General features: G+C 47.9%; 3 protein-coding genes across 3 annotated transcripts; 2 read left to right on the plus strand and 1 right to left on the minus strand.

The window, feature by feature from the left end:
* Window positions 1-920: 920 nt before the first annotated feature.
* On the plus strand, window positions 921-45404 carry LOC128399240 (chloride channel protein ClC-Kb-like). The gene is made up of 21 exons (XM_053360478.1): window positions 921-1254; window positions 5245-5373; window positions 6998-7126; window positions 10003-10142; window positions 11415-11492; window positions 12816-12894; window positions 15634-15759; window positions 20887-20971; window positions 21203-21304; window positions 22569-22653; window positions 24259-24441; window positions 26495-26564; window positions 28484-28594; window positions 28697-28910; window positions 31845-31978; window positions 33037-33171; window positions 36641-36732; window positions 37781-37852; window positions 41151-41255; window positions 42461-42547; window positions 44951-45404. Exons 1-21 carry the CDS (start codon window positions 1074-1076, stop codon window positions 45089-45091), a joined length of 2478 nt encoding a protein of 825 aa, XP_053216453.1. The 5' UTR covers window positions 921-1073; the 3' UTR covers window positions 45092-45404.
* Window positions 45405-45608: 204 nt separating this feature from the next.
* On the minus strand, window positions 45609-73867 carry ACTL6B (actin like 6B). The gene is made up of 14 exons (XM_053361191.1): window positions 73638-73867; window positions 69188-69264; window positions 66332-66497; window positions 64975-65075; window positions 64692-64789; window positions 63579-63673; window positions 62493-62599; window positions 59560-59649; window positions 59200-59261; window positions 53766-53880; window positions 50651-50731; window positions 48868-48963; window positions 48270-48356; window positions 45609-46303 (listed from the first exon to the last, which is right to left on the minus strand). Exons 1-14 carry the CDS (start codon window positions 73660-73662, stop codon window positions 46223-46225), a joined length of 1281 nt encoding a protein of 426 aa, XP_053217166.1. The 5' UTR covers window positions 73663-73867; the 3' UTR covers window positions 45609-46222.
* Window positions 73868-97620: 23753 nt separating this feature from the next.
* Window positions 97621-114848, plus strand: GNB2 (G protein subunit beta 2). Its single transcript, XM_053361192.1, has 9 exons — window positions 97621-97732; window positions 98208-98246; window positions 99258-99364; window positions 100411-100474; window positions 104616-104778; window positions 109007-109073; window positions 109185-109386; window positions 111197-111413; window positions 113829-114848. The coding sequence occupies exons 1-9, from the start codon at window positions 97676-97678 to the stop codon at window positions 113933-113935; spliced, it is 1023 nt and encodes a 340-aa protein (XP_053217167.1). The 5' UTR covers window positions 97621-97675; the 3' UTR covers window positions 113936-114848.
* The last annotated feature ends 13411 nt before the right edge of the window (window positions 114849-128259 follow it).

A 128259-nucleotide genomic window follows, 5' to 3' on the forward strand; every position in this document is an offset into this window, starting at 1 on the left:
TAGGATGTGGCAACCATCAATAGCCCTCTCCTCCTCCTCCGTGGATTTGCCCAGTCCTCTTTTAAAGCCATCCGAGTTGGTGGCTGTCGCCTCCTGTGGCAGGGAGTTCCGCAGTTTATGTGCTGCATGAAGAAGGCTGTGGTGGGACTGCAGAGGAATTAAAGAATTTTGGGAAATGATATATAATGAGTTGAAGAAAATGTTCAAATTAACACTTGTAAAAAAATCCTGAAGCATTTTTGTTAGGGATTGTAGGAAAAGACCTGCCAAGGAAAATGAAGAACATATCTATGTATGCGACAACAGTCTTAATAGCACAAGGATGGAAGAATGAAGAAACCCCGACAAAAGAACAGCGGCAAAAGAAATTGATGGACTACGCGGAACCGACAAAATTGACGCACAAAGGACAACTGTGACTTCAAAGAAGAACGGGAACCTTTTACAAAGTACCTAAAGAAACAGCAAAATGAATTGGGACTCCTGGGCAGGTTTTGAATAAACAGACACAAATTTATTTGTTAATATAATAGATGGATAACTCAGAGGTTTTTACATTTTTATAACAGGCAGAGAACAACATGTGTTAATAAATCAGAAAGAGGAGCTGAGGGAGGTCGTAGGGGGGTATGTGGGGGTGGGAGGGGGTAAATACAATTGTTGGAATAATTTGTTATGTGAAAATAGCCAATAAATAAAAAAAGGACTGCTGTTTTATCTATCCTGAATTTGCGGGATTTCCGCAAGTTACGGGGGAGCCTCTCAGTTTTGTCTGTCCACTCCAGAAATATTTTTTTTATAAACTTCTTACCATTTCTCTAAGCTAAGAAACAGTCCCAAACTTTGCTGCCTTCCTTTGTCGCTCCATCCCTTTGATCCATCCTGGCTGCTCCCCGCCCCCGTTTCCACCTGTCCGTCTCTGCTCACCTGTCCTCCCCGCCCCAGAGCAGATCCGACCAGCCGTACAGGTGGGTCGTTGTCCGACTCACCCCACCCAGTGCTGACCCAGCCCCTCTTCCTCCCCGGCTGGTGCTTTATAACTAGGGGGGCAGGGAGAAGGCCTGGCTTGCACCATGGGGCTCTGGAACTGCAGGAAGAGGGGCCCTAAAGACAAGGACCCCGAATTTGGACCCCAAGGGCAGACCCCCAGGGGGGAAGCTGAGAAGGAGCCATTGGAAGAGTCGTTGGAGAAGGTCTGGAAGGAACGGGAGCCTGCAAAGCGATGTTCCCAGAGGCTGCGGGGGGCTTTGAAACGTAAGAGGAGCCACGGGCAAGGCTTGCGGGGTTGGGGGGCGTGGAAATGGGGGTGCTTTGGGGGTGTAAGAGAAGCTGAGCCATGCCTTCGGAGTTCTAACCTAACACTCTCCAGACTTGGGTTTCCAGCTGTTTTGGACTACCATTCCCATAATCCCTGACCACTGGTCCTGCTGGCTAGGGGTGATGGGAGTTGTAGTCCAAAAACAGCTGGAAACCCAAGACGATTTAGACCACAACAGCCAGGCGCGCGGGCTGAGGCTGATGTGAGTTGCATGTGAAAAGGATCTAGGGGTCTTCTTGTTGTTTAGTCATTTAATCCAGCCCTTCGCTCAGAACAGTGAGGACTAATCTTGTTCTCTTGCTACGAGATTTGGCCGTAGCTCAGTGACAAGAGAAGTCTAGTGTCCCGATCAAGGGAAGTCATGTTGTTGTTGTTTAGTTGTTTAGTCGTGTCCGCCTCTTCGTGACCCCCTGGACCAGAGCACGCCAGGCACTCCTGTCTTCCACTGCCTCCCGCAGTTTGGTCAAACTCATGCTGGTAGCTTCGAGAACACTGTCCCACCATCTCGTCCTCTGTCGTCCCCTTCTCCTTGCGCCCTCCATCTTTCCCAACATCAGGGTCTTTTCCAGGGAGTCTTCTCTTCTCATGAGGTGGCCAAAGTCTTGGAGCCTCAGCTTCAGGATCTGTCCTTCCAGTGAGCACTCAGGGCTGATTTCCTTCAGAATGGAGAGGTTGGATCTTCTTGCAGTCCATGGGACTCTCAAGAGGCTTCTCCAGCACCAGAATTCAAAAGCATCAATTCTTCGGCGATCAGCCTTCTTTATGGTCCAGCCATCCTAACTCTGTTTAGAACAGTGGTGTCCAAACCCTTTTTCAAAGAGGGCCAGGTTTGATGAAGTGAAGGGCCGTGGGGGCCGACCAAAGTGCGACCAAAGTTGTTGACCTTTTTTAAGACTGTACCCCAGGAAATAAACTGCCACAGGGGCCGGATTAAAATGACCGGAGACATGCCTGGTTTAGAAAACCTCCAGTGAAGGAGAATCGATCACTTTTCCAGTGAGGCTAAACAGCTCTTCCTATCAGAAAGCTCTTCCTGATGTTTAATCAAATTTCCTTTCTTGTAGCTTAAATGCATTGGTTTGTGTCCTACGCTCCGGTGCAGGCAAAAACGAGCTTGCTCCATCATCCATGTGACAGCCCTATAGATATCCTTCCTGATGAGTGCTCACTGGAAGGACAGATCCTGAAGCTGAGGCTCCAGTACTTTGGCCACCTCATGAGAAGAGAAGACTCCCTGGAAAAGACCCTGATGTTGGGAAAGATGGAGGGCACAAGGAGAAGGGGACGACAGAGGACGAGATGGTGGGACAGTGTTCTCGAAGAGGCCAGCATGAGTTTGACCAAACTGGGGGAGGCAGTGGAAGACAGGAGAGCCTGGCGTGGTCTGGTCCAGGGGGTCACAAAGAGGCGGACACGACTAAATGACTAAACAACAAGAAGGATGGCTACCTGCCAGGGATTCTTCACCTGTGATTCCTGCATCACAGGGGGTCAGAATAGATGGCCTTTGGGGGTCCCTTCCACCTCTACAATTCTATCATTCCCATCTGCAACTCCCTGCTTCGCCAGCTGAGGTTGTGCAAAAATATCTGGGGAGTGCCAGGTGGGGGGGAAGGTTGGTGCGGTGGGTTAAATCCTTGGCAGGGCTTTGTCCAGCGTGGAAGGGAACGGGGGGGTCCACCTTGGGGGTGTCGAGCTTGAGGGGGGACCCCAGGAACTCTTGTCGGTTGGAGGATGGATGGCGGCCAACAGATTGAGGTTGAATCCTGACAAGACAGAAGTACTGTTTTTGGGGGACAGGGGGCGGGCGGGTGTGGAGGACTCCCTGGTCCTGAATGGGGCAACTGTGTCCCTGAAGGACCAGGTGCGCAGCCTGGGAGTCATTCTGAACTCACAGCTGTCCATGGAGGCGCAGGTCAGTTCTGTGTCCAGGGCAGCTGTCTCCCAGCTCCATCTGGTACGCAGGCTAAGACCCTACCTGCCCGCGGACTGTCTCGCCAGAGTGGCGCATGCTCTAGTTATCTCCCGCTTGGACTACTGCAACACGCTCTACGTGGGGCTACCTTTGAAGGTGACCCGGAAACTGCAATTAATCCAGAATGTGGCAGCTAGACTGGGGACTGGGAGCGGCTGCTGACCTCCATTGGCTCCCAGTACGTTTCAGGGCACAATTCAAAGTGTTAGTGCTGACCTTGAAAGCCCTAAATGGCCTCAAAGGCCCAGGATACCTGAAGGAGCGTCTCCACCCCCATCGTTCAGCCCGGACACTGAGGTCCAGCGCTGAGGGCCTTCTGGTGGTTCCCTCATTGCGAGAAGTGAGGTTACAGGGAACCAGGCAGAGGGCCTTCTCGGTGGTGGCACCCACCCTGTGGAACGCCCTCCCAGCAGATGTCAAGGAAATAAACAACTATCCTATCTTTAAAAGACATCTGAAGGCAGCCCTGTTTAGGGAAGTTTTTAATATTTAACGCTGTATTGTTTTAAACACTTAGAATCATAGAATCATAGAATCATAGAGTTGGAAGAGACCACAAGGGCCATCGAGTCCAACCCCCTGCCAAGCAGGAAACACCATCAGAGCACTCCTGACATATGGTTGTCAAGCCTTTGCTTAAAGACCTCCAAAGAAGGAGACTCCACCACACTCCTTGGCAGCAAATTCCACTGTCAAACAGCTCTTACTGTCAGGAAGTTCTTCCTAATGTTTAGGTGGAATCTTCTTTCTTGTAGTTTGGATCCATTGCTCCGTGTCCGCTTCTCTGGAGCAGCAGAAAACAACCTTTCTCCCTCCTCTATGTGACATCCTTTTATATATTTGAACATGGCTATCATATCACCCCTTAACCTCCTCTTCTCCAGGCTAAACATGCCCAGCTCCCTTAGCCGTTCCTCATAAGGCATCGTTTCCAGGCCTTTGACCATTTTGGTTGCCCTCCTCTGGACACATTCCAGTTTGTCAGTGTCCTTCTTGAACTGTGGTGCCCAGAACTGGACACAGTACTCCAGGTGAGGTCTGACCAGAGCAGAATACAGTGGCACTATTACTTCCCTTGATCTAGATGCTATACTCCTATTGATGCAGCCCAGAATTGCATTGGCTTTTTTAGCTGCCGCGTCACTGTTGGCTCATGTCAAGTTTGTGGTCAACCAAGACTCCTAGATCCTTTTCACATGTACTGCTCTCAAGCCAGGTGTCACCCATCTTGTATTTGTGCCTCTCATTTTTTTTGCCCAAGTGCAATACTTTACATTTCTCCCTGTTAAAATTCATCTTGTTTGTTTTGGCCCAGTTCTCTAATCTGTCAAGGTCGTTTTGAAGTGTGATCCTGTCCTCTGGGGTGTTAGCCACCCCTCCCAGTTTGGTGTCATCTGCAAATTTGATCAGGATGCCCTTGAGTCCATCATCCAAGTCGTTGATAAAGATGTTGAATAAGACCGGGCCCAAGACAGATCCCTGTGGCACCCCACTAGTCACTCTTCTCCAGGATGAAGAGGAACCATTGATGAGCACCCTTTGGGTTCGGTCAGTCAGCCAGTTACAAATCCACTGAGTGGTAGCATAGTCAAGACCGCATTTTACCAGCTTCTTTACAAGAATATCATGGGGCACCTTGTCAAATGCCTTGCTGAAATCAAGGTAGGCTACATCCACTGCGTTCCCTTCATCTACCAGGCTTGTAATTCTGTCAAAAAACGAGATCAGGTTAGTCTGACATGACTTATTTTTCAGAAATCCATGCTGACTATTGGTGATCACAGCATTCCTTTCTAGGTGCTCACAGACTGTCTGCTTAATGATCTGCTCCACTTGATTGGGAGCCGCCTAGAGCGGCTGGGGAAACTCAGCCAGATGGGCGGGGTATAAATAATAAATTATTATTATTATTATTATTATTATTATTATTATTATTATTGCCTTCTTCCAGCTCTCGGGCTCTGCATCCGCTCTCAGATCCTCAAGTTCGGCGAAGACTGGCTCTTCCTCTTCCTCCTCGGTATCTGCATGGCAATGGTCAGCTTTGGCCTGGATGTCACCGTCTCGAAATTCCAGCAAGGTGAACTTCTCCGCCTTCTGCCCTCTCCGCTGCTGCATCCCTCCTGCCACCCGATCCTCCGCTGGATTGAAAAACCCTGCTCAGTCCGTCTCTCTTAAGTTTTCCAGTTATTTTCGCCGTTTCAGCATATTCCGTCAATTTTTCTTGCCATTCCTCTTTCATAGAATCCTAGAATCCTAGAGTTGGAAGAGACCCCAAGGGCCATGGAGTCCAACCCCCTGCCAAGCAGGAAACACCATCAGAGCACTCCTGACATATGGTTGTCAAGCCTCTGCTTAAAGACCTCCAAAGAAGGAGACTCCACCACACTCCTTGGCAGCAAAGTCCACTGTCAAACAGCTCTTACTGTCAGGAAGTTCTTCCTAATGTTTAGGTGGAATCTTCTTTCTTGTAATTTGGATCCATTGCTCCGTGTCCGCTTCTCTGGAGCAGCAGAAAACAACCTTTCTCCCTCCTTTCGTTGGTATCTTCTTGTCTTTCCATTTTGGGCTGGTAATATCCTAGCCGGGACGCGAGTGGTGCTGTGGGTTAAACCACAGAGCCTAGGACTTGCCGATCAGAAGGTCGGCGGTTCGAATCCCCACGACGGAGTGAGCTCCCGTTCTCGGTCCCTGCTCCTGCCAACCTAGCAGTTCGAAAGCACGTCAAAGTGCAAGTAGATAACTAGGTACCGCTCTGGCGGGAAGGTAAACGGTGTTTCCGTGCGCTGTTCTGGTTCGCCAGAAGCGGCTTAGTCATGCTGGCCACATGACCCGGAAGCTGTACGCCGGCTCCCTCAGCCAGTAAAGCGAGACGAGCACCGCAACCCCAGAGTCGGCCACGACTGGACCTAATGGTCAGGGGTCCCTTTACCTTTACCTTTAATATCCTAGCCGCTGTTGTAGTGCACATAAATACAGTCATACCTCGGGTTACAGATGCTTCAGGTTGTGTTTTTTTCGGGTTACGGACCTGCCAAAACCAGGAAGTACTGATACGGTTTACTTCTGGGAATTATAAGGGTAAAACTACCTAAACAGTACAGAAATCTATTCATATATGTGACTACACTGGCAAGAATTTTACTTGCCCAAAAATGGAAAGAAGCCGAAGTCCCAGCAAAGGAAGAATGGATACAAAAACTTATGGAATATGCAGAAACGGCGAAACTTACTGGAAGAATAAGAAATCAAGACAACAGACTCTTTATAAAAGAGTGGAAATGGTTTATAGAATATTTACAGATCAATTGCAAACAGATAAAAACATTGTCAGGATTATTGTGCTAACCTGCCGTTTCATAAGAGTATATATTTAAAGCAGATGAATAAACAAGCAAACTTAAATAAATTTGCATATGCAGAAGATATCCAAAAACAAATTTAAGGAGCCGCAGAAGGAAGGGGAAGGAAGTCAAACTCTGAAATGTTAAATTGACTGTGAAACTAGTGAAATGTATAAAGCGTAAATAAAAACTTTTAAGTAAATAAAAAGACAATAGTGAGCCAGGCCCAAGGGTCTGATTCGGTATAAGGCAAATTCCTGTGTTCCTAAGTAGGGCTGCTGGGAATTGTAGTCCAAAGCAGCTGCCAGGCGCCTAAATGAGATGTTGAACCACTGATGTTTGGCTCCTGCCTCCACGCAGCTCACCTGTGGGTTTACGAGGGGCTGGCAGACTCCGGCTACCTGCAGTTCTTCTCCTGGACCTCTTACCATGTGGTTCTGATGATGGTGTCTGCAGCCGCCGCCAAGTACATCTCTCCCCAAGCGGCCGGTAAGTAAGGCTTGCCTTGGTTGGTGGAGGCAGCTAAAGAGACAGATTTGTGGTGCAGTTGTTGTTTTTTTTAGTTTTTTTTAATTCAAAATTATAACAAGACATATTATCCAAAAACATATCATCCTTGTTCCCCCCCATTTTCCCTCCCTCCGCCCCCCCACAAAACCCCCCCACCCCCTGACTTCCCTCAGTTCCAGTCTTTGGTTTCTCTAAGAATGCTGTTTTCTGCATGTTACAAAGTTGTAAAGGTAAAGGGACCCCTGACCATTAGGTCCAGTCATGGCGGACTCTGGAGTTGCGGTGCTCATTTCGCTTTACTGGCTGAGGGAGCCGGCGTACAGCTTCCGGGTCATGTGGCCAGCAGGACTAAGCTGCTTCTGGCGAACCAGAGCAGCGCACGGAAACACCGTTTACCTTCCCGCCGGAGCGGTACCTATTTATCTACTTGCACTTTGAGGTGCTTTCGAACTGCTAGGTTGGCAGGAGCAGGGACCGAGCAACGGGAGCTCACCCCGTCGCGGGGATTTGAACAGCCGACCTTCTGATCGGCAAGTCCTAGGCTCTGTGGTTTAACCCACAGCGCCACCCGCGTCCTATACAAAGTTGTATAGATCCTCAAACTATTTAGCTGATTATTAGCAATAAAAAGTTTGTGAATGTTTATTCAAAACCTGCCAAGGAATCCAGTTCGCTTTGTTGCGTCTTCAGATACTTTGTAAAGGGTTCCCATTCATCCTTAAAATCACAGTTATCCTTGTCCCGTAGCTTGTATGTCAGTTTTGCCAGTTCTGCATAGTCCATCAATTTTTCTTGCCATGATTCTTTAGTTGGGGTTTCTTCAGTCTTCCATCCTTGCGCTACCAGAACTCCCGCGGCCGTTGTCGCATACATGAAGATGTTTTTCAACTTTTTTGGCAGGTCTTTCCCTACAATCCCCAACAAAAATGCCTTGGTTTTTTTAAACAAATGTTAAATGGAACATTTCCTTCAAACTTATCATGGAATTGTAGTGTTGGTGCGGACCTTGAAAGCCTTAAACAGCCTCAGCCCAGTATACCTTGTTAACGGAGAAATCTGAGAGCTCCCTTGGACAAAAAACAAGGACACCAGCCAGGAATACCAGAGCAAAACAGCAGCCAGTCGGCTTGAAGACTGTCGCGACAGGACTCCCATCTGCCACAAGGTGGAACAAGGTGGAAGCCCCGAACAAAGAGCCCCCAAACTTTTATTAGCTGCTAATCCCCATGTTGGACGCAGGTGGCGCTGTGGGTTAAACCACAGAGCCTAGGACTTGCCGATCAGAAGGTCGGCGGTTCGAATCCCCGCAATGACGGGGTGAGCTCCCATTGCTCTGTCCCAGCTCCTGCTAACCTAGCAGTTCGAAAGCACGTCAAAGTGCAAGTAGATCAATAGGTACCGCTCCGGCGGGAAGGTAAACGGCATTTCCGTGTGCTGCTCTGGTTCGCCAGAAGCGGCTTAGTCATGCTGGCCATATGACCCAGAAGCTGTACACCGGCTCCCTTGGCCACTAAAGCGAGATGAGCGCTGCAACCCCAGAGTCCCTCACGACTGGACCTAATGGTCAGGGGTCCCTTTACCTTTACTTTAATCCCCATGTTACACCCCCTAAATTACATCACTGATACATCACGGTTACATCATGAAAGGGGAGATCTGGTGGCCGTAATCTGAGCATCCTGGACCCTGCCCCATGGTTCTCCTTGCCCTCCACCAAACACCCATCAAGTGGAACAAAAGAGATACCGGTATTTACATTTCCCTGTTTCCCAGCCAAGTTCATCCCACCCTTTTGTCTTCATCTGGGTTTGTTCTTTCTGGAAAGGCTACCTGTCTGGCACTCAGGTATCAGGAGGCCAGGGATTATCACTCAGACAGAGGGGCTGCTGAGGAGCTGAGCTCACAGGTCTATATGAATTTCTGAAGTTTTCCCTGTGAGCCAGTACATAGATACACTTATCAGCGAATTCTTACATTTGGTGTCGTGCAGCAAAGGCCCTTTGAATAGATAGGAAGAAACTGCGATGAAGTGTTTTGTGGGGACAAGTCACAAAAGTCACAAAAGTGATTGTGCTGGTTTTGGTAGTGGGCTGCATGTGCCTGATATCTGCTGGAGGGGCAACCCCCCCCCCCAAACCTATACATAAATTCCTGCAACAACCTGAAGAAGAGGAGGAGGAGTTTGGATTTAATATCCCGCTTTATCGCTACCCGAAGGAGTCTCAAAGCGGCTCACATTCTCCTTTCCCTTTCTCCCCCACAACAAACACTGTGTGAGGTGAGTGGGGCTGAGAGACTTCAGAGAAGTGTGACTGGCCCAAGGTCACCCAGCAGCTGCATGTGGAGGAGCGGAGACGCGAACCCCGTTCACCAGATTATGGGACTACCGCTCTTAACCACTACACCACACTGGCTCTCTTCACCACACTGAAGAGCATCTCCACCCCCATCGTCCATCCCGGACACTGAGGTCCAGCGATGAGGGCCTTCCGGCGGGTCCCTCCCTGTGAGAAGGGAGCTTACAGGGAACCAAGCACAGGGCCTTCTCGGTGGTGGCTCCCACCCTGTGGAACGCCCTCCCAGCAGATGTCAATAAACAACTATCTGACTTTTAGAAGGCATCTGAAGGCAGCAGCTTTTAATATCTGGTGAATTATTGTATTTTAATGTTTTGTTGAAAGCCGCCCAGAGTGGAAACCCAGCCAGATGGGCGGGGTTTAAATAATAAATTATTATTATCATCATATTATTATTGATCATATTCTTGCGTTGCAGGGGGTTGGACTAGATGACCCTTGGGTCCCTTCTATGATTTCATGGTTCTGATTGGCGTTTTCTGGACTCTTTCCCCACAGGCTCTGGGATCCCTGAGCTGAAGGTGGCTCTCCGTGGGGTCGTGCTGCGTGAATTCTTCACCTTTCGGACGCTGGTGGCCAAGTTGGTGGGGGTGCTTTGCACCTTAGCGGCTGGGAGCACCATCTTCCTTGGGAAGGTGGTGAGTTCGAATGGCGCGGGTGCCTCTGGTTCAGGAGGGCGGGAATTGTGTGCATGACAGAGGAGGAAGTCTTAGGGAGCTTGCTGGATATGTCTGGTGCTGTGTGCTATTTTCCACCCAGTACTGCACATATACAAGAGCCTTTAAAAATTGGGCCTCACGAGGACTAGAGCCTAACCCTTTAAACAAACAAACAAACAAACCAACATTTGGTCTAATTTTTTAATGCCACATATGGATTGGGATCTGTATACAGTGGCACCTTGGTTCTCAAACTTAATCCGTTCCAAAACCAAAGCGTTCCAAAACCAAGGCGCGCTTTCCCATAGACAGCAATGCAAAACGGATTAATCCGTTCCAGACTTTTAAAAACAACCCCGAAAACACCCATTTAACATGAATTTTACTATCCAACGAGACCATGGATCCATAAAATGAAAGCAATAAACAATGTACTGCAGTCACACAGTCCATCAGGAGCTGAACCGGGTTCCACACAGTCACAAAAACAAAACAAAAAAGAGCCGCAAAAACAAAAAACGCAAAATAAATAGCAAAAATAGGCAGACCTCAGCGTAAGACTCTAAACGGAAGTGTGACACTCAAAACAGAGCGTGTTCGGCTTCCGAAAAAGGTTCGCAAACCAGAACGCTTATTCCGGGTTTGCAGTGTTTGGGTTCCAAGTTGTTTGAGTACCAAGGCGTTTGAGAACCAAGGGACCAGTGTACTTGGGGAGTGATTACAATCCAGGCAACTGTGTTCCCAATTTACTTTTCAATTGCACTCTCATCTATAAGATAAGAATTGAAAACCGCAGAAGGGAGAGAGCGGGCCATTGCTGTGGATTCCGCCTCCTGTACGCATACAAGAATTATTTCATCAATTTTAAGATACAGTGGTACCTCGGGTTACCTACGCTTCAGGTTACAGACTCTCCTAACCCAGAAATAATGCTTCAGGTTAAGAACTTTGCTTCAGGATAAGAACAGAAATCGGGCTCCGGAGGCGCGGCGGCAGCAGGAGGCCCCATTAGCTAAAGTGGTGCTTCAGGTTAAGAACAGTTTCAGGTTAAGAACGGACCTCCGGAACGAATTAAGTACTTAACCCGAGGTACCACTGCACATTGGTGTTGCGTCTTGCTTTCCCGGGCGGCCTGAGGTTGCGAGAGAGATAATTTGAGCGTTAAAACGTGATGAAGTTGCTGCTGCGCTGTTGCCATGAGTCTTTCTGCCCCCGATTGCACCCATAACCTTGACCTTCCTCTTCTTACAGGGTCCCTTTGTCCACATGGCCTCCATCCTGGCTTCCATGCTGGGCAAAGTCATGGTCAGATTTGCAGGTTCTGCTGAGGTAAGTGTCGCTGAACCACCCCATCCCAAAGCAGACAAAAGGGGAAGGTGTTCCGGTGCTGATAATGCACACATGGAACCACAGAATCATAGCATTGTACGGTTAGAAGGGACCCTGTGGGTCATCTGGTCCAACCCCCGAAAATCCAGGAATTTCAGCTAAAGCCTCAGGGAAAGATGGCCGCCAAGTCTCTGCTTTATTTTATTTTATTTTATTTTATTTTTATAAAATTTTTATTAGTTTTTCAACATATATTATAAGACATTACAAACAACAATACACAAACAAACAAACATATAAACATGTATAATTTCATAATTTTTTTTCTTATACCCAATTTCAACGACTTCCCCATGCCTCCCTTTTCTGCATCCCTGTTTTAAACTTTCTCAGCGACCCCTGATCTAAATTACTTGTAATTCCCTTTCTTTAACCTTTTTTTCCCCACTTATCCAATCATTTATCGCTGCAAATCTGCTATGCTTTACCCTCTGCTTTATTTTATTTATTTATTTATTTATTCAAAATTAAAACAAAACATATTATCCAGAAACATATCATCCTTATTTTTTCCCCATTTTTCCTCCCTGACACAACCCCACCCCGGCTTCCCTCTGTTCCAGTCTTTGATTTCTCTGAGAATGCTGTTTTCTGCATGTTGTATAGATCCTCAAACTATTTAGCTGATTATTATCAATAAAAAGTTTGCGAATGTTTTAAATAAAAAAAAAATGTTTAATCGCATCAGTTAACAAACATGGATACATATTCTATAATGTTATTGTTTCAGTTAAATGAGTTGTTTAAATTGTTATAAAGAAAATGATTATTTTTCTCCTTCCGATAAAGTACAGCATAAACGTTGTCCAAATAGAAACAGTTAATTTCATCGTTATCTGTCTATGTATTTCCAAACAGTATAAGCAAATACTAAGTAAATTTTTGTATATAACTGTAAAAACTACTCTGAAAATTTACTATTTCTAAAATGAAACCTTCACCTGGTTGTAAATATTAAAATTATACCAGCAATAATTTTTATAATTAAGTGCTTTAAAGTGTTTTAAATTTGTTGTTACCTGCCCTGAGCCTGGTTTTTGAACTGGGAAGGGCGGGGTATAAATAAAAATCTATTATTATTGTTGTTGTTGTTGTTGTTATTATTATTATTATTATTATTATTATTATTATTATTATTATAACAACTAGTCTTTCTGTAGAAAAAAAGAGAGATTTAAATCAGGTCTTACTAACTAGTGATTTAAATTGTGATCTAAATCGTGGTTTGCAAGGCACCTCACATCCTCCATTGCTTCTCTGCAGAACCCGGGGCGCAAATATGAGCTGCTGGTGGCTGGGACGGCTGCAGGAGTGGCTTGCTGTTTCGTGGCTCCTGTGGGAGGTAACTAAGGGCATTACTCAATAAGCACCCAAGACGTAACCGGCTGTACTTTTGAATAAATAAGGTATACTATTCATTGTATCCAATTGTAGATTTCAACGGAAGTCTCACAAAGTTCAATGAAAAAAGCAGAAGACTGAGTGGATCAGTTCATCCTCTGGTCAGTTCATTCATAAGGTCCGTATCTGTATAAGTGTCTATTCCTAGACTCCATCAGTAGAACAGGCTCTAGGTAATGCAAAAAAATACAATATCGTAATCTCACACATTTTTACAGCAAAATTAATATTAAAAAACCATAAACAACTGTGCATACCATATGTAATATTACAGGATAGTGGATCTTATGGCATAGTAGTGGTTGCATTAAGCAGCGACTGTTATAAAGCACGATTACATGGACAAGCACAATAAATAGACTGCTGTTGAAATCTACAATTTGATGCAATGAATAGTATACCTTATTTATTCAAAAGTACAGCCGGTTATGTCTTGTATATTAATGGACTGGCTGTACAGCAACATGGGCAAATGGCTTGAGATACCTATGAGGTCCATAAATTACCATATAGCATATGTTGTTGTTGTTGTTTAGTCATGTCCGACTCTTTGCCTGCTCACCTGCTCCCTAAAATATCCCTGGTTTGCTCCTTTCTATATACAGCGGTACCTCGGGTTAAGTACTTAATTCGTTCCGGAGGTCCGTACTTAACCTGAAGCTGTTCTTAACCTGAAGCACCACTTTAGTTGATGGGGCTTCCCGCTGCCGCCGCGTCGCTGGAGCACAATTTCTGTTCTCATGCTGAAGCAAAGTTCTTAACCTGAAGCACTATTTCTGGGTTAGCGGAGTATGTAACCTGAAGCGTATGTAACCCGAGGTACCACTGTATAGGGTGCCTACATTCTGCATGGACTACTTGCGTGGCAACATGGGCAAATGGCTTGAGATACCTATTAAGTCCATAAATGACCATACAGCATATGCTCTTGTTGTTTAGTCATGTCCGACTCTTCGCCTGCTAACCTGCTCCCTCAAATATCCCTGGTTTGCTCCTTTCTATATATAGGGACGCAGGTGGCGCTGTGGGTAAAACCTCAGTGCCTAGGACTTGCCGATCGTATGGTCGGCGGTTCGAATCCCCGCGGCGGGGTGAGCTCCCGCCGTTCGGTCCCAGCTCCTGCCCACCTAGCAGTTCGAAAGCACCCCTAAGTGCAAGTAGATAAATAGGGACCGCTTTATAGCGGGAAGGTAACGGTGTTTCCGTGCGCTGCGCTGGCTCGCCAGCTGCAGCTTCGTCACGCTGGCCACGTGACCCGGAAGTGTCTTCGGACAGCGCTGGCTCCCGGCCTCTAGAGCGAGATGAGCACGCAACCCCAGAGTCGGTCACGACTGGCCCGTACAGGCAGGTACCTTTACCTTTTTATATATAGGGTGCCTACATTCTGCATGGACTGGTTTCGCAGCAACATGGGCAAATGGCTTGAGATACCTATGAGGTCCATCAATGACCATATAGCATATGTTCAACCTGTTGAGGAAAAATCTAGGTGCGAGGCTGCTCAGTCACCCAGCTGGTCGGGCAGAGCCCCGGGTCCCTGCGGAATAAAGGAAGGAGTCCAGCCAACCGGAGCAAATAGCTGTAGACCAAAGTTTATTGCACAATAGGTTCAAAGAGCAAATTTAGAACCCTGAGGATGGGGTGACAAGGACTTTTAAAACTTTCCCACCATATCCCAGAATACAGTTCGTACAGCATCATTGCTACATCACTGACATGTCACAAAAGGGGAGGGGTTAACCTTGGCAAACAGGTCCAGACAAGTCCTTGGTACAAGATTAGCATAAGCAGACATGTCAGGGCAAGACTCAGGTATAAGATTAAAGGTAAAGGTAAAGGTACCCCTGCCCGTACGGGCCAGTCTTGACAGACTCTAGGGTTGTGCGCCCATCTTACTCTAGAGGCCGGGGGCCAGCGCTGTCCGCAGACACTTCCGGGTCACGTGGCCAGCGTGACAAAGCTGCATCTGGCGAGCCAGCGCAGCACACGGAAACGCCGTTTACCTTCCCGCTAGTAAGTGGTCCCTATTTATCTACTTGCACCCGGGGGTGCTTTCGAACTGCTAGGTTGGCAGGCGCTGGGACCGAGCAACGGGAGCGCACCCCGCCGTGGGGATTCGAACCGCCAACCTTTCGATCGGCAAGCCCTAGGCGCTGAGGCTTTTACCCACAGCGCCACCCGCGTCCCGCCAGGTATAAGATTAGCATAGACAAATATGTCTTAAGTACCCACCACCCAAAAGTACAATAGAAGTTCCTTTGCATGTCTGGAGCCTGAGGCGAGTCAGGTGATGAGATTTGGCTTCCTTTGGCTAACAATGAGCCCAGCAATTGTCACCTCTGGGAACTTCCTGGAGTCCCTTTTCAAGGGGAAAATAGCTTTGGAATGGAGGAAACTGGGAAAGGAGTGATTTTATATTATTTTTAACTCTAGGTAACTTCCCTGTGCTGTCAAGTTGAAAGGATACATTCAGGTATAATATTTGTAATATTTAACTTTAAAGATGTGCCGCCCCCCGTAATTTCTGTAACAAACCCAAAAAACAGTGACAATTTGTTGTTGACAAAGGACAGCTGGACATAGAAAGGGCCCCAGGACCTTCAGTAGCTTAGGGTCTCATCAAGCCTAAATCCGGCCCTGCGTCTCGTCCCCTTTTCACAATAGCTCTCTTTCCCCGCAGGAGTGCTGTTTGGGGTGGAGGCTACGGGCACCCACTTTGCCGTCCGCGATTACTGGCGGGGATTTTTCGCTGCGACCTGTGCAGCCCTCACTTTCCGCTTGCTAGCTGTCCTGAACAACACAAGAGGTAAACGCGGAAGACATGGCAGGAAGTGAAAAGGAGGAAGAGTCAATTTGGGGGGGGACACAGTTTTCCTGATGTGGTAATGTGCCTTTAACAGCTGCATCATCATCATCATCATCATCATCATCATAATTTATTTATACCCCGTCCATCTGGCTGAGTTTCCCCAGCCACTCTGGGCAGCTCCCAATCAAGTGTTAAAAACAATACAGCATTAAATATTAAAAACCTCCCTAAACAGGGCTGCCTTCAGATGTCTTTTAAAGAGAAGATAGCTGCTTATTTCCTTCACATCTGAAGGGAGGGAGTTCCACAGGGCGGGCGCCACCACCGAGAAGGCCCTCTGTCTGGTTCCCTGTAACCTCACTTCTCGCAGGGAGGGAACCGCCAGGAGGCCTTCGGAGCTGGACCTCAGGGTCCAGGCTGGACAAAGGGGGTGGAGATGCTCCTTCAGATCTACTGGGCCTTTGAGGCCATTTAGGGCTTTCAAGGTCAGCACCAACACTTTGAATTGTGGTCGGAAATGTACTGGGAGCCAATGTAGGTCTTTCAAGACCGGTGTTATATGGTCTCGGCGGCCGCTCCCAGTCTCCAGTCTGGCTGCCGCATTCTGGATTAATTGCGATTAGTTGTAGTTTCCGGGTCATCTTCAAAGGTAGCCCCACGTAGAGGGCATTGCAGTAGTCCAAGCGGGAGATAACCAGAGCATGAACCACTCTGGTGAGACAGTCTGCGGGCAGGGAGGGTCTCATCCTGTGTACCAGATGGAGCTGGCAGACAGCTGCGCTGGACACAGAACTGACCTGCGCCTCCATGGACAGCGGTGAGTCCAAAATGACTCCCAGGCTGCGCATCTGGTCCTTCAGGGGCACAGTTACCCCATTTAGGACCAGGGAATTCCCCACACCCACCTGCTCCCTGTCCCCCAAAAACAGTACTTCTGTCTTGTCAGGATTCAACCTCAATCTGTTAGCCGCAATCCATCCTCCAGCCACCTCAAGGCATGTTGTTGCGAATGGAGTGAAATCAAATCGCTGCATTAACAGCACCAGAGTGACCTCCCAGGCAATAACATCATATTATTATTATTATTATTATTATTATTATTATTATTATTATTATATATACTGTAAATCTGGAAGAGGTGTGTACAGCTATTAACCAAACGAAAAACAACAAAACCAGTGGACCTGATGGGATACCTGCCGAAGTCTTCAAAGTGGTAGAAAAAAAAGTCTTCAAAGTGGTAGAAAAAAAAGTCTTCAAAGTGGGACTTCCGGAGGCGGCGCCACTGACAATGGCGGATTGCCTCTAATCTAGAGGGAGAAAGCTCCGCAGAAATCGGGTCCTACCGCTGCAGCGAAGCGGGGACCCTCTCGAAAACCGCAGCAGAGAGAAGCCTGCGACCGTGGGACTCGGCGGGCACCTTTTGCGCCCCCTCCATCGGCAAAGGAACCCTGCAAAGGGCTCCGGAGTGAGACAGGGTGCTGGCGCGGTGCTGTGAGTCAATCGCTACTTCTGCGGAGCGAAGCTGCACAGCTGATGTCGGAGAGTGCTGTCCTCTTTCCTGTGACAATTCGGCTTTTAAACAACAACCCGTGAGTAGGACAATTGAAAGATCGGGAGATCAAAGGAATTTCCCCTTTGATCAAAGGAACAACTTTGAATTTGGCACCGAAGCGGGAAGGTGTAAACAGGAAGTCTGCCTCCCGTTTTTGTAAATAGACCGAAGCAAAGATCCTATAAGCCAAAAAGCCGGAAAAATTGATTTTAAGATTGAAAATTCCTGCATCTATAACTATAAAAAAACCCCTTGACAGCAGGAGGAAAGGGGGGAAGAAATTTTGACCTTTTAATCCTGCAAAGAGAGTGAAAGAATACAAGCTCCCATCGTCCCAAAGCTGGGGACAGAATGTCAGGACAGAAACTGTCGGTGATGATTACTAATGGAAAATGGGGAAACTACTGACAGACAGAACTAAAAGAGAAATAAAATAATTCTAATGCTGCTTTCTGCTTGTTTGCATTATATTGAAAGGAAACAAAGAATCTGAAAATCGAAAGTAAATTTCCCTTTGTTGGATACACTTTAAAGATGGACGTTAAATAGTAATTGTAGAGGGAGCTAGCAAGTGTGTTTGTTGTAATTTACAGGGAAGATATAACATCTGTGAAAATCAGACCGTGGGACCAGCTATTTGACCTTGACAGAAAATGAATAGGGAGGAAGCTTTACTTGTTGCCCTTGGCAAAATAAATGCTGCGCTGCAGCAGTTGGATGAGAAAGTGACCTTGACGAACCAAAAGTTGGATCTTATATCGGCCCCAGCTAGTAAAGATGAACTAACAGGAAACGAAGTCAAAGAAACCTCACAACAGCCAATACAGGATACTGGTTCAACAAGGGCAGAGGAAGACGGAAGAGGTTGCGATTGCACCTCAAAAGATACAGAGACTTAAAATCCCGCATGACCAAAAGCTGCAACATTGGAAGATGGAACTTGGAGAACATCTGTTAAACTTTGGAGTTAAGGAAGTCATAAGCTCTGGTGGGACTGTGAAACAAGTTGATGATCATTTTTGGAACAACTACTTTTTGGATTACAAATCAAATATTGGGGAGTGGATTATCGGGGAAGGGGACAATCTGATAAAAGAAAATGGAGAATATTTCTGTATGGAGCTCCCCGGAGATTCACTCCCCAAGGAGAAAGGGAAGAAAATACGCAAGAATCCAACAAGGGTCAGGGATGCGTGCAAGTATAAACAGGAACAAGAAAACCTGCAGAGAGGGCACAGAAGGGACTTGAGAGCCTCTGATATTAGAACACCCGATTGATGGATAGAACATAATGGTGTAAGGACTGACATTATCCGAAACCAGGAAGAAGGGACGTTGGATAAATCCAGAATGAGAATCTCTTTTTTATAAACTATTTTACTTTTGGAATTAGTGTAATACTAATGAAATATCAAAATGTGCTGGAAAGGAAGTAATGGGCTTTAGCAGAAAGGTTTGAAGGAGTTAAGCTTAAATATGGTTTAAATTCTAAAACTTTAAGGTTCAGAAGGTAAGATAAGGTTAACGAAATTAATGGTAAATGGAACTGTAAAATTTTTAAATGGTAATGATGTTGAAATGAAACGAAGCAGTTCTAGTAACAAGGTAAAATAAGAACTTGTAAGAATGGATCGATATTAGATGAAAATCTGAAGTGACAATATATGAGGATAAATAATTAAGGGTAAAATAAGAGGGTATGAATTTGCTGAACCAACTTCTAAATGGAATACAAAAAAGGGAGGGGAGAGGAAGTCAGGAAAATAAGTAAATGAATGGTAAGAAGCTGAAAAGAGGGATTTTTATTTTTTTTTCTTTTTTATTTTTTATGTTAAATTTTGGTTTTTGTATCTTTTTTGTGCCTTTTTATTTTTCTGTCTATTGTTCTGTAACTTTTTTTCTGTTAAAATCTAATAAAATATCATTTTTTAAAAAAACACAAAGCGGTAGAAAAAAGACAGTCACGCGACTGAGAAATTACACAAAACAAATGGAATGCCGTGAAAATCCCTGAAATGAGAAGTAATCGACTAGAAATATTATCTTATTAAAATAAACTAAATGATAAGAATCAAAAAGTTTAAGGAAAAAAATGAGAAAAACCTAGAATTGTACAAAGCCTTAACAGGATGCCGGCTACAAACCTTGTTTCACTGAACTATTCAGTTTCCTCAGAAGGAAATAGAAAAATCATAAACCTTAAATGACCAAAATTGAAAAAAAGGGGGTAAAAACTCCCCAAAATTCTGAAGTGTTATAAACCTAGCTCAACCTAGGTGAAGCAAAGCGCAGTAATAAAGGATTCAAACCTAATACTAAGTTTACAAAAAAAGGTTTGAAAACCTATATGGCAAGTTTTAGACGCAGCCCAGCAAGTCTTCAAAGTGGGCAGAATTGAACTTCACAAGCTCATCGGAAAAATCTGGGAGAGAGGGGAGATCCCAGGAGACTTTAGGGGTGCCAAAATTATCAATCTCTTTTTTAAAAGGTGATAGAACGGATTGCGGAAACTATCAAGGCATCAGAGTTGTCTCTGGAAAATTTTACACATCACTTGGGAAGACAGGTGAACTAATGCCAGGGTACTGGAAGAAGCAAAGATCACCAGTGTCAAAGCGATGATTCTTCAACATCAATTTCGTTGGACTGGTCATGTTGTGCGGATGCCTGATTGTCGTCTTCCAAAGCAACTACTCTATGCCAAACTTAAAAATGGGAAGCGTAATGCTGGTGGTCAACAAAAGAGGTTTAAAGTCTGTCTCAAGGCAAATCTAAAAAAATGTAGTATAAACACCGAGAATTGGGAAACACTGGCCTGCGAGTGCTCCAGTTGGAGAACAGCCTTTACCAAAGGTGTCGTGGGCTTTGAAGACACTCGAACTCAGGACGCAAGGGAGAAACGTGCTAAGAGGAAGGCAGGCTTGGCAAATCCACACCGTGATCAACTCCCGCCCGGAAACCAATGTCCCCACTGTGGAAAGATGTGTGGATCCAGAATTGGCCTCCACAGTCACTTACAGACTCACTGTTAAGACCGTGTTCATGGAAGACAATCTTACTCGGCTACGAGTGATCGCCAAAAAGAAGATATAAAGAAACGTTGATGTGTAGACAAGTGTGAAGCAATCCAGAAGCTTGCATATGAGGAGGTGGCAAAGGAGATTCAGTATGGGGAAAACGCAGAATAATAATAATAATAATAATAATAATAATAATAATAATAATATCCAGTGAGGCTTCCTGCAAAGATTCGCAGAGCTTGCTGCCTCCATGTAAGATGCCAGTGAATGCGCCATTCCCGGCTTAATCCCAAAAGTCTGCCAAGGGAAGAGTGTTTTCATGGGTCTCTGCCATGAGAGCACAGGCAGTTGGGGGAGCCACCACTCGGGAGCCACCACCGACAAGGCCCCGCTTTTGATTGGAGCTGTTTAGCTCTGGCCTCTTGACTTTCCTCACCTGTCCACAGCTGGGTTAGAGGTACTGAGGCAGGGGCTGTTGGGTGGGAAACCAAGGCCCATTTTAAACACTGGCTGTCCACCCTCTTCTCTCCCCAACCTGATACCCTCCAGAAACCGTGGCCATTCTGTTCCAGACCAGTTGGCGCGTCGAATTCCCCTACGACCTCCCGGAACTTCTCTCCTATGCCATTTTGGGGTGAGTACCGGAATATCGAGAATGTACATAGTAAAAGTATAATGATATTAAATGGCGTTTGTGGTGTGTTTCTGTTGTATTATGGTATGTACTGTGTGTATTGTCTAAGGTAAATTGTTGCATAACGAAGGTTATATTTAAAAAAGAAAATTGAGTGGACGTTGCTAGGTTTTGCCTCTGCTTCCTCCCCGGACACCTGGGTCCCTTGTGTTTCTGTTTCCCTCCATCCAGCGTCCTCTGCGGCAGCATTTCCTGCCTCTTCCTCTTCTGCCACCGGAACATTCTCGACGTTCTCCAGAACCGGCTGAGAATCAAACGTTTTATGGCGAACAAGTAAGGCTCTCCCCACACCCTCGCCCCGAATCCTTCTTTGCTTTTGGGGCGGAGAGGGGTGGGTGGGCGAAGTCAGAGAAGAGGAAAGCCTTGCGCTGCGCAGAACGGTTCGGAGCTCAAGGAGTGGGGAGAAAATTTCATTTTCTCAAATTTCATTTTCCCAAACCCAGCCACTGTTGGGCCACTGTGAGAGGAGGATGCTGGACTTATAGTTTAATTAAAGGAACAACAATAAGAACAGTGCCTCTGCAAATAGATTCCTGCATCACCATGGGGTCAGACTAGATGACATGAGCCAACAGTGTGACGCGGCAGCTAAGAAAGCCAATGCGATTCTGGGCTGCATCAATAGGAGTATAGCATCTAGATCAAGGGAAGTAATAGTGCCACTGTATTCTGCTCTGGTCAGACCTCACCTGGAGTACTGTGTCCAGTTCAAGAAGGACACTGACCAACTGGAACGTGTCCAGAGGAGGGCAACCAAAATGGTCAAAGGCCTGGAAACGATGCCTTATGAGGAACGGCTAAGGGAGCTGGGCATGTTTAGCCTGGAGAAGAGGAGGTTAAGGGGTGATATGATAGCCATGTTCAAATATATAAAAGGATGTCACATAGAGGAGGGAGAAAGGTTGTTTTCTGCTGCTCCAGAGAAGCGGACACGGAGCAATGGATCCAAACTACAAGAAATAAGATTTCACCTAAACATTAGGAAGAACTTCCTGACAGTGAGAGCTGTTTGACAGTGGAATTTGCTGCCAAGGAGTGTGGTGGAGTCTCCTTCTTTGGAGGTCTTTAAGCAGAGGCTTGACAACCATATGTCAGGAGTGCTCTGAGGGTGTTTCCTGCTTGGCAGGGGGTTGGACTCCATGGCCCTTGGGGTCTCTTCCAACTCTAGGATTCTATGATTCTAGATGAGTCTTGTGGTTCCTTCTAGGTCTACAGTTCTATGTACATTTCCCCTCATATCCCATGCTCTACAAATTCTAGATATTTAAAACGAAAGCAGGGAATCTGGAGATAATAGGTTATTTGGGGGTGCCCCCTTCACCCTTTTAATGTCTGGTGTTTTATTATATTTTTAATATATTTTGTTGGAAGCAGCCCAGAGTGGCTGGGGAAACCCAACCACCAGATGAGTGGAGTATTATTATTATTATTATTATTATTATTATTATTATTATTCCTCTGTAGACCCCATTGCCCCCTCCCCCGGAAGTCAACATCTAAACAAAACCAACCCACATAGTGCCTCTTCTCTCTGCAGCAAAATTTTGTACGCTGGGTTCGTCTCCCTGCTGCTATCGAGTATCACATTCCCCCATGGTTCGGGGCAGTATATTGGCTCAAAAGTAAGTGTGCAAACTCTTCGGACAGAGGGATTGTACCCTCCCCTCTTTACTCAGCCGTCTGGTTTTATTTTATTATTTTTATTAGATTTATCTAAGAATAATAAAAAGAACTCAAAGCAGTTCAGAAAATCGAAACGCAAGATTAAAAGCACAATAAGGTAACGGTAAAGGTACCCCTGCCCGTACGGGCCAGTCTTGACAGACTCTGGGGTTGTGCGCCCATCTCACTTAAGAGGCCGGGAGCCAGCGCTGTCCGCAGACACTTCTGGGTCACGTGGCCAGCGTGACAAGCTGCATCTGGCGAGCCAGTGCAGCACACGGAACGCCGTTTACCTTCCTGCTGGTAAGCGGTCCCTATTTATCTACTTGCACCCGGGGGTGCTTTCGAACTGCTAGGTTGGCAGGCGCTGGGACTGAACGACGGGAGCTCACCCCGCCGCGGGGATTCGAACCGCCGACCATGCGATCGGCAAGTCCTAGGCGCTGAGGTTTTACCCACAGCGCCACCTGTAATAACCAATTGAGCACAATAGTAATAACCAATTGAGGGTTGAGGGCATAGCTGTCAACTGTCCCTTATTTGGTGGGAAAGTCCCTTATCCCAGCGCCATGTCCCGCTGCTGTCCCTTATTGATGATGTCCCTTAAATTCCCCGGGTTTCAAAGGAAGCAGCTCCTCTCCCTCCCTCCCTCCCTGCCGGCCAGGGAGGAGGGAGGCTCCAACTGTGTTGCTTGGCTGCGTTGCTCACCCAACAAGGAGTCTGAGAACGACTGGGGGGGTGGAGCTTGCATGCCTTGTGCCAATCAAATCAGCCGCGTTGCCTGGGGACTCGCCTTTGCTCAGCGCTTCCCAGCGGAGAGGTGAGGGTGGTTTTCCTTGCTGCATCCCCTTTGCCGCGTTGCTGCGCTGTGGGAACCACCGCTTGAGGCTTCGTTTGGCTGCTGGCTGGGCTTTCTGCCGTTGGCTCAGAAGCTGAACATACCTGTGGCCTGAAAATCCCTTATTTTGGCTGCTAATCCCTTATTTTCGAGGCTGCTGGTCCCTTATTTTCAAATCTGTAAGTTGACAGCTATAGTTGGGGGACTAGATTAGTGTTTGCGGTTCCAGTTCTCAGCACCTTTTGCATGACGCCCTTCCAGCCATCTTTGAAATTCCCTGCGTATTGACACAAGGGAAGAGCCTCGACGCTGCTCTTTTCGGTGCCTGCTAACAACACCTTGGAAGGGCTTTTAAATCATTGGAGGCTTTTTAAGCAGGCATTGGTCGGTGATTCTTCAGCTGCGACTCCTTCATTGCAGGGGGTCAGTCTGAATGACCCTGGGGAACGCCCCTGCACCGAGTTTTCTGCTCTTCTGCCTTGGTGAAGATTTGACGTTTTCATCCCCCCAAAGTTTTTGATTTGAGTTCCTACTGAAATGAGGCTGCATTTAAATGTTGTATTTTAATCTTGTTTTTAAGTCGTATTTTAATCAATTGTTTTATACCTGGTGTTAGCCGCCCTGAGTCGGTATTGGCTGGGGAGGTCGGGGTATAAATAAAATTATTATTATTATTATTATTATTATTATTATTATTATTATTATTATTAATTTTTCGTCTCTCAAGCTCTCCATGAAGCAACTTCTGGAGACCTTCTTCAACAACCAGACCTGGGGCCTGGAGGAGGCCCCCCTGGACAGCAACAGGACCCACCCGCCGCCCAACCAGACCCACGATTTCAGCTGGCTCCAGTGGACCCACCCAGCTCTCTCCTCCCTAGAGATGGTCTCCTTCTTTCTCATTGCTAAGGTGGGGGTCTTGCCTGGGGGTGGCAGGAGGGGGTGGACCGCGGTGGTGGAGGGCTGTCCCCCTTGGCATAATCCCCTTTGCACATGCCAAGGGGGTTTTCACCCACAAACACTAAAGCTTTGGGGAATTTGTTCTGGCCTATGTCAAATTATTGTAACAGCATTGGGAGGGGTCAGTTTGGATGATATCCAGGTGTCCCTTATAGCCCTGTGAGTCTGTATTAAGGACCAGTGGCAGGTTTCAGGCCGTGTGCGCAGTTCCTACGCATAGGGCAGCAAGCTGGGGTAAATAATAATAATAATAATAATAATAATAATAATAATACCTATATTTATATGGGTATCTACTGAGAAGATAGGGACGCGGGTGGCGCTGTTGGTTAAACCACAGAGCCTAGAACTTGCCGATCAGAAGGTCGCGGTTCGAATCCTGGCGACGGGGTGAGCTCCCGTTGCTCGGTCCCTGCTCCTGCCAACCTAGCAGTTCGAAAGCACGTCCAAGTGCAAGTAGATAAATAGGCACCGCTCCGGCGGGAAGGTAAACGGTGTTTCCGTGCGCTGCTCTGGTTCGCCAGAAGCGGCTTAGTCCTGCTGGCCACATGACCCGGAAGCTGTACGCCGGCTCCCTCGGCCAGTAAAGCGAGATGAGCACCGCAACCCCAGAGTCATCCGCGATTGGACCTAATGGTCAGGGGTCCCTTTACCTTTACCTTACTGAGAAGATCCATACAAAAGCAACCATACCAAAAGGAATTATTGCGAATGTAAAAAAATATTGGGCGGGGGAGCCAATTTTTGTGCTAACTCAGGGCGACATATTACCAAAGTCCACCTCTGCAAGGATGCTTAATATAAGGTTACCAGACGTCCCCGTTTCCCAGGGACAGTCCCCAGATTTACAAATCAGTCCCCATACAAAATCCATTTAAGTTGAAAAGTGTCCCCGGATTCATTGGGGGAAATATCTGGTAACCTTAATATGTAGGACAGGGTGGTCCATTCCATGGCCGGCATGCGGCCCACCAGAATCCTTTCGGTGGCCCTCGGCAACGTTCAAGAAAAAAACTTAAAGCCTTAACAAATTACCTTTTGTGTCACGCGCGGTTAATGAAAGCGCACGCATTTGTCCGTGCGTCAAATTTGTTTAATAATTAAATCGATTGCGTGTTAAGTCGTATATACCGTATTTTCCGCTCTATAAGACGCACCAGACCACAAGACGCACCTAGTTTTGGAGGATGAAAACAAGAAAAGAAATATTCTGAATCTCAGAAGCCAGAACAGCAAGAGGGATCACTGTGCAGCGAAAGCAGCAATCCCTCTTGCTGTTCTGGCTTCTGGGATAGCTGCGCAGCCTGCACTCGCTCCATAACACGCACACACATTTCCCCTTACTTTTTAGGAGGGAAAAAGTGAGTCTTATAGAGCAAAAAATACGGTATTTTGTTAAATCTATTAATTGTGTGTTCAGGTGTATATATTAAATAAAATCCGTCAATTGTATGTATTGCACAGTATGAAAAACACAGCAAACGCTTTAATTTCCGATACGGAAATTTAAGTCGGGGTGTGGCCGAGGTTCTGTGTTCAAGGATTCCCGCGGTCCGCTCAGTACAAAACATAGCTATCAACTTTCCCCTTTTCTTGCGAGGAATCCTATTCGGAAGAATGCAATTTCCCTTAAAAAAAGGGAAACGTTGACAGCTATGGTGCAAAACGTTGTGCTGCCCTGACCTAGTGGAAGAGGCCGCCGAACGGCTCAGACCAAGATAACAAACGGCCTTAGCTGGCCTGTTTTGTACTGCCATTTACATGTCCAAAGAGGTGGCTCTGTTGCCATGGAGACAAATGGGTGAGTCTTTTCCTAACCCACCTGGCTGAAGGCCACGTCGTGATGCAGAGCTTTGCGGCTGATGATGGACACAATTCCAGGTGTGCCTTCCTTCCTGATGCAGCAACGCAGACCTCACTCTTCCTCCTTGACCAGCTCCCTCCTTCCTTGCCCAAACATCGCTCCGATGACCCTCTCACTGCTGCCCCCTCTTCCTCAACAGTTCTTCATGGTGCTTTTGGCTACGACCATGATCATCCCGGCGGGATTTTTCCTCCCTGTCTTCGTTTACGGTAAGAACTTCAGCCACCGCCCCTCGCCGCAGAGGCGTAGGAGGGTCAGGTGGTACCCGGTGAAAAAAATGTCTTGTCAACCCCCCACCCCACATTGATATATATATTTTTTGCCTGCGAAAATTGTTATAGTTTAGTTGTTTAGTCGTGTCCGACTCTTCGTGGCCCCGTGGACCAGAGCATGCCAGGCACTCCTGTCTTCCACTGCCTCCCGCAGTTTGGTCAAACTCATGCCGGTAGCTTCAATAACACTGTCCCACCATCTCGTCCTCCGTCGTCCCCTTCTCCTTGCGCCCTCCATCTTTCCCAACATCAGGGTCTTTTCCAGGGAGTCTTCTCTTCTCATGAGGTGGCCAAAGTCTTGGAGCCTCAGCTTCAGGATCTGTCCTTCCAGTGAGCACTCAGGGCTGATTTCCTTCAGAATGGAGAGGTTTGATCTTCTTGCAGTCCATGGGACTCTCAAGAGTCTCCTCCAGCACCAGAATTCAAAAGCATCCATTCTTCGGCGATCAGCCTTCTTGATAGTCCAGCTCTCACTTCCATACATCACTAAAATAGTTTTATGTTATTTAATATTTTCTTAGAAAGGAATGTGGATTCTGGGCCTCTGATAACAAGGAGGCTGCTGTGGACAAGATCCTTAAATCTACAGGATGGATTGTGTTTTGGCTCCACTGAATTGAAATTTCAGCCTTCATGACATATGAAAACGGCCAAGTACAGTGGACACGCGGGTTGCAATTCAGTGCCTCTGCACATGCGCAAAGCGTGATTTGGCGTTTCAGCGCATGCGCGACCGCCGAAACCCGGAAGTAACCCGTTTCGGTACTTCCAGGTTTCGGCAGTCCGTAAACTGAAAAAACACAACCTGAAGCGTCTGTAACCCGAGGTATGACTTTAAACAGTTATTTTTGTGGAGGAGGGTCAAGATATTAACCGATCTGCATGAAATTTCTGATGTAGCTATAAAGTCATACCTCGGGTTAAAGTCGCTTTAGGTTGAGCGTTTTCAGGTGGCAACCCAGAAGTAACGGACTGGGTTACTTCCGGGTTTCGCCTCTCGCGCATGCACAGAGGCTCAAAATGATGTCACGCGCATGTGCAGAAGCGACGAATTGTGACCCGTGCACGCGCAGAGGCACAGATGTGGGGTGCGTTCTGTTCAGGATGCGAACGGGGCTCCAGAACGGATCCTGTTCGCATCCAGAGGTACCACTGTATATATATATATATATTTTTAATAAATTTTTTATTGATTTTCCAACATAAATTAAGACACATTACAACTCACAATACATAGACAAACAAACATATAAACACGTATAATTTCATAACCTCTTTTTCTTAAGCCCAATTTCAACGACTTCCCCATGCCTCCCTTTTCTGCATCCCTGTTTTAAACTTTTTCAGCAACCCCTAATCTCAATTACTTGTAATTCACTTTCTTTAATCCTTTTTCTCTTACCCAATCATTTACCGCTGCAAATCTGTTTTACATTACCCATGACATTTTAGCACTCATTAATTTTACAACAGTTCTTAAGATAAAGTTTGAATTTCTTCCAATCTTCTTCCACCGTCTCTTTTCCTTGGTCACGGATTCTGCCCGTCATCTCAGCCAGTCCCATATAGTCAATCACCTTCGAGGTACCACTGTATAATCCCTAGTGTCGTAAGGTAAGACCTTTGGAGCAGGCGTTTAAAGTTTTTTATGAACCACCCTAGTAGGGCAGTAATTGTCCCTTTTGACACCCCCCTTCATGATGGAACCCAGGACGGCCCACCCTCCTTCCTACGCCCCGGCCCCCCCGCTCCCTTGGTGTCCGGGCAGTTGTCTGGGGTGGAGAGCTGGGACCCCTTTGGCCTAATGGCCTCCGCTATGTTCCAGCAGTGATCCTGCCCGCATCTTCTGCCAACAGGAGCTGCCCTCGGACGACTCTACGGCGAAGTCATGACCAAGATTTTCCCGGACGGCATCGTCTCCGAAGGGATCCACATGCGGATCGTGCCCGCTGGCTACGCCCTGGCAGGTGAGGTTCCGCCTGCTCTCCCGCCGGCCCGTTCTGTCCTCTGCCAAGCTAGTGGCGGGCAGTTCCGCCGGCCTCGCGCTAGGAAATGTCTCCCCCTTGCAGGCGCAGCGGCGTATTCCGGGGCCGTGACCCAGACCCTCTCGACCGCCCTGTTGACCTTTGAGCTGACCGGCCAGATGTCTCACATCCTGCCGGTCCTGGTGGCCGTGCTGAGCGCCAACGCCATCAGCCAGCGCTCGCAGCCTTCCTTCTTCGATGGCATCATCAGCGTCAAGAAGTTGCCGTTCCTGCCCAAGCTGGCTGTGGGCAAGACTAGGTAAGGACATAAATAGAGCCTGCTGGAACAGACCAGTGGCCATAGCTGTCAACGTTTCCCTTTTTTTAAGGGAAATTCCCTTATTCCGAATAGGATCCCTCGCAAGAAAAGTTGACAGCTATGCCAATGGCCCATCTAGTCCAACATTCTTTTCCTGGAAGAAGCGGACCATTTGGATCCCTTCCATTTGGGATTCAGGCCTCATCATGGGACTGAAACTGCCCTGGTCGCACTGGTTGATGATCTCCGGCGGGCTAGGGACAAAGGTGAGAGCTGGATCTCTCAGCGGCGTTTGATACAATCGACCATAACATCCTTCTGGACCGTCTTGGGGGGCTGGGAGCTGGGGGCACTGTCATACAGTGGTTCCGCTCCTTCCTCCTGGGCCGTGTCCAGAAAGTGGTGTTGGGGGATGAGTGTTCAGACCCCTGGGCTCTCACTTGTGGGGTGCCTCAGGGTTCCCTCCTCTCCCCCATGCTTTTCAACATTTACATGCAGCCGCTGGGAGAGATCATCAGGGGGTTTGGGCTGGATGTTCATCAGTATGCGGATGATACCCAGCTCTACCTCTCCTCTAAATCAGAACCAGTGAAGGCGGTGAAGGTCCTGTGTGAGTGTCTGGAGGCGGTTGGAGGATGGATGGTGGCTAACAGATTGAGGTTGAATCCTGACAAGACAGAAGTACTGTTCTGGGGGGACAGGAGGCAGGCAGGTGTGGAGGACTCCCTGGTCCTGAATGGGGCAACTGTGGCCCCGAAGGACCAGGTGCGCAGCCTGGGAGTCATTTTGGACTCACTGCTGTCCATGGAGGCGCAGGTCAATTCTGTGTCCCGGGCGGCTGTCTGCCAGCTCCATCTGGTATGCAGGATGAGACCCTCCCTGCCCGCAGACTGTCTGGCCAGAGTGGTGCATGCTCTGGTTATCTCCCGCTTGGACTACTGCAATGCGCTCTACGTGGGGCTACCTTTGAAGGTGACTCGGAAACTGCAATTAATCCAGAATGCGGCAGCTAGACTGGGGACTGGGGGCGGCCGCCGGGACCACATAACACCAGTCCTGAAAGACCTACATTGGCTCCCAGTACGTTTCCAAGCACAATTCAAAGTGTTGGTGCTGAACTTTAAAGCCCTAAACAGCCTCAAAGGTCCAGTAGACCTGAAGGAGCGTCTCCACCCCCATCATTCTGCCCGGACACTGAGGTCCAGCTCCGAGGGCCTTCTGGCGGTTCCTTCAATGCGAGAAGTGAGGTTACAGGGAACCAGGCAGAGGGCCTTCTCGGTGGTGGCGCCTGCCCTATGGAACGCCCCTCCCATTAGATGTCAAGGAAATAAGCAGCTATCTTATCTTTAAAAGACATCTGAAGGCAGCCCTGGTTAGGGAAGTTTATAATATTTAATGCTGTATTGTTTTTAACACTCGATTGGGAGCCGCCCAGAGTGGCTGGGGACACTCAGCCAGATGGGCGGGGTATAAATATTATTATTATTATTATTATTATTATTATTATTATTATTATTATTATTCTCCCAGTGGCCAACCAGATGCCCATTATGGGAAGCCCGTGATCAGGATTCGAACTCGCGCAGCCTTCTCCCTTCCTGCAGTTTTCAGCAACAGGCATTCAGAAGCATGGCTGCCTTACTTGCGGCCAGTAGCCATTGCTAGCTTTGTCACAGAATCCTAGAGTTGAAAGGGACCCCTAAAGTAATCTAGTCCACCCCCCTGCAATGTGGGAATATTTTGCCCACCTTGGGACTCGAACCCACAACCTGAGATTCTCGTGCTCAACTGCAGTGGTTCTCAAACTTTTTAATTTTGTTCTGAGCCGCACTTTCAGAATAAAAATTTGCTTGCTCCTGGACTATGCGGAATTGGACAAATTAACTGGAAGGATTCGAAACCTGCGGGATCAGAGATTCTTAGGAGACTGGAGTAAACATATGAACTATTTGAAAAGGAATAGTAATGAGCAGGTTACGCTAGTAGGACTGCAAGAAGTTTTGTAAGGAGAATGATATGAAATATCACAAGAAAGACTGTGAGAGAATTATTAGTTGGCAATAATTAAGAGTAGCAGATATATTAAGAAATGCAGAATAAATGCAGAATATATCTGGCGTATAAGATGACCCCCAACTTTTTAGAGGATTTCCCGGGGTTAAAAAGTCATTTTATATGCCAGAATCGACGGTATATAAAAAGAAGCACAACTAAAAAAGAAGGGGGGGGGATTGCTTGCGCCGCACCAAATATATATATTTTTGGATAAGAAGTGCATTGGAAAACAAAAAGACTCAGCTCCAATAAATGCTTGATTTATAACGTAGTAGAACACGATCGTGCTTTATAATACGATCGTGGGACTATCCCTAAAGTATTAAGTATTGCAGCTGCATAAGAACCTTGTCCCGGAATCTTCCAGCCAAACCCTTTGAGAACCGCTGGCCTGTTGACTGAGCCATCCCAGCTGTTCTCTGTGAATTTGTCCAATCCTCTTTTAAAAGCCGTCCAGCTTGGTGGCCGTGGCAGCCTCCTGCAGCAGGGAGTTCCACCGTTTAAACTATGAGCCGCTTTTTAAACTTTTCATTAAATGAAATAAATATAAGAGCAGAAATAAATACCGTTACGGCAGGTTGAAATCAGATTGAACATGACCTCTGAGCCTGTCGTTCCGAAACATCGCAAACAAAACACCCATTTTTCGGAATAGAAAGTAGGCATGGACAGGGCCTGCTGACTCTAGTGGCGGAGAGTTCCGCAGGGCACTAAAGGCTCGGAGCTTCGGAACCAGACCCACATAGAGCGCATTGCAGTAGTCCAGCTTTGAGTAGCCTTGGAAAAGCAGAATGTGACTCAGAAAATGGGTGGAGGGGGGTTTTCCTTCACCCCCGAACCCTCCAACCCACCTTTCCACTCCCTCCTTTTCTCCCCCAGAGGCCACGACATCTACGCCGAAGACTTTATGGTGACTGATGTCAAGTACCTGTCCCAGGAGAGTAAATACAAAGACCTGCGCAGGCTGCTCATGATCTCCACCCTCAAGCAGTTCCCCTTAGTGGACTCTCAAGGTAAACCGCCTCTCGTTCTTCAGTGTCAGCTTTCCTTCAACAACAATCTGCGGAACTCCCCGCCACTTGACTCTTCAGTCGTACGCTTTCCGGCTCCAGCAAAAAACATCTTTTATTTCGACAAGTGTTTTGATTTGTTTTAGTTTCTTTTCTGATTTTTTAATTTTTTGAGTATTTTGCATTTGTGCTTTTTTTACTGTTTTATTCTCTTTGTAAGAGAATAAAGGGCAGAGGGCCTTCTCGGTGGTGGCGCCCACCCTGTGGAACACCCTTCTATCAGATGTCAAAGAAATAAACAACTATATGACATTTAGAAGACATCTGAAGGCAATTTTTAATGAGTGATGTTTTATTGTGTTTTTAACCTTCTGTTGGAAGCTGCCCAGAGTGGCTAGGGTAGAAATTATTATTATTATTATTATTATTATTATTATTATTATTATTATTATTATTATCATTACTACTACGACTATGACTATTACTATTATTATTAATGGCTTTGAGGCTTTCCCTACCTGCTTTCTTACAGAACATTTTCCAGAACAAAATTAAGTACCGTATTTTTTGCTCTATAAGACTCACTTTTCCACTCCTAAAAAGTAAGGGGAAATGTGTGTGCGTCTTATGGAGCGAATGCAGGCTGCGCAGCTATCCCAGAAGCCAGAACAGCAAGAGGGATTGCTGCTTTCGCTGCGCAGCGATCCCTCTTGCTGTTCTGGCTTCTGAGATTCAGAATATTTTTTTTCTTGTTTTCCTCCTCCAAAAACTAGGTGCGTCTTGTGGTCCGGTGCGTCTTATAGAGCGAAAAATACGGTACTTTTAATTTTACGTCATAACATTTACACACACCGCTGGATTGGGTTTCTGTTTTTGTTTGAATCCCCCCGATAAACAAGAAAATGTGACGTTCAGCTGCTTCGAACTAGAACTCCCATGGGAGTTGTAGCGCAGAACAGCTAGCCAGGCTGGAGGAGGCGAGTCCTTTGTTGTGGGGCCAGATCCTCTAACTGGGAGAAGAGTCCCCAAACCCCCCTTCTCTTTCTCTCCCCTCCTCAAAGAGTCTCGCGTCTTATTGGGGTCCATTCGGAGGAAACACCTCTCCAGGCTTCTGTCGGCCCACCTTGGCCCGGAGAAGAGATTCCAGTACATTCTCAGCCAGTCGGACCAGGCGGCCCCAAACCAAGGCGAACCGGGTAAGAGCTTCCGCCGGCTTGCGTTAGGGAGGAGGGCAGGAGAGGGCATTGCAAGGGGTTGGACTCGTGGCCCCTGGTGGTCGCCAAAGTGTTGGTGCTGACCTTTAAATCCCTAAATGGCCTCGGTCTAGTATATCCTTCAGTATACCTGAAGGAGCATCTCCACCCCCATCGTTCAGCCCTTCTGGCGGTTCCCTCCCTGCGAGAAGCCAGGTTACAGGGAACTAGGCAGAGGGCCTTCTTGGTGGTGGCCCCTACCCTGTGGAACTCCCTCCCACCAGATGTCAAAGAGAACAACAACTACCAGACTTTTAGAAGACATCTGAAGGCAGCGCTGTTCAGGGAAGTTTTTGATGTTTAATAGGTTATTGTATTTTAGTGTTTTGTTGGAGTGGCAGGGGAAACCCAGTCAGATAGGCGGGGTATTAATCATCATCATCATCTGCCTGTCTCGAGAGACAATGGAGTGCGTTTCCGGGGGTGAAGTCAAACAGCTACATTTGCAGCCCGAAGTGACCTCCCCGGGGCGCGAGTCTGGGGGTCCTGGACTGCCCAGATGACAAGACCCCCCTCTCGGCCTTGCCAATGTGGTCCGAAGAAAAGTAGAACAAGGTTCTCCCAAATATGTCCCTCATGGTAGTGGAGGTTGAGGACCAGAGTTTGACCTTCTCCAAGGGTGATGTGAAGTGTAGGTTCCCACGAGGCCAAGACGCAGTGATCACAGCAAGAACCTTTATTGAACTACATGACTGGGAAACAGGGGCAAAGGAACTTCTTATATACAGTGGTGCCTCGCAAGACGAAATTAATTCGTTCCGCGAGTTTTGTCGTCTTGCGATTTTTTTCATCTTGCGAAGCACGGTTTCGGAAAAGTTTTGGAAAAGCTTCAAAAATCACCAAAGTCTTCAAAAAAGGCTACCAAACCGCGTGCTATGAGTTGCTCCTCGAAGTCAAGTCGCAACTGTATTAACGGTGTTAAGAAAAAGGAAACAAACTCGCAAGACGTTTCCGTCTTGCGAAGCGAGCCCATAGTGAAAATCGTCTTGCGAAGCAGCTCAAAAAACCAAAAACCCTTTCGTCTTGCGAGTTTTTTGTCTTGCAAGGCATTTGTCTTGCGAGGTACCACTGTACCATATTTTTCCTTCTATAAGAAAATGCCCCCATGTATAAGACGCCCCCTATTTTGGGGGACTCAGATTTAAGAAAATGGGGGAGATGACCCCATGTATAAGACGTCCCCTAATTTTTGACATTATTTTTTAGGGGGGAAACCTAGTTTTATACATGGAAAAATACGGTACATTCCTGGAAGCCTGGGCCACTCCCAGCGTGATTGGCTGTCTAAACTTCCAAGCTGCGAATCACGGCTCAGAGTTCAAGGGCCAATGGCAGAGGCCCAAATCCTGAAATGTTCTGTGATTGGACATCATGTATCGAATCAGAACACAGGAGCTCAGATTCCTTAGTTCAGAGACTCAAGCTCAGGCAAACACAGACCCACTGAATACATAACAGATGGGCCCCATCCGCCCCTCGTTTCTGCAGCACATGCAGAAACCGCTTTCTTGACTTGTGGGGCCCACTCAGTCCGCCGGAGTCTGTCTTCGCATGCAGGGGGAATCGCTAGCTCACATTTCAAATAATCCATTTACCCATTCTGTGATTCTAAGGGAGGAAAAAAACAACAACAACAGCAGCTAATCCCTGCATGTAGAAGCTTAGCATGTCAGGGAGAATTCTTCCCTGAGAGGCTAGCTATCTTGTGCCGATGGACCACAACTCCCTCCCAGTATCTGTCTGTTTGTGTGTGCTCCTGCAAGCTTCAGATCATGTTGCATCTAAGCTGCTAGTTCTCAGGTAGGCGGTGAGCCTGTGGTGTCTCTCATACACAGCCCAGCACTTTTCTGCTTTCTTTTAAATTTAAAATCCCCGCATGTAGAGGTTTAGCATGCCAGAGAGGGTTTCAGAATAGCACTACCCAAAGAAGCTAGATGTCTTTGAAAGGGGAGATCTTTGTGTATGGCAGGGATGGTTCAAGACTCCCCACTTGCAGGCAGAAGTGACGCGGGCTAATCCCTTCAGGAAGAACTAAACCATTTCCCGCCCGTGTTGAAGGGGGTCAGGCTATATGAGCTCTGGAGTCCCTCTCAACCATACAATTCCGTGATTTGAACGTGGCAGCTTTCTCCAGCTCTTTTGGACCACAACTCCCACTCTGAATCATAGAATCCTAGAGTTGGAAGAGACCACAAGGGCCATGGAGTCCAACCCCCTGCCAAGCAGGAAACACCATCAGAGCACTCCTGACATATGGTTGTCAAGCCTCTGCTTAAAGACCTCCAAAGAAGGAGACTCCACCACACTCCTTGGCAGCAAATTCCCTGTCGAACAGCTCTTACTGTCAGGAAGTTCTTCTGAATGTTTAGGTGGAATCTTCTTTCCTGCAGTTTGGATCCATTGCTCCGTGTCCGCTTCTCTGGAGCAGCAGAAAACAACCTTTCTCCCTCCTCTATGTGACATCCTTTTATATATTTGAACATGGCTATCATATCACCCCTTAGCCTCCTTTTCTCCAGGCTAAACATGCCCAGCTCCCTTAGCCGTTCCTCATAAGGCATCATTTCCAGGCCTTTGACCATTTTGGTTGCCCTCCTCTGGACACGTTCCAGTTTGTCAGTGTCCTTCTTGAACTGTGGTGCCCAGAACTGGACACAGTACTCCAGGTGAGGTCTGACCAGAGCAGAATACAGTGGCACTATTACTTCCCTTGATCTAGATGCTATACTCCTATTGATGCAGCCCAGAATTGCATTGGCTTTCAGACTGAAATTCCCAGGTGTCAAAAAAGGTTACTCATGTATGCCAATACTGCGGCCCGTGTTTCGTTAGCCCAAAAATGGAAAACAAGCGAGGTCTATGGGAGTATATTGTATTTAATTATGGGGTATCAGAGCTTTTAGGGGGCTAACCAGGCTGGGATAGCAGGCTTGTTGGTTTTTGAATGTCTGATGTAGATTTTTTCAGTTTCGTTGTTCTGTATGGGACAATGACAATAAAGAGATTATCGTATCAACTTAAGTTGACGGAATATGCACAACTCGCAGACTTAACTTATAGAATAAGAGAACAAGAAGATACGTTTAGAGAAGACTGGAAAACAGTTATTGAATATATGGGAAATATTTGTGTACAGCTGAAAACGCCGGCAGCATTAAGATAAATTCAGCAGTGTAAACAAGTTTTGATGGGTGCTATAAGGGGATACTGAATGGTGTTGTTTTTGTAAAATAACGCAGGGATGTATGATATGTAAAATGAACTATGGAAAGAGAAAAGAAGGAAGTCATTGATACCTTAAGGATGTAAAATGAGTATTTTAAATTGTAGAACAGAAAATTTAATTATGTAAAAAATTAGGATAAAAAAATAAACTTCTCCAAAGTAAACCCCTTCCTTGCTTCTTACGCAGACTCGCTCAGGGAAATGGAGAATGGGCCTAGCGGTGCCCAGGAAAGTTGGGCGGAAGAGATTGTGGAGGGAGAGGAAGAGGAGGAGAAAAAGGTAGGATGCAGCTGGACCTGTGGAGCCAGAGAGATCCCTCTTCCCCTGTATAGCTTTGGCTTAGAATCATAGTCATTGAACTCTATGGAAGCGACCCCAGGGGTCATCCATAGTGCCTGGAGGCGCTTGAAGGATGGATGGCGGCTAACGGATTGAGGTTGGATCCTGACAAGATAGAAGGACTGTTTTGGGGGGACAGGAGGCGGGCAGGTGTGGAGGACTCCCTGGTCCTGAATGGGGCAACTGTGCCCCCGAAGGACCAGGTGCGCAGCCTGGGAGTCATTTTGGACTCACTGCTGTCCATGGAGGCACAGGTCAGTTCTGTGTCCAGGGCAGCTGTCTATCAGCTTCCATCTGGTACGCAGGATGAGACCCTGCCTGCCCACCTGCCCGCGGACTGTCTGGCCAGAGTGGCGCATGCTCTGGTTATCTCCCGCTTGGACTACTGCAATGTGCTCTCCGTGGGGCTACCTTTGAAGGTGACCCAGAAACTGCAATTAATCCAGAATGCGGCAGCCAGACTGGGGACTGGGAGCGGCCGCCGGGACCACATAAGACCAGTTCTGAGAGATCTGCATTGGCTCCCAGGATGTTTCCGAGCACAATTCAAAGTGTTGGTGCTGACCTTGAAAGTCCTAAATGGCCTCGGTCCTGTAAACCTGAAGGAGCGTCTCCACCCCCATTGTTCTGCCCAGACACTGAGGTCCAGCTCCGAGGGCCTTCTGGCAGTTCCTCATTGCAAGAAGTGAGGTTGCAGGGAACCAGGCAGAGGGCCTTCTCGGTGGTGGCGCCCGCCCTGTGGAACGCCCTCCCTTCAGATGTGAAGGAAATAAGCAGCTATCCTATCTTTAAAAGACATCTGAAGGCAGCCCTGTTCAGGGAAGTTTTTAATATTTAACGCTGTATTGTTTTTAACACTTGCTTGGGAGCCGCTCAAAGTGGCTAGGGAAACTCAGCTAGATGGGCGGGGTACAAATAATAAATTAATATTATTATATTATATTATTATATCCAGCCCAACCCACCACAATGGCTTTTCTGATTTCAGCCCTCCAAGGCCATTCCGACGGGCACCGATTCTCTCGCCCCGCGAGAAGAGCATGGGCAACATCGCCACATGGTACGTTATGCGCTGAGACGGCAGGGTGCTTGCGGCAGGGAGAGGGGGCCACAAGGAGGGCCAGGAAGGAGGCTGGGGTCCAGGACTCCTGGGTCCCTTGAGCAGAGATGTTAGTTCCTTGGGGCTGATGGGAGCTGTGGTTTACACCCTGTTACCTTTTAATTTTATTTTTTTTTGAGTGGCTATTGGGTTCTTGTTTTTATTTTTACAGTGTTAGGTATTTTGTGGTTTTATATCTTGGTTTTATACTGAGACCCCTGGGTATAGGGCAATCTATAAATTCAAAAGAGAGGCGAAATTAATGGACTATGCGGAATTAGACAAGATGACAGGTAGGATTCGCAACCTGCGGGATCAGAGATTCTCAGAGGACTGGAGTAAATATGTGAACGATTTGAAAAGCAATTGTAATCAACAGATTACGCTAGTAGGATTGGAAGAAGTTTTGTAAGGAGGACTGTGTGAAATATTTCAGAGAAAAGTATGAAGTGAACTATTAGTGAAGGACTATTAAAAGTTTCCAGGTGGAAAAATCAAAATTAGAAACAGAATTGTTAGAACCCAATGCTAAGATATTATCAAGAATGTATAATTTGCTGTTGAAATGGAGTACTGAGGAAGAAACGGTAAAATCTGCTATGATTAAATGGGCACAAGATATAGGACACAATATTATGTTTGCTGACTGGGAACAGTTGTGGACCACCGGGATTAAATTTACGGCATGTTATGCCCTAAGAACGGTATGGAACAGTATGGAACAGTAGTGACGTCTTCAGGCGCAAGGAGAGCCCGGGCGATTTCAAACGTCTCCTCTCCGCAGACGCTGAAGAATATCGCCCTCTTCTTGGCATCTTCTTTGTCGGTGACCCCTTTGGCTTCTAGGAGGAAGGTGAAACGGGAGGCGTACGCTTCCCAGTCTCCAGATGCTGGGTTGAACGGCGAGAAGCTGCTGTCGGTTGCCATTCTGAGTTCCTTGTGTCCCGGAGCTGAAGCCTGGATACACGGTGCGAGGCAGCGGTGCGGCAGGTGGCGGTGCTGCGGTGCTGTGTGTGGCAGTCAGCTCAGCGGGATCCCATCCTCGTCGCCAGTGAAATATACTCAGAGTCGCAAAGTGATTTCATGCTCTTTATTCAGCTCGTAGTGGTGAGGAGGAATGAATGAATGTCCCCTCAAAGTATCTGCTTTATATACATTATTTACACAATGGGCTGCACATGATTGGCTAATTCCGGAATTCTACTGTAAGCCAATCAGGTTGTGGATTCACTTCTATCTGGAGCATGATTGGGTAGTTCCTGCCAACCAATCATACTGCTGCATTGTTCTAGGACCAATCAGACTGCTGCATTCTGAATCCTATTGTTCTAGGACCAATCAGACTGCTGCCTTTTGGATCCTATTGTTCTAGGACCAATCAGACTGCTGCAGTTTGGATCCTATTCAACTCAGTACATAACAAGAGAATATTATGAAAATGATGTATAGGTGGTACATGACACCAGTCAAGCTTGCAAAAATTTATCATTTGCCCGATAATAAATGTTGGAAATGTAAAGAAACTGAAGGTACATTCTTTCACCTTTGGTGGACGTGCCCAAGGATTAAGGCTTTCTGGGAGATGATTTATAATGAAATGAAAAAGGTATTAAAATATACTTTCCTGAAGAAACCAGAGGCCTTTCTCCTGGGCATAGTTGGCCAATTGGTGTCAAAGAAGGATAGAACTTTCTTTATGTATGCTACAGCAGCAGCAAGAATACTTATTGCAAAGCATTGGAAGACACAAGATTTACCCACTCTGGAAGAATGGCAGACGCAAGTAATCGACTACATGGAAATGGCAGAAATGACTGGCAGAATTCAAGATCAGGGAGAAGAGTCGATGGAAGAAGATTGGAAGAAATTTAAAACTTATTTACAGAAATATTGTAAAATGTATGAATGTTGATGACATTGAAATGAAATGAAGGGGTTCTAGCAACAAGACATAACGTAAGACTGGATTGATAATAGAAGAAAATTTGAAATGATAATTTGGGAGGAAAACCAACTAAGGATAAAGTAGTAGAATATGAATTTGCTGAACCAATTTTCAAAAAGGGATACAAAAAAGGGAGGCGTGAGGAAGTCAGGAAAATAAGTTAATCAAAGATGAGAGATGAAAAAAGAGGGATTTGTGTTTTTTCTTTTTGTGCGCGCTTATTAGTTTTTTCTGGTCTCTTTTTCTTTTTTCTTTGTTAGGTTAAATGTTAGTATTTTTGTATGTTTTAATTTTGTATTGTTGTGTTTTATATTTTTCTTGTGTTTTTTATTGTTCTTTGTTTGTTGTTCTGGTATTTCCTTATTGTTAAAAACTTAATAAAATATTATAAAATATTATTATAAAATAAATAAATAAAAGTAATAGGGAAATTAATGAAATGCAGATTAAGTGATAAACATTGAAAAATCTTCAGATGTGGTTGGTGGAAGTCCAAAATGCTGAATAAGATGAGAAAATATGTTGTATGTTGTTTTTTGAAATTTCATGTAAAAATTTATATATATATATATATATATATTCAATAGAGAGGAGGAGGAAAAAGAAGAGGAGGAGGAGGTGGTCCTGCGTGCCTAGATCCTGGATCTATTTATTTATTTACTTGTTAATTAAAATATTTGTATACCAGCATCGCAGAGAAAATATCAAAGCGCTTTACAGCAATAAAACCATAACCAAGCCCTTAAAAGAGTTGCAAACAGGTATCAGTTAAACCATTGCAGAAGTATTTACTTATATACTTCCTTGCTTGGCAGAATTTATTTAGCGCTTGACCGTCGAAACCCTCAAAGCAGTTTGCAACAGGAACAAACGAGAGGGTTGTTAATAATAATAACAATTAACAAAACGATTGAAAACACCAGCAGTCCGCTGTGAGCACGGCAGCGTTTCAAATATCTGGATAGGCTGCAGTCTTACCGGTCTACCTAAGGGCCAGTGGAAAATGCAAAAGTATTCGGCAGGTGTCGAAAATCTGGCACTGAAAGCACCTCCTGCCAAATCTCCAGTGGCAGAGAGTTCCACAGGGCTGAGCCAGAAAAAAGCTTGTTGTTGCACAACACGAAGGTGTTGGCTTTTGGAACTCCCTGCCACATGGTGGCCGCTGTCTCGGAGGGCTTTTGGAAGTGGAACCCCAGATTTATTGCCTTTTACAGTCTATGGGGGGCTTCCGAGAATGAGCCAGTTGGGGGAAATGGGAATCTGGGAAAGATGGAGTCCATTCCCTGCCTCTTTCTATCCCCATGGCGGATGCAGGTTGAAGAATGGGAATGCCGGCAGCTCCAGGAAACCCTCCGCTTGGCCGACGTGCCCATCGACCCGGCTCCTTATCGCATTTTGGAGAAGGAAACCCTCTACCAGGTCAGTCCTCCAAGGCCCCTTCATCCCTCATTCCTTCAGGAAGTGAAGAAACAGGACCTTCCGGCCCACAAACTCACTGATCTCCCCCGGCCATATTCTTATTTCTCTAGGAAATGGGGCGCATTGCAGAATGTCTGCTTTATATACATTATTTACACAATGGGCCCCACGTGATTGGCTAATTCCGGGATTCACCTGTAGGCCAATCAGGTTGCGGATTCACTTCCACCTGGAGCTGGATTGGGTGGCTCCTGTGGACCAATCAGACAGCTGCATTCTGAATCCTATTGTTCTAGGGCCAATCAGACTGCTGCATTCTGAATCCTATTGTTCTAGGACCAATTGCTGCTGTGGACCAATCAGACAGCTGCATTCTGGGTCCTATTGTTCTACGGCCAATCAGACTGCTGCATTCTGGATCCTATTGTTCTAGGACCAAACTGCTGCATTCTGAATCCTATTGTTCTAGGACCAATCAGACTGCTACATTTTGGATCCTATTCAACTCAGTACATAACACCTCAGGAGAGCGAGGAAAATTCTCTGGGATGATTCACACCCTGGCCAGCACTTTCTTGAGATATAGAGAAGCACGATTGGTCGCGCCAGCAGGGTAAAGAACGGCTTCTATCCCTGGGCTGTTAGGCTACCGAATGAAAAGATAATAACAGGGCAACTGACTTTTGGGTTTGGTGGGTGTGCGTCAGTAAACGAGGCAAATTAAGACTAAGAGAGCTGAGTGGGGGGGTGCTCGTGACATCTCACTGTATACAAGTTGTAAAGGTAAAGGGACCCCTGGCCATTAGGTCCAGTCGTGACCGATTCTGGGGTTGCGGCGCTCATCTCGCTTTACTGGCTGAGGGAGCCGGCATCCAGCTTCCGGGTCATGTGGCCAGCAGGACTAAGCCGCTTCTGGCAAACCAGAGCAGCGCACAGAAACGCCGTTTACCTTCCCGCCGGAGCGGTACCTATTTATCTACTTGCACTTTGACGTGCTTTCGAACTGCTAGGTTGGCAGGAGCAGGGACTGAGCAACGGGAGCTCACCCCGTTGCGGGGATTCAAACCGCCGACCTTCTGATCGGCAAGTCCTAGGCTCTGTGGTTTAACCCACAACACCACACCACCCGCGTCACTTCATACAAGTTGTACAAGCGACAATAAAAGTATTTCAATTTCAATATTTTTCCGTTCCCCCCCCTCCAGTGCTATGACCTCTTCAACCTCCTGGGTCTCCGCACGGCTTATGTGACCAACATGGGGCGCTTGGTTGGAGTGGTGAGTCTCAAGGAGGTAAGTGTCTGTCCGGGTTGGAGGGTTCGCAGCAATACAGGACAGAGGATCCCGGTTACACTAGATCAGGGGTCCCCAAACTAAGGCCCGTGGGCCGGACAAGGCCCGGGGAACTCGTTTATCCGGTCCGTGGCGATGCCCGCTGCGGCTGCCTGCTCTTTCCGGCGCTGCCCACTTCCGGGTCGGAGGAGCACCGAAATAGATTGTGCGCATGTGCGTTATTTGCGCATGCGAAAGCGTTACTTCCGGTGCACATCTGGGTCGGAGGTGGCCAGTGCACATGCGCACAAGCTATTTCCAGTGCTCCTCCAACCCAGAAGTGCGCCGTAAATATTGTGTGCGCAAGTGTATGGGTGATCTGCGCTGGAGACGAGGTGCGGTAAGTTTGCTGACCCCTGCGCTAGAGGGACAAGGAGAAGACAGACCAAAGTTTCCTCCCTCTTTCATAACACAGGAATCCGTCCCACAAATCTGAGCGTTGGGAGGTTCAGGGCAGGTGAAAGATAGTCCTGCCAACATCTCTGCAGGGACGTCGTATTCTACAATAATATTTTTTAATATTATTACCCTGTCCACCCGACTGGGTTTCCCCAGCCACCCTGGGTGGCTTCCAATATATATAAAAACGTAATAATCAAACATTTTTTAAAAACCACCTTCAGATGTCTCTGGGCTCGGATTACCCCATTGTTTAGTCGTTTAGTCATGTCCGCCTCTTCGTGACCCCCTGGACCAGAGCACGCCAGGCCCTCCTGTCTTCCACTGCCTCCCGCAGTTTGGTCAAACTCATGCTGGTAGCTTCGAGAACACTGTCCCACCATCTCGTCCTCCGTCGTCCCCTTCTCCTTGTGCCCTCCATCTTTCCCAGCATCAGGGTCTTTTCCAGGGAGTCTTCTCTTCTCAGGAGGTGGCCAAAGTCTTGGAGCCTCAGCTTCAGGATCTGTCCTTCCAGTGAGCACTCAGGGCTGATTTCCTTCAAAATGGAGAGGTTTGATCTTCTTGCAGTCCATGGGACTCTCCAGAGTCTCCTCCAGCACCATAATTCAAAAGCATCCATTCTTCGGCCATCAGCCTTCTTTATGGTCCAGCTCTCACTTCCATACATCACTACTGGGAAAACCATGGCTTTAACTATACGGACCTACTCCATACATACCCATACATTTCTCTGGTTTAAACAGGGACACCCTAAGCCAGGCACAGGCAAACTCATCCCTCCAGATGTTTTGGGACTACAACTCCCATCATCCCTAGCTAAGAGGGCCAGTGCTCAGTGGTTATGGTTTTGATCTATGGGCTACTTTTAAAATGAGGCTGCATTTTAAATTGCATTTTAACCTGTATTTTAATCCCCCCCCATTATGTTTTTACTGTAATTTTACTGGCGTTAGCCACACTGAGCCTGGCTCTGGCCGGGTATAAATAAAATTTATTATTATTATTATTATTAATATTAATAATAATAATAATAATAATGGGAGTTGTAGTCTCAAAGCATCTGGAGGGCCGAGTTTGCCTATGCCTGCCCTAAGGAAAAGCAGGGCGTTCCAGGATCAGATCGTAAAACGGGACGCATAGCTGTCAACTGTCCCTTATTTGGCGGGACAGTCCCTTATCCCAGCGCTGTGTCCCGCTGCTGTCCCTTCTTGATGATGTCCCTTAAATTTCCCGGGTTTCAAAGGAAGCAGCTCCTCTCCCTCCCTCCCTGCCGGCCAGGGAGGAGGGAGGCTCCAACTGGGTTGCTTGGCTGCGTTGCTCACCCAATAAGAACGACTGGGGGGTGGAGCTTGCATGCCTTGTGCCAATCAAACCGGCCGCGTTGCCTGGGGACTCGCCTTTGCTCAGCGCTTCCCAGCGGAGAGGTGAGGGTGGTTTTCCTTGCTGCATCCCCTTTGCCGGGTTGCTGCGCTGTGGGAACCACCGCTTGAGGCTTCGTTTGGCTGCTGGCTGGGCTTTCTGCCTTTGGCTCAGAGGGGCTCAGAAGTCGAACATACCTGTGCCCGGAAAACCCCTCGTTTTGGCTGCTGATCCCTTATTTTTGAGGCTGCTGGTCCCTTATTTTCAAATCTGTAAGTTGACAGCTATGGCAGGACGGCTTCTGTAAATCTGGAAAATAGGGGCACTGGGGGGTGTCGTATAAAGAGGGGCGTTCAGAAATTAGCCCAACGGACCTGAATGCCGGAGATTCAGGACGGATGAAACCAGCGCAGGGTGGAACTGCGGAACTCCCTGCCACAGGAGTGGCCACTAGCCTGAATGGCTTCAAAAAGGCAAATTCATGGAGAAGGCTATCTACTGATCTATTGTTAGGGAGGGCTGGGGGGTGCCCCCCTTTCTGAAGCCCTCAGGTGCTGAGTTTTGGGGGGGGGGTCTTCTTGACTTCCTCTCTCGCTCTTTCCACAGCTCAAGGCCGCAGTCGAAGGGTGTGTCAAAGGCACCTTTGCGGGCCACGCCACCCGCCGCCAACGCCGGGATCCACACAGGCCGGACGACCAGGAGCAAAAACCACCTGGAGAGGATGAACCCAAGAGCCCCATGGCCTAGGGCCATTTCTTGAGGGTGCCAATGTGGACCCGTCTCGCCGCAGGCGCCATTTATTTAACTCCGCAAGCAGAGAACAGATTTATTTCTGTTGTAAAATCTATATATTCGCTTGCTTGCGAGAAGAGGCCCTGCCTGTGTACGCTGTGGTTTCGTGGGGTTTTCAACCGCCCCGGCGGAAGGATCCCGGGAGTTGTAGTTCGGAAAGGTTTTTATTTTTACGTTGGAGATCCCTTAATCCCCTTCAGAAGAGGGAACAGCTGTTTTAAGCTTGCTTGCGGCTAAAATGTGACCCCACCAAATTCTCTGGGACGAGACGAAATGTTCATAGCCGGACGCTCTGGGCTGTGTTGCCAGAAACACAACGTGATACCTGCTTCTTTTGTGTTCACCCACCCATCCCAGGCACAAGCTGAATACAGGATCATGTCCCACCCTCCTGAACCAGAGTGAAAAAGGATGTTTGCAGGGCATCCCCAAATGTCATAAATGCTACTGTGAAAGGCAAGAGAATAATAGAGGTCTTTTTTTTACAAAAACACAACCTCACACGTTTATTATTTTTCCGACACCGAAATAAAAATGAAATGAAATAAAGGAGAATAATCCATGTCAATCCATGTCAGTCCATCGAATAAATAGATCCACCCAGGTTTACATATAAAACAGCAACAGGGGAGGTGAAGGGGGGGAGGCACAGCGCCCGCTGAGGATGACCTTCAAACCCCTCTTGACAAAGAGAACTGTAGCGTTGGGAGGGACCCCCAAAGGTCATCCATCCCAACCCCCTGCGATGCAGGAGAAGGAGAGGCCATCCTTCATGGTTTTGGGATCGGAAACCTTCCCGTCTCTCCAGTGATCCAGCAGCTTGAAATCTGCCCTCCTTCGTCTCCTGGGTTCTCCGATGTTGGCGCAAGCTTCGGTGGGCGCAGGACTCCTGGGTTCTTCTCAGGAGCGGGGGGCAAACGGGGGGTTCGGAAGGACACCCGGGTTCTTTGGAGAGGGGAGAAGGTCCGGGGTGCGTTTTGAAGGGAGGGAGTCGCTGGGAGGGGTTGCAGGATCCACGAGGCGGGGGTCTCCTGGGGGGGTGGGGAGAGAGGGAGGGCAAAAGGGGAGGTGGGCTGGCCGCCTGAATCAGGGGCATTTTCTCTCCACGCACTGTTTGCCCCCTTCCTCGTATTCCTGTTTGGAGATCCACATCTGCTGGAAGGTGCCCTGCGGACGAGAAGAAGAGGAAGGAGACGAGGAAACAAACCCAGGCGTCCGGGTCTTCCCTCCCAGGCCCCCAACCCAAAACTCAGAGACCCCTGAGCTACACACACCAGCACCCAGTCCACGTCTTGGATCCCGGTTCCCTAGGCTGGATTAGACACTGAGCAAAATAATAATAATAATAATAATAATAATAATAATAATAATAATAATAAATTTTATTTATACCCTGCCCTCAGGGCGCTAACACCAATAAAATCACAATAAAAACATAATAGGGGGGGACCAATTTAAAATACAGGTTAAAATGCAGTTTAAAATGCAGCCCCTGTTTGGGGTATCAAAGGAAGGGGGTGTTATGTATTCAGTGGGTCTGTGTTTGTCTGAGCTTCAGTCTCTGGACTAAGAATTCTGAGCTCCTGATTCGATACACATTGTCCAATCACAGAACATTTCAGGATTTGGGCCTCTGCCATTGGCCCTTAAACTCTCGAGTCGTGATTCGCAGCTTGGAAGTTTAGACAGCCAATCACGTGGGAGTGGGAGTGGCCCAGGCTTCCAGGAATGTCCATGGACCATATCATGGGCGTAGCGTGTGGGGCAGCTGCCCCCTAACCTTAACCCTAAGCCATGGACCATATGGAGCAGCTGAACCAGGTCCCACCCCCCCAACAAAGGCCCCACAATAGATGAAATGAGGGGGAGAGAGAGAGAGAGAGAGAGGAAGGAAGGAAGGAAGGAAGGAAAGAAAGAAAGAAAGAAAGAAAGAAAGAAAGAAAGAAAGAAAGAAAAAGGAAGGGGAAGGAAGGAAGGAAGGAAGGAAGGAAGGAAGGAAGGGAAAGAAGGGAAGGGGAGGGAAGGAAGGAAGGAAGGAAGGAAGGAAGGAAGGAAGGAAGGAAAAGAAAGAAAGAAAGAAAGAAAGAAAGAAAGAAAGAAAGAAAAAGAAAGGAAGGAAGGAAGGAAGGAAGGGGAAGGAAGGAAGGAAGGAAGGAAGGAAGGAGGGAAGGGAAAGAAAGAAAGAAGGGAAGGGAAAGGAAGGGAGGGACGGAGGAAGGAAGGAAGGAAAGAAAGAAAGAAAGAAAGAAAGAAAGAAAGAAAAAGAAAGGGGAAGGAAGGAAGGAAGGAAGGGAAAGAAAGAAAGAAAGAAAGAAAGAAAGAAAGAAAGAAAGAAAGACGGGAAGGGGAAGGAAGGAAGGAAGGAAGGAAGGAAGGGAAAGAAAGAAAGAAAGAAAGAAAGAAAGAAAGAAAGAAAGAAAAAGAAAGGAAGGAAGGAAGGGGAAGGAAGGAAGGAAGGGAAAGAAAGAAAGAAGGGAAGGGGAAGGGAGGAAGGGAAAGAAAGAAAGAAAGAAAGAAAGAAAGAAAGAAAGAAAGAAAGAAAGAAAGAAAGAAAAATAAAGGAAGGGGAAGGAAGGAAGGAAGGAAGGAAAAGGAAGAAAAAGAAAGGAAGGGGAAGGAGGGAAGGAAGGAAGGAAGGAAGGAAGGAAGGAAGGGAAAGAAAGAAAGAAAGAAAGAAAGAAAGAGAAAGGAAGGGAAAGGAAGGAAGGAAGGAAGGAAGGGAAAGAAAAAGAAAGGAAGGGAAAGGAAGGGAGGAAGGGAAAGAAAGAAAGAAAAAGAAAGGAAGGGAAAGGAAGGAAGGAAGGAAGGGAAAGAAAGAAAGAAAGAAAAAGAAAGGAAAGGAAGGAAGGAAAGAAGGAAGGAAGGAAGGAAGGGGAAGGAAGGAAGGAAGGAAGAATAATAATAGTGATTAATGATATACAAAACTGTCGGTTTTGTTTCATTTCGAAAAATAAAATTCTGTTCTACAGTCCATTGTTGTTTATATTCTGAATCAGATATATATGGGGGCACCAAAATCTTTTCAGTGCTTAGGGCCTCTGAAGGTCCTCCAGAGAACCCAGGAGTCCGGGCTCCCAGCCTCCCACCCTCTTCTTCCTCCAACCCACGGCAGCCTCCAGGGCCCCAGACTCACGAGAGAAGCCAGGATGGAGCCCCCGATCCAAGGACTGAACCTCCTTTCCATTGTGCTGTTGCTGGCGATCAGCTTCAAGCGCATGCTCTGCAGGCAGCGGACAGAGAGAAAAGAGGGGTTTGCATAATAATAATAATAATAATAATAATAATAATAATAATAATAATAATAATTTATACCCCGCCCATCTGGCTGGGCAGGTGTTAAAACAGGCTTGTCCTGCCCTCTGCAAACTAACCGGTGTTATAACAATTCTAAGGTGCGCACACATAGCAGGCCACAGGCAGCCGATCCTTCAAAATTAGAAAATATTCAGTGAAAAAAACAGGCACTTTGTTTTAGCACGCAGAACAATCCTGAAACCATCTTGGCTCTCTTAAGGACCCCAGATATTTCTCTTCCTTTCTCTAATTTGTATTAGTTTTTCTGTTTTACAATTTAGAATGCTCATTTAAACACCCTTAAAATATCCACTTTAGAATAGCTTTGGAAGTGGAGATAGGGTCCCACCAGACTCTGCGGTTCTGTGACTCCACGTTGCCTGCTGAAGAGCCCTGTGTGACTCCAAAGTCCCTCATTCTTACGCACAGAAACTCACCGGTGGCGTTTTCTGAGAGAGTTCCCGGTTGAGGCGGTCCGTGAAGCCTTGCAGTAAAGTGTTTCCCCCCGTGACGATGACACTCCCATAGAGACCCTTCGGAGAAAGGATAGGTGTAATATTAGCCGCCGGGTTTTTTGGGGGGGCACCTTCGAGTTCCTTTAACTTGGAGGAATCTGCCTTTTTGCAACCATCGTGTTGTGGATCTCCGGTCAACAACTCCCCTGCCATTTCCCCCACATTAACCCCCTAGAGCAGGGGGTCACAAAGTGGGTCAAAACGCCCCCTGGGGGGCCAGTGGGATGACCTAGGGGGGCGCCAAGAGGCAAGAGGTACTGGCAGGGGCGTTGCTACAGGTGTAAAAGGCTGTCACTGGAGGCAGTCCACCCATTTCGTTGAATTAACTTAAATAGTTTTAATTAGATTTTGAATATATGCGCAATTCATTCTTACCGTTTTGAATTTTATTGCTTCATTTTCTTTGTGGGTCATGCAAAGCTTCTTTTTTTTTTAAATTTACTAAATTTAATTTCCATGCTAAGGGGAGAGGGAATATCTGAAAGGTCTAGCAGCCTCTATTTCCATGCTTCACTTTGATTCAGCATGTTTTGTGACTATAAATATCTGCTCGGGTTCCCTCACGGAAGAGTACGTGCCCAAAACTTGAATCTCGGCACCCAGGAATTCTCCTTTCTATGTTTTCGGTTGGGACACGGGTGGCGCTGTGGGTTAAACCACAGAGCCTAGGACTTGCCGATCGGAAGGTCGGCGGTTCGAATCCCCGCAATGACGGGGTGAGCTCCCGTTGCTCCGTCCCTGTTCCTGCCCACCTAGCAGTTCAGAAGCACGTCAAAGTGCAAGTAGATCAATAGGTACCGCTCCGGCAGGAAGATAAACGGTGTTTCTGTGCGCTGCTCTGGTTCACCAGAAGCAGCTTAGTCCTGCTGGCCACGTGACCCGGAAGCTGGATGCCAGCTCCCTTGGCCTGTAAAGCGAGATGAGCGCCGCAACCCCAGAGTCGGCCGCGACTGGACCTAATGGTCAGGGGTCCCTTTACTTATTCTAGGCTGCATCAACAGAAGTCTAGGGTCCAGATCAAGGCAAGTCATAGTACCATTCTATTTTGCCTTTGTTGAGCCACACTTGGAAGTCCTGTGTACGGTTCTGGGTGCCCCGGTTTAAGAAGGATGTTTACCCTTTACCTTTACCTAGGTTTTCGGTTTTGTTTTGTTTTTGCAACAGCGGAATATACCGGAAGCGTTTTGAACCGAAGCATAAATTAAGGTGGTGGGCTGGTTTTGTGCATTCCCTGGCCAGCTCCTCTTTCCTCAGAAACCAACAACTACTTGGCCCCAGACCGGAAACGCTAGCAGGGGGTAAGGTAAAGGTAAAGGACCCCTGGACGGTTATGTCCAGTCAAAGGCGAATATGGGGTTGCGGTACTCATCTCCTTTCAGGCCAAGGGAGCCGGCGTTTGTCCACAGACAGCTTTCCGGGTCATGTGGCCAGCAGGACTAAACCGCTACTGGCGCAACGGGACACCGTGATGGAAACCAGAGCGCACGGAAACGCTGTTTACCTTCCCGCCGCAGCGGTACCTATTTATCTACTTGCACCGGTGTGCTTTCAAACTGCTAGGTTGGCAGGAGCTGGGACAGAGCAACTGGAGCTCACCCCGTCGCGGGGATTCGAACCGCCGACCTTCCGATGTGGTTCAGACCACAGCGCCACCCGCGTCCCCTACTAGGAGGGGGCAGAGTTAAGGCGAGGGGACACAACTCACTGGCCGGATATCGATGTCACACATCCCGATGCTGGTCGTGACCACGTGGCCAACCCCCAACATTGTGTTCCCAGACAGGCCCTAGAGAGAGAGAGAGAGAGAGGCAGAGATTGAGGGAGTTTGGGGTGTTTAGCTTGGAGAAGAAGAAACTGAGAGGGGTAGGATAGTGTGATAGGAATTTTGAGGTCTTAGATATATGTTAAATGTTCATAAGTGTACGAACCAAACACATACATTGATCAGCACAGGAAGACCGACCTGGAACCATTTTGATTCCCAAACTGTCCCAAACTGACCAAATGTTTTCTCTGCAAGGTCAAAGGAAAATGGAAAAGCCTCCCCATTGTCTTTTCCTTCACAAATCCTGTCTTAAGGGCACATTTAAGATAGGAATAGGGTGTGAGCCTGTGACCTGGCTCAGGAACTAAGTAATTTCGTTGTCCCTGAGAGGGGGCAATGACAATAAAGATATTTCTATTTCTATTCTATTTCTATTTATCATTACAAAAGACTGGCCAGGCTCCCCAGGGTATCCAATCAAGTAAGCATTAACAGGTAACCTGCCAGACAGGAGATAAACAACGACAGGAGAAAAACAACATTCAAATTTCTGTTTTAGACCGCCTTTTCTGTGATGTAGGTATGATGTATCTGAGGGGTGGTCTTGATCTACAGGGTGGCAATTTCAGAAGTCTTTATAAGGCCTTGCGCGCCATTTTTCTGGGTCCCTCCTCTCTCCTGCGGGTGAGGGGAGCACCCTGTTGCTACAGATCAATAAAGATCAAGCTTACTCGCTGCTTTGCTTCTCAATATTCTCTGGTTGTTATTCTCTCCTACCAATAGGGAACCCACGTAAGGACTCTATATGGGCTCTTGCATACCCCATAAGGGAAAAGGGCAATTTTTGTTTACAACAGAAGCCACCCCCAAATCTAGGAGTGCAGATATCAAGAGTGTGGGGGTCAGATGGGATTCCTATGAGGAATTATAAAATATGCCATATCAAGCCATATGCATCAAGCCATTGTGTCCGCAATGACAGCATGGCATTGACTGGGTTTGATTCATTGACAATAATTTCTGATCAAATCCCACAAGCCTCTGCATCTCTGCCATTTGCTTTCTCTACACCTGACAGGCATGTATAAGCATTCTAAAACACTGGCCAGTTGTTCACCAGGCATCCTGGGTCATAAAGATAGAAGGTAGCTTTGATGTAGTTTGGTAATCGTTCACAAGGAGATGGTAAATACCATATTTTTCGCTCCATAAGGCGCACCGGACAATAGGGCGCACCTAGTTTTTAGAGGGGGAAATCAAGAAAAAAAAATCTTATCCTATCTTGCCTTCCTCTTTAGCTGCGCGCAACCTCTCCCGGCTGGAGGGGCTGCGCACGGATATGGCACAAGCCAAGACAGCTTGCGGGACGGATCCTGCTCGCTGTCTTGGCTTCCTCTTTAGCCGCCCGCAACCTCTCCAGCCGGGAGAGGCTGTGCGGGGCTAAAGAAGCCATAGCCGCGTGCAGCCTCTCCCTGCCGGAGGGGCTGCGCGCGGCTATCCCTGAAGCCTTCCGAGCGCAGTGCAAGTTCCCACTGCGCTCCTCAGGCTTCAGGTTCCTTTTGCTGAAGCCGGAATAGCAAGACTCTCCTGGCTTCAGCGAAAGGAACCTGAAGCCTCCAGAACGCATCGGGAACTCACGCTGCGCTCCGAAGGCTTCAGGCGGCTATCCCTGAAGCCTGGAGAGCGAGAGGGGTCAGTGCGCACCGACGCCTCTCGCTCTCCAGGCTTCAGCGAAAGCAACGCGAAGCCTCCGAAGCGCGGAGGGAGCGCTCCCTCTGCGCTTCGGAGGCTTCGCGTTGCTATCGCTGAAGCCAAGGAGCCTGCATTCACTCCATAGGATGCACACACATTTCCCCTTCATTTTTGGAGGGGGGGAAATGCGTCCTATAGAGTGAAAAATACGGTACTACCTATCCTTCCTCTCCTGTTTATTGCTGTTTATGACCTCCGGAGTTTCCTAAAAACATTCCTCCTTGCTTCCTCTTTTATTTACTCTGAATTACATATGCATGCTAAAGTAGGAATTAGCTCTTTGTAGTTTTAACTTTTAACTTTGTCCCATTTTTTGAAATGCTCAGAGGAAATCTGATTGGTTCTTACGAACACTGTGTAAAAAGTTCTTTTGTGAATAAAACGACCTGGGCCAAGGGGTGGGCAGGAATTGCTGGTCCTCCCAGAGTCTTGCTGGTCAAGCCTCGTGTATATTTTATTAATCAGAGTCCAATCCTTCCTTGCTTTGGGAACGCCACCTCTGAATATCTGAAGGGATGTCCCCGGGAAGATGGAGCAAGCTTGTTTTCTCCTGCTCCAGATGGTAGGACTCGAACCCATGGCTTCAAGTGACAAGAAAGGAGATTCCGACTAAACATAAGGAAGAACTTTCTGACCATAAGAACCACTTGACAGTGAAACAGATTTCTTCGGAAGGTGGCGGACTCTCCTTCCTTGGAGGCCTTTAAGCAGAGTTTGGGTGGCCATCTGTCAGGGATTCTTCAGCATTGCAGGGGGTTGGACTAGATGGCCTTTAGGGGCCCCTTGCATTGGTGCCTGCTGAAAACATCTTTGTTTAGGCGAGGCCGTCTGGATGTTTAGGAAGCCGGCGAGGTGTTTAATCTATTTTAACTTTCCGGAAGTCCTACATTATTGTTGTTTGTTCTTCCTACAGATAATCCTAGTGCAAAATTATCAGTTTGCTTTTTTGCTTTTCTGCAAAGCACTTTGATTTCCAGCTCCCCCCCCCCAAATAAATTTAATTCTGAAAAAGCAATCAATGTTTTCTGAGGCTACACCCCTCCCTGCGCCCCCTTACCTGGCAGAAACAACCCCCCTTGATTTCAACGGTAATCGCTTCCGAGTCACTGTGTTTGGGATTGCACCGTTCATCAGTCAGAACTCTGCGCATGCTCCAAGCCTCTGTGTGCATTGAGGAGTTCTTTTGTTTTGCAATCAAGCGGTGTGTCAATTTTTCGAAAGCAAATCAATATGTAGAAGCGGGCGCAAACTCCCCACCCTTGCCTTGATCCTTATTTCATCTTCTGGCCCCCTGCCCGCTCACCTTCACGTTGGAGGGGTCGAAAAGCCCCTCCGGGATACGAAGCCTCTCCGCCCCGTAGTCTGTGTTGTAGCCGTTGGGCATTTCGTAGTGGACGGTGGGCATCTGCGCGGCCACCCTGCTCGGGACAAGAGGGGGAGGGCACAGCCGGATTTACGTATAAGCTAAACAAGCTATGCAATGACCAACCTAGACAGCATCTTAAAAAGCAGAGACATCACCTTGCCAACAAAGGTCCGTATAGTTAAAGCTCTGGTTTTCCCAGTAGTGATGTATGGAAGTGAGAGCTGGACCATCAAGAAGGCTGATCGCCGAAGAATGGATGCTTTTGAATTCTGGTGCTGGAGGAGACTCTTGAGAGTCCCATGGACTGCAAGAAGATCAAACCTCTCCATTCTGAAGGAAATCAGCCCTGAGTGCTCACTGGAAGGACAGATCCTGAAGCTGAGGCTCCAAGACTCTGGCCACCTCATGAGAAGAGAAGACTCCCTGGAAAAGACCCTGATGTTGGGAAAGATGGAGGGCACAAGGAGAAGGGGACGGCAGAGGACGAGATGGTGGGACAGTGTTCTCGAAGAGACCAGCATGAGTTTGACCAAACTGCAGGAGGCAGTGGAAGACAGGAGGGCCTGGCGTGCTCTGGTCCAGGGGGTCATGAAGAGTCGGACACGACTAAACGACTAAACAACAACAAACAAGCTATAGCTTAGGGCCCCGCTCTCTTGGGGGCCCCTAAAAAACTTAAAGGAAAATAAACTGGATGTACAGTTTCAAAATATAATATACAAAACAAATAAAATAAAACCGACATACAGCAACAGTGTTTCGTGTTGTGTAGGCTCCTATTTGTTAGATGCAAATGGTTTTAGATACCGTATTTTTTGCTCTATAAGACTTACTTTTTCCCTCCTAAAAAGTAAGGGGAAATGTGTGTGCGTCTTATGGAGCGAATGCAGGCTGCGCAGCTATCCCAGAAGCCAGAACAGCAAGAGGGATCGCTGCTTTCACTGCGCAGCGATCCCTCTTGCTGTTCTGGCTTCTGAGATTCAGAATATTTTTTTTCTTGTTTTCCTCCTCCAAAAATGAGGTGCATCTTGTGGTCTGGTGCATCTTATAGAGCGGAAAATACGGTGCCTATTAGGTCCATAAATGACCATATAGCATATATTCAACATGAAAAAACAGCGACAATTTGTTGTTGACAAAGGACAGCTGGACATATAAAGGGCCCCATTACCTTCAGTAGCTTAAAGGTAAAGGGACCCCTGGCCATTAGGTCCAGTCGTGGTCGACTCTGGGGTTGCGGCCCTCATCTCGCTTTACTGGCCGAGGGAGCCAGCATACAGCTTCCGGGTCATGTGGCCAGCAGGACTAAGCCGCTTCTGGCAAACCAGAGCAGCGCACGGAAATGCCGTTTACCTTCCCGCCAGAGTGGTACCTATTTATCTACTTGCACTTGATGTGCTTTCGAACTGCTAGGTGGGCAGGAGCAGGGACCGAGCAACGGGAGCTCACCCCGTCATTGCGGGGATTAGGGCCTCATCAAACCTAAATCCGGCCCCGTGCACAGCATGCTTGGATAGAGAGAATTTTTCTTCTCTCTCTCCTAACACTGGACATCCAACGAAGATGAATGTTGGAAGATTTTTTTAAAGTCATTCATAAGACAGCACACAGATGAACTGTGGAACTCTTTGCCTCAGTACGCAGTGACGGCCACCCACTCGGATGGCTTTAAAAGGGAATGGGACAGATTCATGGAGGAGGAGATGGCTATGACAGCTACTAGCCATGACGGCTCTCTTGTGCTTTCACATCAACGCTCCTGGATGTGGGGTAAATCAGCTTGCTTAACTCTCATGCACGCACGAAGGGCTTAAAACCATAGAGCAAGCCACGCTATTTCAGTGCCTTTTGGAAACATTATTGTTTAGACAGGCCTGTCCAGATCATTAGCATCACAGAAATGTAGAGCTGAAAGGGACCCAAGGGTCATCTAGTCCAACCCGCTTTTGCCCAATGCGGGACTCGAACCCACATCCTTGAAGTTAAGAGTCTCGTGAGTCTCTTGCTCTACCAACTGAGCTGGCACGAGTTTCAATCTGTTGGGATTTCTTTTTGCCTATTGTTCTTTTAACTTTGACCCACAACGGGGTGAGCTCCTGTTGCTCGGTCCCTGCTCCTGCCAACCTAGCAGTCCGAAAGCACGTCAAGTGCAAGTAGATAAATAGGTACCGCTCTGGCGGGAAGGTAAACGGCGTTTCCATGCGCTGCTCTGGTTCGCCAGAAGCGGCTTAGTCATGCTGGCCACATGACCCAGAAGCTGTACACCGGCTCCCTCGGCCAATAAAGCGAGACGAGCGCCGCAACCCCAGAGTCGGCCACGACTGGACCTAATGGTCAGGGGTCCCTCTACCTTTACCTCCCCATAAGCCAGCCTCCCCTAACCTGGCTACTTCCAGCTGCTTTGGACTACAACTCCCATGAGCCTCAGCCATGGAGGTCACCTTGTTAAGGACAGCCGGCATGATCTTTCCTGGACCCGAGGTCAAATTGATGAGTTGAGGTTCGAGGGTTGGACTGGATGACCCTCGGGTACCCCTTCCAATGCTACGAGTCTGTGATTCATGAGATCTGGGAAACTGGGTGCTTAGTCCAAGAAAGATGCTGCTGCGTCAGTCTCCCAAGAAGCACGGGACGCTCTGTCGTTCTTGCTACCTGGCTGACTGTTTTTACTTTCGCTGAGTTTCCACAGGAGAAACATCGTGATGCAAATCTATTTCTGTCCTCTGGCATCTGCACTGAAGGGTCACCTCCACTTTGTCCCCCAAATTGCCGTCCTTTTGCCTCCCTCAAATCTCAACCTTCCCCTGACGCGAGCGAGTCAGCTATATTCTGACTTTCTATACAGTGGTACCTTGGCTCTCAAAATTAATCCGTTCTGGAAGTCCGCTCCAAAACCAAAGCGTTCCAAAACCAAAACCAAAGCGTTTCCCATAGAAAGCAATGCAAGACGGATTAATCCGTTCCAGACTTTTTAAAAACAACCCCTAAAACAGCAACTTTACTAGCTAACGAGACCATGGATCCATAAAATGAAAGCAATAAACAGTGTACTGCAGTCACACAATCAATCAGTCGGTAGCTGAACTGGGTTCCACAAGGTCACAAAAACAAAACAACAAAGCCACAAAAATGCAAAATAAATAGCAAAAACAGGCAGACCTCAGCGTAACACTCAAAACGGAAGCGTAACACTCAAAACGGAGCACGTTCGGCTTCCGAAAACAGTTCACAAACCGGAACACTTCCTTCCGGGTTTGCAGTGTTTGGGTTCCAAGTTGTTTGAGTACCAAGGCGTTTGAGAACCAAGGCACCACTGTATGCCACATTTGTTTTACTGAGCTCCTTGCTGCATTGTAAAATCACTCCAACATGCTTCACAGGGAGCAATGGCCAGCTAGCTAGGCAGCTAGTCGTATATTAATCTTTACAAAAATAATTATTGAACTTCGGGACTCCCTGCCTCTTGATATCAGGCATCTTCACTGCACTCCTTTTGGCGCTGGCTAAAAACATTACTGTTTAGACCATGCTACCCATGTGTTTAGAAATCTAGTGCACGTTTTAATCTATCATTACTTTTCCCCCCTTTAAATTTTTATATTGTTTCTTCGCCATCCATAATCTCCTTGCTTCGCCTTTTTTTGGGAAAAACCACTCTGATGTTCTCTTTTCGCCATAAGGCGTTGTGTAAATTTTACGGAATAAATAAATAAGTATTCTGAGGCCTCTGAGTCTGGGGAGGAGCCCAAGAGGGATCCCAAAAGGTCGAATGGAGCAGATTATGAGGAGCGTGGCCACCAAGGAAACGGTGCAATTCCTGTGCTGCAGGAGCGGGTTGGGCTGGATGATCCTTAGGGGTCCCTTACAACTCTACAACGATTCTATGGAAACTACAACTAATCCAGAATGCGGCAGCCAGACTGGTGACTGGGAGCGGCCGCCGAGGCCACATAACACCGGTCCTGAAAGACCTCCATTGGCTCCCAGGACGTTTCCGAGCACAATTCAAAGTGTTGGTGCTGACCTTTAAAGCCCTAAATGGCCTCAAAGGCCCAGTAGACCTGAAGGAGCGTCTCCACCCCCATCGTTCAGCCCAGACACTGAGGTCCAGCTCCGAGGGCCTTCTGGCAGTTCCCTCATTGCGAGAAGTGAGGTTACAGGGAACCCAGCAGAGGGCCTTCTTAGTGGTGGCGCCCGCCCTGTGGAACGCCCTCCCGTTAGATATCAAGGAAATAAACAACTATCTGACTTTTAGAAGACATATGAAAGCAGCCCTGTTCAGGGAAGCTTTTAAAGTCCAATGTTTTATCATGTTTGTAATATTCTATTGGGAGCCGCCCAGAGTGGCTGGGGTATAAATGATGATGATGATGATGATGATGATGATGATGATGAACCCCCCCAGTTGCACTATCCGTATATAAGATGAGCCCAGATTTTGAACATTATTCTACAGTGAAAGAAACCTAGTCTGACTTTTAGAGGACACCTGAAGGCAGCCCTGTTTAGGGAAGTTTTTAATGTTTGATGTTTAATAATAATAATAATTTATTATTTATACCCCGCCCATCTGGCTGAGTTTCCCAGGCCACTCTGGGCGGCTCCCAATCGAGTGTTAATACAGAATTATCACTTTTTCAAAATTCTTATTATTAGTATTCCGTTGGGAGCCGCGCAGAGTGGCTGGGGAAACCAAGCCAAATGGGCTGGGTATGAATGAATTAATGAATGAATAACTAAATAAATAAATGGGTTGCCGACAAAGGTCCGTATAGTTAAAGCCATGGTTTTCCCAGTAGTGATGTATGGAAGTGAGAGCTGGACCATAAAGAAGGCTGATGGCCGAAGAATGGATGCTTTTGAATTCTGGTGCTGGAGGAGACTCTTGAGAGTCCCATGGACTGCAAGAAGATCCAACCTCTCCATTCTGAAGGAAACCAGTCCTGAGTGCTCACTGGAAGGACAGATCCTGAAGCTGAGGCTCCAAGACTTTGGCCTCCTCATGAGAAGAGAAGACTCCCTGGAAAAGACCCTGATGTTGGGAAAGATGGAGGGCACAAGGAGAAGGGGGCAACAGAGGACGAGATGGTGGGACAGTGTTCTCGAAGCTACCAGCATGAGTTTGACCAAACTGCAGGAGGCAGTGGAAGACAGGAGTGCCTGGCCTGCTCTGGTCCAGGGGGTCATGAAGAGGCGGACAAGACTAAACAACAACAAATAAATGGTGATGATGAGGATGATGAAAGGAAGGAGTCGCCCCAGCCAAGTTGGACAGAGGCAACGGATTCTCGAGGTGGACACCCAAATTTACGCCCTCTGTGCCCCACAACACACACAAACCGCAGTCACCAAACCCACCCCAGCTACTCACTGTTCGTCATAAGGAGAATCTGAAACTTGCAGCACAGAGGCCTGGAAATCTTGGATGACCTCCTGGTGGGGTTGAAGGTTTAGCAAGGGAGTAAAGAAAGATGGCTTATATTATTCATTTGAACCCTGTTCTCCCAGGTCCTAGTCCTAGCTTTCGGACATACAGCTTCTCTTTTTGGGGACAACAGGCTGTCTTCTCTTAACACCTCCCATCGCCCCCCAAAAACACACACACACACCCTCAGACGTCCCGGCTCTCAGAATCACGCCCCCTCCCCCTCTCTCTAGGGACCCAGGAGTCCTGACTCCCCAGCCCTCGGTCTTCTCCCAAGGAACCCCGGAGTCCGGCGAGGTCTCTTACATTGCACATGTAATTGTGCCACGATTTGCTGACTTGAGGCAACTTCTCTTTCTTCTTCCAGTTTGGGGGTGCGCCTTCGCGGACCGGCTCCTGCAGGGAACCAAATTGGGGAGAGAGAATTAAAAAAAGAGGGAGTTGGCTACCGACGGAGGAAGAATGGCAGACAAAATTAAGGGACTGCCCAGAACTGGATAAAATGACAGGAAGGATTCGAAACCTGCGGGACCAGAGATTTACAGAAGATTGGAAGAAATATACGAATTATTTGAAGAGCAACTGTAATCAACAAGTTACGCTAGTAGGACTACAGGAAGTTTCATAAGGAGAAATAGATGAAATATTGCGAAGAAGAGAAAGAAAAGAGGTATTATAGATTTAAAAGTAATAGTGAAAATAAGAAATGTAAATTAAGAGAATAGATTGGAAAATTTTCAGATGTGATTGATGGAAGTCGAAAATTGTATAAGATGTAAAAGTACGTTTAATTATTGTTGAAAATGATATGTTGAATATATATATATATATATGGGAGTTGGCAGACTTTTATTCATGACTGGTTTTTTTTTTATCTTAAGGGCGGCCCCATGGAAGACAGGGCAAGTTTGTGAAATAAAAAATTTAAGGTCTTATATATATAATAAATGTTCATAAATGTACCAAGCAAACACGTACATAAATATATAAACCACATGTCTGAAGCAGCACAGGAAAACAGCCCTGAAACCATTTTTGATTCCCAAACTGACCAAATGATTTCTCTGCAAGAGCGAAGGAAAATGGAAAAGCCTCCCCATTGTCTTTTCCTTCACAAATCCTGTCTTACGGGTATGTCTGTGTGTGAATAGGGTGAGCCTGTGACCTGGCTCAGGAACTAAGTATTTGTCATTAAGAAAGACTGGCCAGGCTCCCCAGGGTATCCAATCAAGTAAGCATTAACAGGTAACCTGCCAGACAGGAGGTAAACAACGCACTCAGATTTCTGCTGTAGACCACCCTTTCTGTGATGTACGTATGATGTATTTGGGGGGTGGTCTTGAGCTACACCCCTTTCTGTGATGTATGTATGATGTTTGTGGGGGTGGTCTTGGACTCCAGGGCAGGGAATTTAAAATGTCTATATAAGGGCAGGCACACCTTGGTTCTGGGTCCTCCTCCTTTCCTGCGTGTGAGGGGGGCACCCTGTTGCAACAGATCAATAAAGATCAGGCTTACGAGCTGCTTTGCTTCTCAATATTCTCTGGTTGGCCTCTGTTATCTTCTCCTAACCTGCAAAGGACTCTATAAGGGCTCTTGTGTCCCCCATAAGGGAATAAGGGCAGATTTTTGTTTACAACAGAGTCCACTGTAGGTGACAGGAAATGTATTTGACTGCTTCGGTGATGATAACATCCCACAACCAGTTGGGAGCTCAGGGCTTTTTAAACTGGGAAGGTTGCTTGTCTGAAAGAAGACGACAAGGATGCACGCCTGACCAACAGATTCAAATGACAAGGAAAGAGATTCTAACTAAACGTTAGGAAGAACTTTCTGAGGGTAAGAGCCATTTGACAGAGGAAGGGGGTTTATTAAGCAGAGGTTGGATAACCGTCTGTCAGTGATTTTTTAGCTGTGATTCTTGTGTTGAAGGGGGTTGGGATAGATGAACTTTGGGGGTCCCTTCCAACTCTACAATTCAATGACTTTAAGTGTTAGACGAGCACTTCCATGAGCCTTGACCCTAGGTCTGATTTTACCTGCATAAGCCAAGTGGAAGGTGTTGCAAAAATTTATGTATAGGCTGGGGGGGGTTGCCCCTCCAGCAGATATCATGCACATGCAGCCCTCTACCAAAACCAGCACAATCGCTTTTGTGACTTTTGTGATTTGTCCCCACAAAACACTTGGTCACAGTTTCTTCCTATCTATTCAAAGGGCCTTTGCTGCACGATACCAAATGTAAGAATTCACTGATCAATGGATCTCTGTACTGGCTCACTGGAAAACTTCAGAAATTCATATAGACAGGTGAGCTCAGCTCCTCAGCAGCCCCTCTGCCTGAGTGATAATCCCTGGCCTCCTGATACCTGAGTGCCAGACAGGTAGCCATTCCCGAAATAACAAACCCAGATGAAGACAAAAGGGTGGGATGAACTTGGCTGGGAAACAGGGAAATGTAAAGATCTCTTTTGCTTCACTTGATGGGTGTTTGGTGGAGGGCAAGGGGAACCATGGGGCAGGGTCCAGGATGCTCAGATTACGGCCACCAGACCTCCCCTTTCATGATGTATAAGTGATGTATGAGTGATGTAGTTTTTTGGGGGGTGTAACATGGGGATTAGCAGCTAATAAAAGTTTGGGTTCTCTCTTGTTTGGGGCTTCCATCTTGTTCCACCTTGTGGCAGGTGGGAGTCCTGTCGCGACAGCCTTCAATCAAGACCAAGCCGACTGGCTGCTGTTTTGCTCTGGTCTTCCTGGCTGGTGTCCTTGTTTTTGTCCAAGGAAGCACTCAGATTTCTCCGTTAACAAAGGAGGAACTCTTTTAACTGGACAAATTAGGATAGGTGCAAGCTTTAGAGATACACAGAGCTCCTCATCGGAGACGCTGGTTTGTTCTTAGAGAGAGAGCAAGCAAAATTGATTACCAAGGCAGGATTCTTTCCTCTGGTCTAGATCAGGGTCTAAAGTTTCACTCCAGGGTGCACAAGGTTTGTAACTCATATACTTATAAATTTATAAGCCAGGCTTCCTCAAGTTGGTGCCTTGTTTAGAACTACTTGGTTTCTGCCCCCATCATCTCCCCAAGGCCTCCATTTCCTGCTCTCCTGCGTCCTGGGGACACTGACAGGAATTGTGCACCAAGGAGCCTTCTCAAAGCCAAGCAGATGCTGCAGCTAAGCCCTGGGTCCCCGTCCCCGACTCTGGTTAGTGACGGAACAGGAAGGGGGCAATACCACCTTGGCAGCGATCATGTAGGGAGGGACGATCTCGATGTTCATCTCCTGGAAAAGTTCCCGGCACTGCATGGAGATGAAGTCTCCGGCCAGAGGGGATTTCACGATTCCTGAAAGGGGAAGGGAGGGAGGGAAAGAAGGAAGGAATGAAGCGAGGGGGAGAGCTGTGAGCTTCCTGTTCCTGCGGATCATGACCACTTGGCTCCTCTTCCATCCCCTCCTCTCTGCATCCTCCTCCCAGACCACAGAACCACCTCGCTGTTTCTCCAGATCCAAGAGGTCTGGACTCCCGCCTCCCAGAATCCTTTGCACTCATGCATCACTCCTCAAGCCACCCTTATTAATATCGTTACCCTTATTAATAGTAGCGCTACTGCCATGCGCTCTACGTGGGGCTGCCTTTGAAGGTGACCCGGAAACTGCAACTAATCCAGAATGCGGCAGCTAGACTGGGGACTGGGAGCAGCCACCGAGACCATATAACACCTGAAAGACCTACATTGGCTCCCAGTACGTTTCTGGGCACAATTCAAAGTGTTGGTGCTGACCTTGAAAGCCCTAAACGGCCTCAAAGGCCCAGTAGACCTGAAGGAGCATCTCCACCCCCATCATCCAGCCCGGACACTGAGGTCCAGCACCGAGGGCCTTCTGGCGGTTCCCTCCCTGCGAGAAGTGAGGTTGCAGGGAACCAGGCACAGGGCCTTCTTAGTAGTGGCGCCCTCCCATCAGATGTCAAGGAAATAAACAACTATCTGACTTTTAGAAGACAGCTGAAGGCAGCCCTGTTTAGGGAAGCTTTTAATGCTTGACGTCTTACTGTGTTTTTATACTTTGTTCCCCAGAGTGGACGGGGAAACCCAGTACGGATAAGGCCCTTTACACAGGTAAACTGGTTCCAAGTTGTTAAGGGCTTTGCATAACAATAACAACACCCTGAACCTGCCTATAGCAAAGAGGGAAAGCAGTGCAGATATCTGAGCGCAGGTGTCATATGCTGACAAACGCAACTTTTAAAAAGCTTTTCCTAAAAAATGTACAGCTACAAAAATAAAAAGGCAATCACAAAAAAATAGATATCCCTTCTCTGACCTTGTTGCAGGATGTAACCGTCATGAACTGGGATGGCAGTCGTGTGTGTGGCTCCACTGTCCAGAACGAGTCCAGTGCTCCGTCCGTTTGCAAAACTGAGGGTCTGGAGTCAAGCCTTCAGCTAGTCAAATTGTGGGGGGGGGGGGGGTTGGGGGGAGGAGAGCTACTTTGGATGCAGAAGGTCGCAGGTTCAATTCCCAATGATATTTCCAAGTAGCAGTAAGAAAGATTCCCTGTATGGAATCTTGAACAGCTGCTGCCGCGAGCTTTTTTGCGCCCATGATTTCAGGAAGGGGGATAATAATAATAATAATAATAATAATAATAATAATAATAATAATAATAGGTAAAGGTAAAGGACCCCTGACAGTTAAATCCAGTCACCAACAACTCTGGGGTTGCGGCGCTCATCTCGCTTTACTGACTGAGGGAGCCAGCATTTGTCCGCTGACAGTTTTTCCGGGTCCTGTGGCCAGCATGACTAAGCCGCTTCTGGCGAACCAGAGCAGTGCATGGAAACGCCGTTTACCTTCCCGCCGGAGTGGTACCTATTTATCTACTTGCACTTTGACGTGCTTTCGAACTGCTAGGTGGGCAGGAGCAGGGACCGAGCAACGGGAGCTCACCCCGTCGCAGGGATTTGAACCGCCGACATTCCGATCGGCAAGCCCAAGAGGCTCAGTGGTTTAGACCACAGCGCCACCCGCGTCCCTTTTAATAATACAGTGGACGCTTGGGTTGCGAACGTGATCCGTGCGGGAGGCACGTTTGCAACCCGCAGCGTTGCATCTGCACATGCATGGGTTGCGATTCGGCGCTTCTGCGCATGCACAAAGAGCAATTTAGCGCTTCTGCGCATGCGCGACCGCCAAAGTAAGCCGTTCTGGTACTTCCAGGTTTTGGCGCGTCCGTAACCTGAAAAAACGCAACCTGAAACGTCTGTAACCCGAGGTATAACTGGAAGAAGAAGAAGAAGAAGAAGTTGTTAACTGTTGGAACTGCCCGCCACTGGATATTTTGGAGCAGCAGAGAGGGGCTGGAAGAGTAATCTGTTTTGTTGTTGGGCTCAGGCGGGGAGGTAAAGCGACCGAGCCTGGCTTCCCGTTAGGATACGCGGTGAGGACGGCCGTCTTGCAAAGGAAGAACGCCGGGATGCTATAATGCTCGAACATCAGTTCCGTCAGCTTCTCACGCTTGGCCCTCGTGTTCCACTGCAAGAGAGGGGAGGGGGCAAAGCATAAGGGAAACAGAGGCAGGCTAGTTCACGTCGCACAAGAGCAGGGGATTTATTCAGCTGGGATTCCTGCATTCCAGGGGATGGTCTAGATGACTTTGGGGTCCCTTCCAACTCTACCATTCTTTGATTTGGGGGAGCGGGGCATGGCAGGATACGTACCGGGGCCTCGGACATGAGCACCGGGTGGAGGTTCGGCTCTGATTTGATGTGTTTGTTGTAGGTGTGATCCAGAATGGCTTGAAAGCAGTCCCAGTCCTCAACTGGGGTAGAAAGGAGAATTCGGACAGTGTCAGGAATGGAACCGCCAACAACACCCTTTCAACAGTTCGTCGTCATTTCAGGGACTTCCCACTAGAGGGCGCCATCCACTGAATCAGACGTTACAGTGCAGTTTAGTGGGGGAATAGCGACACCTGTGGCTGTTAAAGGAATAGCCATGCAATGCACTCCAATGCACATTAGCGGTTTCCAAGTAACTCCAACGCACTGGGGGTGCAGCTCAACTGAGGCTGCCTGCCTGGCGACGTCTTGATGTTTATGGGGAAGGTGGGCTTTTATGGGGGTGGGGATCTTCACGGCTAAGAGGGACAGATTCTGCAGTGCAGAAGAGCAAAAGTGGGGACAAACTGTTGTGCACTTAAACCAGTTTCACCCCTGTTTCAACGACTCCCAAACGGGTAGGAAGACCGGCCAGTCTCCACACTCTCAGTTTCTCATTTCTACCCACCTTAAATTCAGCCGCCCAGATTTTCTGCCTCAATTTGCAACTGTTCAAAGGAAAATGCGCTCAGGAAAATTCGCCCGGAATTAAGGGCAAATTTCTCCTTCACCGTATTTGTATGCAGTTTTGAGAAACGTACGCATTTTCTGAAACAACTTCCCCCTAACATTACAAATACCTGCAGGTGGTTTTTCACGAATATAGTCCTTTTCCTTAAGCTATGCATTACTGTAACCGCTGGCCAGTTGGAGAAGCAGATTGCAAAATACAGGAACTTGCAAATTCCAAAGGCTAGTTTTAATTTTATTTATTTTTAGAGTGAGAGGATAGATTTGCCTTTAAACATGAGCTGAATTGAAATCCTTCTCCCATTCCTATAAATTATCCCAATTAAACATAAGACCATAATAAGAGGCGGCTGAGTCAGGCAGGCAGCCCATTTGGTCCAGCATCTCACAGAAGCCAATTCTGCGAAACTAACAAGCAGGATTCGAACACAAGACCAACACCCACACACACCCTTCCTGTGGTTTCCAACAACTGGTTCTCAGAAGCATCACTTCTGTTGATAACCCTGTCCCCCGCCATGAATTTCTCTTTCAAAGCCAGCCAGGTTGGTGGCCTCCAGTGGCAGGGAGTCCCAAAGATTAACCTGCAGGAAGAAGGACTTTCCCCGCTCTGTCCTGAACTCTGGGAATTGTAGAGCATCCAGGCCAAGCGTTCCCATGGTTCGTGTGCCACGTCAAGGACCCCCCCAAAACTCTTCGCCCTCCCCATAGCTGCCATGCCCCATACTCATTCCGTTCTTGAGGGGCGAGATGACCTCCGTGTTCTCCCGGGGGACGTGCAAGGAGTTGGTGTCGATGTAATAGACCTTCCCGGATTTTTTCTCCTTGTCCCCGTCCAGCTCCATCGCCGACTCGTCGTGAGAGAGTAGCCCCACGGTAGTGGGGAAATCTGCCTGCAAAGAGAGAGGTGGGGTGGTTTTTTGGGGGGGCAGCAGAGCGTCGCCCCTCCAGCCTCCTTCTGTTCCTTCCTTTTCCCATAAAATTTGATTTTATGAGGTCCAGCTGCAATGGCCTTCTGGCAGTTCCCTCCCTGCGAGAAGCCAAGTTACAGGGAACCAGGCAGAGGGCCTTCTCGGTGGTGGCGCCCGCCCTGTGGAACGCCCTCCCACCAGATGTCAAAGAGAAAAACAACTACCAAACTTTTAGAAGACATCTGAAGGCAGTCCTGTTTGGGGAAGCTTTTAATGCTTAATAGGTTATTGTATTTTAGTGTTTTGTTGGAAGCCGCCCAGAGTGGCTGGGGAAACCCAGCCAGATGGGCAGGGTATACATAATAAATTATTATTATTAAAGGTTTTTCATAAAACAATAATAAACTAAACAAAAACGGAAAGAGAAAAGAAAATGCAGAGCCTTCTCTCAAAAGTAGCTCTTAACTCTTATTTCACACAGAAACGGGGTCTCAGCTGGGACCGCCCTTTTCACAGTTTCTCCGGTAAAAATAGGGACATCCCATTCCGTCATGATAATTTTACTATTTTAACCCCGCACACGTCTTACTGGGCAGCCACTTTGGGCAGCTTCCAACATTAATAATAATAATAATAATAATAATAATTATAATTATCATCATTATGAGAAGAGAAGACTCCCTGGAAAAGACCCTGATGTTGGGAAAGATGGAGGGCACAAGGAGAAGGGGACGACAGAGGACGAGATGGCGGGACAGTGTTCTCAAAGGGACCAGCATGAGTTTGACCAAACTGCGGGAGGCAGTGGAAGACAGGAGTGCCTGGCGTGCTCTGGTCCAGGGGGTCACGAAGAGGCGGACACGACTAAACGACTAAACAACAACAACAACAACAATAATAATTTATTTATACCCCACCCATCTGGCTGAGTTTCCCCAGCCACTCTGGGCAGCTCCCAAGCGAGTGTTAAAAACAAGACAGCAACAAAAAATAATAATAAAACATTAAGTATTTAAAAAAAAAACAACCTTTCCCTATACAGCAGGCATGGCCAAATTTGGCCCTCCAGCTGTTTTGGGACTACAATTCCCATCATCCATGATCGCTGGTCCTGCTAGCTACGGATGATGGGAGTTGTAGTCCCAAAACCGCTGGAGGGTCGAGTCTGGCCATGCCTGCTATTATAGGATTGACTATACAGGACGGCTCGGGAGTCGGATAACCATACCCTCCAACGTTTCTCCAGTGAAAAATAGGGGTGTCCTAAGGAAAAGTGAGGCGTTTTCAGGGTCAAATCAGAAACCGGGATGGCTTCTCTAAATCAGGGGCGTCCCTGGAAAATAGGGATACTTGGAGGGTCTGTGTTTTCTTCTCCTGGCCTCCTGGCCTGGGAGGTCTTCGCTTCCCTGCCTGTCACCCAAGGTCCTTCACCAATAATCCTAATAAAGCCCCAGAGCAGAAGACACCAAGGAAAACAAGAGAGGGAGAGAGAAAGAAAATAAAGGAATAAATGCTTGCACAAAACTCCATGCATGCACACCCCCTTTCTCTCCCCACATCTCTCTCCCCCAGTTCACAATGCCTTTGGTAACTGACCTGCAGGAAAGATTCTGCAAACCGAAAACGGAGACCCTATTTGTACCTTTGCAATGTATAGAAATCTTTCGATAAAAGCAATTAAAAAAAAGAAAGTAATAATAAGGAAGAGAGGAATAGATTGGGGGTGGGGGGCGGAGAGAGAAAGAAAAGGAAAAAGAGATAAAAGGGATTTCCAGTTTCCCCGTACCCAAAATTTATTCTGAATATTCGCTCTAGTATGGCACCCAGCAATTCTACCAATAGGTAAAGGTAAAGGGACCCCTGACCATTAGGTCCAGTCGCGGCCGACTCTGGCGTTGCAGTGCTCATCTCGCTTTGCTGGCCGAGGGAGCCGGCGTACAGCTTCCGGGTCATGTGGCCAGCAGGACTAAGCCGCTTCCGGCGAACCAGAGCAGCGCACGGAAACGCCGTTTACCTTCCCGCTGGACTGGTACCTATTTATCTACTTGCACTTTTACATGCTTTCGAACTGCTAGGTTGGCAGGAGCTGGACCGAGCAACGGGAGCTCACCCCGTTGTGGGGATTCGAACTGCTGACCTTCTGATCGGCAAGTCCTAGGCTCTGTGGTTTAACCCACAGCGCCACCCGCGTCCCAATTCTACCAATACGTTCCCAATATTCAGTCCCAAAATATGTCAAATCCACTCATTTTTTTGCAAAGGGGTAAAGTAGAGGGTTCACCTCCACAGGCACATACCTCCACATGTGGTGGGAGTGCCCCCAAATCCAACCATTCTGGACAACAACCATACAAGAAATAAGTAAAATAACCAAGCAAGTATTAGAAACCACCCCAGAATTGGCCTTACTGAACATCTTCCAAGACAACAATGCCCACTTGCACCACAAAGAACTCATAACCCACCTACTTTCAGCAGCCAGAAGCATCATAGCCAGACACTGGAGTAAGCCTGGACCAATGGTACCAACTAGTCTGGGAAACAGCCCTACTAGAAAAATTAACCAATAAACTGAAACTGACATGGGGACAAATTGAAGAAGGCAAAGGGTTAAAGGAGGGAGGGGGAGGCTGAAGGGGTTGGGTATTTTGGGGTGCCCCCGGGCATTGTACCTTAGGGCAGTCTTCGCCAGCATAGCCAGCCCGGACTGAGAATGAGCCGATGTCGAAGACCAGAGCCCCAACCTCATCTACGGAGGAATCAAAGGTTACATCTATTAGGAAGGATAGTGGTAATTACCCGGTAAGATGAATGTATTGCCAAAAATGTTAGCCTTATTTCAAACAATCCCGGTGATAAGTAATGTGAATTGTTCTAAAGAGAGATATTTCAAGATTTATTTGGAGAAGCAAGAAGCCAAAAATAAAATATAAACTATTAACAGACCTTAAAGAAAGAGGAGGCTTCTCGTTACCAAATTTAAAATTATACTATGAAGCCTCTTCTTTCTGTTGGATACGGGATTGGATAACATTGAAGAATGTAGACTTACTAGATTTAGAAGGACATGATAACAGATTTGGTTGGCATGCATATTTGTGGTATCAGATGGTCAAGGTACATAGAAGCTTCCCGAACCATATAATAAGAAAGGCAATTTTTAAAGTTTGGGGGAAATATAAATACTTACTAGAACCAAAAGCACCATGGTGGCTTTTGCCACTGGAAGCAATAGCATTGAAAAAATTAATATGAAACCCAACTGGGCAACATATAGAGGGCTGTTAATAGAAATGGATAATAAATTATAATTAAAAGAATATAACGAAATAAAAGAAAAGTTAATGGATTGGTTACAATATTTTCAATTAAATGAAACATTGAAAAATGATAAAAAGAAAGGATTTGCATATGAAATTTCAAAATTCCAGAGAGAAATAATAGAAAGAGAATATAAATTATTATCAAAAATGTATAATTTATTGTTGGAATGGAAAACAAAGAACGAAGAGGTCAAATGCATTATGATAAAATGGGCAAAAGATGTGGGACATAATATACAGATGACAGATTGGGAAAGATTATGGAAAAGTGATATAAAATTTATGGCAAGTACGGCTCTTAAGGAGAACTATATGAAAATAATGTACAGATGGTCTCTAACTCCGGTTAAACAATAAAAAAATGTACAAAACAAAAGATAATAAGTGTTGGAAGTGTAAAGAAGCATACCATATGTGGTGGCAATGTAAGGTTATAAAAGGGTTTTGGGAAATGATTTATAATGAGTTGAAAAAAATGTTTAAAATAACATTTATTTGAAAACTGGAGGCTTTATTAATAGGTATAACTGGACTGGATATACCGAAAGAATACAAAAATATGTTTATGTACACAACAACAGCCGCACGGACATTGATAGCCCAATGCTGGAAAGAAGAACAAGTCCCAACTTGGCAACTTAAATTAATGGAATATGCTGAAATGGCTAAATTAACTGGAAGACTAAGAAATCAAGAAGACAACAAAAATAATGGAAAATGTTTATTGCATATTTACAAAAGCATTGTAAATAAGTTAATACAATAGCAGGTTTTTTTAAAAAAAGCACTTGTAATATCAAGGACAATGTTCAAAAATGGAAATAATTAAGGATAAGGAAATTATAGACATGTATAATATAATATAATATAATATAATATAATATAATATAATATAATATAATATAATATAATATAATATAATATAATATAATATAATATAATATATAATATATAATATAATATAATATAATATAATATAATATAATATAATATAATATAATATATATAACCAGGTGAGGGAAAGGAGGGAAGTCAAGTGATCTGAGTAATCCCAAAATACGGATTTAATAAGGTGTGAAAATGTTTTATTTTCTACTTTAATTGTATTTGTTATGGTGTATATGATGATAATGTTTAAATGTGAAAATTATTTTTTAAAAATTATTAAAAAGAGAATGCAGATTTCTTTTTAAAAAACTAGTCTATACCAGCCGTCCAAGCCTTCGATCCAGAATGCACAACTTCCCTAATTAATTAACTTATAAGCCTATAATGGAGACTTCTTCAAACTGGTTCCAACCAGAGGTTTTGAACCTGAATGCCCATCAGTGTGCCATGATGGGAGTTGTAGTACAAAACAGCTGGAAAGCACCCAGTAAGCAAAGTTTGGTTTAAACACTGCTAACATTTAATGTCTGCTAAGCAGCTGTGGGTTTGTAGTGACTGGAGTCGTATCCTGTTCTTGAGATACACAGAACTTGAGATAAACAGATACTGTATTTTTCGCTCCATAAGACGCATTTTTTTTCTTCCTAAAAAGTCAGGGGAAATGTCTGTGCGTCTTATGGAGCGAATGCCTGGAGCCTGGAGCCGAATTGCCCAGGGGCAAAAAGCAGATTGTCCTTTTTTGTTGTTGAAACAAAGCCACTGATCATTTGCCCATCAGGGAGAGAGATAAGGGAGGCTAGAGATAAAGGAGGCTGCCTGAGAGCGGTGAGGTAAAGACAGCAAACTTGCAAAGGGGGGGAAGCAGGAAGACCAAAGCAATAAGGAGAGAAATTAGAAGAAAAGGAGGAGCAAAAAACTGCTCCAGCTAAGGAAAAGACACTAAGGCAAACCAGAGGGAAGGGAGTGTTGAAAGGAAACAGCTGATCAGTAAGCGATCGGGAAGGGAGATAAGGGACTCTAGAGATAAAGGAGGCTGCCTGGGAGGAGGGAGGTAAAAGCCCATGAATGCTAAGGATTTTTGCATTGGGTCACCCCAAATTCACCATCAGATCACATGGCATGTCCATGGCTGCAGCCTGCACCAAAAAAACCACGCACCCACTGTTTCCTGGGGCCGCAATGGTGCAAAAATGTGGTTATGAAGCACGGATCCACATGGATCCTCGGGATTTTTGCATTGGGTCACCCCAAATTCACCATCAGATCACATGTCTGTGGCCACAGAATGAACCACAAAAATCATACATCCACTGTTTTGTTCAGAATATTTTTCTTCTTGTTGTTTTCCTCCTCTAAAAACTGGGTGCGTCTTATGGCCAGGTACGTCTTGTGGAGCGAAAAATACGGTAATCTGACTCAAGGGGGGCAGCGAAGGAAGGGGAGATAGAAGTTTGAAAGCACCCGCAAATAGGGGTTTTCCAGGCACCAAGCTACACTGCAGAGGATGATCTATAGCAGGCATAGGCGACCTCGGCCCTCCAGATGTTTTGAGACTACCATTCCCATCATCCCTGACCACTGGTCGCGTCTGCCTCTAGAATGGGAAACTGACTCAGAATATTGATATGGTAGTTTCTAGTCAAGTGACTAGACGGATTGTTGAAGGAGGAAAGCTCAGCATATTGTAAACATCATTAAATTTTGGTCTGTCTTACTTTAGGCCAAAGACCGTGTGAAGTGAAAAGAAATGTATTGATTGGGGTTTAGAAATTACTTATTGTAACGGTTAATGGATTTTTGTTTAATTTTGAAATGCTGATATTTAATATTATTCTATATTGTTTTAATGAATGTTGAATGTTATTTTATTTGCATATTGTATATTGTATTATGCATATTGTCTTATTTATATGATGTTGGCCGCTCTGAGTCCAGCTTTGGCTGGGGAGGGAGGGAGGGATACAAATTTTAAAAAATATTATTATTATTATTATTCAAATAAAACTTATTATTATTATTATTAGCTAGGGATGATGGGATTTGTAGTCCCAAAACATCTGGAGGGCCACGTTTGCCTATATGCCTGATCTATAGCAGCCTTGACAGGCTGACACACAAACACACACCCAGCTGTTTGGGACTACAACTCCCATCACTGGCTGGGGATGATGGGAGCTGTAGTCCAAAAGAACTGGAGAGCACCAGCAAGTCAAGGGGTGCCTTGTAATGACAACAATCTTCACTCAGCATAGCAGAAGCAGGAAAATGACCTTTTGGTGCCCCATTAAACCAACACCCAAGGAATCAGGCGGCTCAAATAAGCGAGCCAAGTCACATTCAGCAGAGACAATTAAAAAAGGCATGGATCTGACTCAAGACCAGGTTGGCACCTGAGTTGGACTATGCACAAGGACCCTCGAGGCTGCTGGACCAGGCCGGCGGCCCCCCTAGCCCAACATCCTCTTCTCCCAGTGGCCAACCGGATGCCTCATTGGCCAACCCAGCAAGCAAGGATTTGCGCGCAAGAGCGCATCTCTCCGCTCCTTGCGGCCGGTAGCCGCCGCTAGGCTTCTCCTCCGTGAATTTCCCCCCTTTCCCGGCTTGGTGGTCCCCGCTGCTTCCTGTGGGGGTGAGTTCCGCAGTTTCCCTGCCCTCCTGGCTGGCTGGGAGGGAGCCACCAGCTCGGAGCGATGAGCAGGGTGGGCGCAACACCCTCTCCAGCCGCCCTAGCCAAGTGCAGGAATGCAGCTGTTGCTGGGTGCAAGAAGACCGGGATGCTGGCAGCGAAGGGTCTCCCCGGGGTGCCCCGCGACCAAATGCATGCAGGGCCCAGAACTGGTGGGGTGGGGGCTGCCGGGACCCCCCTCCCCAAGCCAAGCAGCTGCGACGCCGATGGCAACCCAGCCTTTACCTCCTCCGTAGACCCCTCCGCTCATCGCGGCTCCCAGGCAGCGCCAGCGCCCCTTTGCAATGCTCCGGATTGGGTGGGTGGGTAGGTAGGTGGGTGGGTGGGTGTCTGAGAGCCCCCGGGCTCTGGCTGGGGGGGTCTCGCCACGGACGGGGCAGGGCTGGTTGGGAGAATTCAGCACCCAGGCCAGTGGACAGCGACCCGGGGAGGGGAGGGGGCTGCGGAGGGAGGGAGGGAGGGAGAGATCAAGGTGGAAGGGGGGGTGGGGGGAGTAAGGGATGCGTCATAGCCAATCAGAGCAGCGCGCACCCCCTCGACCAGCGGAATCCCTGATTGGCTGCCATTGGAGACAATGAGAAGAGAGAACAGCTGAATTCTTAAAGGAGCCAAGGCGGTGGGGGCAGCTGCCACCCCCCTTACAGTGTTGGGAGGGGGGCAAAAAGCAGAGGGAGACCCTTAAGGCACACAGGAAGAAGAAGAAGAGTCCTGTTGGATCAGGCGGCTGGCGCCTTGAGCCCACCATCATTTGCACATTGGCCAGCCAGTTTCTCCCCATAGGAAGTCGTCCCCCCATCAGGATTCGAACTGGTGTTCAGAAGAATTAGTGCCTCTGACAGTGCAGAGCCATCATGGCTAGCAGACGCTTATTGCGCTCTCCTTCTCCATGGAGTTGTCCCGCTTTGTTTGTTTTTTTAACTAACATCTTCGTTTTTGTTTTACTACAGGTGAAACTCGGGAAATTAGAATATCGTGGGACAGTTCATTTCTTTCAGTAATTCAGCTTAAAAGGTGAGAGCTGGACCATAAAGAAGGCTGGCTGAAGAATGGATGCTTTTGAATTCTGGTGCTGGAGGGGACTCTTGAGAGTCCCATGGACTGCAAGAAGATCAAACCTCTCCATTCTGAAGGAAATCAGCCCTGAGTGCTCACTGGAAGGACAGATCCTGAAGCTGAGGCTCCAATACTTTGGCCACCTCATGAGAAGAGAAGACTCCCTGGAAAAGACCCTGATGTTGGGAAAGATGGAGGGCACAAGGAGAAGGGGGCGACGGAGGACGAGATGGTGGGACAGTGTTCTCGAAGGTACCAGCATGAGTTTGACCAAACTGCGGGAGGCAGTGGAAGACAGGAGGGCCTGGCGTGCTCTGGTCCAGGGGGTCACAAAGAGGCGGACACGACTAAACGACTCAACAACAACAATATATGAGATAGACTCATGACATGCAAAGCGAGATATGTCAAGCCTTAATTTGTTATAATAGTGACGATTAGAATATTAAATGAAATCAGCAAAATAAGGGCTGCAAATACAGCAAATCTCTTTTCTGATGAGAGCAGCTTTTGCATCTCATTTGGAAACCAAGAGTCTGGAGGAAGAATGGGGAGGCACACAATGCCAGATGCTTGAAGTCCAGTGTGAAGTTTCCACAGTCTGTGTTGATTTGGGGAGCCATGTCGTCAGCTGGTGTTGGTCCACTGTGCTTCATTAAGTCCAGGGTCAACGCAGCCGTCTACCAGATTTTGGAGCACTTCATGCTTCCTTCCACAGCCGAGCTTTATGGGGATGCTGACTTCATTTTTCAGCAGGACTTGGCACCTGCCCACACTGCCAAAAGTACCAAAACCTGGTTCAGTGCCCATGGGATTACTGTGCTTGATTGGCCAGCAAACTCGCCTGACCTGAACCCCAGAGAATCTATGGGGCATTGCCAAGAGAAAGATGAGAGACATGAGACCGAGCAATGCAGAAGAGCTGAAGGCTGCTATTTAAGCGTCCTGGTCTTCCATAACACCTCAGCAGTGCCACAGGCCGATAGCATCCATGCCACGCCGCATTGAGGCAGTAATTGACGCAAAAGGGGCCCAAACCAAGCACTGAGTACATATGCATGCTTCTACTTCTCAGAGGTCCAATATTGCTCTATTTGCAGCCCTTGTTTTGCTGATTTCATTTAATATTCTAATTTTCTGGGATTGTTAATTTGGGGTGTTCATCAGCTATAAGCCATGATCATCACAATTATAACAAATAAAGGCTTGACGTATCTCGCTTTGCATGTCATGAGTCTATCTCATATATTAGTTTCACCTTTTAAGTTGAATTACTGAAATGAATGAACTTTTCCACGATATTCTGATTTTCCAAGTTTCACCTGTAAGTCTAAAACCGGCTACTTGTCCAAATTCCTCAATCCTGTCCAGTGCTTTAGGTCCACTGGATTTAGTTATTACTAAATCGTCAGCAAAGGCTTTCGATTTATATTCTTTGGATCCAACACTAATTCCTTTTACATTTTGGACTGGGTGTCCATCAGTATGCAGATGACACCCAGCTCTACCTCTCCTTTAAATCAGAACCAGTGAAGGTGGTGAAGGTCCTGTGTGAGTGTCTGGAGGCAGTTGGAGGATGGATGGCGGCTAACAGATTGAGGTTGAATCCTGACAAGACAGAAGTACTGTTTGTGGGGGACAGGGAGCGGGTTGGTGTGGGGGATTCCCTGGTCTTGAATGGGGTAACTGTGCCCCTGAAGGACCAGGTGCGCAGCCTGGGAGTCATTTTGGACTCACAGCTGTCCATGGAGGCGCAGGTTAACTCTGTGTCCAGGGCAGCTGTCTACCAGCTCCACCTGGTACGCAGGCTAAGACCCTACCTGCCCGCGAACTGTCTCGCCAGAGTGGTGCATGCTCTAGTTATCTCACGCTTGGACTACTGCAACGCGCTCTACGTGGGGCTACCTTTGAAGGTGACCCGGAAACTGCAATTAATCCAGAATGCGGCAGCTAGACTGGTGACTGGGAGTGGCCGCCGGGACCACATAACACCGGTTCTGAGAGATCTGCATTGGCTCCCAGTACGTTTCCGAGCATGATTCAAAGTGTTGGTGCTGACCTTTAAAGCCCTAAACGGCCTCGGTCCTGTATACCTGAAGGAGCGTCTCCACCCCCATCGTTCAGCCCGGACACTGAGATCCAGCGCCGAGGGCCTTCTGGCGGTTCCCTCATTGCGAGAAGTGAGGCTACAGGGAACCAGACAGAGGGCCTTCTCGGTAGTGGCGCCCGCCCTGTGGAACGCCCTCCCATCAGATGTCAAAGAGATAAATAATTACCTGACATTCAGAAGGCATCTTAAGGCAGCCCTGTTCAGGGAAGTTTTTAATATGTAACGCTGTACTGTTTTTAACACTGATTGGGAGCCGCCCAGAGTGGCTGGGGAAACTCAGCCAGATGGGCGGGGTATAAATAATAAATTATTATTATTATTATTATTTCATTCACTCTTATATTTCTTGACTTCAAGGACTGTTATAAATAATAGTGGTGGCAACGGACACCCCTGTCTTGTTCCTTTTGTGATTTCAAAGGTATCTGTTAATACATTATTCGCTATTAATCTAGCTTTCTGTTCCGAATATATAGCTCCTATACCCTTGAGAAAAGATTGTCCCATATCCATTGACTCCAAATTCTTTTTCATAAAATTCCATGACATATTATCAACGGCCTTCTCTGCCCAATCTCTTCCAAAGCCATTCCTGTTGTGGGCCACTGCTGTCTCCTGTGGCAGGGAGTTCCACTGTTTAACTATTCACTACATGAAGAATTGCTTCTTTTTATCTGTCCTGAACCTTTCAGCATTCAGCTTCAGTGGATGTCCACAAGATGCAGTCTTAGAAGAGAATAATAAAAACTTTTCTCTACATAATTTGTTTATTTTATTTTATTTTATTTGATCTTCAGTTATAGATATTTCAATAGTTTTCCAGTCATTTTCACATTTCAAATCTCGACTTCCTTCCTCCTCTTTCTGCGGTTCCTTAAATTTTTGGAAAAATGGGATAGATATAAGATAGATGTTCAAAAATACAGTGAAGGTTCACTATCTATGCTGGCATTTGATTGACGTTGGAGAGAAATTGAATTGAGAAATAAGATTAAGGGTACAATTTGATATACAAATGTATTAGATAAAATGCAAAGAAATATACAATAATAAGAGTACATTCACTTGTTAAAAAATGGATTATACAACGTGATTGACAGGAAGTCTGTAGTGTTGGTACATATATGATCTGGGAATAGTGTTGTGTTTTTCTTGTTTCTTTTTTCTTTTTAGGTATATAAATTTTGTATATAAACTTTGTATACATGTTATGCTATAATAAGATATGCAATGTAATATGATAACGTATACAGATGCAACATAAGATGGTTAATAAACTGTTAAAAAAATTAAAATGTTTTTATCATTTCCTGCATATTCTAAACTAACGTAACTTAATCTTTTATTCATCTTCTTTAAGTATTTACTGTTATGAAACTCTTATGAAATACATTTTACAATAATCCTTCCAATGTCCTTATCTGTTTACAATTTATGTGTACATATTCAATAAACCATTTCCATTCTTTTATAAAAAGTTTGTTATTTTGATTTCTTATTTTTCCGGTAAGTTTCGCCATTTCAGCATGGTCCATAAGTTTTTGTATCCATTCTTCGTGCATCGGGACTTCTTCTTCTTTCCATTTTTGGGCAAAAAACATTCTTGCCGCTATAGTCACATACATGAATAGATTTCTATACTGTTTAGGTAGTTCTGTCCCTATAATTCCCAAGAGAAAGGCTTCTGGGTGCGTGTGTTTTTTAACCAATGTTACTTTAAACATCTTTTTCAATTCATTATATATCATTTCCCAGTAAGCTTTAACTTTACTGCAAGGCCACCACATATGATAGAAAGTACTCTTTGCATTTCCAACACTTACTCGATTTTGATTTATACACTTGCCAGTTTATTCGGTGCTAGATACCATCTATATAACATTTTCATATAGTTTCATCTATATAACATTTTCATATAGTTTCATCTATATAACATTTTCATATAGTATTCTTTAAAAGATAAAGTGCGAGACTGGCTTCATTATTATCAGATAATGGAGGCTTACAATTTGGATAAGAAAGTTGGCTTCCAGGTGGAAAAATCTAAACTGGAAACAGAACTGTTAGAACCCAAAACTAAGACTTTGTCAAAAATGTATAATTTGCTGTTGAAATGGAATACTCAGGATGAGACGGTTAAATCTGCTATGATTAAATGGGCACAAGATGTTGGACATAATATTATGTTTGCTGACTGGGAACAGTTATGGACCACAGGTATGAAGTTTACGGCATGTAATGCCTTAAGAGAGAATATTATGAAAATGATATACAGGTGGTACATGACCCCAGTCAAGCTTGCAAAAATCTATCATTTGCCCGATAATAAATGTTGGAAATGTAAGGAAACCGAAGGTACATTCTTTCACCTTTGGTGGACGTGCCCTAAGATTAAGGCTTTCTGGGAAATGATATATAATGAATTGAAAAAGGTATTTAAATATACCTTCTTGAAGAAACCAGAGGCCTTTCTCTTGGGCATGGTCGACCAGTTGGTGTCAAAAAAAGGATAGAACTTTCTTTATGTATGCTACAACAGCAGCGAGAATACTTATTGCAAAGTACTGGAAGATGCAAGATTTACCCACTCTGGAAGAATGGCAGATGAAGATGATCGACTGTATGGGATTGGCAGAAATGACTGGCAGAATCCGTGACCAGGGAGAAGAGTCGGCGGAAGAAGACTGGAAGAAATTTAAGGACTATTTACAGAAATATTGTAAAATTAAAGAATGTTGAATGATGTTGGATTGAAATTAAGGGGTTTCCAGCTGCAATGTTTTGAGATAAGGATTTGCTGAGTAAATAATTTGAATTGGAATACAAGAAGGGGAGGTATGAGGAGGTCAGGGAAATATGTCATTGAAAATCAAGCATTGTGAACTGTATGTGTTTTTAAACTTTTTTGCTTTTTTCTTCTTGTTTGTATAAAATTGGAAACTTAATAAATATCTTTTAAAAAAAACCATTTTCATATAGTATTCTCTAAAACCATTTGTTTAGTTGTTTAGTCGTGTCCGCCTCTTCATGGCCCCCTGGACCAGAGCACGCCAAGCCCTCCTGTTTTCCACTGCCTACCGCAGTTTGGTCAAACTCATGCTGGCATCTTCAACAACACTGTCCCACCATCTCGTCCTCCGTCCTCCCCTTCTCCTTGTGCCCTCCATCTTTCCCAACATCAGGGTCTTTTCCAGGGAGTCTTCTCTTCTCATGAGGTGGCCAAAGTCTTGGAGCCTCAGCTTCAGGATCTGTCCTTCCAGTGAGCACTCAGGGCTGATTTCCTTCCGAATGGAGAGGTTTGATCTTCTCGCAGTCCATGGGACTCTCAAGAGTCTCCTCCAGCACCAGAATTCAAAAGCATCAATTCTTTGGCGATCAGCCTTCTTTATGGTCCAGCTCTCACTTCCATACATCACTACTGGGAAAACCAGAGCTTTAACTATACGGACCTTTGTTGGCAAGGTGATGTCTCTACTTTTTAAGATGCTGTCCTGGTCTTGAATAACTCAGAGAATTTATGAGCTATGCCGTGCAGGGCCACCCAAGACGGACAGGTCATAGTGGAGAGTTTTGACCAAACGTGATCCACCTGGAGCAGGAACCAGCAAGCCACTCCAGTATCCCTGCCAAGAAAACTCCATGGACAAAGACTTAACCAGTTACTGATCCACAAAAGGACCTTTCCTCTTATTCCATGATGGCTAAGCTTATTCACGAGTGTTTGGGATGGTACCTTATCGAAAGCTTTTTGGAAGTCCAAGCACACTGTGTCAACCAGATCACCTAAATCTAAACCCTTGTTGACACTCTCAAAGAACTCGAATAGGTTTGTGAGACATGAGCTTTCCTTGGAAAAGCCATGCTGGCTGTGCAAGGCTTGTTCTTCTATGTGCTTGGTTATTTTATCTTTAACGATACTTTCCACCAGTTTTCCTGAGTCATATGCTAAGCTAAGTGGCTTGAAAATTCCAGGATCACCCCCAGATCCCTTTTTTAAAAAATGGTGTTGTGAGAGTGAAACACACAAGAAAATCACTGTGTTTCAATAATAATAATAATAATTTATTATTTATACCCCGCCCATCTGGCTGGGCTTCCCCAGCCACTCTGGGCGGCTTCCAAAAGAATATTAAAATACTATAATACATCAAACATTAAAAGCTTCCCGAAACAGGGCTGCCTTCAGATGTCTTCTAAAAGCCTGGTAGTAGTTGTTCTCTTTGACATCTGGTGCGAGGGTGTTCCACAGGGAAGGCGCCACTACCGAGAAGGCCCTCTGCCTGGTTCCCTGTAACTTGGCTTCTCGCTGTGAGGGAACCGCCAGAAGGCCCTCAGTGCTGGACCTCAGTGTCCGGGTAGAACGATGGGGGTGGAGACGCTCCTTCAGGTATGCTGGGCCTTTGAGGTCGTTTGGGGCTTTCAAGGTCAGCACCAACACTTTGAATTGTGCTCGGAAACGTCCTGGGAGCCAATGTAGGTCTTTCAAGACCCGGTGTTATGTGGTCTCTTCAGCCGCTCCCAGTCACCAGTCTAGCTGCCGCGTTCTGGATTAGTTGTAGTTTCCGGGTCACCTTCAAAGGTAGCCCCACGTAGAGCGCATTGCAGTAATCCAAGCGGGAGATAACCAGAGCATGCACCACTCTGGTGAGGCAGTCCGCAGGCAGATAGGGTCTCATCCTGTGCACCAGATGGAGCTGGTAAACAGCTGCCCTGGACACAGATTTGACCTGTTCCTCCATGGACAGCTGTGAGTCCAAAATGACTCCCAGGCTGCGCACCTGGTCCTTCAGGGGCACAGTTACCCCATTCAGGACCAGGGAATCCTCCACACCTGCCCGCCTCCTGTCCCCCAAAAACAGTACTTCTGTCTTGTCAGGATTCAACCTCAATCTGTTAGCCACCATCCAACCTCCAACCGCCTCCAGGCACTCACACAGGACCTTCACTGCCTTCACTGGTTCTGATTTGAAAGAGAGGTAGAGCTGGGTATCATCCGCATATTGATGAACACCCAGTCCAAACCCCCTGATGATCTCTCCCAGCGGCTGCATGTAGATGTTGAAAAGCATGGGGGAGAGGAGGGAACCCTGAGGCACCCCACAAGTGAGAGCCCAGGGGTCTGAACACTCATCCCCCAATCAAACTGGTATAGCTTTCTTACATATATGCAATGTCAACTGACATTATAGTTATAGGCCTCTGATGACACATAGCAACTTGTGGAAATATACATTTGTTTAAAATGTTTTAAAAAGGTTGATTGCTGCTTGTCTAGATAAGTGAGGGGAAATACATTTTTTTATAAAAAAAAATGTGTTTGATTGTCTATTCAAGGCTGATCTGAGGGACACATTACATATTTTTGTTAGAAGATCAGCAATTTTTGTTTTCTGAGAACTCTCACGAGGACCTGGCGATTTCTCCATTTTTATTTTGTTTATTAGGCCCAGAACTTCCATCTCTTGTCACTCAGTTCCTCTGACACCTTTCCTGCACGTTATGTACTGAAGTTCTCACCCTGGGCCAGCAGGGGGATACTGTAGATAGTTTTCACTCAGGTCCGCATATGCAAATAAGGAATTGAAAGTGACGTTCAGTGATTGGATAGTTACAGAAAGTTGTTACTGTTGCTTTGTAGTTGAGCTCTATATAAGCAGGTTGGCTGAACCCTTCAGTTCAGTTCTGTTCTGGCCTGTGAATAAACAAGAGCTGAATGAAGAATCGCTGTGTCATCTGATATGTTCACCCACAACTTAACACGGCAAAAGTTAGTTTAGGCACCGGGACCTTCCTATATATTCCGTCGTCATGAAGGGCAGACGCAAATAATTAATTCAGCTTCTTTGCAATCTCCTTATCCTCCTTCAACACTCCTTTGACTCCCTTGTCATCCAAAAGTCCAATTGCCTCCAGAGACATCACCTTGCCAACAAAGGTCCATATAGTTAAAGCTATGGTTTTCCCAGTAGTGATGTATGGAAGTGAGAGCTGGACCATCAAGAAGGCTGATCGCCGAAGAATGGATGCTTTTGAATTCTGGTGCTGGAGGAGACTCTTGAGAGTCCCATGGACTGCAAGAAGATAAAACCTCTCCATTCTTAAGGAAATCAGCCCTGAGTGCTCACTGGAAGGACAGATCCTGAAGCTGAGGCTCCAAGACTTTGGCCCCCTCATGAGAAGAGAAGACTCCCTGGAAAAGACCCTGATGTTGGGAAAGATGGAGGGCGCAAGGAGAAGGGGACGACGGAGGACGAGATGGTTGTACAGTGTTCTCGAAGCTACCAGCATGAGTTTGACCAAACTGCGGGAGGCAGTGGAAGACAGGAGTGCCTGGTGTGCTCTGGTCCAGGGGGTCAAGAAGAGGCGAACACGACTAAATGACTAAACAACAACAACAATATATTTAAAATAACTTCCTGTTGGTAGCCTTCATGTTTCTAGCAATGTGTTCCCCTGGTTCTTTCCCCCCATCCCTTACTGTCTGCTCACGTTTATTTTTGCCAGAAATTGTGTTCCTTTCGGATCTCTTCGTTTCCGCAAGACATCCGCTTTTTCCTCTCTTTTTTCAGTATATCTTTATTTATGTATGCCACTACAGCAGCGAGAATGTTGATTGCACAAAATTGGAAGACTGGAGAAATACCAACTAAAAAACAATGGCAGGAGAAGTTGACGAACTATGCAGAACTGGGAAAAATGGCAGACAGACTAAGAGTAAAAGACAACAGTGACTTTGAAAAAGAATGGGAACCATTTATATTATACTTGCAGAAACAAAGGAAGTCTATAGACTTGATGGCAGAATTTAAATAAACGTCCACATTATTAGTATTAGAAAATGTGTAGGAGACAGAGAAACAATATGATGTATTCATTGTTATTTTTATGTTTTTAGGTTTGATGTTATTGTATAAATACGTTATTAGTAGTTTTTTCTTTTAGGAGGTAGAAAAAGAAGGTGAAAGGAGAAAAATCAGAAGCAGAAGTTGGGGGAAGCCCAGGAGGGGAGGGAGGAAGGAATGGATAGTAAATGTTATGAATATGAGATGAGATATCATTCGCAGATGATACAACGGTGGTTGGTTTAATCACGGCTGGAGAGGGGGAGGCGGCCTCTAGGAAGGAAGTTGAGCAGTTGGGGGAACTTACTCCTTAACTTAAAGAAAACGAAAGAGATCATTGTGGACTTTAGGAAATGTAAATGGAATATTCAGCCACTTATTATTGAGGGGAAGTGCGTGGAACAGGTCTCGGTGTTTTGATTTCTGGGAATGGAGTTGAGAGATGACCTAACCTGGGGAGAAAACAGCAAAGACCTGATGAACAATCTCTCGAAGGACCTGTTGATGGCATTTTACCATTGCACTGTGGAGAGTGTATTAACTTACGTGTGTGGTTTGGGAGCTGCACGGTCAGAGAAAAAACAATGCTGTCCAGGGTTGTGAAGACTGCGGAGAGAATAACTGGGTGCACTCTTCCCAACTTGGATCAAATCTACGCTTCCAGGTGCCATAAGAAAGCGGCAGAGATAGCGCAGGATAGTGCGCACCCCGGAAATGATCTCTTTCAGCTTCTGCCTCCTGGAAGAAGGTATAGGGTTCTCAGACTAGCCGCCTGAGAAACAGTTTCTAAGCAAATGCAATTCTGGTTCTAAACGCAGCATAAGGAGTCTCTATAGTTGAAATATACTCAGAGTCGCAAAGTGATTTCATGCTCTTTATTCAGCTCATAGTGGTGAGGAGGAATGAATAATGAAAGTCCCCTCAAAGTATCTGCTTTATATACATTATTTACACAATGGGCTGCATATGATTGGCTAATTCCGGAATTCTACTGTAAGCCAATCAGGTTGTGGATTCACTTATATATGGAGCATGATTGGGTGCTTCCTGCCAACCAATCATACTGCTGCATTGTTCTAGGACCAATCAGACTGCTGCAATCTGAATCCTATTGTTCTAGGACCAATCAGACTGCTGCAATCTGAATCCTATTGTTCTAGGACCAATCAGACTGCTGCAATTTGGATCCTATTGTTCTAGGACCAATCAGACTGCTGCAATTTGGATCCTATTGTTCTAGGACCAATCAGACTGCTGCAGTTTGGATCCTATTCAACTCAGTACATAACAATAGTATAGTGTATTTTAAAATGGGGTCTCAGAGTTTTTAGGGGTTTTTGAATGTTTTATGTAGTTTTTCAATTTCATTGTTCTCCATGGGACAATGACAATAAAGATATCGTATATGTAATGAATGAAAAAGGGAAATGAATATTTTTATTTTTTTAATTTTTTTAAAGACATCCACTTTTTCGAAAGAAGCCTTCTGGCCTCTGAAAGCTTCCTTGACTCTGCTCATTAACCACACTTTCCCAGACCTGCAGACCAAACTCCAATTGAGTTTCTCATACTGCATAGCGTCCTTAAAGAAGTCCCAAGCATTTTGGAGTGATCTGACCCGTCTGACTTTCAACTTCCCTTTTACCAACCTCCTCATTCGGGGGGAAGTTTCTTCTTTTGAAACCCAATGCGACGTGCTGGATTTTCTTAGAAATCGGACATTTGCATGGATGTGCAATCTAACAGCATGATGTTCACCGCTCCCAGTGGAGTCGACAACACTGACATGTTGCACCCGGGCAAAAGGTCACCACTCAAAATGGAGTCCACAGTTGCTGCCCCTAGGTTCAGTTCCACAAACAGCTCTTCTAGGGCACAGCCATTTAGGGCATTTATCACCATCAAACCTTTATTGGCATCACATACAAACATACAAACTCTGTTGATGGGCGGCCATCCTGACTCGGCCCCAGACACACTGATCAGATGTTTAGAAGCTGTAGCTGGATGGTTACGTGGGAGCTGGTTGAAGTTAAATCCTTCAAAGACAGAGGTCCTGTGGCTGGGACGGAACAATATGGGTTTGGGGGGGCAACTCCCATCTCTTGCAGGGGCGCAATTAGTGCCAGCACCGTCCGTTAAGAGTTTGAGTGTAATCTTCGGTTCCTCCCTTTCCATGGAGGCGCAGATTGCAGCTATAACAAAGGCGGCATTTTTCCATCTCCGCCAAGCTAAGCAGTTGGCTCCTTACCTCTCTCGCCCTGATCCAGCCACTGTGATGCACGTGACGCTCACCTCCAGACTGGATTATTGTAACTCGCTCTACGTGGGGCTGCCCTTGAGACTGACCCAGAAACTCGAGGGTGCAGAATTCCGCAGCGAGACTCCTTACAGGGTCTTCGCTGCGAGATCACATTCACCCGGTGCTATACCAGCTGCACTGGCTCCTGGTGGAGTACAGGGTCAGGTTGAAGGTGCTGGCTTTGACCTTTAAAGCCCTATATGGCCAGGACCCTCGTACCTACGGGACCGCCTCTCCTGGTATGTCCCACGGAGGAACTTATGATCTTCAAACAAAAACATCTTGAAGGTCCCAGGCCACAGAGAGGTTAGGCTGGCCTCAACCAGAGCCAGGGCTTTTTCGGTTGTGGCCCCGATCTGGTGGAACGCTCTGTCACAAGAGACCAGGGCCCTGTGGGACTTGACATCTTTCCGCAGGGCCTGCAAGACAGAGCTGTTCTGCCTGGCCTTTGGCCAAGGCACATCTGACTCCCTCCTTTGGCAATCTTCACAGAACTCTAGCCCAATGGTTGCCATCAATTTGATTTGAATAAATTTTATAACGAAATGATTTTAGAATGTGGTGTTATTTTATTGTTAGCGCCCTGAGCCCGGCTTCGGCTGGGGAGGGCGGGATATAAATAAAATTATATTATTATTATTCATAATAAATAAGCCAGTGTGATCTCATCGCCATTTCAACAGTACAGTCATTTGCCAAAGGGAAGAAGAGGCGAGCAATCTATTTCATCTCTGTGGGTCTCCAGCAAGGGCAGGATCCTGTAGCGTACTTCGGCGACAAAAAAACCAAATAGAGGAACTTAGCTACTCCCTTGGTGAGCTCCTGGTCTCTCCCCTGTAATAAGAAGCGTATGACCTCTGTCTCTGGTTTCCATGTTGGAATACATAGATGGTCTAAAAATTGTTGGCGGAGATCATCATACATTTTACATTTAAGGGCCATGTGAGCTAGAGTTTCTACCAGGTGTCACATGGGCAGATCCTGTCTCCTTCTGCCATACCTGCGAACGTATCCCAAAGGAGGTTAGAAAGATTAGAATTGAAACTAGCCAGCAAAAAAGCCCTTCTTTCTTGCAGGTTAAACAAAAATTGTAAATTGTTCTTGTTTAGTCCTTTAGTGGTGTCCGCCTCTTCGTGACCCCCTGGACCAGAGCACGCCAGGCCCTCCTGTCTTCCACTGCCTCCCGCAGTTTGGTAAAACTCATGCTGGTAGCTTCGAGAACACTGTCCCATCATCTCATCCTCTGTCGTCCCCTTCTCCTTGGGCCCTCCATCTTTCCCAACATCAGGGTCTTTTCCAGGGAGTCTTCTCTTCTCATGAGGTGGCCAAAGTCTTGGAGCCTCAGCTTCAGGATCTGTCCTTCCAGTGAGCACTCAGGGCTGATTTCCTTCAGAATGGAGAGGTTGGATCTTCTTGCAGTCCATGGGACTCTCAAGAGTCTCCTTCAGCCCCAGAATTCAAAAGCATCCATTCTTCGGCCATCAGCCTTCTTGATGGTCCAGCTCTCACTTCCATACATCACTACTGGGAAAACCAGAGCTTTAACTATACGGACCTTTGTTGGCAAGGTGATGTCTCTACTTCTCAAGATGCTGTCTAGGCCTGTCATTGCCCTTCTCCCAAGAAGCAGGCGTCTTTTAATTTCGTGGCTGCTGTCACCATCTGCAGCGATCATGGAGTCCAAGAAAGTAAAATCTCTCACTGCCTCCATTTCTTCCCCTTCTATTTGCCAGGAGGTGATGGGACCAGTGGCCATGATCTTCGTTTTTTTGATGTTGAGCTTCAGACCATATTTTGCGCTCTCCTCTTTCACCCTCATTAAAAGGTTCTTTAACTCCTCCTCACTTTCTGCCATCAAGGTTGTGTCATCTGCATATCTGAGGTTGTTGATATTTCTTCCGGCAATCTTAATTCCGGCTTGGGATTCACAAGTAAGGTTAAATTCCTGCGCCCAAGAGAGTCGAAAATAAAGAGGGGGACATGTTTTTTCCGCAGCTGAGATTAGTTCCTGGCGATCTATGTCCCCCTTTGTTATGACCGAAATGGATAGTCTGTGGGGTGGTAGTTGAAATCACCCATACAACATCTCTTTCAGATATTTTCTTGAATTGGGAGTTGGGAGCGGGGGGCGGGCATAGCGTGGGGAGAGCTAGTGGGGCTGTAGACCTGGGCACATGATTTTGAGGGGGCGTGAGCACACAGGGGTCCCTTCCCTGCCTGCCGCTGGGGATCTCTGGGCCCCGGAGCCTGGCCTGACCTTGCCACTGGGCCCCTTGGCGAATCACCACCTGGGCAGTGTTGTGGGGTGTGTGCCCGCCAAGGGCCGTGTTGGCTGGCCGGGCTCCCACTGCATGGCTGCTGTTCACCGCCCCGGGCACCAGCAAATGACGCTATGCCACTGAGCTCCCCTGTCGAATAGCTCCCAGTGGGGCAGCAATAAAACTGCTAGCACATTTGCAAATCTAAGCAGTGTCTGGTGTGGTTTCAAATTGGGTGGGGGGCCATGTGTTGAGATTCTTGTACAGTGGTACCTCGGGTTAAGTACTTAATTCGTTCTGGAGGTCCGTTATTAACCTGAAACTGTTCTTAACCTGAAGCACCACTTTAGCTAATGGGGCCTCCTGCTGCTGCTGCGCCACCGGAGCACGATTTCTGTTCTCATCCTGAAGCAAAGTTCTTAACCTGAAGCACTATTTCTGAGTTAGCAGAGTCTGTAACCTGAAGCGTATGTAACCCAAGGTACCACTGTATTGTGGGGGGAGGGTGACATGATGGCCCCTTCCAACTCGTATGATTTGAATGCTTTTATTGGGAATCAAAAGCGGTAGCTAAGCCTGCTTTCATTGCACCCCAGCTTTCAAAACACTCTCTCTCCCATAATAAAAAGCAGGGTACTTTTTAACCCCAAATTTGTCTGAAAATTCAGGGTTCTTCTTCTGCAAGTCCCCCTTTGCCCTTTAGTTTTCCCTCCCCCAGGGCTTCAATTGTTGTTGTTTTTCTCCTTAAAAAAAAAAATTACTATCATTTAGTTTTCCTGACAGGGGTCCTGGCGTTTTCAGGAGCTGAACAACGGGCAGAAATCCGGCAGGTGCATCCTTTCCAATGCGGCTGTGGATTTTTACATTTGAGGGCACAAGAGACTCTCTTAAGAGCTGGAGAACAGGCATGAAATCAACAGATGTCCTTTTTATTCTGGACTGGAAGCCCCTTCCTGTTGATTTTCTGCCTGCCCTGTAGGCGCTTTTGGGCTCCAAACCAGCCCCTCAAAAGGTCTGGTTTCTCTTCACCTCCCACAGTGCTTTTCAGCCTTTCCAAACCACAGCTTTAAGAGATGGAAGGGGATTTCCTCTCTCTCTCCCACCCACACGAATTTCCTCTTTTTTCACCCCCTCGATGATGTTTTTCCTTCCTCAGGCAGAGGAAAAATTCAAGTTTATGCCTCTTATCAGCTTGTCAGGATTCCTGGCTCCTCTGAGTCTAAGATAATAATAATAATAATAATAATAATAATAATAATAATAATAATAATAATAATGTCTAGCAGGGCTCTTGAGCCTCTCAGCACTGCCCTGGCAGGCAGAAATTCAACAGATGGGGCCAGAATTCAAGCTGCACCCGTTGATTGCTGCTTTTAAAGGCTCAGAGCCCGCAGATTCCCGGACTCCTGGGTCCTTTTTTTGGGAGCAGGGAGGTTAAAGAAAAAATGTCTGCTTGTCTGCTTTTTTGTGCAAGGAGAAGGCGCTGGCAGTGACCAGAGTTATTTAGAGCAGGAGGAAGGAGCGGGAGGGGGGAGGAAAGCTGGGGCGCTTGTGCAACACAATTGTGCAAAGGTTACTGAGTGTGTGTGGTTTGGACTGTACCATCTCCGCCTCCCATTTTGGGTGGTGCTCCTTCCCTAAAGAAATGACTCACCCCTGCCACCAAACCCCCTCCTCCCCACCCCTTTGACCGAAGTTGATGGCTAAGACTGAAATTAGCATTTCCTCTCGGCAATTAATAATAATTTTTGTTAAGGGCATGGAGGAGGGGGGAGCACCTTCCAGAAACTTGGTATAACCCAATCCCCACTCATCCCCCCCTGGGCTGGGAGGGAACATACCCTCCCCACCAGGAAAAAAAATGTCCTTAAACAAGAAACCCCCCTTTACTTAAAAAACAAAGCAAAAAAACCAGGGTGGAGTTTTTGCCTCCCCCCCAGAAAAAGCTCACTTGGTCTTTCCCGGATACCCCCTCTCCCAACACTGGCCTCTCCCAGGCGACCCCACTTGGTACGTCCCACTCTTTTTAAAAAAAGAAACTTTCATAGAAAGGAAGGGTCCATATTCACTCCCCTTCATATTTTGTGTCTTATTCTTCTGAACCCCACTTCGGTTGGGTCACCCCTGCCCCCACTCTTCATTTTCCCCTTCAGAGCCACCCCTCCGCGAGTGGGCGCCACTTGGTATCTCCCTCGCTCGCGTCCGGCTCTGGGCGCGGCGGCCGCATCACCGGGGCTGGGTGGGGCGGGATCGCTCCGCGCGGTCGGGGAACGAGTCCCGGCCGCCGCCTCCTCCGCTGAAGCTGAAGCCGCCGCTGCGCCTGCCTCGGAAGAGGCGAAAACAGGTCCCGCCACAGCGCGATCCTTCCGCCGCTGGAGGAGCAGCAGCAGCAGCAGCAGCAGCGGAAACGAGTCCCTACCCCCACCCCTCCTCCTCCCCCCTTGCCCCCCCCAGCAAGGCGGCGGCGGGGCTGCTGCAGCAGCAGGTATGTGGGGCCAGGGGGGAAAGAGGGGCGGGTGAAAATGGGGGGGGGGGTTCCTTTTTCTTCCGCCCCATAACCTCCTTCCCTCCCTCCCCCCCCATAACAATTCCTGCCTGTGGTTTTTTTTCTCTCTCCCCCCCCCTTTGAAGGCTCCTTGCCCCATAGCAACGGCCCCCCCATTGCACATGCAACCCCCCTCCCCAGCTGCCCCATAGCAACGCCCACTCCTTTGCAAAGAGCAGCCCCCCCAGCCCCAAAGCCCTTCACTCCCCCCCCCGGTTTATTGCAAGCTCTTTGCCCCCCCATGTCTCTCCCCCCCTCCAAGATCCTTTTTTTCTCTCCCCCCCTTCCTTAGCAACCGCCCCCCCGCCCGGAATCCCATCCTGCAACCTCCTGCCCTTTTTTCCCACGCCCCATAGCAACCTCCCCCCCCCCTGTGCAGCAGCAGTAGCCCCCCCACTTGGTGGTTCCCCCCCAACTTTTCTGCCCCCCTGCCAAAAATGTGCCCTTTAAAAGACTTCCCCATCGCCCAAGGAGCCTTCCTAGTCAAACAGCCCCCCCCCACATCGCCCCATTTTTAGGCCTCTTTCCCCCCCCCCCCCCAATTTTGCAACAGGGTCTTCCAAATGGAGGAAGTCCGGGATTAATGCATTTCCCCAGCAAGAGACAGGATCCACCCCACAACCTTGCTGTGTAGACCACACTTTTTTGGGGGGGTCTGTTCTCTCTATTCTTCCCCCCCCCTTAAAAATCTATAGGGTAGCTAGCAGAGATGTGTGTGTCCCCCGTCGGACTCCTGGGTTCTTCACAAAGGATGTGGGGCCTACCCAGAGAGAAAAGCAGAGGGGAAATTGGGGGGGGCACAGGACGCCTGGGTTCTCTGGACAGATGTGGGGCCTACAGAGAGAGAATCCGTGGGGAGATGGGGGCCAGGACACCTGGGTTCTTTGGATATAGCAGGTGTGTTTGTGTGTGCGTTCAAAGGATCCGAGCCGGATATTTGGTGGGGCCCCGGACGCCTGGGTTCTTCGGAAGAGGAACTGGGTGCCTCTTGGGTATGGGGCGGGCTTGCTGCCAAGCGGAGGCAGGACTCCTGGGTCCCTCGGACTCCTGGGTCCCTCGCCTGAGAGCTCCTCTCGTCTCCCGGAAGGTACAGCTGGCGGCTTCCCGCTTAATGAACTTGCCTGGGGACCTTTAATTACCGCTAAATAGGCCCAGCAAGGCCCGCCCTCTTCCCTTGACAGTGGGGCTGTTTGGAGTCCTGGAGTTGGCGGACGGCCGCACCTCTTCCCCACAGAAACAGTGGGGCATAGTGGTTAGAGCGTCTGGACTAGGAACGGAGAGACCAGAGTTCGAATCTTCCCACTCGGCTTCTGAGCTCCCTGTCTGACCTTGGAGTTGCTGCTTCTCTCAGCCTAGCCTACCTTCCAGGGTTGTTGTGCGGGTTAAATGAGGAGGGGGCTACATGCCGCCTTGAGGGAAAGGTGGGATAGCAACACAATAAATAGAAATTAAGAGTGGGGGGCCCTTTGGGGGCTTGCTGAGGTCTGATCTGGTACAGCCGACAGCCATTTTATCCCCCCCTTAGTATTTCTGTTTTGCTTTGTTTACATTTTAATACCTCCCGCTAGCAAAACAAAAAAACCCTCACGGTGGTGTTGCTTTTCCTTTGAAAACCGTCGTGTGGTTTCTCGCTGTTCCCATTTTACAGCTCTGAAGAAGGGAAAGTAGAGTCCGATGTAGCACTGCTCTTTTGGTGGCGGCAGGATGCTGCGGGGATGGCATTGCAAGAGAGAGAGGGGTGCGAATAAGTGTTGGGAGACGGCGGGATGCCTGGACCCCCAAAAAACCCTCCCCCCCCCAAAAAAACCCCACTTGAGGCTTTTGCAGAAAATTAAGACACCCCCCCCTTCTTAATTTTGAACTTTGGAAGGTGGTGGACTGTCCTTCACTGGAGGTTGTGAAACAGAGGCCTGGCAGGGAATCCTCAGCCGTGATCACAGCAGCGGGTTGGGATGGATGACCGCTGGGGGTCCCCAACCCTACAATTCTACACTGCTTCACCTCTTCTTCCCCAGATATTATTACGCTTTGCCTTTTAAGTGTCCCTCCGTAAAACTTGGGTGTCCTGTCTCTGAGCCCAATACCCCTCGCTCTCCGAGTTGAGGGTGGAACCCAGGAGTCCTGCCTTTAAATGATGTGCCCAGGAAAGGTTAGCTTGCTCAGCTGATGTGCCTTTTGGGGCGAGGAAACAGCGGGGTGCTTTTTCCAGACACCTTTCCCCTCAGATGCCCTTCATGTGGGTGTATCAGAGTGGGACACCCAAGGGCGCCGGAAGAACTATATATAACCAATATCGATATTGATGTCCCCAAGAGATGCGCTTGGGGCTGCAGGGTCCATGTAAACTGGTCCTGAAAGTCGCAGTTCTTGGAAGACCAAGAAGAGACCCCCTTTTATTTTCCGCTGCAAGACTTTGCAAGTTCATAGTCCTCAAGGCCCGGAGGAAAGCCTTTAAAGGCGGCAGGGGGTCCTGGAGGGCAGATTTCCGCCCCTCTGCGGATCTTGAAATATTTCAGCAGGATGCTCCCGGCATTCCTCTGTCCTTGTTGCTTTTTCTGGCGTCTAGAATTCGTGCAAATTAAGTGCCGATCTCAAATAACAAAGGGCACTTAGTGGAGACCACTTAATTGGCCGGCTTGCCCTCTTCCGTTGCGTGCTTGTGAGCAAAGGTTAGAACCGTAGAACTGCAAAGGGACCCGCGAGGGTCATCTAATCCAACCCCGTGTCTGTATATCCCAGATCGGCCTGATTGTGTGTGCGGAGTGAAGCAAACACACCTTTTCGAGGTCACTGAATGTGAATTCAGTGCCCTTTGGCGATGCTCTTTTGGCTGGCCGGTGTACTGCATGCGCTGGTATCTTCCAGGCTGGACTACTGCAAAACGCTCAGCCTGGGGCCACCCTTGAAGACGACTAGGAAACATCCAAAATGCGGCAGCTGGATTCCTGGCCGGGATTCCCTTTTAAGATCCCTGTTCTAAAACAGCTGCGCTGGCTGCCAGTTTGTTTCTGGGCCTGATCCAGGGGGTTCAAGCAAAGCCCTATCGGAGGCTGCCTCCTTCCCTACAGGCCCTTTTGGGTGCTGAGATGAGTGGAGGGGGTCCTCTTCGTAGTTCCTTTTCCCCCTTCAGAAATTAGGGGGAGAGGACAGGGCCTTCTCAGTGGTGGCCCCTGAGCTGTGATACTCCTTCCCCAGAGAGCCTCATTGCACAACTTCTGGCGAACTGTTTCCAATGTTGCGCTTTAACGCCGTAACCCGACCTGGGGACCTTAAGAGGGCGGGAATTAAATAAATCATAATGGGCGATAAGGAAGGGCAACGCCGCCCCACAATTTGGAATGCCTAACTCACGGATAAAAGGGACGCGGGTGGCGCTGTGGGTTAAACCACAGAGCCTAGGACTTGCTGATCTGAAGGTCGGCGGTTCGAATCCCCACGACGGGGTGAGCTCCCGTTGCTCGGTCCCTGCTCCTGCCAACCTAGCAGCTTGAAAGCGCATCAAAGTGCAAGTAGATAAAAAGGTACCGCTCCGGCGGAAAGGTAAACGGCGTTTCCGTGCGCTGCTCTGGTTCGCCAGAAGCGGCTTAGTCGTGCTGGCCACATGACCCGGAAGCTGTACGCCGGCTCCCTCGGCCAGTAAAGCGAGATGAGCGCCACAACCCCAGAGTCGGCCACGACTGGACCTAATGGTCAGGGGTCCCTTTACCTTTAACTCATGGATAAGGCGTTGCTTTGGTTTGCAAGCCAAGAAGTTGTCGTCATCACCTGGCGAATCTGTGGAGCTCCCTGCTGCAGGATTGGACAAATTCACATTTGAGGAGAGGGCTGTTGGCAGCTGCTAGCCAGAACGGCTGTTCTCTGCCTTCGCAATCGGGGGCAGTAAGGCTTCTGAAAACCGCGGTCTTGTGTTCGAGTCCTGTTTACGGGCCTCCCTTTGGGGCGTTTGCCTGGCCGCTCCGAAGACAGGATGCTGGCAGACTAGGTGGGCCTTTGGAGAGTCTGTTGCAATAAGCAGAACCTCCACGCCCTGGGGCAGTCTACCTGCGACTCCCCAGCGAGAGGGGAGAGGGATGCTCTCGCACTCGGATCCTTCTGGGAGGTGGGATTTCGCATTGCGAGTATCTGATCAGCCGCTGTGAGATGTTGGGCTAGAGGGGCCGTTGGCCTCATGCAGTCAGGGCTGGTGGGAGTTGTAGTACGAGATGTCTGGAGCGGCGCCCGGTTTTTTTAATGGAAAAATCAAACGTGTTGGAAGCGATGTGTTGTTCTTGCTGAGCACCACTCCTTGCAAGCTTCTGCCGGGGAGATCAGAGCTCTGCGCACCCGCCTTCTCCTGATCCACCCTCAATAGGGGGTCCGAAAATCAGGCGTCCTCGCCGGACCCCGACCGGGCGCCTGGCTTTGTGCTGCAGAGCGCCGGGAGAGGGCTTTTGATCGCGCCCAGGAGGGCACCGTGGCTTGGCTCAGCGCCCGGGATGTTCCCAAGTCCCTTTCTCCTGATCCGAGGAACCCAGGAGTCCGGCTTCCCCTCTGCCTTTTAACCCACGAAACGCCGTCGCTGCCCAGTAACGTACCACCCTGTGTAGGGGAAAACGTAGTTTTCCAGGCTGCATTGAACGCATCCTCCTCCGTAATCCCTCTGTAATCTCGTTTACACTTGCCAGGAGATTTGGCTCAGCTCGGCTGTTTGTTTATTTTGCCTAATGCACTTTCTCTAACGAAGCAAATGAGATTGGAGATTAAGGCGTATAAGCCTCGGATCTCTGGACTGGTGTGGAAAACCAGCACCCCACATCGCCCCACCGGGGGGGCACCTCTGAGCCAGCGCACCCGTTTTCCCAGCCCCCCCCCCCCAATTTATTTATTTGGGAATTTGGGAGCTCAGCTGCTGCAAATCCATCTCGGCTCTGGGCTTTGCCCCCCCCCCACATCCCATCGCCACGGCAACCGCCAGCTGGAGTTTAAAGATGCTGCTCTTGTGTTTTGTGCCGGGTGGGGGTCTGGTTGCCATGGCGACGACAGGGACCCTCTCTCTTTTATTTGGTTTTCCCGAGGGGGGGGAGAGAGACCCCCTCCCTGCGCACCATTTTGGGTTTATTTTTTTCAGGGGGGGGGTGTTTCTGCTTTCTGGGAGGAGCAAAGCCACCTCTGTTTTGCGCCCCCCCTTGCACATTTTTTTGGGGGGGCTCTCTATCCTCCAAAGCAAATATTGGGCGGAGGGCAAGAGTGGGGGGCAGTTAGCAGGCCCCCTTGCAATGGCTTCTTCCTTTTTTTAATATACATTTTTATTAATTTTTTTAACATATCATTTCCAGCAGTCATTTAACATACATTTTCATCTTATACAATATTCAATTACCTCTGAAGATTTTCCATTCTTTTATCATTTCTTAATTTCTCTTATTACTTTTAATTATTCTTAACTGATATCCTCTTCGTGGTATTCCTGGCGATATTTCGCGTAATCATCCTTACAGAGCTTATTGCAGTCCCGCTAGCATGATCTGTTTATTACAGTTGCTTTTCAGGTAATTCAGATATTTACTCCAGTCCTCTTAAGAATCTCTGGTCAGGCAGGTTTCGAATCCTTCCTGTCAGTTTGTCTAATTCTGCATAGTCCTGCAATGGCTGGGGAAACCCAGCCAGATGGGCGGGGTATAAATAATAAATTATTATTATTATTATTATTATTATTATTATTATTATTATTGGGGTCCTCGTGGTCAGCTAGCACAACCCCAACTGGAACCCAGGAACATTTTCCTGTCTCCAGCCGCAGAGGCAGAGCCCCAGCCCTCTTGGCTAGTAGCCCTGCAGTGGCAGGCAGTTCCAAAGGCTAGGTCCTTCTGGGCTCCTAAAAATTGTACAGAACGGACCTGCTCATGACAGGCTTACCTGCAGCAAGGCCCTCTCTCGCTAAGCGCAGGATCGCTTGGGTGCATCCCGGCGATATTTTTGAAGACCCTCTGAAGCTGTATAGGGCATGGGTAGGCAACTTAAGACCCGGGGGCCGGATCCGTCCCAATCGCCTTCTCAGTCCGGTCCGCGGACGGTCCGGGAATCAGCGTGTTTTTACATGAGTAGAATGTGTGCTTTTGCTTAAAATGCATCTCTGGGTTATTTGTGGGGCATAGGAATTTGTTCATATTCCCCCCCCTCAAAAAAATATAGTTTGAGGATGAAGTTAATGGACTATGCAGAACTAGATAAACTAACAGGAAGGATACGAAACCGGTGGGACCAGAAATTCACGGAAGACTGGAGTAAATTTACGGACTATTTGAGAAGTATTTGTGAAGATCAGATGACGTTTGTAGGTTTGCAAGAAGTTTTGTGAGGAATAATATTAGAAATATTGCAAAAATGGAGAAGGGGGAGGATGATTTGTTAAGAGATGTAAAGGCAATATAAAGTTAAGAAATGCATAAGAAGTGGTTAAAACGGTGGATCATCAGAGGTGCTGATGGAAGTCTAAAAAGATTGTATAAGTGATAAGTTTTGTGGTACATTTTATAATTTATATGTTAAAACTAATAAAAATTATTTTTTTAAAAAAATAGTCTGGCCCCCCACAAGGTCTGGGGGACAGTGGACTGGCCCCCTGCTGAAAAAGTTGGCTGACCCCTGGTCTAGGGCGTTGCACGCCCCATTGCCAAACTGATACAGCCCCATTTGAAAACAAGCACCTGCCCCCCTGGCAGTGTAGCTCATCGGGCAAAGCGTTGACTATTCCGGACCTCTACGTTCCCCTGCCTCCATCTGTAAAATGGGCGCAGCTATTGCTCGCGCAGGGAAGACCGTCCAAAGCAGTTTTGCAAGCAGAAAGCGTTCTCTGTCGGGCTTTGGCAACCCCAACGGTCACCTGGGGGGGGGGAGTCACAGTTACCCCCAGGGATGGGGGGTGTTCTTAGTTTTTCCCTGTGAGCCAAGACGCCTGGTTTGACCCTTCGCTTTGGACTCCTGGGAGGAGAAGGTGACCCAGGACTTAAGAAGTAAGAGTCGGGAAGGGAACCCCAGAGCTCATCTATCTCAACCCCCCTGCGCTTGCTTCGCAACAAACAAATTAATGCAACCACCTCTTTGCCCCCCATTAAACAGGATTGCGGCCGGCTGAGAGGGGCTGCTGGCCAGGCCCCCCGCGTCCAACTCCACCATGAGCGAACTGGAGCAGTTGAGGCAGGAGGCGGAACAGCTGCGCAACCAGATCAGGGTGAGTGGCTGCGGTTGGCAGCGCCAGCCAAGTTTCTAGCCCTCATTGAGGTGCCGGGCTCAACATTTCTCTTTTTTTCCGGGGATGGAGACTTTGCGGGGTTGAGACACTGAGATCCAGCGCCGAGGGCCTTCTGGCGGTTCCCTCATTGCGAGAAGTAAGGTTGCAGGGAACCAGGCAGAGGGCCTTCTTGGTGGTGGCGCCCACCCTGTGGAACACCCTTCCACCAGATGTGAAGGAAATAAATAGCTATCCTGTCTTTAAAAGGCATCTGAAGGCAGCCCTGTTCAGGGAAGTTTTTAACATTTAACGCTTTATTGTTTTTAATACTTGATTGGGAGCCGCCCAGAGTGGCTGGGGAAACTCAGCCAGATGGGCAGGGTATAAATTATTATTATTATTATTATTATTATTATTATTATTATTATTATTATTTGCACTCACCCCGCTCTCTTCTCCCTTTCCCTTCCCGCAGGACGCCAGGAAAGCATGTGGAGATTCCACGCTGACCCAGGTGAGGCGAAAGAAACCCCTTGAATATATTTTGCCCCATGCAACAGGCACCTCCAGGCTTGACTACTGTAATTCACTCTATGTGGGGCTGCCCTTGAAGCTGACCCAGAAACTCCAGCGGGTGCAGAATGCTGCAGCGAGGCTCCTTACAGGGTCCATACCATGGGAGCATGTTCCCCCAGTGCTATACCAGTTGCACTGGCTCCCGGTGGAGTACAGGGTCAGGTTTAAGGTGCTGGTTTTGACCTTTAAAGCCCTTTGTGGCTTAGGGGCCTCGTATTTATGGGACGGCCTCTCCTGGTCTGCCCCAAGGAGGACCTTAAGGTCCATGAATAATCACAGTTTAGAGGGCCCTAAGGAAGTCAGACTATCCTCCACCAGGGGCAGGGCCTTCTCAGTGGTGGCTCCGACCTGGTGGAATGCTCTGTCCCAGGAGACCAGGGCCTTGCAGGATTTAACTTCCTTCCGCAGGGCCTGTAAGACACAGCTATTCCGCCTGGCTTTCAATCTGAATTCCGCCTGATCTTTTATTCCTCTTCCTTCCCTTTTTATGAAGATTACTCGCTCTGGGATCCCACAGCTAATTCTCCCCTGGTCTCCTCGCTGGCCCAAATAGGACTAATTCAGCCAGCTAGCCCTGGTGGTCATCGAAAGTTTATGGGATGGATGTCCCCCCCCCCACAAAATTGATTTTTGAATTCTGAATTTATTGTTATTCCTGGTTTATACTGTATTTTATGCTGTTTTTTGTTGCATCAATTAAGTGTTTTAAATTTGTTGTTAGCCGCCCTGAACCGGGAAGGGCGGGGTATAAATAAATAATATAAATTTATTAAATAAATAAATATTTTATTATTATTATTATTATTAATTCCTCCCCCACTTTGAGATGTTGGAAGAAGCAGGCGAGGGTCTCTGGAGGTTGTGTGCGTTGCGCAGAGGTGTTCCTCCTCTCTGGGGGGGGGGGCTTTCATCTTTTGACACCCCCCTTTCTTTTCCTCCCCACCCCCAGATCACAGCTGGCCTCGATCCGGTGGGCCGGATCCAGATGCGGACGAGGCGCACATTACGGGGTCACCTGGCGAAGATCTACGCCATGCACTGGGGGACAGACTCCAGGTGAGAGTGAAGGGCGGCGGCGGCCGCCCCTTGGAATTGTGGGATTGGACGGGACCCCCAGAGGCCATCTAATCCAACCAGGGTGGACAAAAATCAATGTTTTTTAAAAATTTAAATTGGATTTTTAAAAAAATTTAAATCGGATTTTTAAAATTTAAATCGGATTTTTAAAATTTAAACCGGATTTATTTATTTTTATTTAAATTGGATTTTTAAAATAAAATGCCTTTGGGGGAAAAGTCTTTCTAAATGTAGTTTTCTATTTAATTTGCATTATAGCTGAAAGGCTGTTCATCAGGAAATAAGGATTTGTTTTAAGTTTTTCACGTGTGCTAAAACTCAGTCTTAAGTGGGGGTTTTTTAATTGTTTAACCACATCAGTTAATGAACATGGATACATATGCCATAATGTTGTTGTTTTAGTTAAACAGATCGTTTAAATGGTAACTAAGAAAATGATTATTTTTTCTCCTTACAGCAGAAAAGTTGCCCAAATATAAACAGTTAAACCTCACAATATTGCCCAAATATAAACAGTTAAATATAAACAGTTAAACCTCACAATAATTTCATCATTATCTGTGTATTTCTAATGGTATAACCAAATCAGCAATTTTTGATATAACTGTAAAAACTACTCTGAATTTTTTTTATTCCAAAAATGAAACCTCCATCTGGTTGTAAATATTAAGATTATACCACCAGGAAGGAAAAATCAAGTCTTACTGACTAGCGATTTTTATCGGGATTTAAATCAATTTGCTTTAAATCAAATCCGCCCTGAGTTCAACCCCCTACAATGCAAAAGGAGCCAGGTTTGAATTCCTGTAGCATCTACTGGCAGGGCTGGGTGCCGGCCCGTGTGGACAACACTGAGCTCAATGGACGCCAATGGGCTGGTCCCATCTCCCTGTGTTGTTCAGAGCGGTAGGGAGGGGCGTGCAGAAGAGGAAAGGGCTTTGGGTCTCCTCTTGTCCCTGAGCGACTCGGAAACCCTCTATCTGGCTCTCAGACCTCCTCCATTTTTCCTCTCTCCACCGCTGCAGGCTGCTGGTTAGTGCCTCCCAAGACGGGAAACTGATCATTTGGGACAGCTACACCACAAACAAGGTAAGGCCTGTGCGGCGGTCAGTGGGCCCCGTTATTTGGCCCCGGGGGACCCTGCGAGCGTCACCCGGGGCCCTTCTCAGCTCCTGGAGGGTGACCGTACGAGAGCGGGGCCTTTTTGGTGGTGGCTCCCCTCTTGCAGCAAATTCTCCCCAGGGAGGGCTCTCCTGGCACCTTCGTTTTGCATATCTCTAGGTGCTTTCCCCCCTACTTATCCAGGGCCCCTTTTTGTGTGTGAGCGGGGTGTTTGCGTGCGAATCCTGCCTTTATGGAACCTAAATTTCTCTTTCTCTTCCGGCGGTCTTAAAATGCATCGGTTTATTTGTTAATACAGCCATACCTCTTCTTGCAAACGCTTCATGTTGCGTTTTTTCGGGTTAGGAACGCGGCAAACCCAGAAGTGTTTACTTCCGGGTTTTGCTGCATGCACAGAAGCGTTCTGCGCCGTTTGCACATGCGCAGAAGCGCTCTGTCGCGCTTTGCACATGCGCAGAAGTGCCGCTCTGGTTACGGACTTTTCGGAGTGCGAATGGCACCCTGTAACGGATCGCGTCCGCAACCAGAGATACCACTGTATAGCTTAAGTCGTAGTAGTAATAATAATAATAATAATAATTTATAATTTATACCCCGCCCATCTGGCTGGGCTTCCCCAGCCACTCTGGGTGGCTTCCAAAAAAAATATTAAAATACTGTAATACATCAAACATTAAATGCTTCCCTATACAGGGCTGCCTTCGGATGTCTTCTAAAAGTCTGGTACAGTGGTGCCTCGCAAGACGAAATTAATTCGTTCTGCGAGTTTCTTCGTCTTGCGGATTTTTTTGTCTTGCGAAGCACGGCTATTAACGGTACTTAGCGGCTAAGTGGCTACTGTATTTATGAGTCATGGAGAGAGCGGGTTCCTCTTCAGCAGGAAACAGTGCTTACCGTATTTTTCGCCCCATAGGATGCACCGGCCCATAGGACACACCAAGTTTTTTTGGGGGGAAATAAAGAAAAAAAAATTTATTTCCCCCCCCCCAGGCGCTTGTGGGGCCGGCAGCGGGGAGAAGCGCTCTTCTCCCCGCCGCCCGCCTTCAGACCAGGTCCGGGGACAGCGGGAAGGCGCGCTTCTAAAATACAGTACTGTAAAGTGAAAATGTGATCCTGCTGGAGATGAGAAACGAGATCAAGGGGGGAGCAGAGTCACACACACATGGAGAGAGGGAGAGAGAGAGAGCGCTTTGATGTGGGCAATACTGTAACTTGGAGAGCTTGCGCAGCTACTGTATTAACGGCTTAGCGGCTTTAAGAAAAAGGAAACAAACTCGTCTTGCAAAGCAAGCCCATGGGGAAATTCGTCTTGCGGAACGACTCAAAAAACGGAAAGCTCTTTCGTCTTGCGAGTTTTTCGTCTTGCGAGGCATTCGTCTTGCGAGGTACCACTGTAGCTGTTTTTCTCTTTGACATCTGGTGGGAGGAGGTTCCACAGGGCGGGCGCCACCACTGAGAAGGCCCTGTGCCTGGTTCCCTGTAACTTGGCTTCTCGCAGGGAGGGAACTGCCAGGAGGCCCTCGGAGCTGGACCCAAGTGTCCAGGGTGGAGACGCTCCTTCAGGTCTCCTGGGCCTTTGAGGCCGTTTAGGGCTTTCAAGCTCAGCACCAACACTTTGAATTGTGCTCGGAAACGTACTGGGAGCCAATGTAGATCTCTCAGGACCGGTGTTATGTGGTCCCGGCGGCCGCTCCCAGTCCCCAGTCTGGCTGCCGCATTCTGGATTAATTTCAGTTTCCAGGTCCCCTTCAAAGGTAGCCCCACGTAGAGCGCATGGCAGTAGTCCAAGCGGGAGATAACCAGAGCATGCGCCACTCTGGCCAGACAGTCTGCAGGCAGGGAGGGTCTCATCCTGCGTACCAGATGGAGTTTTGAGTTGCCTTTGTAAAATTTTAAAAAAGCAACCGAAACGTTTCGTAAATAAGACCATGAGAAGAATCTGCCGGATCAGGGCAAAGTGAGGTGGGGGGGGTAGGGGGGTCCAATCCAGTCCAGAATCCTGTTCTCCCAGTGGCCAACCATTATGGAAAACTGTCAAGCAGGATCGTGTGGCACCCAGAAACTGGTCCTCATGGCTGCAGCCCTCTGAATCGGTCCAATCCAGGTTAGTGGCCCCTCATGTGGCGGGGAGTTCCACAGTTTCACAGTCTTAAGGCGGACTTTCTTTTATCTGCCTTGAATCTTCCAACAGTTGACTTCCTTGGAAGCCCACAAATTCCAGTGTCACGAAAAAGCATTTCGAGTTTAGGCAGGCCTGTCCCCAGACATTTAGAAAAACCAACATGACTTTTAGCCGCTATGGCTGGTTTAATTTTTTTGCAGATTTTTAAAGTTGCCACTGCTGTTTTTCCTTAGCGATCGCTTTATTTGCTGTATCCCTTTTCGTACTGCCTTGAAGCTCAGTTTTTAAAAAAGCGTCATAAATTTTGTGAAATAAATAAACAACATTGAACCCCCCCCAGCCAAAACAATATATTATTTCACAATGATAATTGCTGATAATAATGATTACCGTACTTTTTTGTGTATAAGACTATGGTTTCTTTCACTGTAATGTTCATAATCTGGGCTCGTCTTAGACACGGATAGTGCAGATGGGGGTGTTTTTTATTGTAGTAGTAGTAATAATAATAATTTATTTATACCCCGCCCATCTGGCTGGGTTTCCCCAACCACTCTGGGTGGCTTTCATTTCAACAGAATATAAAAATACAATAATCTATTAAACATTAAAAGCTTCCCTAAACATGGCTGCCTTCAAGATGTCTTCTAAAAGTCAGATAGTTGTTTATTTCCTGGACATCTGATGAGAGGGCAGGTGCCACCACTGAGAAGGCCCTCTGCCTGCTTCCCTGTAATTTGGCTTCTCGCAGGGAGGGAACCGCCAGACAGCCCTCGGAGCTGGACCTCAGTGTCTGGCAGAACGATAGGGGTGGAGACGCTCCTTCAGGTCTACTGGAGCAAGGCCAATTAGGGCTTTAAAGGCCAGCACCAACACTTTACAATACAATATCTTCATTGTCATTGCCCCATACAGAACAATGAAATAGAAAAATCGACATGACATTCAAAAACCCCTAAAAACTCTGAAACCCCATTTTAAAATACAACATACTCCCATAGAGACTCCTTACACTGCATTAAAAACCAAAATCGCATTTGGGTAGAAGCTGTTTCTCAGGTGGCCAGTCCTGGTCTTTATAACCCTGGACCTTCGTCCAGAAGGCAGAAGCTGAAAGAGATCATTTCCGGGGTGCGCACTATCCTGCGCTATCTCTGCAGCTTTATTATGGCACCTGGAAGCAGAGATTTGATCCAAGGCGGGAAGAGGGCACCCAATTATTCTCTGAATTGTGATCAGAAGCGTCCTGAGAGCCACTGTAGGTCTTTAATTGGAGTCCCCAAAAATAGGGGGCGTCTTATACATGGAAAAATACGGTACAGTGGTACCTCGGGTTACAGACGCTTCAGGTTACAGACTCCGCTAACTCAGAAATAGTACCTTGGGTTAAGAACTTTGCTTCAGGATGAGAAAAGAAATTGCATGGCGGCGGCGCAGCAGCAGCAGGAGGTCCCATTAGCTAAAGTGGTGCTTCAGGTTAAGAACAGTTTCAGGTTAAGAACGGACCTCCAGAACGAATTAAATTCTTAACCCGAGGTAAAGGTAAAGGGTTGACCATTTACCTGACCATTAGGTCCAGTCGTGGCCAACTCTGGGGTTGCGGCGCTCGTCTCGCTTTATTGGCCGAGGGAGTCGGTGTGCAGCTTCCGGGTCATGTGGCCAGCAGGACTAAGCCGCTTCTGGCCAACCAGAGCAGCGCATGGAAACGCCGTTTACCTTCCCGCCGGAGCGGGACCTATTTATCTACTTGCACTTTGAGGTGCTTTTGAACTGCTAGGTTGGCAGGAGCAGGGACTGAGCAATGGGAGCTCATGGGATTCGAACCGCCGACCTTCTGATCGGCAAGTCCCAGGGTTTGTGGTTTAACCCACAGCGCCACCCGTGTCCCTTAACCCGAGGTACCACTGTAGGAGGAAGAGGCGATGCTGATCTGTTGGGGTCCCTTTTTTTTGTATCTCACGCACCCCGTTTTCCTTCTTCCTGCAGGTCCACGCCATCCCTCTGCGGTCGTCGTGGGTGATGACTTGTGCCTACGCCCCATCCGGGAACTACGTGGCCTGTGGCGGCCTGGACAACATCTGCTCCATCTACAGCCTCAAGACCCGGGAAGGGAACGTCCGGGTCAGCCGCGAACTCCCTGGGCACACAGGTGAGGGAGTCCCCCAAACCCCGCGTTCTTGCCCCCCTCTCGCCTCCTTCGCGAAACCAAACTGGTTACACCGGTACCTTGGCTCTGAAACTTAATCCGTTCCCGAAGTCCGTTCCAAAACCATAGCGTTCCAAAACCGGGGAGCGCTTTCCCATAGAAAGTAATGCAAAATGGATTAATCCGTTCCAGACTTTTAAAAACAACCCCTAAAGTAATAATAATAATAAATATAAAGCGTCATAAATTTTGTGAAGTAAATAAACAACATTGACCCCCGCCCAGCCAAGAGAATATATTATTTCACAATGATAATTGCTGATAATAATGATTACCGTACTTTTCTGTGTATAAGATTATGGTTTCTTTCACTGTAGAATAATGTCCATAATCTGGGCTCGTCTTATACACGGATATTTCAGCTGGTGGCATTTTTTTATAATAATAATTTATTATTTATACTCCGCCCATCTGGCTGGGTTTCCCCAGCAACTCTGGGTGGCTTCCAACAGAATATTAAAATACAATATTCTATTAAACATTAAAAGCTTCCCTAAACAGGGCTGCCTTCAGATGTCTTCTAAAAGTTGTTTTCACTCTTTGACATCTGGTGGGAGGGCGTTCCACAGGGCGGGGGCCACTACCGCAGCAATTTATCATGAATTTTGCCATCTAACGAGACCGTTGAGCCATAAAATGAAAGTGATAATCAAGGTACTGTACTATAAAATAAATAAGGCAGTGTTGTAGATGCTAAAAATTAAAATTGTTATTTTTCTTACCTGCGCTGATGATAGCCATTGTTTGATGGGGGGCTTTTATCCATTTCCACAATCAATCAGTAGCTGAACTGGGTTCCTCACAGTCACAAAAAACAAATTAACCGGAAGAGCCGCAAGAATGCATAATCAATAGCAAAAACAAAAGCGCCAAATTTAACCCATTCTGGAAGTCCGTTTGACTTCTGAAACTTTCGAAAACCAAGGCGCGGCTTCTGATTGGTGCAGGCGCCCCGGAAACAATAGCCGACAGCCACACTGGACGTTCGGCTTCCAAAAAACGTTTGAAAACTGGAACACTTATTTCTGTGTTTTCAGCATTTAAGAACCAAGATACCACTGTACTTTATTTTGCTTTCCCAGTACCCCCTTCCCACCTTTCAACCCCAAACTGGGAGGGGTAGCTAACACTGCAGAAGGCAGAATTGGAATTGAAAGTGCCCTTAACGCAAAGGTATTCCAATAGGACTAATTTAGCCAGCTAGCCCTGGTGATCATCTAACGTTTATTGAATGGATTTCCCCCCTAAATTCTGAATTTATTGTTCTTCACATTTTTATACTGTATTTTATGCTGATTTTTTTTGGTTGCATCAATTAAGTGTTTTAAATTTGTCGTTAGCTGCCCTGAGCCCGGTTTTCTGAACCGGGAAGGGCGGGGTATAAATAAAAAAAATTTATTATTTTGAGTCCATGGCTCCCTTGACCAGCTGCATTCTTTCCCTGTGGGGCTCAGGAGCCCAGCTAAGTCTCCCCTCGCCGTCTTTCGAACTCACTCCCTTGTTGCGGAGGGTTCCCTCGGCCTCTGGCCTCCGAGGGTTCAAATGCCCCACGCTTGGCCATGAGCAAAGCTCGCTGGGTGTGCAACCTTGAGGGGCCTGGTCGCTGCACCAGCCTAGCCATCTCGCAAGGATGTTATTTGGATTAATAATAATTTTGTTGTTTAGTCGTGTCCGACTCTTCGTGACCCCCTGGACCAGAGCACGCCAGGCCCTCCTGTCTTCCACTGCCTCCCGCAGTTTGGTCAAACTCATGCTGGTAGCTTCGAGAACACTGTCCCACCATCTCGTCCTCCGTCGTCCCCTTCTCCCTGTGCCCTCCATCTTTCCCAACATCAGGGTCTTTTCCAGGGAGTCTTCTCTTCTCCTGAGGTGGCCAAAGTCTTGGAGCCTCAGCTTCAGGATCTGTCCTTCCAGTGAGCACTCAGGGCTGATTTCCTTCAGAATGGAGAGGTCTGATCTTCTTGCAGTCCATGGGACTCTCAAGAGTCTCCTCCAGCACCAGAATTCAAAAGCATCAATTCTTCGGCGATCAGCCTTCTTTATGGTCCAGCTCTCACTTCCATACATCACTACATCCTATGCTCCAAGTGAATAGGATCTAGAAGTCTTAGTAGACCAGAAGCTGAACGTGAGTCCGCAGTGTGATGCATCAGCAAAAAAGGCAAATAATAATAGTACCTTTGTTGCCAATCAATCAATCCTTTATTAGGCATAGCAAACCACACAATATCAAACAGACACCACATACAAATGGTGCAAAATACGAGCTCAACATAACAAGGTTTGTCCCAGTCTGATCTTTCACTCCAGAGGAAATCAGTTTGCATAAATAAAACAACACAACGCTACCACATCGCCGGTCAATTAAGAACCGCTAACTCTCTTTATAACGGCCCGGTCTTTCTACATGGACAACCTGTGTGCAATGAAATTAACCGGGCCTCTCCGCCTCGCCACACAAACACTCAATCTCATTGCACTCTTGTGTGCTTGTCGCACAACACACCAACCCCAAAATAGTCAGCCGCGCTATATTCTTTTCCGTTCAGCAGCCTAACAGCCCCTGGATAGAAACTGTTTTTTAGGCTGATTAGATTTCTATATCTCTTGCAAGTGGGAGAGAACCGTGTCTGCATTGGGAGAAAAAAACCCTGCAGGATATATAAAGTTGCAACAAGTAAATAATAATAATAAAAATAAATCGTAGTCAAGTAAATAAATACTGTATTTTCTGGCATATAAGACTACTTTTTGACCCAGGAAAATCTTCTCAAAAGTTGGGGGTTGTCTTATATACCAGCAGCAGCTCCTGCGGCAACTCCCCACCAAAGGATAAAACGACAGCAAATTAAATCGGAGGACACCAAGCTCTCTAGATGAAGCAGAAATACACTTGATAATTGGCCCCAGAAGCCCCCGGCCGCTGGGAAGTGGAGTGGATTTCTGAGCCGGACTGGAGACTTGTTTTTTAAATTTGGTTTTGTGTTGGAAGAGGGGTAGTCTTATACGGCGAGCATATATATTTGAACTGGGAAAGTTGGGGGCGTCTACCTCTCTTTTAAATCAGAACCAGTGAAGGTCCTGTGTGAGTGTCTGGAGGCGGTTGGAGGATGGATGGCGGCTAACAGATTGAGGTTGAATCCTGACAAGACAGAAGTATTGTTTTGGGGGGACAGGGGGCGGGCAGGTGTGGGGGACTCCCTGGTCCTGAATGGGGCAACTGTGCCCCTGAAGGACCAGGTGCGCAGCCTGGGAGTCATTTTGGACTCACAGCTGTCCATGGAGGCGCAGGTTAATTCTGTGTCCAGGGCAGCTCCATCTGGGACGCAGGATGAGACCCTCCCTGTCCACAGACTGTCTCACCAGAGTGGCGCATGCTCTGGTTATCTCCCGCTTGGACTACTGCAACGTGCTCCACGTGGGGCTACCTTTGAAGGTGACCCGGAAACTACAACTAATCCAGAATGCGGCAGCTAGACTGGGGACTGGGAGACCACATAACACCGGTCCTGTAAGACCTTTATTGACTCCCAGTACGTTTCTGAGCACAATTCAAAGTGTTGGTGCTGACCTTTAAAGCCCTAAACAGCCTCAAAGGCCCAGTAGACCTGAAGGAGCGTCTCCACCCACATCGTTCAGTCCAGACACTGAGGTCCAGCGCCGAGGGCCTTCTGGCGGTTCCCTCATTGCGAGAAGTGAGGTTACAGGGAACCAGGCAGAGGGCCTTCTCGGTAGTGGCACCTGCCCTGTGGAACGCCCTCCCACCAGATGTCAAAGAGAACAACAACTACCAGATTTTAGAAGACATCTGAAGGCAGCCCTGTTTGGGGAAGTTTTTAATATTTTAATATTTAACGTTGTATTTAACACTTGATTGGGAGCCGCCCAGAGTGGCTGGGGAAACTCAGCCAGATGGGCGGGGTATAAATAATAAATTACTATTATTATTATTATTAGCCCAGTCGTCTTATACTCTGGAAAAAACAGTAATAATAATAAACTTGCGTTGGGCAGAGGGGGTTAGAGAAGGGGAAACAACAGGTGTTCCTCGGCCCGTATTCGGCTCTGGTTCTGCCCAGCCCTGGGGTGCAGCCCTCCAAATGTTGCCCAGAGAGGGGTGCGGCCCTCGAGACTTCACTCTCCGCAGCTGCTGTGTTCTTTCTTTCCCAAGGCTACCTCTCCTGCTGCCGATTTCTCAACGACAACCAGATCATCACCAGCTCCGGAGACACAACGTGGTGAGTAGAGTGCCAGGGCACCCCAGGGGGGTTGGGATGGATGACCTTTGTGGGGCCCTTGCGAATCCCCGCAGCGCTCTCATTTCTGCGTCTCCTCTTCCCCCCCAAAAGCGCCCTGTGGGACATTGAGACGGGCCAACAGACCACCGCCTTCACGGGCCACAGCGGGGACGTCATGTCGCTCTCTCTGGCCCCCGACATGCGGACCTTTGTCTCGGGCGCCTGCGATGCCTCCATCAAGCTGTGGGACATCCGGGACAGCATGTGCCGGCAGACCTTCACGGGGCATGAATCCGACATCAACGCCGTCTGCGTGAGTGCCAGGGCGGGCGCGGAGGGTGGCAGAAGGAGAACGGGGCCTTTCCGGTGGTGGCTCCCCGTTCATGGGTTGCTCTGGCAACTTCCTTACATATCTATACTTGCCAGGCGAAAACATTCCCCTTAAACCAGCCTGTTTAAACAACCTGTGGCCTTTTAAATGAGTGTCTGCAGACAAGGGGCATTTAATTTTATTTTTAATCATTATGTTTCGCACGCATAATGAAGGCGCCTGCCTGATCTCAATAGGCAGGGAGTTCCACAGGTGTAGGTGCCGCTACGCGAAACGGTCAGGTTCTTTAGAAACGTGGGGAAAGGCTGTTAATGTGGTTGTTTGTGCCCCACCCTCCAGCCAAGAAGGCTCTCAGAAAAGAAGGTGGTTCCTGCCCCCTGCAGGCTAATAATAATAATAATAATAATGACAGGACACAGAAGGAAAAGGGAACAGGGAGGGATGAGGAAATAAATACCGGGCACTAGTTTCTAAAAATGTTCCTCTAATGACCAAATGCTGGTGCAGTCCAGTGGCAGGAGGTACCCAAGGAATCTGAGGCCACGGGAAGGGGGGCTCTGGGGGCCATGGGAAGCGGGCTATGGGGGCCATGGGAAGCGGGCTATGGGGGCCATGGGAAGTGAGGTTTGGGGTGCCATGGGAAGCAGGCTGTGGGGGCCGTGGGAAGCGGGCTCTGGGGGCCACGGGAGGCGAAGCTCTGGGGGCCATGGGAAGCAAGCTATGGGGGCCATGGGAAGCGGGCTCTGGGGGCCATGGGAAGCGGGCTATGGGGGCCATGGGAAGTGAGGTTTGGGGTGCCATGGGAAGCAGGCTGTGGGGGCTACAGGAAGCAGGCTCTGGGGGCCATGGGAAGCAGGCTATGGGGGCCATGGGATGTGGGCTATGGGGGCCGTGGGAAGCAAGCTCTGGGGGCCGTGGGAAGCGGGCTCTGGGGGCCACGGGAGGCGAAGCTCTGGGGGCCATGGGAAGCAAGCTATGGGGGCCGTGGGAAGCAGGCTATGGGGGCCGTGGGAAGTGGGCTATGGGGGCCGTGGGAAGCGAGCTATGGGGGCCATGGGAAGCGGGCTCTGGGGGCCATGGGAAGTGAGGTTTGGGGTGCCATGGGAAGCAGGCTGTGGGGGCTGCAGGAAGCAGGCTCTGGGGGCCATGGGAAGTGGGCTCTGGGGGCCACGGGAAGCGGGCTATTGGGGCCGTGGGAAGCGGGCTCTGGGGGGAAGCGGGCTATGGGGGCCATGGGAAGTGAGGTTTGGGGGCCATGGGAAGCGGGCTCTGGGGGCCATGGGAAGTGAGGTTTGGGGTGCCATGGGAAGCAGGCTGTGGGGGCTGCAGGAAGCAGGCTCTGGGGGCCGTGGGAAGTGGGCTCTGGGGGCCACGGGAAGCGGGCTATGGGGGCCGTGGGAAGCGGGCTCTGGGGGGAAGCGGGCTATGGGGGCCATGGGAAGTGAGGTTTGGGGGCCATGGGAAGCGGGCTCTGGGGGCCATGGGAAGTGAGGTTTGGGGTGCCATGGGAAGCAGGCTGTGGGGGCTGCAGGAAGCAGGCTCTGAGGGCCGTGGGAAGCGAGCTATGGGGGCCATGGGAAACGAGTTATGGGTCCCATGGGAAGCGGGCTCTGGTGGCCATGGGAAGTGGGCTCTGGGGGCCATGGGAAGCGAGGCTCTGGTGGCCATGGGAAGTGGGCTCTGGGGGGCATGGGAAGTGAGCTATGGGGGCTATGGGAAGCGAGGATCCGGGGGCCTCTCCCATCCTTACCCCCCTCCTGATGCCCCCTTCCTTTCTCCCCCCCCCCCGCAGTTCTTCCCCAACGGGAACGCCTTCACCACCGGCTCGGACGACGCCACCTGCCGCCTCTTTGACCTGCGGGCCGACCAGGAGCTCATGATGTACTCTCACGACAACATCATCTGCGGCATCACCTCCGTGGCCTTTTCGCGGAGCGGGCGCCTCCTCCTGGCCGGCTACGACGACTTCAACTGCAACATCTGGGACTCCATGAAGGGCGACCGGGCGGGTGAGTAGCGCCACGAAGTCCCTTTCCGGAAGAAGCTGGTTGCCATCCCAGGTGGGGAAAACTCCTTTCCCTCCCCAAAAATCACAAGTGCGGTGCAGCAGCAAAAAAGGCTAATGCTATTCTAGGCAAGTCAACAATAGCGTCCAAAATTGGAATACTGCGTCCGGTTCTGGGCGCCCCAATTTAAGACGGATATCGACAAGCTGGAACGTTCAGAGGTGGTCATTGCTCCCGAATCCTGGTTGCTGGAAACCAGAGGAGAGGAGAGCTGATCTCGCACTCGGATCCTGCTCACGGATTTCCCGTAACGGGCATCTGAGAACAGGATGCTGGACCAGGCGTGCTGCTGGCCTGATCCTGGCAGTTTTTTAAAAGAGAATCTCGTTCCAGCTTTACCCAGAGTGGCTGGGGCAACCTAGGGTATAAATAATAAAATCATTCTTATTATTATTACTACTGCCCCCTACTGGCTGCTTTGAAGTACCTGCGTTGTAAAAATTCGGGACATGCAACGGAAGGGACTTCTTCATGCGTTGCGCAGTTGAGCTGTGGAACTCCCTGCCACAGCGACGGCCACCAACTCAGATCGCTTTAAAAGAAGATTGGGCAAATTCGCGGAGGAGGCGAGGGCGATCGATGGGTAACTGGCCAGAACGGCTTCTGTACCCTGACTCTTCATCCGTGGAAAGCAGGGGAGGCGATTAAGGTTGAATCCTGACAAGACAGAAATGCTGTTTTTGGGGGACAGGGGGCGGGCGGGTGTGGAGGACTCCCTGGTCCTGAATGGGGCAACTGTGCCCCCGAAGGACCAGGTGCGCAGCCTGGGAGTCATTCTGGACTCACCGCTGTCCATGGAGGCACAGGTCAGTTCTGCATCCGGGGCAGCTGTCTCCCAGCTCCATCTGGTACGCAGGATGAGACCTTCCCTGCCCGCAGACTGTCTCGCCAGAGTGGTGCATGCTCTAGTTATCTCCCGCTTGGACTACTGCAATGTGGGGCTACCTTTGAAGGTGACCCGGAAACTTCAACTAATCCAGAATGCAGCAGCTAGACTGGGGACTGGGAGCGGCTGCCAAGACCACATAACACCGGTCTTGAAAGACCTACATTGGCTCCCAGGACGTTTCCGAGCACAATTCAAAGTGTTGGTGCTGACCTTGAAAGCCCTAAACGGCCTCAAAGGCCCAGTAGACCTGAAGGAGCATCTCCACCCCCATCGTCCAGCCAGGACACTGAGGTCCAGCTCCGAGGGCCTCCTGGCGGTTCCCTCGCTGCGAGAAGCCAAGTTACAGGGAAGCAGGCAGAGGGCCTTCTCGGTGGTGGCACCCGCCCTGTGGAACGCCCTCCCATCAGATTTCAAAGAGAACAAGAACTACCAGACTTTTAAAAGACATCTGAAGGCAGTCCTGTTTAGGGGAGCTTTTAATGTTTGATGCATTACTGTATTATAATATTTTGTTGGAAGCCGCCCAGAGTGGCTGGGGTATAAATAATAAATTATTATTATTATTCTGCCAAGCAACCTTCCATCGCAGCACCAACGAAAAGCATTTTTGGAGTTTCCCCATGTGCGGAATTTGAGCCGTAATGGCCGTTCCCACAAGCTTCTCACCCCAAGGCGCATGTGCTAGGGAGCATGCGTGCGCACCTCCCTCTTCTCTCGAGGCTTCAGCCACGACCCTAGCATTGCGCCGGGGGTTGGGATAGATGACCCTCAGAGGTCCCTTCCAACTCTGCGATTCCGCCCCCTTGCACGGAGCAGACCCTCTCCTCCATTGGAGCATTTTTAAACATAGGTGCCCCCCCCCAGTTCTTCAGCTGCCGGTTCCAGCAGAGGGGCTGGGCTGGATGACCTTTGGGTTCCCCGACCAATTCCTCCTCCCTCCCTTTTTTCTTTTTTTATAAATCATTTTTATTCAATTTTTCCAATACAGAATTTATAAAAATCATACATCTTTTTTTATATCCACTCTCTTTTTGACTTCCCTCATCCTGCCTGATACTCCTTCCCCTCTTAATTTCATACACATTTCTAAAGTCTTACTTCAATTGTTTTTGTAACTAAAGTCTTATTTTACTCCAAATCTAACATTTCTTCTTGCAGAGCTTCATTAAAGCTTACAAGCGTTATTTGATTGTCACTTAATTTATGCATATATTCTGTAAACTTTTCCCAATCTTCTATAAATCTCTGATCTCGTATCCTTCCAGTCAGTCTATCAAGTTCTGCATGGTCCGTCTTCATTCTCCATTCGTGTAGGCAGCTCCTGTTGCTTCCATTTCTGAGCCATCAAAATTCTTGCTGCAGCCACTGCATATAAAAATAACTTCCTTTCTTTCCTGTTAATCTCATTCCCTGTAATACCAAGTAAAAACGCTTCTGGTTTCTTAACAAACCCTTTTTTCCTTCCTCAGGGGTCCTTGCCGGCCACGACAACCGCGTCAGCTGCCTGGGTGTGACGGACGACGGGATGGCCATCGCCACCGGCTCCTGGGACAGCTTCTTGAAAGTGTGGAACTGAGCCCACTTGCTCTGGCTTGGGGGGGGGGGTACGGTGTGGGGAGGGAGAAAAGCAGGAGGGAAAGCCCTTGACGTCCCCCCTTTCCCCCCCCAATAATCCAGCCTCTTCCCCCTTCTCCCCCGCCGCCTTGAAGGGGGCCCTGTGGCCTTGAACCCCACAAACACTCTCTCCCCCCCCCAACTTTTTGTCGTCCTTTTTATTTTCCCCTGCTCTCGTTTTTAAAATGATGCCCCGGCCGAGCCAGATTTCCGGCACGGAGGAGGAGGAAGAGGCTGATTTCTCTAGCGGTAACACACTTATTTTTTGCAGGGGGGGCCCTGTCTTGGCCTCGGTTTAAAGAAAGGGTTGGGGGCTTATTGTTAGGGTTGAAGGGGTCCAAGGTGTGCAGCTGTCTCTCCTCCTCTCAAGAAGCAAAATTTGGGGGGGGGGCGAGGGAGAAAGAGAGCCAAGGCCATCCCATAACGGTTTCTAGACATGGCAGCAGCATCCTTTATCCAGGGACCAGGAGCTGAGTTTACCTTTTTGCAGGGGAAGGAAATTTGCAGGGGAGGCAGAGAGACTCCTAATTCTTCCTCTCTCTCTATGCCCAAGAGATGCTTACTCCCCTTTATTCGCAAGCAGGGGAGGCCCCGATCCGAGGCAGGCCCAAATCTGCAGTGTGGCAACCTTTCGTGTCCTATATTTCCCTCACTTCCCACTCCCCCCCCCCCCGTCTTTCAACATCCTCCTTCCCAGTGGTGCTTTCAAGGAATTCGTGGCAGCCGCAGCCGTGGCCTTGTTTCCTCCTAATCCGTGGCTGGTTTTTGTAAAAAAATAAAAAAAGAGGAGCGTGGCGGCGCTGGGGGACCCCCGCCCTGCCCCGGCCGTGGTGGTGAGGGGTCCGTGTGTAAACCTGTAAACAACAGAAAACCAACCACGACGTGTCTGGCGTTTTGTCATTTGTCATTGTTTATTAATTTGGGGGGGGGGTATTTGGAGGCGGGGAGGGGGGAGTTGAGCAAGTCTGCCAGCTTGGAAGGATTTGGGGGGGGTGGAGGGGAGGTGCTTTGATTTCACACTTGCCCTTTCTTCCAAGACGGGTTGTGCAGGCATGCCAGAGAAAAGACCTTTGTGGAATTTTAGCAAGGGCGAAACCCACATCTATAGGGTAACTGTGCACAGTGCACTGGCTGACTGGCCATAAAAAGTATATTGGAGATTTTGGGGATGGGAAACTGGAAAGGTCAAGGGATGGAACGACAAGAGGCGATCTGATAAGACGCTTGCAGAATTCTGCACGGCAAGGAGAAATAATTTGCTGGAATTACAAGCTTGGTGGATCAGGGGGATGCTGTGGACGTACTGTACTTTTCGTTCCATAAGACGCACCTTTTTCTTCCTAAACAGTAAGGTGAAATGTCTGTGCGTCTTATGGAGCGAATGCGTGGTCCCTGGAGCCAAATTGCCCAAGGGCAAAAAGCAGATCATGCTTCTTTTTTTGAAAGAGGGAAGGGGGTGTTGAAACAAAGCCGCTGATTGGCAAGCGATCGGGAGAGAGATAAGGGACGCTAGAGATAAAGGAGGCTGCCTGGGAGGGGGGGGTTAAAGACAGCAAACTTGCAAAGGGGGGAAACAGGAAGACCAAAGCAATGAGGAGAGAAATTAGAAGAAAAGGAGAAGCAAAAAAGGAAAAGACACTAAGGCAAACGAGGGAAGGGAGTGTTGAAAGGAATCAGCTGATCGGAAAGCGATCGGGGAGGGAGATAAGGGACGCTAGCGATAAAGGAGGCTGCCTGGGAGGGGGGAGGTAAAAGCCCATGGATCCTCAGGATTTTTGCATTGGGTCACCCCAAATTCACCATCAGATCACATAGCATGTCCATGGCTACAGCCTGTACCAAAAAGATCATGCGCCAACTGTTTCCTGGGGCTGCAGTGGTGCAAAAATGTGGTTACAAAGCATGAATCCACATGGATCCTCAGGATTTTTGCATTAGGTCACCCCAAATTCACCATCAGATCACATGTCTGTGGCCACAGCATGAACCACAAAAATCTTACATCCACTGTTTCGTTCACAATAGGTTTTTGTTCTAAAAACTGGGTGCGCCTTATGGTCAGGTGCGCCTTATGGAGCGAAAAATACGGTAGATTATCTTGATTTCAGTAAGGCTTTCGACAAAGTCCCCCATAATATCCTCGCGAGGAAGCTGGTAAAATGTGGTTGCAACGAGGTAACTGCTAGGGGGATTTGTAGCTGGTTGACTGACCAAACCCAAAGAAGACTCATGAATGTTTCGTCATCCTGGGAAAAAGTGACAAGTAGGGTTCTGTCCTGGGGATGTTGTCGTTTAACGTCTTTATAAATGATTTGGATGAAGGAATTGAGGGGATGCTAATCAAATTTGCAGATGACGATAAATGGGGAGGGGTAGCCAATGCCACTGAAGATAGATTTGGGATTCACAATGAATTTAACCAGATTGGAGAACTGGGCCAAATGAATTGCAAAATGAATTGCAGAAAGGACAAATGTCAGGTTCTGCACTTGGGCAGGAATAGCCAGCTGCACAAATATAAGATGAGAGACATTTGGCTTGCTAACCGTAAATGTGAAAAGGATCGAGGGGTCTTAGTAAACTGGAAGCTTAACACGGGTCAACAGTGTGATGCAGCAGCAAAAAAAGCTAATGCTATTCTAGGCTGCTGGAAACGGGTGGCACTGTGGGTTAAACCACAGAGCCTAGGACTTGCCGATCAGAAGGTCAGCGGTTCGAATCCCTGCAACAGGGTGAGCTCCCGTTGCTCGGTCCCTGCTCCTGCCCACCTAGCAGTTCGAAAGCACGTCAAAGTGCAAGTAGATAAATAGGTACCGCTCCGGCGGGAAGGTAAACGGCGTTTCCGTGCGCTGCTCTGGTTCGCCACAAGCGGCTTAGTCATGCTGGCCACATGACCCGGAAGCTGGACGCCAGCTCCCTTGGCCTGTAAAGCGAGATGAGCACCGCAACCCCAGAGTCGGCCACGACTGGACCTAATGGTCAGGGGTCCCTTTACTTATTCTAGACTGCATCAACAGAAGTCTAGGGTCCAGATCAAGGCAAGTCATAGTACCATTCTATTTTGCCTTTGTTGAGCCACACTTGGAAGTCCTGTGTACAGTTCTGGGTGCCCCGGTTTAAGAAGGATGTTGACAAGCTGGAAAGTGTGCAGAGATCTGGAAACCAAGCCTTGTGAGGAACGGTTGAGGGAGGTGGGGATGTTTAGCCTGGGAAAAGAGGAGATATGAAAGCGGTATTCAAATATCTTAAGGGCTGCCACATGGAGGAGGGAGCATGCTTGCTTTCTCCTGCTCTGGAGGGTAGGACTCGAACTCATGACTTCAAGTTGCAAGAAAGGAGATTCTGACTAAACTCTGCCCTCCAGCTGTTTTGGGACTACAACTCCCATCATCCCTGACCACTGGTCCTGCTAGCTAGGGATGATGGGAGTTGTAGTCCCAAAACAGCTGGAGGGCCAAATTTGCCTAGGCCTGGACTGAACATTTGGAAAAACTTTCTGTTCAGCAGTGGAACAGACTCCCACGAGAGGTGGTGGATTCGCCTTCCTTGGAGGTTTTTAAGCAGAGGTTGGATGGCCATCAGTCATGGACGCTTTAGCTGAGATTCCTGCATTGAAGGGGGGTTGGACTACATGAACCATGGGGTCCCTTCCAATTCTATGATAAGAGGAAAAGGTTTTCGCCCTTCATAGCACTAGCCGATGAAGCTGGATGTTGGGAGGTTCAGGACAAATAAGTCCTTCGCGCAGCACAGTGTTAAACCATGGAACTCCCTCCCACTTGAATGGCTTGAAAAGAGGCTTTCCTCCATAAATTTGTCTTATCGATGGCTATGGGCCATGATGTTTAAGCTCTGCCTCCGCAGCTGGGGAGGCAGCGATGCTTCTGAATTTCGCTTGCTGGAAACTGCAGGAGGGGAAATTGCTGCTCTTAAACTCTGCCTGGACATTTGCCCATCAAGGGCATGTTTAGCCCAGGACAGAGGAGATACATGAGCGACACCTTCAAATATCTAAAAGGAAGATGGAGCAAGCTTGTTTTATCCTGATCCAGAAGGTCGGACTCGAACCCATGGCTTCAGGTGACAAGAGGTTCCGATTGAACAGGAAGAACTTTCCGGTGGCAAGAGCTATTTGACAGTGGAACAGACTCCCACAATACAGTCATACCTCTGGTTAAATATGCTTCAGGTTGAGTGTTTTCGGGTTGTGCGCCATGGCGACCCAGAAGTAACGGAATGCGTTACTTCTGGCTTTCGCCGCTGCGCATGCGCAGACGCTCAAAATGGCTTGAAAAGAGGCTTTCCTCCATAAATTTGTCTTATCGATGGCTATGGGCCATGATGTTTAAGCTCTGCCTCTGCAGCTGGGGAGGCAGCGATGCTTCTGAATTTCGCTTGCTGGAAACTGATGTCAAAATGACGTCATGCGTGGAAGCGGCAAAACGCGATCCTCACAGGCGCGGGTTGCGTTCGCTTCAGAATGCAAACAGGGCTCAGGAACGTTCGCATCCAGAGGTACCACTGTAATAATAAAATAATAATAATAATAATAATAAATTTATTATTTATACCCCGCCCATCTGGCTGGGTCTCCCCAGCCACCCTGGGCGGCTTCCAACAAAGTATTAAAAGCTTCCCTAAACAGGGCTGCCTTCATTCGGATAGTTGTTTATCTCTTTTGACATCTGGTGGGAGGGTGTTCCACAGGGCGGGCGCCACCACTGAGAAGGCCCTCTGCCTGGTTCCCTGTAACTTGGCTTCTGGCAGCGAGGGAACCTGCCAGAAGGCCCTCGGAGCTGGACCTCAGTGTCCGGGCAGAACGATGGGAGTGGAGACACTCCTTCAGGAATACTGGACCGAGGCCGTTTAGGACTTTAAAGGTCAGCACCAACACTTTGAATTGTGCTCGGAAACATCAAGAGGTGATGGACTCTCCTTCTTTGGAGGCTTTTAAGTAGACATTGGACGGCCATCTGTCAAGGGTGCTTTGGGTGTGATTCTGGCATTGCACGTGGTTGCACTAGACCTTTTTTGGGGGGGTGGGGTGTCCCATCCAGCACCATGACTCTACGGTTGAGAAGTTACCAATCCTAACGCTTGCACATTTAAAAAATAAATAAGTGCTGCGAACGGCAAGGCTGGACCGCTTGCATCTTCTAGGTAAATTAAACAACGTTCAAGGATACAAAGCAAGCCTTGCTGAAGATGACCAATTAATTATTATGTCCAATTAATTGTTAAGAGAGTTATATTCAAAAGTAACTGACTTGCTGAACAGCGGCCCAGAAAAGGCTTTTGATAAATGTTCCTGGCCAAGGACTCTGGGGCAAATTAATGGCTCACAGGGTAAGGTCATTTACTCATTGCAATTTTATCACACAAGAGGACCTCCAGGGTGCTCTCGTTTAATCTACACAACAGTATTGCGAGGAGGGCTAGGCTAAGAGAGGCAGCGACTCTCCCTGGTCTCAGCCTGACAGCAACCACTGCACCACACTGCCTCTCCCGGATAAGAGTGAAAGGTAAAGGGACCCCTGACCATTAGGTCCAGTTGTGGCCGACTCGAGTTGTGGCGCTCATCTCGCTTTACTGGCCAAGGGAGCCGGCGTACAGCTTCTGGGTCATGTGGCCAGCATGACTAAGCCGCTTCTGGCAAACCAGAGCAGCGCACGGAAACGCCGTTTACCTTCCCGCCGGAGTGGTACCTACTTATCTACTTGCACTTGATGTGCTTTTGAACTGCTAGGTTGGCAGGAGCAGGGACCGAGCAACGGGAGCTCACCCTGTTGCAGGGATTCGAACCGCTGACCTTCTGATCAGCAAATCCTAGGCTCTGTGGTTTAACCCACAGCGCCACCCGCATCCCGGATAAGAGAGGGCCCTTAAATAACTGGTTAAGGAACAGAGAGGAATAAATGGATAGATCTCGCAACAGAGGGATATTAATAGGCGGGGTCCTCCCACCAGACTAAGAGTTGCTTTTGGGACTAGTTCATAAATAGTCCAGAGGCGGCAAAGTTTGCTGACACTTCTCAATTTTGTTTCAAAAAGAAAAGCCAAGTTTTTGCAAGTGGGTTTTAGGTGCTAAATTTATAAATGGGTTTAGTCATTTGAGAATCCCGATAGATGTCTGAATTAATAAAACACCAGGGTATAAATGATAAATTATTATTATATGTTTCATCTCGGCAGCGGATGAAACTGGTTCTGAAATCAAGGGAGCGAACATCTGCAAGTAAACCGGTTTTATGTTGTGCACCAGCAATTTCGTAACCCTTAATGTCTGAATCCTCCGTCACAAGAGCAAAAGGCAGCGATGACAGGGCAGCCTTGCAAAGTTAATTTTAAGAATGCCATTTTCAAAGGCATTTTAGTCCAATGCTGGCAGTTCTTTCCCGATACAACTAGCAAAGAGTTTTTAAGAACCTCCTAAATCTAAAGAGAAACCATTCTGATACTTCAGTTAAAAAAGAAGACCAGTTTGGAGAATCAAAAGCTTTCAAGACATCTAATTTAAAAGGTTTGCCACACTTCTTGCTATCCTGTATACTATTTAATCCCCTGCAAATTGGATGTGATATTTGTCTACCATAAACTCCCACTTAAATCTGGACGGGCCAATGATGGAAGGATACTCAACCGATTAGCAAGAACAGCTGTTTTTGATCTGCTACAGTTGTTCTGTTTTATATACATTATAAAATGCGTTAGGAACATTCAACGCCCCCTCCCCAAAAAAAGATGGATGGGAATTAAAGCACGGAAAGCCGTTGGATAAAGTGATGTGTTTTGATTGAGAAGATCTGCAGCTGGCAGTGACTGACTTAGGGAAATGATATTGGGCTTGTGGGGGGTTAGCAGGATGAAAACAATGAAATGCAAATGGCAAATTCCAGGTTAGGAAAAGCAAAATTTGAATGCTACAACAAACGCTTTTGCGCAAATCTATTATTGCAATTAGGACGTGGGTGGCGCTGTGGGTAAAAGCCTCAGCGCCTAGGGCTTGCCGATCGAAAGGTTGGCGGTTCGAATCCCCGCGGCGGGGTGCGCTCCCGTTGCTCGGTCCCAGCGCCTGCCAACCTAGCAGTTCAAAAGCACCTCCGGGTGCAAGTAGATAAATAGGGACCGCTTACTAGCAGGAAGGTAAACGGCGTTTCCGTGTGCGGCTCTGGCTCGCCAGAGCAGCGATGCCACGCTGGCCACGTGACCCGGAAGTGTCTCCGGACAGCGCTGGCCCCCGGCCTCTTGAGTGAGATGGGCGCACAACCCTAGAGTCTGTCAAGACTGGCCCGTACGGGCAGGGGTACCTTTACCTTTACCTTTACTTATTATTGCAATTGCACTTGGAATGGATGTGGTTGCAGAACTCCCTTGAACCAGAATATCATAAATTTGTAAAAGTAAATAAATAGAAAATTTAAGAGGGGGGAGGGATAATGGGCAAATCCTGGCAATGTATACGTGCAGAGTGACTAGATCCACAAAGTCTGTCCACCCACCTCACGTTCATTTGGTGGAAAGAGAAGAGCCGGGCCAAAGGCATTTTGCTGCCTGAAGCGAAGGACGAGATGAGATGGGGTATTGCATTTTCACTGTCTCTAAAAGCCCCCCTTTAATTCTTAGCCTGAAAAGACCCCCAAAGCACCAGGCTTGCCGGTGCCAACGCATTTCCCAGTTCCAGCTCAGCCAATTTAGCAGAACTGATAAAGGGCACCGTAGTAAGAACAGCCTTGTTTTGTTCCTAATGTTCACCCCAAAATAAAACAGGTTTCTTCCTTATAAGAAGGCCTGCAAGTGAAATTACTGACAGTGCATCTTCGGTTCACGTTTGCTTGCCAAAGCAGGTAATTTGCACTATAGGTCTTTAAAAACAACAGACACACAGTGTGTATTTGGCTGTTAACCAGAAGGGTGCATGGCATTTGCAGGATTCCTGCACAGCTGGGGCTGGACTAGGTTGACACTCAAGGTCCCTTCCAACTCTGCAATTCTATGAGCCTTCCACCATTTCACGTGCAAAGCAACTGGGCTGGCAGATGGCACGCTCTTTGCCATGGGGCAGGGGCTCCACTGCGCCCGAGGCCAAGGGTCTGCTTAATGGGGTACCACATGCTCCCCTAACAGCGGACTGTCTGGCCAGAGTGGTGCATGCTCTGGTTATCTCTCGCTTGGACTACTGCCATGCGTTCTACGTGGGGCTACCTTTGAAGGAGACCCAGAAACTACAACTAATCCAGAATGCGGCAGCTAGACTGGGGACTGGGAGCGGCCGTGACCACGTAACACCAGTCCTGAGATCTGCATTGCCTCAGAGCACATTTCAGAGCACAATTCAAAGTGTTGGTGCTGACCTTGAAAGCCCTAAACGGCCTCAAAGGCCCAGGATACCTGAAGGAGCGTCTCCAACCCCATCGTTCAGCCTGGACATGGAGGTCCAGCTCTGAGGGCCTTCTGGCGGTTCCCTCCCTGCGAGAAGCCAAGTTACAGGGAACCAGGCAGAGGGCCTTCTCGGAGGTGGCACCCGCCCTGTGGAACGCCCTCCCACCAGATGTCAAAGAGAACAAGAACTACCAGACTTTTAGAAGACCTCTGAAGGCAGCCCTGTTTAGGGAAGCTTTTAATGTTTAATAGATTATTGTATTTTAATATTCTCTTGGAAGCCGCCCAGAGTGGCTGGGGAAACCCAGCCAGATGAGCGGGGTATAAATAATAATTACTACTACCAGCTGCCGACCACTTGCCCTGTCCTTCAGCACTCGCCGCCCGAGGCAGGAGCCTCATCCTGCCTCATGGCAGGGCCAAAGAGCCCTCGCCAGCCCGGTGCCCTTGGGGTGTGCTTCGGACTACAAATCCCATCAGCCCTGGCTTACAAGACACTGGGGCAATGGGAGGTGTGGCGACGTATACATAAACTCCATTATGGTTTCATGTGGCCTGCGCACTTTGGAACTCCCTGCCTACTGATATCAAGCAGAGCCCTTCGCTGTAAGCTTTTTGGAGGCCTGCTAAAAAGTTTTAGAGAAGCCTGCCCAGATGCTTAGGTCAGTGTGAATTTTAACCTGCTTTAAGAATTTTAACGAACTGCATGTTTTGAACCGTGGCTGGTAATCTTTTCAGGGATGGTTTCGTTTCTTGCAAACCACTCCGAGGCCTTTTTAAAAATCGAACGGCGCGAGATGGACAAAAATGACGAAACGAAAGGCCCCGCCGTGGACTGAAGAGGGACGAGGGCTTCGGATCGCTGGGCCAACCTGGAAGGAGCGCCGTCCAAATCTAGGAAGTCAGCAGCCGGTTCCACAACCATCTAAGCTTTTATTTCCTTGCAAACTTTGCAGGGTGAAAGAGAAAAACTTTTGTTATTTACAAAAGATGCATTTTTTTGGGGGGGGAATATTGTACAGAAAGGGGCGGGGGCGAAGGGGATTTGGCATCTTTAACACCCATGAATATTTATACATATAACCCCTAATTGAAAAGCCAGACAGTTCCTACGTCTTTTTCCAGAGGAGAGGCGCATAACAAAAATGGAGGGGGTGCTGGCAATTATGTACAGCAAAGAGAACCCCCCAAACTTAAGGCCCAGGAATAGAAGCTTAACAGTCCTGCCTCCACCCCCCCCACTTGAAACAAGAGGGGTGGAAGCGTTCACCCCCCCGCCACGTTTTGCACCTGGGGGGGTCAGAAGCTACAAAAAGAAGTCCGGGTAGTGGGGGAAAGAGTCTTTTAACTCCTTTCGTAATCGTCTTCCTCGGCTGCCGTGGCTCCGTCCGACGCCCCACGGGGGGGACGCTCTCTTTGCAGAGGCGGCAGAGGAACCCAGGAGTCCTGCGGGCAGCTGGCCGAGAGAGAAGCTTGCCCCTCCAGTGAAGAAGTTAAGTCCTCGGGCGGCGACCGCCCTTAACATTCAGCGAACCACAAAGTTCGGGGGGGGGGGAGATTCCCCCATCTCTCGGAGTTTCAAGTCCGTGCCGATTTCGCACCGGAGGCGGGGGGAAATATACACACACACAACAAAACAAATCGGAAAAAGCTCGAGTCTGTAAACATGTTTCCACTCTCAGTAGGAGCTGGGAGGCCAAGTACGCCCCATCACAGTTTCGTGTAATACTTGAGAGGAGAAGGAGGGTCTCTTCTCCGCGCCGACGGCAGCAGCAGCAGCAGCAGCAGGAGGGGCGAGGTAGATGGGCCTCTAGCCAACCCTTGGCTGATGAGGGCTAGAAGCATGAAAAACAAAAGGAGTCGAGCAGGATCCGAACCCAAGAGTCCAGAGGAGGGTGGGAAGGTTGCACAGATCCACTGCCACCCCGACCGTCCGCCTTCTGCCAACGTAGAAGCAGGCGAGCCCCCTCGCTCGTCTCCCGCCGGCCCCTGTGCCGAGCGGAAACCGCGTGCGGGGGACCCAGGCGTCCGGGCGGCGGCTCTTTTCCAGCTTCGCAGCACCCCCTCCCCAAACCCTCGCGCTGCTCAGAGCTGGCACAAGTTCTAACACCCCTTTGGCTGGCTCAAGAGGCTTTGAGACAAAAAAATAATAATAATGCACGCATACACACACACTCCCCGATCGAAGCACACCCACCCACCGGAACAGAAAGAGGTCGCCGCCGCCGCCGCCAGAAATCTCGCCCCTCCCCAGAAGCAAGTCAATTTGTACAATTTAAGGCATCGGGGAAAACGCAACAACGGAAAAACAACCACCCCGCAAAGCTTTTCGCTAATTTTGGGAACGGCGAGGGTTTGGGACGCCGCGGCAGAAAGGGGAGTGACGCTCTTTTCTGAGATCTTCCCCAAAAATGGCCAAACCGAGACGCAGAGCATCCCTCCGTCTCCTTCTGTCTCCCCCATCCCAGCGGCCGACGTTGCAAAGCGATCCATTCCCTTTCCCCCCCCAACGCGCGGGACTCTGCCGTCCCTTCTGGCACCCGGTAAAGTGGAGAAAATTAAAACCAAGTTCCCCCAAAGCAAACACACATACCAATAAAAGAAAAAACCTCAACACATAGCCCTCCCACACTGGAAGGCAGGGGAGGTTGAACCCAGCACTTATTACATTCATAGTCACATTCCAAATGGTTGCCCCCCCACCAGACCAAAATACACACAAATATATATATATATCAGTTAAAGAAAGGCATTGATGCTGCTGTTGCTACGACTAAGGAAGGAAGGAAGTACTTGTGTCTTATAAACACACAAAAAACCCAAAACATTGTCTTATGTAGAGCGAAACTGGCATCAGATATCGGACTCTTTCCTCCGGGGGGGGGCAAAGGCGGAGGAAGAGGAGTCCCACTGTAGGGGCGGCTGTGGGGTTGCGCCCCCCCCCCGGCCCCCAAAGCACAACCCCTTTCTACCATCTTCACATTTGGTGGATTTCCTCTCGAAAAACACAGCAACAAAAACCCCACGTAAATTTGGGGTGGGGGGAAGAAGGGGTTTGGGGCCCCCCTCCTAAGCACGAATAGCCCCCCCCTCCACCGTCCCAATTAACAGCTGGAATTAAAACCTTTTCCCAGCTTCTTCATGTGCTACAATTCTTCTTTTTTTTTATTCTCCTTATTGCTCGGGGTTTTTAATATTTTTTTTAAAGAAAAAACACCCATTGATAATACTGGGAGAACAACACACACAAACACACACACACACACCCCAAGACCAACAGGTGGTTGAAGGTCATTTTTTGGGGGCCCCCCCTTATAAACTGATAAGGCAAAAGTTTGCGCACAAATGCATGCGCACACAAAACAGGTTCTGCGTGTGGGAGAAATCAAGCGTTTATGCAATTGAAGATGCTTAAGAGGTGGGGGGCGGGGGGGCGGCAAATCCGCCGATCGCTTTCGCGGACGGGGAACGCATCCCATTTCACTCACAGTCTCTCGCACAGACTGGGGGAAAATAATATTATTCTAAAGAGCTGGGCAGGCGTTTCCTCCAGTCAAGAGAGGAAGGGGCTGCGTCTCTGTCATTCTACTTTTGAAACCCCCCCAAAACAACAACAACAAAGGACCCCCCCCCCCGGATTACAGGTCAGGGCTGAGGAGTCTCCCGCTGCCACAAAGCCAGTTCTTTTTTTTCTTTTTGTAAACTTTGCCCGTACCTTGATAAAAAGAAATGCACGAAGGAACAGAAAAGTCTTAGGATTATTACAGTTCGCAACCCCGTCCCGAGGTTTCGGTGCAAAAGGAACAAAGAAAGGGGGGGGAAGGAAATATCCCAACAGGACACACAAAAAATTATATGACAGGACGGTGCGGGAAGGGGAAAGACCCGTCCCCAACACACAAAGCCCCCCGTTTTGCAAGCGAGCGATTGATACGAGGGTCTGACGACGATAACAGCCCTTGATTGGCAAAGGAAGCAGCTTTCCTAAAATACATTCTTGAGGCAATATCCTTCTCCGCCCCCCCCCCCAGGGCAAAAAATAAATGAGGAGAGGGTGAAATGGTACCAAGTCTTCGCGAGCAGCCTTCTTCCTTCCTACTTTGAGAGAGAGAGAGAGAGAGAGGCGGAGAGGGTCGTCCTCCTGTCTTGTAACACAGGGACCATTAAAAAACATCACAGTATTTAAGTGGGGGGGGGCTTATCAAAACAACACACACACACACAAAATCGATCCTTCCGAGTTTGTGGTCTTGCGCAAACGTTCACATAAAATACGGAACACCAGAAGACTGAAAACAAAAAAAAGACGATGGGGCTTCCAGCGTTTTGGTCATGAGCGCGGGACTGTTTCCCGAGGGGGTGTGTGTGTGTGTATTTTTTGTCGCTTGCGTCGCGGCTGGAAAGCCGGGTTCGTTTAAAGGATTTCTCCCCCCCCCTTTCCACACACACACACCCTGCCTTAAAAAAAAAACGCACAATGCCACAGAGAGGAGGAGCCAATGGCACGAGCACCTCCGAGACCTTGGCGCGACCGAGCGAGAGGCACCCTTGGGCCAGGGGCGTTTGCAACAATAAGCCCACCCCCCCAAAAAAATAAATTAACAAGAGCAGGTAGGCTTTTGCAACGACACACACGTTTACCAGCGAGGTGCGGAAGACGATGAGGGTCTCCCTGCGGCCTCAACCTGTGAGTCTCCGTGAAAGGGAGGTTATAAAGAGAGGTTGGGTGGGGGGGCTTAAGAAGGGGGGGGGGAGCAGGGAAATTGGTTTCCTATGACCCCTGGCCGCCCCCCGCCATTTCTGGGGGTTCTGACTTCCAAGTAGTACCATGTGTGCACCCAGCGACACCCCCCACCCGCGTGGGGAGGATTGTAAACAGAACAAAAAATTAAGTTCCTTGCGAGCTCACAAAAATCTCTGTTCAAGCATTATATATATATATATAGATATAAAACGTTATCATCTGTAAATATACTATATATATATATATATACACACACACACACAAGCACAACCACAGCTACATATGCACAGGAAAAGCACACCCCAAATTGTCAGCTCCCTAAATCGGGGTGCGTGTGTGTGTGTGGAAGGGGGGAAGAGTTTAGTCTTAAAAACGCCGGTTCTCCCAAGAGTGGGAGACCGCAAATAAGACCTTGGCGGTGGCTTCCTTGTTTTAAAGTGAGATTTTAAGAAGGAAGCACATCCGCCGCCCCCCTTACAAACAGCGCTTTGTTGCTCTTGAAACACCATCTTGTAACAGGCAGCTTTTGGGGCTTGGGGAGAATAAACGTGGTTCTGCAGCTTCGAAATTGTCGCCCGAGGATGCAATACATTCAATTCTGCTCTGAGTGCACCAGGGAGAGAGAGTTCCTGACGTCGGTAAATAAACTCAGGTCTTTTTCTCCTCGAAACAACAAAATGAGGGGGGGGGGAGACAACACTTTCAATAACGATTTGATTCTCAACTGTGTACACGTTAAAAAAAAAGGGCACAAAAACCCCAGAAGACTCACAACGCGCGCCCCCAATTCTCCCTTCGGAGTTTTTCCCTTCCTCTCCTTATATCTCAGAATGGAAAAAAAAAGTGCATCTCATGCAGACATGCAGAACAGGGGGAAAACACGTCGCCTTCTGTAGCACGCAGGAAAGAAAAGGTTTCTACGGTAATTCGCAGGTGGGGAGATTTCGAAAAAGGCGGCTTTTGAGAAAAAGGAAGGCTCTTCGCTTTGCGGGATTCCTTGGATCATGAAGCCAGAAGGTTTCTTCCGGAGCCGGCAGGAATTCTTGGGGTCGAGTTTGCAGAGCAAAAGCAGCTTCTGGTACGAGCAAACCCGCTTCGACGTTAGTGTAAAATTACTCTTTTTGCAAAGTTCTCTTTTTTTTCCCCCTCCTCCTTTTTTCCCT

This window comes from Podarcis raffonei, chromosome 13 (genome assembly GCF_027172205.1).
Source record: "Podarcis raffonei isolate rPodRaf1 chromosome 13, rPodRaf1.pri, whole genome shotgun sequence".
In the NCBI taxonomy this organism is placed as follows: domain Eukaryota; kingdom Metazoa; phylum Chordata; class Lepidosauria; order Squamata; family Lacertidae; genus Podarcis; species Podarcis raffonei.

Excerpts from the sequence above, each read along its gene's own strand:
- LOC128399240 (XM_053360478.1), top strand. The coding sequence starts at position 1,074 with ATGGGGCTCTGGAACTGCAGGAAGAGGGGCCCTAAAGACAAGGACCCC. Across the intron at positions 36,733-37,780 it reads AGGAAGAGGAGGAGAAAAAG|CCCTCCAAGGCCATTCCGAC; the intron begins GTAGGATGCAGC and ends TTCTGATTTCAG. Across the intron at positions 42,548-44,950 it reads GAGTGGTGAGTCTCAAGGAG|CTCAAGGCCGCAGTCGAAGG; the intron begins GTAAGTGTCTGT and ends CTCTTTCCACAG.
- ACTL6B (XM_053361191.1), bottom strand. The coding sequence starts at position 73,662 with ATGAGCGGAGGGGTCTACGGAGGAG. Across the intron at positions 69,265-73,637 it reads CGGAGGGGTCTACGGAGGAG|ATGAGGTTGGGGCTCTGGTC; the intron begins GTAAAGGCTGGG and ends ATTCCTCCGTAG. Across the intron at positions 48,357-48,867 it reads TCTCTCAGAAAACGCCACCG|AGCATGCGCTTGAAGCTGAT; the intron begins GTGAGTTTCTGT and ends CGCTGCCTGCAG.
- GNB2 (XM_053361192.1), top strand. The coding sequence starts at position 97,676 with ATGAGCGAACTGGAGCAGTTGAGGCAGGAGGCGGAACAGCTGCGCAAC. Across the intron at positions 109,074-109,184 it reads AGCTCCGGAGACACAACGTG|CGCCCTGTGGGACATTGAGA; the intron begins GTGAGTAGAGTG and ends CCCCCCCAAAAG. Across the intron at positions 111,414-113,828 it reads CATGAAGGGCGACCGGGCGG|GGGTCCTTGCCGGCCACGAC; the intron begins GTGAGTAGCGCC and ends TTCCTTCCTCAG.